At 37.8% G+C, this 144,179-nt stretch overlaps 1 protein-coding gene across 1 annotated transcript; it reads right to left on the bottom strand.

Annotated features, from left to right (window-relative positions):
• Window positions 1-21,248: 21,248 nt before the first annotated feature.
• LOC131070640 (ras-related protein RABF1) lies at window positions 21,249-110,625 on the bottom strand. The gene is made up of 8 exons (XM_058006227.2): window positions 110,338-110,625; window positions 90,598-90,674; window positions 88,358-88,441; window positions 87,741-87,835; window positions 87,319-87,424; window positions 23,752-23,841; window positions 23,403-23,489; window positions 21,249-21,576 (listed from the first exon to the last, which is right to left on the bottom strand). Exons 1-8 carry the CDS (start codon window positions 110,360-110,362, stop codon window positions 21,532-21,534), a joined length of 609 nt encoding a protein of 202 aa, XP_057862210.1. The 5' UTR covers window positions 110,363-110,625; the 3' UTR covers window positions 21,249-21,531.
• Between the last annotated feature and the right edge of the window lie 33,554 nt (window positions 110,626-144,179).

Here is a 144,179-nt window from a genome sequence, read left to right on the forward strand (position 1 = left end):
GATCTTGAACAACAACAGATTGTTGTTGACTACATTTTGTATGACCTTTCATCTTATCGTCCCTTTTACGATCATACAACCTTGATCTAGTCCTCTTATTCCCCATTGCAAAAAATATTTAGATCTTCAAAATTTCGTGCTTTGAACCTAAAAACAAAAACATGAAAATATGCAGATCTTCAAAATTTAGTGCTTTGAACTAAAAAGGTTATATATATCTAGTTACTTTTCCTCAGTTCTTAACAAAAAAAATGTAATTAGTGAAATTTATAAATAATTTTGCATTCTTAAACTTAACATGTGTAAATTTCACCCGTTTAGATCATTTGACTTGAAGTCCAATTTTTATAATTTAGAAAATAAAAAAATAAGGCTCAAGAAATTTAGGAGCATTGATAAAAAGTAAGAAATTAAGTATACTTAAATTAGATACATTTGACTATATGCAATGTACATATGAACGTGATTTAATAACATTAATTGCTTGAAATCACTTAGCTAATATATAGAGAATTTGAGTCAAGTATTATCAAATAAAATATAATATAATTCAGTACTAAATAGTGTTGGATATATACTCAATTTCATTAAAGTGTTTAAATATATTTTACAAATTCAATATTTAGTTAGATTTTAAGTATGTAAATTTATAAGAATTAATCTACTCATATAGTAAATAAGTTATATCTAGTTTTTAACAAACAAAATGTGATTAATGAAATGTATAAATAATTTTGTTTTCTTAAACTTTTTAAATTGAATAAATGAAACATGTGTAAATTTCATCCATTTAGATCATTTGTCTTAAACTCCAATATTTATAATTTAGAAAATGAAAAAACAACATTCAAGAAATAAGAGCATTGATCTAAAAAGTAAGAAATTAAGTTTACTTGGATTCTACATTTGACTATGCAATGTACAATGGACAATAACATGATTTAATAACAATAATTAAAAAAATAATTTAAGATAACATAATTGAAGATAAATGATTGAAGCGCAATTAACGAATAATAAAATAAAGTTTTAAATTTAATCTAAAAAATATTTAATTTAAAAAAAAACATCTAATATTATAAATTAAGCATGATTGAAAAAATAATTTAAATTAACATACTTGGAAAGGGTAGACGACTTCCAAAAAAAAATCAAAATCTTCATCCCTTTATAAAATTAGAAATATTCGCCCCTTTATAATCTTCCTACTCGCTCCAAAATGCCACTTTATTTGAGAAAAAAAAATGATTTTTTGCAAAAATAACTTATTATTTTCGCACTTATTGTTTTGGATTTTTTAATGGGATTTTTTTTTTTTTTTTATATGTTGTTCAAATGACCGGTTGTGTTGGCCCTCAAAGTTCCAGCCGGAAAGGGTTCCGACCGGAACAACCTATGTGGAATGCCAAGTGGCAGCCACATCAACAAAAATGATGATTTTCTCAAACTTGTCACTTCTGCAACAAAATTCAATAGGTAAATTAAACTTATTAAAAAATTTAAAATACTCTTTTGTAGAGATTGAAGTCATGATTCTACTCATATAATTTTTATAATGTTCTGATTACATTTAATATATAAAAAATTAAAAATACTACAACTAGGTATTTTTTTGTTCGATAACAGGTTGCTTTGAAAAACAAAAAAAAATATCGGATCGTTTCAAAAAAAGTTGAAAAAATATGGTTCACTAGAAGAGAGAGTCTTCTCCAAAAGGGTATTGTTAGTTTTTTTATTATCATAAATTGAATAGACAAATTATGGTGGGAGACAAAAACTATCAAATTCTGGTGTATTCGACTTCCAAATGCTATAACAAAGAAAATATACATCAAAATTTTTAATTTTTTTCATGCATTATATAAATATGTGATCTATAACGGATATCAAAATCGGAAAAACAAAAGTTGATTTACATTTTCTTTTGAGGTGGGAACTAAACCCCCTGTTTTTCAGCAATAAAAAATGGACTTTAAAGCTAAAAAAATATATAAATTATTGACAAATTTTTTTCGAAAAATAGTAGACTTAAACTTCAACAAATTTTACACATTTAATCAGTTTACATCATCTTCAAATTCAAAATAAAAATGACACTTTTATGACAACGAATTTTCTTTTGTAAAAGTGTGACACAGGCAATCATTCTTTAAACATGATTGGAATTTTTTTGTGTAAGTTTGAGGCTCCCTTTTGAGATTGTAAAATGGCATCACTTTTGTAAACGAAAGTCTAAATCATTGAAGAAAATGTTTTTATGTCAAATTGTATGGAATTACCTCCCATATTCCAAAATTGATTACAACTATAAGAGGGTAGCATAATCATATAAGTCAAAATAACTAAGACATAAATTAGATGAGCATAAAGAATATCCCTTTCACAAGAGAAGGCAGAATCAAGCATAAATATGCTACTAAAAGTTAGCATGAAGTACTTCACTAAAAATGTCTCATTCACGCATTGCATTGTACCACCAAAAAGAATGCGTATATGCAATATGCATGAATGATATTTATATTATGAAAGGTATAAACTGCTCAGAACTTGTACGAGTCTTTCAATGGTAGATAGAAATAAATCAAATTAAAATCTCGTCAAAGCATACCCAGATTAAGGCCTTAATTGAAAAGTGAAAACATTCTATCGTGAACATATATTATTTCATGAACTTCCTTAAATTTCTAGAGAATTTCAAGTTTTATGCAATTTACATAAAGTCGTGGATCACTGTGCTCTACAAGGAACACAAATGTACAGACATAGATTATGTTTAGAGGAGTTTAATATACTTAAGACACATCTTTCCTTTTGTATCTTTAATATCTGCAAGCATGATGCTATGAAATGTAAAGAATGTTTTTGTAAGAAACATCGTCATTGATTTCATTTAATTTCACAAATTCGCTAAGAACGTGCAATGCGTATGAAGAATAGAGCATGGTTTAAGAAGGCACACAATGGAATTGACTTGTGTTACATCATAACATACTTAAATTTTGAGGTGTTATAAATGTAGATGATAAAGCATTTTGGTGAATACATAGACACATGGCCATGGCCATGAGTAATTGGAAATCTCAAATACATAGTGGGTTTGTATTGTGAGTTGCTATTATGATTGTCATTTATTCTTATATGATTGGGTAGAAGGAATGTTTGAAATGAGCGTATTTTTTCTTGTTGCAATTTTTAGATTTGATTGTGTTTCTATTTTTTGCTTCAACATTTCAAATCATACTTTGTGATTCATCTTTCTACTCCTTGAGCTCTCTATCATCCTGATGATGAATCACATAGTGTTATTTGAAACATTGATGTAAAATATAAAAGCACAGTCAAATCCAGATATTGCAATAAGAAACATAATGGATTGTTGAAAACTAATATCATCAATGATTGCAATTTATTCATACATGATTGTCATTTAGATCTAAAAACATCCATCTTTTAGCATTCTCTCACTTGGACCAAATTTAGTTAAATTCAATGTCTTTTCATGCAACAACACATTCTACCTTTGATTACCAATATCCCTTAGAGTAGTATAACAACATGCAATCTTCTCAAGAGAATTATATCCCTAACAATTTGTCCTTACCTTTCCAAGAGGAGAGAATTCTCTCCATTAAAGGAGAATGCCTCCTAAATGAATAATTAAATAGTAAATACCCAATTGGAGAATTTAACCTAGAATTGGAGTGCACAAGTGAGCTAAGAAGAAAATTAATGTCTTCCAAACATCAAGAAGGAATTCAAATAATGTCAAGTCAATGAAAGGCCTTTTGATCTATCATTTTATCTTATATAAGAAACTTTCATTCTTGATCAAAGTTATTGTGAGATTTTGCCAAGATCAAGAGCTCAATGAAAAGTACAAAATAGAGAGACAAAATATTGATAGGAATAAATTGTATTCTATTAAGATGAAAATACTGATCAACTGGATCATCAATCAATACATACAATGTATATGAGCCTGCTTATATAGGCAAGGCTATATGGATAAGTGAGCACACAAACATGACATGTGGCTCAATGAGAAACAAGGGTAGGTAAGAAATAGGTTTGGTAGGTAGGAGAAACAATATAATATTTCACAAGAGGTGGGTCATCCACCTAAGGTGGAATTATCATCCCACTAAGAAGTGGATATGATAAAGTAATAACAAGATCACACCATAAAAGGTGAAAATCTCCTATAACACACTATCCCAATGTGGCACAAACACCCAAGTGTCTCATATGCAAACTACTATGATATGCATGTACCTAAGTAAACTTAAGTAAGGTGTAATAATATCCAACATGAATAATTAATTACACCAACACCCCCCCTTAAGTGCAACTTGGGGGAATGCACTTAAGTCTACAATGCAACTAAGCAATGCAAAATGGTTCCTAACTACTAGGCCATGTTAGGTACCCATGTATAAATGCAAATGCACGCAAACCAATGCAATGAAATCTCTCATAAAGCGGGGAAAGAGAGATAAACCCAATGGGAAAAAACCCTCCCCCCAAAAAGACATGAAAACCATATACATAGAACTCTCATAGAAGCATGTGAAGGACAAAATCCCATGTGAGGAAATAGTCCCCCCCATATGAGAGAAGAGAGACTAGGTAGGCCCCCCTCAATGTAGAATCTGCACCAATGGTAGAAACTCGAAGATGAATGAAGAAACTACTCCATGAACGTCGAACAACGTTCCTCCCCTTGGGAAGAAACAAAACCAAAGGTGTATCCATGAAGTCTCCCCAATCATGAAGGGAAGATGTAGGAAAAAAACTCATGATAAATGAAGTCTCTGAAAACTGCACAAGTGTCCCCATGTCGATGTTGAAAGATACCCCCTCCAAAGGTGGTGAACGACTCCACACTGCTGAAAAAGACACTCCAAGATCTAGTGGAGATGAATGTAGAACAATATCCAAAGACTCACATGTCTCCTCAAAGAATAAAGAGACCTCCTCCAACTGTTGTACAAAAGTATCCACAATCATATCAACCTCGAAAGAATGATCGTGTAGAGAATGCACAAGAGGGTCAGAGCGTTCCCTCACAACAATCGAAGAAGGATCATCTTCACCAAAGAGAAGATGAATGTCATCAATGATGTCTCCCAAATCTGCAATGTAGGACTCCACAAACAAACCTGCAATGTCTATCAAGTAGGCATCCCAATCAACTGAAGCTAGAAGACAAGGAATATCCTACTGCATTGAATCACAAGAAGGCAAAACTGTCGCACTAGCTGCATCATTAGGTGCAATAGGTGATGTGATATCAATAGGAGGAGATGAAATGGAAGGCTCAAGAACGGGATCACATGTGAGAATCCCCAAGTTCAAGTACCCAAAGTTCCCTCAAAATCTGAATCATCAACATAAGAAGAATCAACCTCATCAATAGGACCAAAATGTGAAAAGGAGTACAATCAAGACGCATGATCAACCACCCTAGTCGCAATGATAGCTCTAGTCTCCAAGTCTCTAATGATAATTGAATCAGGTGTTAACTCCACAGTTTTTCTTGTTGCCCCATGTGTGATTTGATAGATGGAAAGAAGATTGTTTGTCAAATGGGGTACACACAACACATCATTGAAGGAGTTATCCCCAATGGAAATAGATCCTTTCCCAATCACATCCATGTATGTATGATTGCCCATCAAAATATGTGGCATGTGGCAAGGCTCAAATGAAGAGAACATAGACTACGAAGATGCTATATGATGAGAAGCCCCTAAATCTAGAAGCCATCTCCCTGAATCATGACTTGTAGTAGCACAAAGAGCTTGTTTTTTTCCTTTATCTATCCCAAAAGAGTGATCCTTTCCTTTACCCTTTTCCTTGGAAGAAGAAGTTGACATTCTAGAAGGCAAATTGATTTTGTTCTTCTCAAGAAGATTCTTCAACTCATCAATATCCTTCTTGTAACAATGTTGTTCATCATGTCCTGACTTCTTGCAATATGCAACAAAAAGATTGTCCTTATATGATTTCCTCTTAGGTGGGAATGTAGAATCACCTTGTTGCGGAGAAGAGGATTGTGCTCCATCTTGTTGTGGTTTAGACTTGGGTTGCTTTTGGTTCTTTCCTTTTTCTTGATTGCTTTGATTCCCTTTATTAGCCACCAAAGCTTGTGACTTTGAAGATTTGAGAATCCCCATCTTAGTCAACTTAGATTGCTCAAGAATCAACATCTCTGTGAATGCATCAAAGGAGGGAGAAGTGTATGAGGAACCTTGAGCTAACCTATGGGTGTGGAAGCTAGATACAAAGGCTGCATACTCTGATGGAAGCTTGTCCAACAAGTTATAAACCAATTGAGCATCCTTTTTGTTAATGCCACAATCCCTTAGCTTTGCTCTTAGCTCATTTGCTTTTGTGACATAATCTTGGATTGTATCAAAATCCTTGGGATCCAATGTTGTGAGTTCACTATCAAGCTTGTAGCCCTTAATCTCATCAACTTGACCATACAATTTCTCATAAATATCCCAAGCCTCTTTAATTGTAGTACACTTATCAATGTGAAAAATGAGGTCATCTGATACATACTTTATAAGAGTTCCAAGTGCCATAGCATTCTTAGTGAGCCATTCAATTCGAGCAATAGGACCAACCTTAGGATCAGGTGGTGTTGTAATAGTTCCATTTACATAATGAATGAGTCTTTTTTCCATTAGTTTACTCCATGCCTTAATCTTCCATGATGCATAATTCCGAGGAGTTAAAAGTGAAAATTTAGGAGAACCCATAGTACCAAAATGAAAAAACACAAGATAGAGAGAGGTACAATCACACAAGACACCCCCCCAAATTACTCAATCAAGAATCCCCCCCCCAAAAAAAAAAATGAAAAAAAAAATGATGATTTGGCACTTTATACTTAGTGCGTATACAATGGGCCACTTGCAAAACAAGGCAAGGTGGACTTCTAGTTTCAACTTTACAACTACCTCAAATAGGCTACAAGAGACTCCAAAAAATACTACAAGTGATCTAAGCTGAGATCCAAGCAAAATACAAGTACCAAATAGGCCAAAAAAGACCAAATACTAAAAGTACAATTTCTACTCAAAATCACTGAAAACTAATGAAAAATTATGAAAGTAGACAAAAAATTATGCACTTTAAAAAAAAAATGGCACCTGAAAAGGAGGTCGTACGACCCCAAACAAATCCTTTGAAGTTCCAAAATTGAGAATTAGATAGGTACAATCATCAAAAACTGCAAATTGTGAAAAATATGTCCATCAAAACCAAAAAATTCCTCCACCACTACGAAGAGCATGAAATATTAGCCCAAATAAAAAAAAATTGCACCAAAAAAGGAGCAAATATGAGCAAGTTACGGCCTCCTGAAGTCAGACTGCAAAACTAAAAAGCTCAATGAGAGGGGGTAATTTTTTTTCAAAAAATACTGTTGATGTAGGCTGACGTCAACAATTCATGAGGTTAAATTTAACGACCGTTTGACCATCATCAAACCGTCGCACCCTTCTCCTGACCGTATAGATGATGACGTCATCATGTGACGTGGCTGTACGGACAATTGACTGTATAGGTTGAGGTGGCAGTCTGTACTGTTGACTGGGCTAATCAAACAAAGCCACGTGGCGGCTACTGTGCTGAATGTGTCTCTCCGGGAAAATAATATCGTGCCACGTGGCGACTTGGTGTGCAGAACTGGTGGGAGAGAGGTAGGGTGCTGACGGGAAGGTGTTCGGAGCCGGGGAACCGGAAGCAAAGGGAGTAGGTCGGCGACGGAGGGAGCAGGGCCCGGGTCGGGTGGATCAGGTAAGTCGTTGGTGGGAGCAATAGCCACGGGCGGTGGTCGGTAGCCGGCAGTCAGTTGAGGCAGCGTTGGCAAAGGAGGCACGAACGACGGTGGACCACACAGTGGTGGTGGTGGCCGGAGGTCGCACGTGGCTGACAGTGGAAGATCGCCAGGGTTGGGAGGTATGGCGATGATCAGAGGGATACGCCGTCGGGTGCCGAGAAGAGGATACCGTCGGCGAAGACTGAAGGCTGTCAGAATATGGGGGTTGCGCAAATCTATGGACAGTACGACGAGGCCTGCAAAAATAATGTTGTGATAGTACGGTGTTGGGGGTGTCCCCTCGAAAAAAAAGAGCTTTTTAAAATTTTTTTTTAAAAATATATATATTTTTTTAAATCGATTTCAAATCGGTAAATTTTTTTTAAAAAAATTTCGTGAAAAATATAAAGATAAATATGCAGATTTTTTTTAAAAAAAATCCGTACAAATATAACAGAATTGACGAAATTTTTTCCCTCACCAAAATAGGCTAAATTTATACTCAAATTTTTTGGAAACGGCCTCACAGACTCAATCGTGATGTCCAAATCGTTGTAGGATGCCCCCAAAAAATGCAAATCCCCAAATCCAAAAATTGAAGCCTCCAATAATAACTAATCAAAGAAGCCCTTTAGGCTTTGATATCATGTGAGATTTTGTCAAGATCAAGAGCTCAATGAAAAGTACAAAATAAAGAGACAAAATATTGATAGGAATAAACTGCTTACATCACAACACTTTCACAACATCAACAACCTTTATAAAAAAATAACTAAAATAAAGGTGTATCACAACTTGAAACTAACTATAGGTGAGTACAAAATTCTAACATCACCTCTATAATATAGATATTTTCAATCTTAATGTTCCTCTAAATATTTGTTAAAATTCACATGTCAAATGCTAGTTTCATCTAATTAAATTGCATATTTTTATTGTGAAAGTGGCCTATGTTGTGTAGGATAAACTTGGACCATCTTAGAGTGTACCATAATATCCTTACACAATTTTTTCATTGAGATTAACATCGATAAAGCATAAAACTATTTTAACCAACAATAAGATTATAAAAAGATAGATATCCTCCCAATCAAGGGGCCTTAAAAGAACAATCTAAGGTTCTTAATTTTTTTTTCAAAGGAATAATGTAAAATGGTCTCCTCTTGATACATGATTCTTTAAGTTGAATTCAAATGGGGACTTATGAGGAAATCAAAGACTATTAGGAGCTATTGTTTCATAAGGGATTTGTGCAACCTCCAAGAAACCACAAGATAGCACCAACAATGAAGTGGAAGCACAAAGCCTTCTACTTACATCCTTTAAATTTGTCTCAAGAATAATTTTTTTTGTCACAATCAAAAGCAACCCTATGACAATAATGAATGCAATTAGAAAAAGATATGCGCCTAATTAGAATTGTCTCATAATCTATTGCAAGTGTGGCCTATTTAGGACAAGTCGAAGTATTTCATCATAAATCATTGTTTTAGGAAGGCAAGGAAGCCGATTTCTTGCAAATTATGTGCTTGATCACAATAACAAAATCATAATTAATATGCCCCCTCAACTTGGGATGGTTTAACAATCAAATTCAACAAAAATTTATTGCATGTGATAGAGATATCTACTAAAATTGCAAAAGGAGGAGGTGCAATAGTTATGTCGATTGCAAGTTATATAGAATAATGTGCAAAAATTTGAAATTATCCCTAAATATTAAGTACTTCAAATGTCAATATATATGCAATCTATAAAATACATACACATCCCAAATTTGGTAGTGTGGAGCTCTTAATAAATTGAATGCCCTCTAAATTTAAACTACTACTATAAAAGATTGTGATGTGTGTGCGTGCGCACGCACATGCGCGTGTGTGAGTGAGAATATATGTATATATGTATGCATATGCATATGTATGTACATATACATACATACACACATGTACATGTATGTATATATGTGTATGTATATGTGTATGCATATATATATGTGTGTATGTGTGTCTATACACACACTTATACATACATACATAATATAGTTTAATAACAACTGAATTAGAAAAAGTGAGTCTCAAATCAACTCATGAAATTGCAAAGTATAAAGGAAGAGCATGTAGGGTCTCAGTTCAACCAAAAAACTACTAAGATAAATGGTTTGAAATGTCTAAAAAGGAGGATATTGTTGATATACAACACATTAAACAATCTAATACATCTACTACTGAAAATTATATAGTCATATATAGTCATATACATATAATATGAATTAGAAAATATAAGCTACAATCTAGCAATTCCTGCTATCACTGTATTGCTCTAAATCCTTCCACCCAATAGGAGGATCCACACACACACACACATGTACTTACATGCATACATGTGTAAGTGTGTTTTTGACATAGACCCTCCTATTGGGTGGAATGTGTATGTGCATTTTTGTCATAGATCCTCCTATTGGTGGAAGGATTTAGAGCAATACAGTGACAACTAGAATTGCGCATCCACATGTGTGTTTTTGTGTGCAAATTAAGAATAATGGGCTATGATAAATATATAAAATATTGATGTAAAATTGTGTGGCAGATCTACTTGCCCACCACAATTTTTATTGGTGAAATATTCTATTGACAAATTCACCATCAAACAGAATATGCTATATTTAAAAAGAAAAAAAAAATCCTATTAAGCTAATCTACTTGAAAAAACTTCATTTTAGTTTTATAGTTGTATAATCCATTAGTTAGACTGTGAATTTTGGAAGATGAAAATGTGAAAATAAATAAGATGAAAATAATGCAATGCAAGATCCAAAACCCACATTCATACTCACTCAATAAAGTGTCAAATCTATGGATAAATCAAATGATAAACAATAATACCACAATAAAGACCTTAAATTGCTCCATTATTTACTTGAATGCTCGTTGGAAATTTTCTCTCAAATTTTGTAGTATAACTTTGATATTACCATGATAGATATGAAGGCTTGATACTTAATAATGGATGATGATAAAGCTAGCTTGATAGTGATAATGAATACATGCTCAAGAAGAATTGCGTAGGAAATTTGATTGTAAGAATGCTAACTAAAGAAAATTAATGAGTGAAAGTCTTATTTATATGCCTCACTTAACATTTGATCAATGGTGAAGATCAATTAGAAAATTAATGGATGGGAAAAATTAATAAGGTAGGACCTATAATTAACATATGGATTAATGAAATGAAATAATAAAAATGGTGTGAATGCATAGAGATAATAAATAAAACATTATTTTATTTATTTTAGGTGGGCAAATTAAATAAACTATTTGAAATTTATTTAATTTTAGAAAAAAGTGTTATCTAATTAAATATTTGTTTAAATTATTCAATTATAATGGATCAAAAAATGAATTAATTAAAAAATACAATTATTTAATGAATAGAAAAAAATTAATTAATAAAAGAAACATTAGCTTAATTAATAAATAATTTTTTTTTTAATTAATATGTATAGACAAATTAATGAAAAGGTAATGATAGGACAACATAATAAAAATGCATTAGTTATTTTTAAATGTCTACATGAATCGATTGATATCTAGAAATTACTTTTGATGCATCTCATAATTTATGAGATGAACCATGAATTTTTAATGCTTATATTGAAACCAAGCCTTACTTGTGTGTGTACAACAAGCATTCATTCTCTTGCAATGCTAGAATAACTCATACACAATGTGAAATTAAAGGATATTTGAAGGAATGCAAAGATGACAACAATACAAAGAAGCAACTAATTCAGAGCATGTTTGTTATCTCCAAGTACTTTAAACTAAGTGCTACAATCTCCTCATCTCTACCCATTGAAAGAAAGAAAGAAATTATTTTAATGTCCACGAGACTAAGTATAGCCTATGGGATAGACCCCTTCAGAAATCAACTTCTGCATTACACCTCTTTTCTTGTGCAGCGTGATGATGAGAGCCTCTAGCCTCTCCACACACCCCTCATTGAATAAATTATCCCAAAAGCAGTACGCAAGAGTGGTTTCATAACTGTCCCTGTTGTCCTTGAAAGTGTCACATTCTAGAATGAAGTGTTATTATGTTTCAACCTTACTTGAAGTGCAAAAAATGCACTCTTTCCTCCCAATTTTCTTTTGGTCTTTTCCAATGCCCAATTTCACATTGGAGCTAATAAGAGTTAGTTCTTAATTGAGCAATTAGGATTTTGGCTTTCCACGATAAATTAGCCCCTATGTACACTTTTTGTTGATGGTTACACAAGGGGTTAAACTCTTCAATATAATACTTTTTCTTTCTCCCTAGCTCTTTACCCCAAGTCCGCTTGTGGAACTTATCTATAACATACGCCTTTATCTCCTTGCTATTCGTGGGGCACATGTTCAAGTATATATCCCATTTTCTAAGCCATTTGCTATTTTGTCTCATCCAAGTCTTCTTTCTTTTGCATAATGTGTCATTGAAGACGACCTTAGGCCATCTACCCTCATCCATTTGCTCAATTATTTTCAAATAACAAATGAGCCTCGCCAAAGCAATTGCCTCCATTGGTGCAACTCCCACTTCACTCAACATGATATAATACGGGACTGAGCTTTTGAGTTTGAACTTGTTTGTAATCAATCGCTTTTGAATTTGCTCAATTTGTTTCCACTGTAAATTAGAGGTGTTGTTGGCCCACACTTCACAGCCATAAAGTGCAACTAGAAGCATTGAAAGCCCAAGGAGAGTTTGGGTAGTCTTCCAATCCTATAACTCCGCCTCTATGCACCTATTTTGAAAAGCATAGAATGCTTTCCAACCTCCCATCATTCTCTTCTTTCTGCAACCTTCCCGACTTAGATTTTTGTTGAAGTCAATTCCAAGGTCTTTGTAGTCTGTCACTTCTTCCAAAACACTGCCTTCAAAGAAGAACTTATGCTGGTTATTCTTTCTTTTGTTGGAGAAAACCATCACATTCGTCTTGCTAATGTTGACCTACATACCAACTGTTCTACAAACCTGCTCAAGAGAGTGTAAGTGCTCTTGTAAGCCAAGAGAAGACCTAGCAATCAAAATGATGTCATCTGCATACAAAAGGAGCCTTATCACAAACTCACCCAACTGAACACCATCCCCATCTTGAAGGTTTAACCATTCTTCAAATTTGTCAATATATATACCAAAGAGTGTAGGGGACAAAGGGCACCCTTGCTTGACCCCTATATCACTCCTAAAACTTTCAGAGATGCCAGCTGAAGTACATATTTTGACTTTAACTTCCTCATACAACCTATGAATAGCTACCCTAAGATGTATAAGAACCCCTATTTCCTCCATTCTTTGCCAAAGCTTATCTCTAGGGACCGTGTCAAAAGCTTTTTTGAAATCCACAAAGCAACAAAAAGCTTCCTCATTTTGCTCCTAAACTTTTTCAATGATGTGCCTTAGAGTAATACCATGATCGATCGTAGAATGCTTAGGTCTAAAACCTGCTTGCCCTTTAGCTTGTTTATCACTTTTTTCCGCCCACTTGCTGATTTTGTTTTCTATCATGTTGCCAAATAACTTTGTAAACAAATGATTTATCATAATGGTTCTATAATTGGAGGGATTACTGACATCACCACTCTTGAAAAGAGTCATTGCTAAGCTGGTTATCCAATTAGAAGGGAACTCTTGTTGAATGATGCTATTGAAAATTTTTGTCATGTGAGGTGCAAGAATATTCGTACCCCACTTTAGATGCTCCGCTTGAAGTTCAACTAGGTCTTTTGTTTTACAAGCACCCAACTTCTTGATACCCATTTTGATCTCTTGAATAGTGAAAAGCTTAATGGTGGTTTTGACCAAAGGGGGAGAGGCAACTTGTGAATCCTACTCATAAAGCTACTTTGCATAGTCGAGCCATTGAGATGAAGTAATAGTGTTTTCATCTTGCCTCTTCCTTGATTGAAACTCCTTCCTAAAAAGCTTTGGGTTCCTTTTTCCAACGAAGATTAACTCCTCTCCTTATGACCATGAAATCATCTTTTTTCTTTCTTAAAATCTGCTTATAAACTTTGAGATTAATACGTTTATTATTTGTCTCCTTCAAAGTCCTCCTTGCCTTTTTGCATTCTTCATCAAACCAAGCATTGACCGAAAAACAATTTGTTTGTGTTTTTCTATTCTTAGCTCTTTTACATTCCGCAAGTGCTCCATGGATTATATTTATAAGCTCAGGACTACGAAGCCCATGAATAGGAATTTTCTCCTTCTTGAAAAGTCTTTCAAGCGTTATTTGTAAGGTGTTACAATTTTTTTGAGTTAACAAAATTCTGCCCTTTAGAGAAGATTGCAAAATTTAGGTGGAATTCTTCCCAAGCTGCACCTTTTCAATCCAAGAGAAGCTTAAATAAATCGGTTTATGATAAAAAATTTAAATCCCAGAATTGTTCACCAATCAAAACTTCTTCCATTTTGTCACACAAGTCATGTAAGCAAATGACATAATCCACTACACTTGCACCATTATAAGTATTACAAGTGAAATTCTCAAACCTCACCCATCTAGCCAAACCATTGCAAATGACTAAATTGAATGACCCGCATAAAGTAAGCAGTTGCTCCCCAAAAACATTCCAACATTTACTGTCTTTTGAGACCCTTGTCCACTGATGAATACTTTCTTCTATGAGCCACATGGGATTGCAATCTTCTTCAAAACATGGAATGTTGGCTTGTTCACTAGCTGTCCTACCATTAAAATCCCCCACCAAAAAGACTTCACCAAGTTGAGAATATTTGGCTATATCCTTTTTTTAAACTACAAAAGGATCCTTGTGGTCAAGGTCACTATTCTTGTAAGTTTTTGAAACTTGCGAAGCAAAGTAGCATGTTGCAATACGAATGAGATTACCATTTTTTGCGATTTTGAACCAAACAAATTGTTTATTTGTATCTTCTCTTTCTAGCTGAATCAAACGGCCTTCTTTTTCCTTCACTAAAATCATGATACCCCCATGACCTTTGCCATTCCCTACTGCCTTGTTCCACACTGACATCTTCAAATACCCTTCAAACATAAGTGTCTTACACCCTTCATGCTCATGAGTTTCAATGAGACAAATAATGTCTCGATCTTTCGCAATAGGCTCTAACCTAGGTCAACATCTCAACGGGTAACCTCTACAATTCCAACAAACTAAACTTAGGGAAACCCAGGTAGGACTTGATTGCTATGTGTTGACATGTAAGGCTCAAAGATGAGTCTAACTCCTCATTAGCCCACACCGAATTTGTTGGTACGCTTTCTACCAAAGAATTTGCTGCCACTTCCTTACTACAAACTTGTTGTTTTACTTTGAAATGAGGCCCAAAAGAGGCAATAATTGCTTTGCCTTTGTATAGCCATGCTCTTTTGCCCTCGTCTCCAACTGCTCTAACTATTGACATTTCCAGCCTCCTCTCTTCTAGTTGACTAATAGTTAAATCTTCATCTAAAGAAAAGCGAGAGCCCCTTAGAAATTGTTTCTTATTTAGAAGGACTTGCTTGTCCTGTAGGTTTGATAAGATGATTCTAATGGGTCTTGTTCTTTCAGCACTAAACTTACCCACTCTCCATGCCTGACATATTCACCCTTGCCAACTCAACTTGTCTTTTAAGAAATCGCTAACCAACTCAAGAGTACGTTCATTTCTCCCATAGTCCTTCACCCCTTGAATGATTAAGTTTGTTGCTCTAACTTGCCTTTCTTTGACTTCTTTATCTTGCATATTGTCAACCCGAGTGTTTGTCTCTAGTACTTTATTATCGGAATTGCTAATAACTTGTGACCAAGATTTGGTATTTTTATTGGTAGTACTTCCTTCCTTACCTCCTTTTACTGCCTTACTTGCACTTTCTTCCACTACATGGGTATTAGTTTAGTCAATTGATTTTCCTACATCCTGAGGTGATTCACAGTTCAACACATCTTTACTTTTCGATACAGATTCTTTCATGGCTTGCCAAGCAGCCTTCATGTCTTGCCATTCACTCTTACCAACCAAAAGAGCCTCTTGCAACAATGTTAATTGCTCTTTTAAAAACATAGCTAATTGCTCTTTTAAAAACTTATTACTTTTTGCCAACATTTGGTTTGCAACTGCTAAAGCATTGATTTTGAGGGCTCTTTCCTGCCCTTTACATTCCAAAACCTCCAGCCTACTCTTGGGGCTTAAAGTCTTGCACATATAGATCAAATGACCAAGTGAGAGGAGTGGAAAAGGGGCTGTAAAAGACAGAATCATCAGTGCCCTTGTTGCCTTTGGACTTGCTGATATGACCTCTTCATATGGGAGAGTGAACAGAATATTGCTTAGTACGAAGGACTCAAATGTTTTGCCTTTGCTTTGACTGTTCCCATTTTAGATTAGCACTACGCCTTATAATACCCTGAAACTGTTTAGCATCGACCCAAACCCATTTCCTTGCCTTGACCGCATAAGCAATTTTCACTTGACCTAAGAGGTTTGTTTCAATGCGGCTGGAGAGATTTTGTATGTTTTGCAAGTTTAACATGTGTGAAGGTGAAAGTGTTTCCATTGCCATGAGAAAAAAGTAAAAGAAACAAGATAAAGACCAAGGCAAAATACCTATCTGTCTATTGGAGACAACCAATAAAAATAATATTCTGCAAAGCAACAATGGAGCCCACTACACAATAACCAAGAAGTAAACCTGTTTGACTAAAATAAAATACTGTTATGTTATCTATCTGTAGCAGTGCCTGGAGCCCACTGCTTGGCCTCGAACACCAAACCTGCCACTGTCTTTTCTATAAACCCACAAAACCCATGCTGCTCTGTTATGTTGTATGTCGTTTTAGATTACTTGAAGAAAACCAATCCCGTCCTTCGCAGAATGTTACCTTATTCTGGTTATTTGTTCTGGTTATATGCCCTTTTCTGATAAATCTGAAGCCTGCATACCTGTACACTAGCACTCAATCCTCAAGTTTTGTTACTCCGGTAGTACCTATCGGAAAGACAACAGGTCCCAGGATCGAAACTCGATATCAAAGCATTTCCCTTTTCAACACTAGAAAGTTTTTTCCCTTTTCGTAAGGCAATATGTACAACCCTGCAAATGCCATTCACTTTCGTCTTACACCACCTATATATATCCTTATAAAAAATTGAATACTCTGTTGATGATGATGATATGTTTAGTCTTGACTACTTTCCTGCACAAGAATCATTTTTAGGATGCGAGAGTTTTTATTAAGACCCAATCTCGTGCAGAGGATAATTGAATGCACAAAGCAAATTCTATCCTCTACATTGAAACGATGGAGACATTGTCACCAGCGAAGAATTAGGCCTCCATACAAACTTTGCTCCATAGGAATCAAGTTCCACAACAATCCCCTAACTTCTGGAGGATTATATTTTACCATACCCACCATCACAATGCTGTCTTCCACCATTTTATCAGATTTAGCCACGTCTATTACAGCTATGGTGCCTTCCATGTAGGAGAGGCCCATAATGCCAAAGCAGAATGGGGACAATGACCAGCAAATTTAGCAAAGACAATGATGATTTCAAGTTTAGCTTGGATTTGCAGTATCGAAGGAGTAGGTTGATTCAGAGGAAGTGCTATCAATGATGGAGGAGCTTTTCTCCAACGGCCAGATTTGGCTCTTGCATCTGCCTCCCCGTCTTCAATAGGGCTATGATTTTGACAAGCCTAGCGAGAGTTTCAAAACTTGGGGTTTGTCTAATGTTTAGATGCCAAGGTTCTAGTTGAAGGAGGCGTTGTGGACAATTACTAAGCAGGGCAAGAACAGCGACTTTGAACCCTTTGCAGGAGTGCTGCAGGAGTCGAAGGAAGATGAACACCGGCAATAGGGATGAGATTGTTCGTCTGGGCATAGAAGTGGTCAGTCTTGCTCTCCGTTCCAAATTTTCAACTAAAACCAACAGAAATATTATCAAAATCATAACTTTTTCTCTTTATTGGGAGAGAAGGCTCGAACATCTACAATTTTACCCTTAACTCACATGCTACCAACATAATCTCTTTCTCACATATGAGATTCTTCTCCCAGCTTACCCTTTTTGGACACATCATATAGAATATGGAAAACAATGGTTTGCCTGGTTCAAAAAACATAATATTCCATTTTACAAGAAAGCGGCACAAATATCCTATCTTTGTCGACGATGGGACATAAAAATTTGTGTGTGGTGGCTTGTGAATGTACAACCTCAAAAAAGGAGCTTTAACTATCCTCGTTGGGAAAAGCTTTTGACCACAAAATACTGACCTTATTAATTGTATCTAGACAATACAAGTGAAATTTGATAACCCCACTACTCGCTAATAATGAAACAACATAAATGATCTTTTATAATCAGCAGCACAGTACAACAGAGGCAGCATAAATAATACCTGCTACTATTTCTATAGTTTTATACCCCTTTCAGATCTGTAATATAAGAAGTTAAAAATAAAATAAAATTGCAAGCATTCTTTGTATAATCCATTTGGTGTCTTTTAAAACCTGAAAAGCCATCTCTGTAGTTGAGTGAATATTGAAAACATTCAAATCTTCTTAAACCTTAAACAAAGGAAAAAAGTGCTTTGGTAACTTGAATTGCATATACTGAATGCATTAAACAGAGTCCAATTACATTTTTACCATTTCCCTGGTGATAAGTGACAAATCTCAAGAAAATGGCCTATCTGGAACAACTTTTCCTGCTTGAAATATGCTATCTGGCTCACAGGAAACGTGTCCGACATATGGAAGAAAAATTTTCAAGTAGAGACTTTTGGTTAGGAGGAAAATGATAAAGCCAAAAGATGGCTAAGCAAGCAATCCCATTTGGAAGGATGAAAGAAGATATAAACGGGGAGAAGAGAAAGACTTGAGGCTCATAGTCCACACCCACTTTATGTGTTTGATGATTAACTTGAGCCTTAAGAGCCATGGGTGAAAAATTTCCAGTTGAAAAATACAGATTTGTAGATAAAATGGCAATGCATATTGATGATCTTGACGTGTAACTCAAAAATGTCTTTGCAAGATCTGATATCTTGTAATATCTCCATTAAAGTCTTATTTGTATGTGGGCTGTAGATTTTTTACAGTGAAAAAAAACCAATGAAATCAGGTGAGCTTACTGCTGAAACACAGTCTAGCAAAGGCATCCCATTTATCTAAGTGAAGTTGACACATACATTGAAGTGTATAAAGAGTAATATCCATATCAATGAAACATTGGCATGCTGGAGTAGGAGTATAGAGAGTAAGACCCATATAAATCAAACATTGTGATGCTGAAGAAGCAAAGAAATTCAAACACTCATAGATGTAAGTGAAATCGTAATGGCAAGTGAAGAGCAGAGGGATCCTATTTAAAATTGTGAAAAAAATGATCTCACAATCTTTAACAAGAAACTCCGAAGAATCACATGTAATATGAGCAAATCAAAGACAATATGAAAACATGACAGTGATTTCCGGCAAACTGAAATTTGTTTAACAGCAACCTAACAATTGTTTCTAATTAAGGAAGGCAAGCCGCATGCGACAGTTGGTAGGAGTGACCAAGCTTAACATTCAAATGGTGAAAGGTGGTTTCTCACCATTCTCTCAGACATTTTTCTGAAAACAGGAGCCTAAATTCCACGTATCTTCCAAGTGCAAGAAAATAGCATTTCTTGGTCCCATTTGTAAGCTGCATTTGGAAAATGTTTTCAATTTGGAATCCACTTATCACCATGTGAATATACATATTGCATCAATGTTTGTCTCCACTTTGATCAACTTCAAGGAAGATAGAGATGTAGTGGAAGCACTGGCAAGGGTTTCTATGACAAAGGATCTATTGGGCAGCCCAAATTAGGCTATGGCATCAGCCATGGGTCACCTAGGTTATCAACTTCCTATTGTGGGGTGTGAAGTCCGTGGGATGGTAACGATGGCTTCATTCAGATAGTTGGAGGCAAGATCTGTGGTCCTGGTCAATAAGGAAGAAAAGATACAAGAGGCAATAGTGTGATGTCCCCAATTTGAAATATAATTTAATAATAAATATTTAATAAATAATAATAAAATTAATATACAAAATAATAAAAATGAAAAACTAAATTAAATATAACCAATGATAAAAAAAAAGATGATTAAGAATAAAGACTTGCAAGCATCCAGGCTCGCATACTGTCATTCTCCTACCATTATTGAGATAGTAACCACTGTATGGAGTTTGGGAAATTACACTCCAAAGAGTATAACAAAACAGAAACAATAAACTATCCATTATTAAGACAAGTGTCTCCCAGTCAGCAGGTAAGATGAAATAACATTATTGGCTAAGACGAATAAAGGAAATGAATTATCAAAAAAGGGGCATCAAACTATTATAAGAAGGAGAATCGGATCTGAAGAGAATGACGAAATAGACAATGATAAAGAAGGATTAAATATTTATACAACAATGGAGACCATGCAACCAATCGTTGATGAAAAATATTATGACAAGGCAACAAAAATTAAGACACAATAGAAATAGTGTGAATTGAATAATGCCAACTGACTTATTAAAGGTAAATAATTGATTCATGGGCAACGGTCAAGAAGGACACGTATGATACTTGCAGTGGAACGTGTTTACTATAAGCACCGCTTGTTAGAATAGAGGAAGATATCGATTGGTATGAAGACAGTGAGTAATACTCCATGCCGGCGGACTATTACTTAATAAGTTATCCAATTATAATATGGAATGATGCGATTAACACAAGGAAAAGATGGTTGGTGATAAGACGTGTCTCCTTGGCATTGTGGCTTACCATTCCACAAACAAGGTATAAGAAGGCATACAAATTCATTCTAAAGGGGGGAGAGATTTATCGGAGTTCTAATATTTGTATTCATAGTGGGATATGCTCGATGGAGTAATTGCCTTTGGCATCGAATTGGTTTATATATGGTTTTCTATTCCAGAGGGAAGAGTTCTTAGCAAGGCCCAAGGCCCAAATATCGTGTGCACAATCCCAAAACGGCATATATCAGAGACGACACCATTATTGTATGCAGTTCAAACAATAATCAGAAATGACACCATTGCTTTTGCAATACTTCAACGTAATAATCAGACCATTGAGCAGATCCGAACTATTATTAGTAAGTTACAGGCAGTAATATCTGTGTGCTTAGTGGTATGTGGGATGTTCTTAATATGTATGCTTAATATATAAGCCTGATAGCATTCTTATGTAGAATTAATAATGATATAAATTTAGATAAAAATTATAATAATAATAATAAATTATTATTATTCTTATTCTTATTCTTATTCTTATTCTTATTATTCTTCTTCTTCTTCTTCTTCTTATTATTATTATTATTTTATATGAATTGTTCTGGAGTAAAACGTATATTATAAAACTATTTAAAATAAGTAATAATATAATAGAACTAGCAAAACATTAGGTCCTTGCCTAAACACCATTCCAAAAGAAAACATAATGACGATGTCAATAAAGATCTCACTATCCACCGTCAAGTCAGTGAGATACAATATGTTCTTTTTTTAAAATAACATCTCCGCTCTTTGCCAAAATAGCTTTACACAGGAGATATCAAGAACACTATACATTTCATGCAAGGATATAAATTGTTTTGACAAAGCCACAAACTAAGTAGCTTATAGTACACAATCATCAAGATTCTCTTATGATGGCAATGGAGTTGTTCGAGGCAAACGCTTTGCAATTTCCTGGAAACCCAAACAAATAATAGGAGTTAGCTTTGCCATAGACAAAAGAATAAACGATATTTTGAAATAAACACTCCAACTAACCAAATAAGCATAGAGTCTGAATAAGGGGTATGAATCACAATGTATTTCTTTTGAGTAACCATGGATAAAATCAAGAAAACATACTTTCCCTAGTTTACAAATCTAACTTTATGATTTTACAAACATCTGCAATTTTAAATAGCTGAATCCTAAGGGCATTTTAGATGAAAAGCCATTTATAAGGGGTATTTATGCCCTGTCTTGCTATTTTTTATTACTGCCTTGTCAACTAAGGGACTCAAATTTTGGTCTATTTAAAGTTTTTGCAAACATCCAAAATAGATTACAACTAAGAGTCTCCATGTGCATTGTATCTTCACAATATTAGAACTATAATCGATAGATAATCAATTTCCCGTCCAAAGGACCAATCTCTAGCAGTAAACTGGAGAAATTGTCATAATGATAACCTAGGTTTGAACATTGCAAAGTGCACTCCCTGTGTTTATATTGCTGTGAAATTAAATGAGATTAAGTAGACAAGAGTCGATGCAGATACAGGATAATATTTGATGAAATAAATACCCCCTAGATAAGTCTTCTCATCCAAAAGACACCTATCGGTAATGTGAGATGTGCCTTTCCATTTGAGGAAAGAAACCTATTGAAGCCTTCACACACAAAGCGTTGTAAATAGCTTTAAATCATATATGAATGTTAATACCGAACTATCCAAATGTTTGACCAGCAATATGCAAGTACTCGTCAAGTCAAAAAAGGGCTGACAAACATGACATTTATTTGTCGCCATGAACTTATTCGCTTACATAGTTTTAATTAATAGTGTTTTGTTTTGCCAGCCTGTCAAGGTTTCTACAAAAAAATTCCACAGAAGAGCTAGAAGTGTCTGACATTGTCTTGTTACAAAACATTCACTGTATAATTCATCTGTTTGTGCATACTGAAAAATTTAGGTGCTTCTGGCATCCATCTAAATCCTTGTGTCCCAATCTTTCTAATAAATTCTTGTAAGGCAATAATAGTGTATAATTTAAAACTTTGCTATTATATCAAAGTGTGTTAAAAATCCTGGCCTATGAGATGGTACACACAAATGCACATGAACCTGCACACACAGGCACATGGGCACACCAATGCACATGCAAACATGCACACACACACACACACACATATGGTTATTTTCTAGAACCAGGTTATTATGGAATTCCATATTTGAAAAGTTCTCCTCTCATATGAATCCAGATTCCCTTACATGACAACTGTATAGATATCTTAAATACATATATCTAAAAGATGCCAAAAGATATCATATGCTTGTCTGACTTATGTCTACTCTCAATGCAATTTGGGAATCAATTCCCTCTTCAACTTCCAAAGGATTGGAGAAAGTGGTTAATGTGCCCTAGCACCTGTGATCCACTGTTTTGCAGCAACTTTAAATACTCTGCCTGTCCACATATTCATTGTATTGCCAGGACATTTAAATTACGTAGTTTTATTTCATAGTGGTATTGTATTGCCGGCCCACCAAGGTTACTGCCAAATTTTTCCATGGAAGAGCTACAAGCACCTGCTAATTCTTGTTACAAAATATCCATTGTATAACTCATCTATTTGTTCCTACTGAAATATTTGGATGCTCGTGCCATCCATCTAAATCCTTGTGTCCCAGTCTTCCTCAATGCTTAATAAATTCTTGGAGGCAATAAGAGTATATAATTTTAAACTTGCCTGTCCACATATTCATTGTAAATTCAAAAAAAAAGAAAAATACCAAATACCTCAAATAGTTGGTTTATGTTGTCAGCTGTTTTTGCTGAAGTTTCAATTAAGAACATACCATTGGCATCCGCATAATCTTTAGCAACCTAAAAGCAGAAGCAAAGAGTGAGCATCTAGATATAATGTTTGATTACTATCAGTTGCATATTCATTTTATCATTACTTTAAAACCAAGTGCAGTTAACAAAAGATGATATACATATGGCACAAAACCAAAATAGTTTCTTCCTTCACACTTACATTAAAATAAAACAAATTGTTAAAGATCATTCGATAGATGCTAACAAAGAAAAAGGAATAAAAGTTGTGATTTCAAAATAATAATATGGAACTCTGCAATCTACATACTTGAGTTTCGACAGCCCGACTGTCTTCAAGATCAGCCTTGTTCCCAACTAGAGCCATCACAATATTGGGATTTCCATGCTTTTGAAGCTCCTGTTTCATTATAGAAGGTTAGGGTCCGCCAAAAAAAGGTCAATAATGTAAAAAAAACAGTGTAGCCATCACATCATTAATTATTGTCTAGTACGGTTGAGCTTAAAAAATATAATAAGTACAAACTACTTTAGGCAACGCAATATTTATGGCAGTTATGTTTTCATATATGTAATTCAAACGAAATTACACACAAGCTCTAGATAACTCCTGTTAGAAATATATTCACCTATAATTATAAAAAAAATGGAGTAAGACAGCTCAAACTTACTGCATATCTAATATGTCTGAAGTATGTCATGCCACACACTGTATGCCCTAAGCGCATTGAATTCACAGTACTTTATTAACTCAGATGTGGCTATTTCAACACTAGAAACAGGAAGACACATGGCAATTAGTTCCCTTGGATTAACAATCCAGGAATAAAGTTTTCCCTTGTAGTAATTCTCCAAATTCCAAATTCTACCTTTATGATAAGTCTATCTATAAGACATTGGTAAACCCCATGCTATTCTGATATAGTGGAAGCTTCTTGTTTATAGGAAGTGGGTATATTCTATTAATTGAAGTGACAAAAGTGTTTTATTCATTTGTAGCATATGATTCACCCTTGAAATTGGCACCAATGAAAAAGCATATCTGTACAACTTTTCAAATTTAAATTATGACAGACCCCAGCATTTTTAATTACCCAAGGGGTGACGAGAGGGGCTTGATTCAAGGAAGAAAACAAAAATGAGGAAGTGAATATTTAAAAGAAGGCACAAATTGTCACATGAGTTGAAATTAAGTGAAGTTTTTAAGAGAAAATCATTCTAGTGAAACACTGGAATGTGCCCCCTCCATTTGACATACCCCCTAGGATTGGAGGATATGCTAATAATGTCCCTTGGCATTTTAGGAATTAAGTTAAATCCAGATGTCCTAGCCACCCAAAGGGTCACATGGCTAGCCATTCCTAAGAGCACTGTTTCCTCTAACAATCAACAACAGGGAAATGTATTAAAAACTTTCAAGCTGATTCTATATAAGCGATTAACAAATGTATTAATATCATGAATGGCAGAGAAATTGCTTAAAAAAAAAGGAGAGGGAAGGGGTTTGATTGGGCGAGGGACATGAAAGGAAGGGATACGTGAGGGGTGGCGAGAGAACACATATATGTGGAATACAACTTTAAGATGACTCATTTTATAGTTTCCACTCATTTTTTATAAAACTCTATGGCATGACTTCTCTTTACTGTTTAGGATATGTTCAGATTACAAGTCATGTTTCCTTCAGCATTTTAAATGCTCACGGTGAACACTGAAAAAAGGGGGAAACAATAAGAAAGAAGCATTAAATAAGAATGCCACCCTATACCTAGCATACACATCTGCTAGAGCATAAAATATGTAAACAAATGACCAAATACAGTGAGTTTCTCACCACATAAACTATTGTTGCCCTAAGTGTTGTGCTCCAAATCATTTATTGATTGTTAAAGTGAATTTCGTTGCTCATTTTTGTAACACAATCTTGCTGCATCCAATTCTTCTTCTTGAAAAATGACTTGTGGATTGGTCAATTTATAGAATTTGGATAGAAGTGGTGGATGGATAAGATTAGATCTTGTGTGATCGAGAGATAAGGTTGATCTATATGCAAGTGAGGAGAGGATGACAAGTAACATCATATGATTGGTGCACATGATTAGGGCAATGGTTGAGAAGAGATGGAGGGTGGAGATTTGACCAAATCTTGAAAGGTAGAGACTGAAAAGGATCTTTTTGGAGGCTTGTGCACTTGGAGCCGGGCACAAGATTGACTTTGTTTATATTAAACAAAGTGATAAAGGAATGTGCAAAGGATTAATTAATTGACTAATCCTGATTTGTTTATTGAACTAATGATAAAGGAGAATTTAGAGGAATCAAATAAATATTGTGTATTTATTTAATTTATAGGAGGATGTTAGGGAAATAACTGATTTAATTAAAGTTGAATTAGTTAAAATAATTGAATAAATAAAATTAATTTATTCAATTAATGTTAGAAGAAAGGTTCGATTGGTTAATTAAATAGTCGAGAGTCCAAGACTTATTTAATTAACGTTAAAGGAATGACTTAAGTTAATTAGTGTTAGAAGCAGATATGTGGGGTGGATCTAGTGTGATGTTGACAAATGCAAAAGTGCATTTTAGGTGTCTACACTCACAACCAAAACGGTTGAGCACAAAATGAGGTCACTCAACATCAATTACTTAAAACTCGATTCCAAACCCCAACAACTAAACATCCCCAAAATCAATGAAGCTTACTGAGCTCTAGTGAACCCTACTGACTTGATTTCTATAGGCTATATGCCATTCCCGATCAAACTTGTTGAGAATTGTCAGCTACAGTCAAGTCAACAAGTTTTGATTGACTCCACAGCTACAAGAATTCTCTTCTATTGTAATGATTAATTTAATGCTCACAAATGTAAATCATATGCACGTATATAGTAGAAGTTATAACTAAGGAGGGTGCTTTTGGATCTTTGATTAACATTGTAATTAAAGTTAGTTCAAGTTGTAATCAAGTTTTAATTTCTGAATGTTGATAAACAAAGCAGCCTACATGGGGCCATGCAACTCCTTATGATATATTGGACGAAGAGTGCACGATCATCTTATGCTGCCCAAAATCTTGTCAATAATTTAGACTTAATCACGTCTCATCCTATGATACAACTATCATCGAAATGATAAAACCAATCTGCTGCTCTAGCCACCAGCATTTCAACAGTGAGACATAAAGAAACAGCTGCATGTTAAACCCCAATAATCGCAAATGCAGTGATGAAGTTTAATAAATGTTCATTGAGGTGTTGAGATGCATCTCTAGAGAATTTGGGAAAGCCTTTCTGAGATCTGTGAGGAAGATTGTTGTGTTATTCCAAAGCAACAGATCTGATGTGATTTCCCAACGGCAAAGGTGGATTTTTTGTAAACATTAGTTGGACAATTTGTGTCAAAGGTACCGATGTCAGTGTAAGAGCTTGGCTTGATCTGTTGCCTATTGGTTGAAAATAAGATGATCTAGGCATGCCAACTAATCTAGTTACCTTCCTCCTGGTGAAGTATAGTCAAAATTTTGATCCTCTTGGAAATAAAAATAAAAATCAGATTCATCACCTGTTTGGATTCAACAAGTGACTATTCTGTCCACCTGAATGTATTGCTTATTACTGTTTTTGATTTTGTGCAGAATAAATAACATGAATTATAAGGATTCCTAGAGGAGCAAGAACAAAAAGAGTTGGAAGCCCAACAGCTACAGCAATTCTGTATTCTTCTTCAATTAGCACGGTGGCCATTGAACCGCTAAAACTAATCTCTCAGGATTAGCCTGCTAAAATAGAAGAAACATTCTACCAATTCAACAATGTGGCTGCCGTGCTAAATAAGACGAAGACAGAGATCCTGCATCGTGTCCATTGTCAAACACTATGGACCTATACATCATTTGTGAGTGGTGATTCCATAAATGAGGTCAAACCCCTGCAAATGGTAAAATACATGATGAAGCAGCTGCCCAAGGACTATGATATGGAAGATTTGGTAGAATCCATTGACAGATAGAAGCTAGGAATGAAGATGACCGATGTGCAAATGGTACATTGGGATAGACTTTGCAAGTCACTTCAACAAAATGGTGGCTTATTCATGATATTCAAGTGGGTGATTGGATGCATTCAAAACATAAGAGAGTTGTGGGTTCCAAGTCCAGACCAAAGTAAATTCCATAGAAAAATAGTAAACAAACGCAAAAAATAAAGTATTTAACTGAATTTGATTATCCTGTTCTGCATATGTATCCTTGCATTGAGCATTGAATATATTATGGTAGGCCCACATTTCTATGTGTAATTTTGTTTTATACCAAAAACATAGTATTCCTCAAAGGATGTGTACAGATAATAGTGTCTTGGCAAGATATGGTGGAAGATTTCACACAAACATTCACATTTGAGGTTCTTGAGCTGGCAATATGAATAGATAGACTTGTGATAATCCCAACAACTTTTGTATTCTTAGGACCTAGCAAGTACAAATGAAATGCATGAATATGAAGATGAGACTGGAAGGAAAGGCAAAGAAAGAGAGAGAGAGTATGAAGATGCCTTCCAACTCTAAAGACACGACATTTTGGCTCAAGGAGGAATTCAGCAAAGAACTTGTGTTCAAACAAGAAAAGAGGATTAAAAAAGATTCCAAGGTTTGGAAGCAAAGGAAATCTTCCCACCAAACAGCTACAAATAACGTATTCAAAACTTTGTGAGTAAACAATAATTGTAACTTCACAAAATTGTGAGATATGAATGCAGAATTTTATTTTTTGTTGCCTAGTGTTGGTTCTCCCTCAAATAGCTAGTGGTGAAATTAAGAGCCTCCCCCTAAACTACTTGTAATTATGCAACTCTTGAATAATCAGCTCTCACCTCAACCTTAGGTGTCATGCTCCGAACACATTTTGAGAGGCCCTCCATAACCTCCAAATAATATCAAAAAGTGCACTAGAAAGAAAGACTTAAAGCTGAATTACTATCCTATGAATGGGTTGGTGGACTTGATTGTTCCCCCTTCGATTAATGATCTCCCCTATGGTAGTTTGGCCTCATAAATGTACCCAATTGAGTTTTGCTTACCATACGCCTATAAAAAAAAAAACAAATTAGAGTGACAATTAATATATGTATTTTTTAAAATTGAAATTAATAGATTCCATTTGAATGTAAAAAGAAGTTTGAAGTTGCCTTGATGATCTTTGTAGCTCTCCTCACAAAGACATTGTCAAATATTGTCTTTGCAACCATCTTCCAACAACTTTATTTGACTTTGATGAATGTAGCCATGTTTTGCTCACAAACATCTGCTTCAAAGGTGTTAACAAACTACATATGCTTTGCAATATGAGGAAGTTAGTTGCAAACCATGTCACACTCACTTGCACAAGCTCTTTCTCCTTGGTGTGATCTTTCATTAAGCTAAGAATCCAAGGGTGATTATAGATGTATTTGGTGATGTACCTAGCTTCTTTCACCACCAGTCTCACCCAATCAATTTTGCCTATGTCCTACAAAAGAAGGTCTAGACAATAGACATTCCAATAAAGTGACAAGTGTCTCTCCTAAAACAGTCCCCTCTTAGTTGTCACGTATGCTACTGCATTGTTGGGTATGACGTGCCTCGCGTTTTTAACATCTACCTCTAAAACAATGTCTTCCAACATTAAACTCAAATTTTATGCATTGTTTACCTTATTAGATGCATCTATGGACTTTAAAAACACCATCTCACCATTCGATAACACTAAAGTTGATGAGAGTTGATTATGTCCATTTGTAAACCCCTCTAAAATTATGGTGCATCCAAACTTATGACACAGCTTCCTTTGTTCTTCCAGATTGATTTTGCATCAATGGAAGCCTTTTAAAAAAACAACCCACTTAAGTCATATGGAAAGGGTGTCTTGTACCCTTTCCTTGCAACTACTCCAAGACCAAATACTCTCAATATGGAATCAGCAGATTGAAAGGCTATTGTAGTATCAGAAATTAGCATAAGCCATATCTACTTCCTCATACATCTCCTTGTCTCATGGTGTACCTTCAAGCAAAAGTTGTTCTCTAGGTGTGTTTCAAGGTACAAAAATCCCTATTTCTACTCAAGCTAGATGAAGTAGATGTACCATGCATGTGGGCCACAACTGAAACCCACAAGCTCTATCATATCCAACTCTATTTCTTGCACCAATTTGAGATTAATGGCTATTAGTATGGCTATCTTTGTCCTCAGCTTATCTAGTTTCTTTTAATCTGTCAATACATGGGTTACCTACATCCCTTGCTCTACATCTTCGGTACCATTGGGACAACCTTTAACATCATGGCCAAGAATAAATGTATGGGACAACTTTAAGAATACAATGGATTCATTCCAAAAGTGACTTGTTGGCTTCAACTTCCTCACATTGATGCTATTGTATGTTAAAGTGCAAACTAACATTCATAAAATCAGAAAAATGCATTTTAATGTAACATTTATTTTTACCCAAGAAAACTACCAAACAAGATTCCTACAATAACACCAAGGCCATTCTCATGGTTTGTGGTAACTACGAACACACTTCCATGATTTGCAACACACTAGAGCACCTCCCAAAAGCTCACAATAACACAAAGGCCAACCATCCATCTCTAGCAAGTGTTGCACATACTTCAATAGTGGCACAAAGAGATCAAGCACACCTATGATAGCTAAACTTGTACTGAACATTATGCGATTTCTACCATGGCTTCACTAAGGTACAATACACCTCTAGGCCAAATTGCAAAGTCTAGCTTGCATTGCAATTTTTTTTTTTTTTTAAAGCATCCTACTTCAAAGTTTAAACAATGTAGTCTGAATGGCAATCTATGTATCACCCCTCAAGCTTGCATTATGCCAAGTCATCCACTAGCACATTAGGCGCCTAGCAACAAGCAGTTACACTACACAGCCATTTAGGAGATGGGGAGTCATACAAGGAAATGTTTCAACTTCCTCGCAAGTCAACCTTCAAAGTAAGAAATCTATGTAATCTATATATGCATACCCATAACATAACTTAGAAGAAATCCTATAGAAGATAAGAAGACTGATAGGCAGATATATTAGAAGATAGCAATCATACATCTTTCTCAAGAGTGGCATATACAAGACAAATAGATAAATTAAATGACATTTACTAATTCAATTCTAAATCTCTCTCTTTCACTACTCTATCTTGCATAAAAGCTTTTACAGAGAGTTGTCCATTGGGACTCAATTTGGACCCCAAATTAGTGATATCAAAGCAGTTCCCCAACATCTTGCATGACCCATAAAATGCAATTGGACTATCAAGGTCTTGACATCAAACCTCAAGATCCATTAGACTATCTATTGACTCATTTCAAAATGGCCAAACCAACACAAGAGGAGATACACAGAATAATTAAGAGCAAAATGGAAGCACTTGTGAATCAATAGAAACTCTTGTTCAACCAATTTGTAGAAGTCCTTGATGGTTGATTCTATTGACCTCATCACCAAGTAGAGTTTTTGGCAATTGAGTCCCTCTAGGTTTCAAGTAAACCTAGGCATTTAAGAGTAAGATTAATGTTGATGTTGTAGATAGCTGAACAGGTCAATTAGAATCTTAGTCTCCCATGAATTATTTTTCTAAAGATGAGAAAATTAAGATTGAACTTCTAAAAGTCTCCTTACCCATCAAGAAGAGGTGGCGGGTCCATGCACTTTGGGAGGACAATCAAACAAAAGAAACCTTGGAAGCCTTTAAGGATGAATACTATCCTAAAGATGTCTTTCTTATTTGCTGCATGTAGTGGTCATAATTGAGGCGAGGACATGACTGGTCGGTCCAAGCTTAAATTGATGCCTTCCATGGACTCTATGCAAGGCTAGACTCATTTGAGTCAAAGAAACATTGAGTCCTCAAGTACCGCAATGGCCTACAACCATTCATTCATTCCAGACTAAAGCTAGTTAAGGTCAAGATAATGGAAGAAAAATCACTATATAACAAACATTGTTCAATCAAAAGGGCACTAAGTAACATCCACATCAAAGAAGACACTGCTTGCCAACAACAGTGAACCATCCAAAATAGGTAAGTGGTGTAATATAAACAAGGCCTACAACCATTCCAATGCACCATGCCTAGAAGAGTTAACTTATGAATGCCACCACAAAGTATGCTGATGTCAAGACCTCAAATGGAATCAACAACACATATCACTACACAAGCAACAATAGCAAAAGGGTAGAGCAACTACTCCACTCACAAATGTGGGTGAAAGGACAACCATTGGACTTCATGATTGATGGTAGTAGCATGAAGAACCTACTTTCCTCAAAAAATGTCAAGTGACTAAATTGCCCATTCACAGCCCTAAAAATTAGGATGGTTTAGCACCTACAAAACTTAAGCTATATTTGTTACTCTCTAGTGCCACTTTTCATACACTATTCATCTTATTCAAGAGGAAAAGTTTTGTGACATGCTGATGAAGGTTTGTAATATACTCCTTGGATATCTATACATGCATAGTCACAAGTGCATGTACAAGGCAAAACCTCACAGGTCTAGTTGTATCAATGAATACTAAGAGTCAAAGATGCTAGATTCTTGAAGTGAATTCATGCCCAACACATGCTATGCCAACTTTAAAAAAGATTGTGCCATGCAGCTATCCATACTCAACATTTTGCACTTCACCTCAAACTAACACCCAACCTATTGTGGCAAAGTTCGATAAAATTTTGGAAACCATGTTTACACATAACTACTCAATGTTTATCTATAAAGTTATTGAAATGATTCATCTCCCACAACAAGTCAAATGGTTCATTGGACAACAATTAAAGGTCAATGCTCCACCCCTACTTCCAAGACACAATCCAAACTATTACTTCACAAGAAGGGACAACTAATCCAAGAGGATCTACCAAACAAGGTCCTTGTGATAATGCTAAGATCGTTATGTGGGACCACTTGCATTGTCTACAACAAAGCACCCTCCAAATGCTCATTATAAAACAAAGGCCAACCATCTATCTCCAACAAGTGTTGCACACTCCAACGATGGTCCAAAGCAAAGCACTCTGCTAGAGATTATACACACCTATAGTAACTATACCTACACTAAACATTCCATGGTTTCTATCATAGCTTCAATAGGATCCAGTACACCTCCAACCCAAAGCACAAGTCTAACTCACATCACAACTCATTGTGCACTATTCTAAGCATCATACTTTGAACTTCGGACAATGTAGTATATGTGGCAATCCAAGTGGCACCCACGAGGCACACACTTTGCAATGTCATGTGTCAACACATCAAGCATCTAGCACCAAATAATTACACTCCATAACCATCAAGAGACAAGGAGTCATACAAGAAACAAATTGCACTTCCATAGAAAATGGTTAAACTTCCTAGTGACTCCTAGCATTCACGACATGAAATCTAAATAATCTATATATACTTATGTGTAACATAATTTCAAATTAATCAAATAAAAGATATGAAAAATGATTGGGAGATAGATTAGAAAATAGCAGTCATACATCTTTCTCAAAAGAATACCATGTACAAGATGAATAGATAAATAAAATCATTTTGTTTGAGTTCTCCATCCCTCACTTTCACTATCCTATCTTCCATACAAATTTCCACGCATGTCTATAACTTCATCTAGATCCCCATTTAGAGAGTTGTACAAAGAAATAGTGTTCAAATTTTAAAATAGTGATTTGAACCCAAAATATAATCGCTAGGCTACACATGAAAATAACAACATTTTCACCTTAAACATAAAATGGCTTACATTTTGAACATAAATGAATCATTAATAATTGAAACACCATAACTATTTTATACCATAACTTGATAAACTATGATGAGTAAAAGAGTTCAACATTTTCATTCATAAACAATAACGTAAATCAGCATTAAAGCTTATGAAGATTGAATTCAATGCTTTCAAAACATGCTTAAAACCTATCTAACATTTAGAAAATAAATAAAATTCTTGAAATTGTTGGAAAAAATGAAAAAGGAAAAAATAAATCTAATCAAAGTCTTAAAATTGCAAACATTCACTCGTCAATTCCACTTCAAACTCATTCAAATCACTCAGGCAGATTTGCAAATTTTGTTTGAAGAAATTGCATGGTCAGGTTTGCTTAAAAACACCAAAAAATCTCATTTTTTCAATGTTTTATTCCATCTAAAAATTTACCTGCAGATCTGCCACATATGGCTAATCTGCATGGTAGCCTCAGCAAGTAGTTTGACCTCATAAATCACTTGTGAGTACTTGCAAGCTATGCAAATACTCACCATGTTTTCAATACTTGCTATCAATATGTCCTTATAACTAAATATAAGGTGAAAAGAGTATTTGACAAAATATTGGAAGCAGGATTGATTTATCTTGTGGGTAATGTTGAAGATTAGCATCAGTCAGTAATCTGATCTGACTGAGTCATCTAAAATCTAAATCAACTTAGATTACTAATTAATTGTATTGTTATAATAAAATAATTATGGATATACATTGTATTGAATCAACTATCATATGATTCGATTATTTGAGATAATCAACATATATCAATTAATAAATTAATCGATTCTATGTAATGCATATTACATATGAATCGATTCATATGTTAATCGATTGTATGTTATGTCATAGTGTGAATTAATTACTTATTAATTCATGTTAACTAATGAGGTGTTGATTCTTGATTCATACCGTTTTATCTTCTTGCTGATGACGTGTTATGTCTAACTGATTGTTAGAGAGACTGGTTGGGAGACGTGTTGCTTAATACAGTCGTGTTGATTTGTTTAGATGTGATGCTCCTATATCAGTTTGATCTCCCTCTCTCTCGAAGCTAGGTCAAGAAGCAAGGTTACAAAGTTACAAGAATATAAAATACATCTACACATCTAGCATATAGAATTTATCCATCTCTTGCAGCAGCTCGTGTTAACAATTACATCGTATTTAATACACAGGCAGATCACGCATTATTAAGCAGATCAGATTCCTTCATCTGCGAATTCACTGTCATCTTCAAGTCCGTATTATTCAAACAACAGTCAGGTCAAATTTCTCCTTGTGTCGTGACATATCTGTCTCCTGCAGAGCATCATTAATATCACAGATCGAATCTATAATTTGAACTGTCAAATAAATTTGAAAGCATAATCTGATCACTGAAACCTTAACAGGTAAGTCTGATTGATCCATAAAGGATCATTACCAGAGGGATCATTTTCAATGTCACCACTCTCAAAAACAACCCAGAAGATACTATATACTGAAACTACTAGTTCCAAACATGGAACGTTTCAAAACCACCATAATCATCCCATCGATTTCATAAACATACATCCAAGCTACAATTGGTGATTGCAAGATGTAGAGCCAATTGCACTGCACTCAATCTGAAGAAATCTTTTGTCTTACTTCTTTTCAGGTGTTATTGGACCATGTAGCTTTAGTGAAGAATACATGGTGGGTGAAGCAAAGATTGCCGTTGCTGTAGATTTCAACAACATCCAACATAATATGAGATAAGCATATTTCTTAGGCATACAGGATATACTACTAGAAATTCATATACTGAATTAGTTGAACTCATTGAAGAATTGCTGCACAAAAATCACATTTTTATTTACATGGGGACATTTTAAACAAATTTTGAAAATTTTGAGAAGTTTATAACTGACACCTATCTTTGTATTTACATAGTAGACCAAGGCTTTGCACATGCATGTGGATAGTCCTGTGAATGCAATTTGATCCTTTCTATCTTAGATAGGGGAAAGAGCGTTCATTACCAAATATTCTTCAAGTCAATAAAGACACAAGGGGAGAAGATGAGGCAAGTTACAAACGAGGCAGAGGAGATAAGCCATCTTCTATACAACTGAGCTGACGCGCGGCTCAAATAAGAGAAGAAAATTCGCATGTAATTCAGCTAGACAGCCCCTTTTACTGTAGAGACAGCAAAGCAATGCCCAATGCAATGGAGGCCAAATAATTGTTGGTACAAGCAACAATTTGAATGTTCTGGACTGCAGAGAAAGCTTTACCTATGCTCAAATCATATAAGGAGTGTCACAAGAAACTTATCAAGGGGGGTGCTTGTTGATGTGTTTTTTAGGCACATGCGAACACAGAATAAAATACCCAAAAGTATCTTATCCTCTCTTGAACAAAGTCTCTCAAATGCTGAAGATTCGCATAAGGATCACTTGACACAACTCCAAGGTTCCAAATATGTCGGGTCACGACGTGTGGATAAGCACAGTTGGTCGTTGGGATTGTTGTTTCTCCAAGGGGCCTTACATTATACATGAATGCTTGAATTGCTGGAACTTAGATTCTATCTACTCGCATGGAGAAAAAACAGCAAAAGAGAAGTGTTTAGGAAGACTACGCTATTCCTAGGAACGTAAGAGAAGAGTGAATGATTTGATGGAATCCTACTGGGCAAGGTCTCACCATCAAACCGAACAGTTTGACACAAGCTCAGAGCAATCTTCTAAAGTACAATTCAAAGATGTTCAAATCATTTTCATCAAACATTGATTACCATTCAAGTTAACGCATAAACAATGGATGTATAACAATTGAAGTTAAGCTTATACAATTCCAGTTGAGCATGCAAGGCACACTTACAATCAGCAAGAGGCTAGTGGTATGGACTAAATGGATTCCACACAAATGCATTCAACAATTTCCTCCATTCAATCTAATCAACATGAAAGTAAATGAGAAGTAGAAACCACGGGACTTGTTGAATAACACATTTCACCATAACTTCAATGAAAAGATTATCTCCATTTACAAGTCTTAACAACAATTCCTCCTTCTCCAAATCCATTCTAACTGCTTGCTATCTAATATCTATCAACTATTCACTATTGACTCTTAACTATTCACTATTCTCTATTAACCTTTACAAATGAAGAGCTTGAGATTTATATAGAGAGCTCATTACAATGAGTGGCAAGGATTGAACCCCATCGATAGCCAAGATTTTACAATAAAACCCTAATTAGGGTTTGTTACAACTAACTTTATTTTGGCCAATGAAATAATTACAACATTTTGACACATGTCATCTCTGGAGTGTTTGACCAATAAATAATGGGGGTAGGTACATTGGAGTTTGTGCCCCCATGGGTGAGCTTGGTTTATTGAATCGAGACATGCTGGTGTAGAACTTCCTTTGATTGGTGGAGTAATGATTGGGATGCCACCTCAATTTGCACCTATAAACCTCATTCATCATCATGAATGAGTATTGAGCAATATCTCTTGATACTCAACATTATTCACTTGCTCAAAGCTTGGTGTGATGATGATCAAGTTTGACCTTCTTCCCTCGCTTGCCTGTCTCGCCTTTGAGGTAATTGTATGAACTCTCTTCTTTATGAAATCTTTTGAATATCCTAAAGTCCTTGCGCAGTCACCTTTCTTGGTATCATTGTGCTTGCTGGTGGAATCCTTCTTCTTTTGAATGCAATGCTTGCCTTGTGTTGTGTTCCATCTTGGTATAGTCTTGAATGTGCTTCCTCACTCCCAACTTTGATTCTTCAATCAGACCTGGAAAAGAAGACATTTTGAATCATATTGATGAAATAACAAAATTAACTGAATCAATACACTCCCTATCACACTAAAAGAAGAATTTCGGACTTTTTGAGTGCAAATGGAGGAAGTTCGCTCCTACAGGAGAGCAATGGAAGTAACTTTCACTCCTAGAAGGGAGCAATGGAAGAGAAATTCGCTCCAATGTGATGGCAATGGAAATTGCTCCAACATGAATGCAAAGGAAGTGACATTCGCTTCAAATGATGAGCAACGGAAGTCATTACAATTTAGACACTTAGCTTGATTTCCTCTATTTACCCTCCATTCCATCCACTCAAATGCATCAAATTACCTTCATGTGAGGCCTTAGGAGCAAATTTGCTCTCATGAAAGAGCAAAGGAAGACGTATTTCTCTCCTGGGAGGGAGCAAAGGAAGAGTTTTTCGCTCTAAGACTCGGGCAATGAATTGACCTCAAATTCGCCCTCTAGCTTGGTTTCACCAACTCATGTCTTAGGTTTTAGTCTCTATGCACAAAAGATCATCAACCAACCCTCAATGAATGCCTTAGAAGTAAATTCGCTCTCATGAAGGAGCAAGGAAGAGGAATTCGCTCCAAGGTGAGGGCAATGGAAATAGTCTTAATTCTGCCACTTAGCTATGTTCCATCAACTCATGTCTGGGTATTCTTGCCATCCATGCATGTGAATGTGTCAAATTAACCTCAAGGCTTTAGAATCAAATTCGCTCTCATGAGAGAGCAAAGGAAGGCGTATTCACTCTTAATGAGGAGCAATGGAAGTATAATTTGCTCCAATCAGGGAGCAATGGAAGTAACCCTCATATTCACCACTTAGCTAGGTCTCATCAATTCTCCTCTTTTCATCAACTTAAATCTTGTAGTTATGCTCTCCTAGTGTGTAGATATGTCAAATTTTCATTAAGGGAGGCTTTGGAAGCAAATTTGCTCTCATGAGAGAGCAAAGGAAGACATATTCACTCCTAGAAGGGAGCAATGGAAGCACATTTCGCTCCTAAATGGGAGCAAAGAAATTTTTTTCACACTTAGCTAAATTTTCATCCATTCTCTCCATTCCATCAATCTATCTCTTAACTTTTTAATCCTCATGTGCAAAAGTCGTTAAATCACCTTCACCTAATGTTTTGAAGATGACTTCGCTCCTATGAATGAGCAAAGGAAGAGCAATTCGCTCCTAAAATGGGGCAATGGAAGTCAATTTCGCTCCTGGAGAGGAGCAAAGGAAGACGTATTTGCTCCTAGAAGGGAGCAATGTAAGTCAATTTTGCTCCTGGAGAGGAGCAAAGGAAGATGTATTCGCTCCTAGAAGAGGAGCAATGGAAGTAGTCTCAAATTTGCCACCTTCTTTCCATTCCTTTGTAAAAAATTTGATGCATTTGCTTCTTTCCATGATCAAAATGATGTTGAAGGTACTTAAACTTGCTCCTTAGCCTCAAATATGTTCAAGAAGTTCAAATCGCTCCAAGATGAGGGCAATGGAAGAGGATTTCGTTCCTAAGAGGGAGCAAAGGAAGACGTATTTCGCTCCTAGGAGAGAGCAAAGGAAATTTTCATGTACTTAGTCAAATTTCACCCCTTCAGCCTGCCTCTCAATGAAGTATGATCATATCGCTTGGATGACGAAGGAAACTTGCATGTTTGGCTAGACGTGATCTAAGGGGCTCCTACATTCAATCTCTTGTTTATGCCAAGCTAATGAGTAAGGACGACAATTCAAGAAGTTCACTTCTTCAAAGGAGCAATGGAAGTTCTTCAACCTTAATCTCATCTTCCTCATGCTACCTACCTCTTGATAATGTGCAATCACTCCACTTTGATGGCCAAGGAAGAAATTCGCTCCTATGAATGAGCAAAGGAAGACATATTCGCTCCTAAGAGGGAGCAATGGAAATCTTCATGTACTGGTTGCTCAATCAAAGCTCTGTGTTGCAATTTGTGATGACCAATAGTGAATGAGCAAAGGAAGACGTATTCGCTCCTGTGAATGAGCAAAGGAAGAAGTATTCGCTCCTATGAATGAGCAAAGGAAGATGTATTCGCTACCGAGAGGGAGCAAAGGAAATCATCATGTACTTAGCCAAATTTTGCCCTTTCAACCCGCAACTGACCTTCCTTACTATGCTCAAATTGACATCACTCGACCTCTTTCCAACCTAAGGAGGGAGAAATGACTCTACCATTACCTAGCCACCTGAGAAAGTGCACTTCTTCAAATGAAAGGCTAATAGCAAAAGACCTTACTACTACCAACAACTAAGCTAAGACAACTAACCTAAGAAGCGTAAAAGTGGGGGTCCCCATTTGCAATGGGGCGATGTGTGAATACGTCACAACAGTGCCCACTCATATCTCAAATGATAAAACAATGAAAAAACATGAGCAGACAGATTCAATATGAAATCAAGAATTGGAGGTCACTCAAAAATTCAAAATAGATGCTGTACAATGGCACTCTAGGCACACATAATATCTGACTGAATGCATAGAGCACGGATATCATTGATTCTTGGACCTCCAACTCAAATCATTCAAGACTGAATGCATAGAGCACGGATATCATTGATTCTTGGACCTCCAACTCAAATCACTTGAAAAGATGCATATCTCATTTTTCAGATGGTACAACAAGGTAAGAACATGCATACATAGATCCAACATGATTTTAAGGATTGGTAATCACTCAAAATGGATGCAAGAAAAATGACACTCAAAGTATGCACAATACTTGAAGCTCGACTCCTCGATCCAACATTCCCAAAGGAATTTTGGCTACCCGGATGGCTCGTATTTGTTTGAATGTTTTGAGGCATTCAGTATGACCCAGTTGACAAAAGGCCTGCACATTTAATTAGTACGCCAAGTCTACAAAGCAGGAACACATCAGAGAGTTGACAAATTGTCTCCAGAAGAGAAGGCTTAAACCTGGGAAGTTGTTAGAAGGTTTTCTTGCAAATACCCCTACTAATCATTGTAATATGGCATTTTGCATAAGTGAGATTTCTGAGAGAGTGAAAAGAATATATGTAAGAACAGAGAGAAAGTGCATGTAACCGACCAAGAAGCAAAAAATTTGTGATTGCTGGTCATGGAGATAGAAGAAGGTTAGATGCTTGTATTCTTGATTGCCTTTTCTGCTTTTCATGTTCTTGGATGAAACCATTATATGAGAATCTTCCAAAAATCAATGAAGAGCTCTTATCTTGCTTCACTTTGCAGAACTCTCTGTATTTTTCTATCCTGCTTTGGTTTATGGGTTTATGTATCTTGTCCATTTACATGGTTGCATCAAGATTCTAATTATGTGTGTATAATATGTCTAAGTTTTGTTTTGGCTCATGTAATCTGAATACTTACTACACATGGTTTATACATGGAATAAGACAATGTGACTGCAACACCTTAGCCTTGGTTCCCTTCACCATGCTAACTAGGGCTTAAGAGCTATGACAAATTTGCAGTCATCCAAAGTCCAAAACCTGACGACTACATTGTGGGCTTGTAATGTACTCTCTAGTAGTACATTGACCCCTAAGCTGATGCCTACTACTACATTTGTCAATATTTACATAAAACAGTCATATATTCATACAGACAAGAAGTAGTCAGTCAACCTTAATCATTACAGTAGCACAATTGACCTCATGATTATCGTCACAATCATAGTTTGAAGACTCTTTGAGTATTCTGCAGGAGGATGCAAACTCCTGAGTCCTTGAGCTAGCTGAGATGAATCGACCAGACTCTTGCAACAAGTCTGACCGAATCTTGGAGAGTACTTGGCTGAATCTTGCTCTAAGACTCTCTGAGTCTCAGGCTCAGACTTTCAAGTCGTGAGCTCAAAAACTATTCTATCTAGCACTTGGACATAACAGCCATGCTTTCTTAAGTGAAAGTTCAACTTGTTTTGGTCATTTTTTGCTCTTATTTGCCCATTTCATCCAATGAAGCATCAACATAGCAAGAAGAAGATTTGAGGAGATAATTTTTAAGGATTCAAAAGTTGATCAAGTCATCAAACTGAAGCCGTAGAATTGGATGCAACGGAGGCAAACAAAGACACTTTTGAAGGAACAATCTATCATCATTTTGATACCAACACCTTCTAGTTTAAGGATTGCAAAATTAAGTTACACTAGGAGAGGAAAGACAAAGATGTCAATTGTATTTAGTTGTTTTTCCATTTTGACATATCATTGTATGTAAACAATTATAATTCTGTTATACATTATTATTTATAATTGTTTTGTATTATAATGTATTGTTTGACTTTGAAACTATGATATTTCAAATTTTGAGAGTTTGAGGAGCACATGATATGTAATGTTTGAAATTTGAATTATAACGAATTCATAGTCAAATTAGACTTTTATGTTCTCTAAATGCATTAATTTGTTTGTATAATTATGAGGTTTTACTTTTCGAGTTTGTGCCGAGTTCATGCCAAGTCCCAAGTCCGAGTCAAAATTTTAGTCTGCTACGTCGAGTCTGAGTCTGAGTCTTCAAACTATGATCATGATATTGACATGAACATGCAAAATTGTATGAGCCACACAAATTTAGTATGCTATATGTAAAAGAGCATTTGCACCAAGAGTTACTCACATTTCCAATACTTACCTTGCAATAGCAAAATCATTTGATGCATTGGTTTTAGCTTCTACCACAATTGTGTTTTAAATTTCTCTCTCGAACTTACCATCCTCCACCATTTTCTCAACTAGGGTTGGATATGCAACCTTCTAAGCTTGAGCCCTTGTGATTGCTAGAGTGGTTTCCTCCATGGAAACATGGTCAGCATTGGTAACTATAAATTAGGGCAGTTAATTTTGTTATAATAACCAAGTACACACTAATGAGACATCAATGGCAAAGAAAAAAATATGCGATTCTAGCAAATGGTCCTGTTCATTGTATTGCAGCAATAGATAATAGGAAAGTTATTGCCATACCAAATGCAATATGTTGTTATCATATTGGATACAACCTTTTCTGCCATGAAGTTGCTGATTCTGGAATCAACCTCAGAAAGTGCTCCTAAATCAATCATTCTTGGTTTCCTTCAAATCTATTTCTTGGGTCAACAGATCTTGTTGATCCTTCTTTTTTTTTTCTCTAAGTTAAATGAGCAATCTTTCCTCACACACCAAGTCATCTAAAAATCTTGCAAAAACTAGTTGGGACAGTTTACACTGATCTGATCCTCAATGCAACAATTAAAGCATCATGTTTTTTTCTTTCTTTTTTCTTTGTATCTTCTTGCCCCTCTTTAAACATCCTCACATTTAATTTCTTCCAAACCATAATGGGGGAAGCTTCCATCAGGTCTTCATGTTTCTAAGAATCATTGGTTGCCTGTCTTCACACCGGTCTTATCATCCATCTCCAATTTCATATTACTGTTATAGTAGTCTTCATATGATGTGAGCAAGAGGACCCACGTTTTGACATTAGGCACTAAATGGTTGGACCTTTATCCAACTTAATAGTTCTCTTAGATGTTTGTTATTAGTCTTGACCAAATCGTACTTTCCTTGCTTTGTATTATAAGGTTTTGGTACTGTTGTCAATTTATGACACCCTCGGTCCATCAGTGAGAACCGATCAGAGATATGTTCCATGGACCAGCACTGCCCAGTTGATCAAGGAGAAAAGCAATGAAATCATGGTTTGAAGTGTTTTCTTGTTGGAAGTTCCTTGGCCCTCTCTTTCTCTAGCCCGAAACTTCGGAACCCCGAGGTTCCGAGTTTCTTTGCCTTAGCTTCTTTCTTTCCTGCTCCGGAACTCCAAGTTTCCGAAGTTCCCTTCCTTCCCTTAGCTTTCTTCTGTTCTCTACCTCGGAACCCCCAGGTTCCGAAGTTCCTTAGTCTTCAACCCTGGAACTCCGGAACCCCCAGGTTCCAAAGTTCCTTGTCCAACTACGGGGACACCGGTCCCCGAAGTTCCCCAACTACGGAGACCCCGGTCCCCGAAGTTCCCCAACTACAGAGACCCCGGTCTCCGAAGTTTCCAAGTTCCTAAGTCTTCTACCCCGGACCTTCGGAACCCCCAGGTTCCGAAGTTCCTTAGTCTTCAACCTCGGAACCCCAAGGTTCCGAAGTTCCTAAGTCTTCTACCCCGAAACTCCGGAACCCCCAGGTTCCGAAGTTTCTTGTCCAACTACGGAGACCCCGGTCCCCGAAGTTCCTCAACTACGGAGACCCTAGTCTCCGAAGTTCCCCAACTACGAAGACTCCGATCCCCGAAGTTCCCCAACTACGGAGACCCCGGTCTCCGAAGTTCCCCAAGTTCCTAAGTCTTCTACCTCAGACCTCCAAAACCCCCAGGTTCCAAAGTTCCTTAGTCTTCAACCTCGGAACCTTGGGGTTCCGAAGTTCCTAAGTCTTCTACCTCGGAACTCCGGAACCCCCAAGTCCCGAAGTTCCTTAGTCTTCAACCCTGGAACTCCGGAACCCCCAGGTTCCGAAGTTCCTTATCCAACTACGGAGACCCTGGTCTCTGAAGTTCCCCAACTACGGAGAACCCGATCCCCGAAGTTCCCCAAGTTCCTAAGTCTTCCTTCGGAACCCCGGAACCCCTAGGTTACGAAGTTCCTAAGTCTTCAACCCCGGAACTCCAAAACCCCTAGGTTCCGAAGTTCCTTGTCCAACTACGGAGACCCCGGTCCCTGAAGTTCCCCAAGTTCCTAAGTCTTCTACCTCGGAACTCCGGAACCCCCAGTTCCGGAGTTCCTTAATCTTCAACCCCGGAACTCCGAAACCCCCAGGTTCCGAAGTTCCTTGTCCAACTACGGAGACCCCAGTCCCCGAAGTTCCCCAACTACGGTGACCCCGGTCTCTGAAGTTTTCCAAACTACTTCCGACTTGCAACACTTCGGATGGCGTGATCGACACTCAAAGCTTTAAATGCTCCGACAGCTTTGGCGACTTATGCACTTTTTTTGTGGAGCCACAGGGGGTGCATTTAATGTTTTTGGCAAGATTTCCATCAAGGGAGATACAAGCCCATGCTTGGTGACCTATGTCATGCCTGACTTTGGAAGGTTAGTCAATCCACCTTCTCAGGATTGCCCTTGTGGGTATGGCTAGGTTGCTTGCATGTACAAGTCAAGTGCATGCACTTCCCTGCACCTCCAAATTGACATGCAGGGATCATGATCACCATTGTAACCCATTTTTTCTATATAAGGCTGTTAAGCCTCATTGTAAAGGTTCTCTCCCTATTTGCCTGGAGTTTTCTTATGCTCTCCTCTTCTCTTGAAGACTTGTAATCTTTGCATTTCTGCAATTGTAAGATTGGCTTTTGGCCTTATGATTAATTGAAGAACACTATTCTTGCCTTCTTTCAACCTATATATGTTGTGTATGCTTTCTTACCTTCATCATAGGTGTATGTTGTGGTTCTTTCTCTTCATATATGCTGTGTTAACTGGTTTTCTAAGTGTGACTTGTGGGAATCCTTTTCCCCTCTTGGCATTCAGTGGATTCTAATTGGGGTTACTCATATAACTGAAAGTTGTGCATCTTCAGGGTGTTTCGGTTAATTACTTGTGTCATTTCAGTAGGGAGAGGAACAATCTCTTCTTGGTGCATCACCTCCCTTTGTTTCAAGCAATTTCTCTCTTCTCTTTTCCTCTACAAGTTGTTAGGGTAGGCTTAGGAATTAGCTTTGAAGTGTTGAGTTGGTTCAACACCTGCACCTAGATAGAGAAGGAAGCCGGCCTTCTCCGGAGATTCAACCCCTTGCACAAGGTCCTAATAGAATATTAAAATAATGTTATTTTAGTATTAATGCTCAATAGTGTACATTCTATTTTAGTTAGATCGTCTTCGATCTTCTCAGCAGTTTCTTATTAGAAACTTGCTATTCTTATAAATATCCTTGCATTATTTATGAGCATCTTGCTCATTTTGTTAATACATCAATTCTTTGAAATCCATTGCGTGTCTCGCATTGTTTTATGGTATCAGAGCTATAGGAGAAATTTTTTCGGAAATTTTTTAATCCTAATTTCCAAATAGTGGAAATTTTCGAAATTATTTCTGGTTTTTAAAAAAAAAATCCATCAAGGTTTTTTTTTCTATTGCCTAGCTCCTGTGATCGACCTGCAGGGTCGTCGCGTTTTTCTTTTGCGACCTGTGTTCGCGCGACCTACAGGGTCGTCGTGACTGGTGTTCTGTCTGTCATCTCCGGCGTCGCGACCTCTGTATGCAACCTCTGGCGTCGCGACCTGCAACCTCCGGCGACGCGACCTGCATCCTTCGGCGACGCCATTCTCCTGCAATCCTCTGCAACCCGCGACCTGCACCTTTGGCGACGCCATTTTTTCTGAGAAAATCCATGGCTCCCACGACCTTCTGCATTTTTCGATTAAGGTGTTAACCTTTCAGTTTTTATCGAAAATCAATTATTCTTGCAGATTCGTGGTGGGCTTTTCGAACCCTAATCTGGGTAGTTGTCCGTTTTTTCTGGGTGCCTCGATTTTCGAGCCCACAGATCTAGATTTTGATAGCAGATTCCTTCTGGGTTTTTCGCACGAATTTGTGGGTTGTCTTTGGATTTTTTTGGGTCAGCCGAGAATTGTTTTTTGGGAAACGTGCAAATGGCTTCTCTCACCAATCTGATGTTAGAAGGCAGTCAATGCTTTAATGGCAACAATTACAACATCTGGAAACAGCGTATGTTGACCATTTTGAATATAGGCGTCTTGACCAGCTTGTTTTGGGAAAAGAGCTCAAACCTGGTACACCGGGTGCAGATCAAGATAAGTTTGATGAACGCAATCGGGAGGCAGTTATGCTTCTCAAACTCTCAGTGACTGATGATCAGAAACCGCAGATTCCTTCCGGCAAGACAACTTCTGACATCTGGAAGCATTTGAAGGAATTGCATGAGACATCCGACAAGAGTCGAGCATTCTTTCTAAAGAATCAGCTGTTCTCCATTATGAAGGACGAACGTATGTCCTTACAGGAACACCTCACGAGGATTAAGGACATTCGAGATCAGCTCGAAGCTATTGGTCGGACTATGGAGGAAGAAGACATGGTAGTAATCACTCTGAAAAGTCTTCCGAAATCGTATGAACACTTCATTGAGACCCTCAATATTACTTCCACTAATGTTGATCTAAAGTTTTCAGAATTGTGCACCAAACTTCTACAGCAGGATCGCTGGAAACAACAGTTTGGAAGTGGTACTACATCAGCCTCCTCGGAAAATGCCTTCACAGCTCAATCCTTTCACAAGGATAAAGGCAAATTTCAGTCCTCTCAATCTTCTCAGCAGAAAGGCTCTTCTCAGACACAGGATGGAGCTAAGAAGAAGAATGTGCAATGCAATTACTGTCACAAGTATGGCCATATGAAGAAAGATTGCCGTCAAAGGCTCGCTTCTGAACAAAAGAAGCAAGGAGGGTCACACCAGAAGGCGCATGTTGCTGAACATTCCGAGCAGAAAGAGTCTGCCTTTTATGCCTTTATGGCTAAGAGGTCTTCAGATCATGCCAGGTCTTCTGCTTGGTACATCGACTCTGGTGCATCACGTCACTTTTCTCATCGACGTGACTGGTTTACAGACTTCTCACCTTTCAGTGATTCCGTTGTATTTGGCGGAGGTGAGGAGTATACAGTTGTTGGCAGAGGCACTGTTCAGATACAGTCTGGTGGCAGGACTCCTTTTTCTAGATGTGTACTATGTTCCTGGAATGGAACTTAATCTGCTCTCTGTCAGCCAGATTATGAGGAATTCTCCTCAGCTAGATGTGGTGTTCAGTGCTCACAAGTGTTCCATTATTGATCGGGAGACTCGTCTTACTGTTGCTGTTGGTCTAGAGGATCATGTCCTATATAGGCTTCTTGACACTGGTGATTCTCCTGAAGTGGCTCTGGCAGCTCGTGTTTCTCCTCTCAACACTTTGTGGCATCAGAGATATGGACATCTCAACATTCAGTATCTCTCTCAGCTATCTTGGGAGAGACTTGTTTCAGGGTTACCTGATATTCAAACTCAGCATCTTGGAGTTTGTGGCGCCTGTCAAGCTGGCAAACAGCATCGGACTTCATTCACAAATGGAAAGTCTTGGCGCGCATCTAAGGTACTTCAATTACTTCATGCTGATATTTGTGGTCCTATGAATACATCTTCTGTTACTGGTTGCAAATACTTTTTGCTTATTGTAGATGATTTTAGTAGAAAGATGTGGGTGTACTTTCTTAAACATAAATCAGATGTATTTAGTATCTTTCAGAAGTTTAAGTCCTTTGTTGAAAAAGAGTCTGGACATAGTATCATTACTCTTAGGACAGATAACGGGGCGGAATTTTGTTCTTCTGCATTCTCCAACTTCTGTGATACCCATGGCATCAAACGCCAATTGACTACACCCTACACTCCTCAGCAAAACAGTGTTGTCGAGCGTCGCAATTGTACGGTTGTTGAGATGGCTCGCTCTATGTTACAACACAGGAGTGTTCCGAATAAGTATTGGGCTGAAGCAGTGTTTACTGCTGTCTACCTACTTAACCGTTCTCCTACTCAGGCTGTTAAGGGGAAGACTCCAGAAGAGGTTTGGTCTGGTCGGAAGCCTACGATCAGCCACTTGAAGGTTTTTGGCTCCGTTGCCTATGTTTGGATTCCAGATGCTAAGCGCTCCAAGTTGGATTCCAAAAGTCAGAAACTCATGATGATAGGATACAGTGATCACCATAAGGCCTACAAACTGATCGATATAGACACTGAACGTCTTATCTTCAGTCGAGATGTCGTATTTGATGAAGACAAAGGATTCTTTCAGTCCCCTTCTTCTGAGCAGAGTTCTGAGGATCAGCCTCACAGTGTTCTTATTCCATTAGGTTCGCCTGATGGGAGGGATGATGCAGAATCTATTTTCGCTGATGCACTACCTGAGTTCCCTCCGGAGAATAATCCTTCTCCTGCTGCTCTTGTTCCTGATCCTGAGCCTCTTCCAGCTCCTCCAGATGTTCGCACTTCTACTCTCCGGCCTAAATGGTGGGCCAAGACCATTGGTGATCTCAGGGATACTGAGCTCATTGAGGGTAGAACCTCCCGTAATAAGAGCAAACAGCAACATACAGTCAATTTTGCTCTCATGGCTAACATACACAGTGTTTTTGAGCCTCAAACATACTCAGAGGCTAAAGGTATACCTGAGTGGGAACAGGCTATGGAAGCTGAGTTTCAGAGTCTTCATTAGAATCACACTTGGGCCCTTTATGATCTTCCTTCAGGGAAGAAGCCCATTAGCTGCAAATGGGTGTACAAAGTAAAATACAAAGCTGATGGAACCCTGGACAAGTATAAGGCTCGTCTTGTTGCTCGTGGGTTCTCACAGAAAAAAGGCATTGACTACGAGGAGACTTTTGCTCCTACAGCCAAAATGAGTACCATACGGCTCGTTCTTGCCTTGGCAGCCCAGTTCAGTTGGAAAGTCCATCAGATGGACGTCAAGAGTGCTTTTTTGAATGGTGACTAACAGGAAGAAGTCTACATGACACAACCCCCAGGATTCAAGGTTGCTGGTCAAGAACAAAAGGTCTGTAGACTAGTCAAAGCACTCTATGGTCTGAAACAAGCTCCTCGGGCTTGGTACATGAAAATTGATAAGTACCTGACAGATCATGATTTTCAGCGAAGTCCATCTGATGCAAACCTGTATATCAAGCATACTAGTAATGATATTTTGTTTGTGGTTGTCTATGTGGATGACTTAATCATTACTGGCAGTTCAGCACTTTTGATCACTGGGATCAAACAGGATTTGTGCCGCACCTTTGATATGACAGATTTGGGACTTCTACATTACTGCTTAGGAGTTGAAGTCTGGCAGACTGAGAACAGTATCTTTCTCTCTCAGTCCAAGTATGCCAGAAGTCTTGTGGACAGGTTCAAAATGCAGGATTGCAAACCTGCCTCTACTCCTATGGAACCCGGGCTCAAACTTTCAGCTCAGTCATCTTCACCAGTTGTGGATGAATATCTGTTCAGGCAACTAGTGGGCAGTCTCATCTATCTTACTGCCACTAGACCTGACATCAGTTTTGCAGTGAGCTACATTTCACGCTTCATGACAGCTCCCAAGGCTGATCATTGGATAGCAGCGAAGCGTGTGCTCCGTTATGTGAGTGGCACTCCTGATTATGGACTTTTGTACACTCGGAGTTCTGATCCTATACTCGGTGGTTACACTGATTCTGACTGGGTAGGTTCGGTTGATGACCGTAAGTCTACAGCAGGGTATGTGTTTAGTTTGGGATCTGGTGCTGTCACATGGACTAGTAAGAAGCAGCAGGCAGTGGCTCTCTCCTCGACAGAAGCAGAGTATCGGGGAGCAGTTAAGGCATCTTGTGAGGCAGTTTGGCTTCGACGAATGCTTGCGGATATGCATGTCTCTCAGGCAAGTCCTACTCCCTTGTTTTGTGATAATCAGGGAGTGTTCAAAGTTTAAACTCGCCAAGAAATCAGTCTTCCATGAAAGAACCAAGCATGTGGAAACTCATTGTCACTATATTCGACAGCTGGTTGAAGACGGATCCATCCAGTTGCTGTATGTTCCTACCTCGGAGCAGCCGGCAGACATCTTCACCAAGCCCCTTGGTCCTGATAAATTTTTAAAATTCAGGGGGTCTATAGGTGTAGTTAATAGATTGAGCATTAAGGGAGGGTAATAGAATATTAAAATAATGTTATTTTAGTATTAATGCTCAATAGTGTACATTCTATTTTAGTTAGATCGTCTTCGATCTTCTCAGTAGTTTCTTATTAGAAACTTGCTATTCTTGTAAATATCCTTGCATTATTTATGAGCGTCTTGCTCATTCTGTTAATACATCAATTCTTCGAAATCCATTGCGTGTCTCGCATTGTTTTAGGTCCCACACTTTGGGGTTGTTTCCATGTTTCACAAGGTTGCTGAGTTGATAGCTTAGCAAGGGTGCAAGCTTTTGTGATAACAGTTTTTGGCACGCCCGGTGGGACTTATTCAATTCACATGCTAAGGATTTAGTGCTATTCTTAGTGTTTTGGCCTTTAGAGGCAGTCATCTCTCAAGCACTTGGCCACTCTGCTCAACGACCAGTTCGTGCTCACACAAGGTTCATAACTCTGGGACCCCGGAACCCCCAAGTTCCCAAGTCATCGTAACTCTGCTTACTCCAGAACCCCGGAACCCCTAGGTTCCAAAGTCAATGAAGCCATCTTACTCCGGAACCCCGGAACTCCCAGCTTCCTCACTCCTGAACTTCCTCACTCCGAACCTCCGAGCTCCCGAGGTGCCGAAGTGGTCATACTCCGCAACTTTGGACCTCCGAGCTCTCGAGGGTGGTTGCAGATTTCATGCCCAGAATTCATACAAGGGCATCTTCTAGGGGCAGTTTCCAATTCATAGAGCTTCCATCTGCAAGCTCTAGAAGGAGAGGTAGACCTTCATTATCACCAGTCAAGGGTGACGAGGTTGTAAACACTCCATCTCCCAAGTCTCGTTCTACTCCTCCATTTACAAGACCTTTTCGATCAAGGGCTCCGACCACTCATATCAATAGACCATTGTTTCACATGGCAAGAAATCAAGTCTTTGTTACCTTCAATGGGGGGAGTCCCCTTGTTTTGACTCAATGGAATGACATACCAGTGGCTGCGTTGAAGAGTATACCATACTTCATTGGTGAAACAGCTACTACACCCATTGAGCACATTCAAGACATTGCAAACATCTGCTCCGTCCATAACATCACTCAGGACGATGTTGCTGTCAGACTCTTGGCCACATCCTTGAAAGGCAAAGCCTTGCAGTGGTATAGAGGGTTGCCGTCTAGCTCCATCCACAATTGGGACAAATTGGGGGAGAAATTGTGCAATCATTTTGAAGACAAAAGTGATCACCTATCACTTGTGGAGTAGTTAACTACGATCAAGAGGGAACCCCGCAAGTTCATGGGAGACTTCAACTTTAGATTCCATAAGACATGGAATAGGATCCCGGCTCTAGTGAAGCCATCTCCAAATCATGCATTCTTGTATTATCTTAGAGCTCTCAACAGCGATATAGCTGTCATGATCCAATCAATGGGTGGAGCCTCTCTACCGGGTGCATATGACATAGCCATAAGAGCAGAAAATTGTTTGATCGAGGCTGGGAAGATAGCTCCAAGGCCTCCAATGCCTCTCTTCCCAGAAGCTCCTACTCAACAGCCAACCTTGGCTCCTATTCCCATGGCATCTGCAAGTCAACCATCCACGCCATCTACGTCCTCTAATGAGCTCCATGAGGTCAAGGCTCTATTACAAAACTTTGGCAATGAATTGGTGGCACTAAAAAGACAACAAACTCAGTATAACAAACCTTACCAAGCACAAGGTCAGAATTATCAGCAGAACAGGCCACCCTTTCAAGGGCAAAACCAATGGAGCAATGTCAGGCCTTTGAATATGTGAACCCTACAAACGCAAGCAACTCAAAGGCGATAGTTCCAATGCAAAATAACCTTGCCCAAGAGCAAGATTGGTGTCAACCATGTAATCAGCCACACAACCAAGGTGTATGCCAAAGTGGAGGGTTTGTCCAAACTTTAGTAGTGCAAGATGAGCCGACCACCTCTAGCCAGCAATATGACCCAAATCAGCCTAGTGTTGGTCCCCAGGCTCACTTACAAGGGGATTCTACCTTTGTCAATTGGCAGGAGGCAGAATTCTGTGGTTTGAACCAAACAACTGGTGAGTCCATGCTGCAGTATGCAAGGTCAAAGAAGAGAGCCATGGAGGCTACCTCACCTTCAACATCAGTCCAAGCTCCAACACCCAATGTAGCCATCCATGATACAAGCCAAAGTACCATGCAAGGGAACAAGAGGCAGGAGGAGACCCAAGTCATCCAAAGAGCAAAGGCGGACCTTGTAGCCTCAAAGGGGCCTCTAAAACCAGCTAGTGTCTCTTTCAACATAGTTGATCAAATGAAGAAGGCCAACCTCAACGTCACTATGTGGGAGGCCCTTTCAATCCCGTCTCAAAGGGATTTGCTTAAGGAGGCACCGAAGGAAATCAATCAATCAGATGAGGAGGCAGCAGTCAACGGAAAGACAGTCTCCACCAGTTTGGTGCAACCCAAGGAGGAAGAAGATTCAAGCAAGATCAGCAAGCCTCCCCCTTTTTATCTCTCCTTAATCGTAGGAGACAATTTGGTTCACAACTGCATGATAGATTCGGGAGCTAGTAGCTCAGTCATGCCTAAGAGGGTAGCTGATCTTCTTGGCATAGAATACGAACCTGTGACCAAAGGGGTGGTCCAATTAGATGGCACTTCTATAAAGACAGTAGGGGTGGTAAAAAAATTTAAGTTAACCTTGCATGCATGCCCTGGTTGCACTGTCTTGCAAGACATATCAATCATCGACCTCCCTGCCTTCTTTGCCATCTACTTGTCTAGAGACTTCACTGCGAAGATAGGTGGGTACCTGTCTTCCGACTGATCCCATATGCTATTTCGAACAAGGTATGGTACCAAGGTCACCATAAGGGCATAGCCCATTGCCCAAAACCACATTGAACCCTACACCCCTAGCCCTATAAACATGAATTGCACTTTGCATGAAGAGGGAGAGGAGTGTGTTGTCCATGAGCCTGCTACTCTCTTGCAGGAGGTTCCTGATTGCTTGCTGGACGAATGGGCCAATGCTTTTCAGTTTGATCCAGTAGCTGAGACTGAAGAGACCGGGCTTGGCACCTATTGTATCCATGAAGAGGATACTCCTATCCCTAACCTCATCAAGACGCAAGGAGATTCAGAGGGGTTATGGAGCATGTTTTTTGATGGTTCAAGAAACAAGAATGGTGCAAGCGCCGGGGTAATGCTTGTTTCTCCTGAGCAGGAGAAATATTTCTTCTCTTTTAGGCTTCAATTTGGTTGCACTAACAATGTCGTTGAGTATGAAGCCTTGATCCAAGGTCTCCAACTTGCACAAAGCAGAAAGATAAGATCTCTGCAAGTATTTGGAGATAGTGAGTTGGTTGTTAATCACATCCGAGCCCAAAGTGTAGCAAAAAACAACCTACTCAAATCATACAAACACAGGGTTTGGGACTTGATTGAAGGATTCAAGGCCTTCAATATCCAGAGCATTCCTAGGGGTCAAAACAAGCATGCTGATAGGCTTGCAGCAGTTGGTGCTCAATTTGACATACCAACGCATGTTGCACGAGAGGAAGAGCAACACATCAGACTTGTTGTGAGGCCTGCTGTCCCGGACAATCAAGTGAATTGGCAAGTGTTTGAAAGCGATCAGCAGATCATCAACTTCTTGCAAAATGAAGCAGAATTTTCTGCTAAAAATCAGTCCAAGCTGCAAGACCAGTATGGAGATCAAATCATGCAGCTCAACTCCAACAAGTTGCCAAAAGGTCTAGTTACTTTGGAGGGCATTTTCAACTCGGATGATCAGTTGAAGTAGAGGATGAACTTGGCTGCAAAGAGGGATGATTACAAGCCAGTTGTTGTTGTTGAGGGTAGGTCCTTGAACTTGGGCAAGGTGTGTTCCTCAACCGAGCAAGAGGCCTTCGTTGAGCTTTCAACAATATGATGACATAGTTGCTTGGACCTATGAAGACTTGAAGGGTTTTGATCCTAGCTTAGCCCAGCATACCATAGAGCTAAACCCGGATGCAAAGCCAGTTAGACAGAAACAAAGGCCAATACACCCCAAAATCGAGCCACTAATGAGGAAGGAGTTGACCAAGCTCATAGAAGCCAATATCATCTTCCCTATCAAGCACTCCTCCTAGGTGGCCAGCCTTGTCCCTGTAAGGAAGAAGAATGGGGAGATCAGACTATGTGTAGACTTTAGGGATCTCAATAAAGCCTCCCTTAAAGATCGCTATCGCCTTCCCTCTATGGAGCAGATTCTCCAAAAGGTCAGTGGCTCAGAAAGATTTTCATTCTTGGATGGGTATTCAGGTTACAATCAGATCTTGGTCCAGGAATCAGACCAATACAAAACTGCATTTACTACTAAGTGGGGCACCTATGCTTATTGTAAAATGCCCTTTGGGCTAACCAATGCAGGTGCCACGTTCCAAAGAGCAATGGACATGGCCTTCAAGGGTGTATTAGCAAGGTTTGTGCTTGTATACCTTGATGACATAACTGTTTATTCGAAGCATGCAGCTGATCATCTTGTTCATCTTGAGCAAGTGTTCATGAGATGCAGGGAGTATGGTGTGTCCTTGAACCCTAGCAAGTGTGTATTTGCTACTGATCAAGGAAGATTGCTAGGACACATCGTATCCAAGGAGGGTTTGACCATTGATCCAGAGCGAGTGGAGGCTATTCTTTCTCTTCCACTCCCCAGTCACAAGAAAGGATTGCAAAGTTTCCTTGGTAGGATCAACTTTGTGAGGAGGTTCATTCCCAACCTTGCCACCATGGTAAAACCCCTCACTTCCATGTTGAAGAAAAACTTGGTTTTCAATTGGACCAAGGAAGGAAGGGCCGGTTTCGAAGAGATCAAACAAGTAATTGCTCAGGCCCCTACCCTCGTCAATCCTAATTATCTAAGTTACCGGTTCGGGTTCGGGTTCGGGTACGGATTCGCGGATTCGGCAAAAAAAATAAATCTTGGGTACGAGTACGGGTGTCCGTACATATATATATATATATATATTTTTTTTAATTTTATATATATACCCATATACTATATATATGGTCAATATATACAATCCATACAAAAATAAAATATACAATGTGACTTTCCATACATAAATGATAAATCATAAATCCATAATTATTAATTGCCAATGCCAATAAATATTCATATATCGCAAATGTAATCAGTAAACTAATAACTAAAGTCTAATATCATATTCATAATTTGCAAAAAAGATAATATTCAAGTTTCAAGTCTTTTTTAAAAAGTCATAAAGGGGCGAATTAGAGTTTTATTATTAAAAAACTATTTTAAAAAGTCTTTTTTTATTGTTTCTTTGACTCGCGGGCCCCGTTTTTGAGAAACCACGGGCCTTGGTTCATGCGGGTCCTCCTGGATTCGACTTGGGTTCCACCCGGGTCCTTCCCAGGTGGCCGGGTTCCCTGTGGGTCCTGCGTTGGGAACCCGACCACCTGGGAGGAACCTAAGGAGAACCCGGGGAGAACCAGGACCGGGGCAAGAACCAGAACCGGAACCCAGGCCAAAAGGGGAAGAACCGGTAACTTAGCTAATTATGAAAGGGATTTTATCCTCTATACCTTTGGAGGAGAATCCAGCATTTCAGCTGTCCTAACCAAAGAAACGGGACTCGGACTCGGCAAGGCCGACTCGGACTCGGACTCGGCACTCGGCGTCAGACTCGGCTGGACTCGGGATAGTGAAAAACTCAAGAAATTTAGAGATTTTTAAATATTTAAAACTTGTTTCAGACACCCTTTATTGAATACACCTTAAAGACACAATAACATCATCAAACTCGGCTCATTTGATTACATACACAAGTATACATCAATCACATAAGCATAAACGCAAATTGTAGCTGAAGAAAATAACAAACATAGATATATAAATATTGTCAAATGTATACAATATTACAAAACTCATGGAATAAAAAATCCATGTCATCATATGATCATCATCAAATGTTTCATACAAATACCAAAGGTAAATACAACTACAAGTCTATGGCTCAGAGGAGCCTGCACCCTCCGGCCCCGGCCCCGGCCCCCTACGAAGGCATCTAAGGTAGGTCCTGGATGATTCGACTGCCATAGCCGCTCCCCGTGACACCATGCCATGCTCACCAACATCAGGAACATCCGTGTCACTATCTGCCTCTGAATCTCCTGTCTGTGCTCGTGCTCTCCGCTCCTCCTCTGCCATGGGTACAGTCTCAACCTCTATATCTACCTGGTCAATCCAATCAGTGTCAGACTCGGAGGTTAAATTTTCTCTACTTCTATCGACGCAGTTTCCCCCATATTTTTTGACGGGGGTTTGGGGGCAGCGCTCCCTATCGCGATACAGGGCGAGGTCGAGGGGCAGCGCCCCGCGAGGCCAATAAAACTTATTACAAGTCTGAATTAGGGTTTCTTTGAGAGTCTTCCTTAAGGCCTGGTTTTGCTCTTGTTGCTAATTGGGTCTTGCTTGGTGAGTGAGTATCATTCTTGAAGGTCCAAGCTAGGTCAAGTTGGTGAGTGATAAAGTCTGGAATGTCATCCTGATCTTCAAATGCCCTGAAATTTGGCTAAGTCTGGAATGTCCTGATCCTGAAATTTGACTAAGTCTGGAAAACTGAAGAATCTTCCAAAAACTAGATTTTGCAATATAACTCCTGGAGGCCCGAAACCACTCTCAAACATCCTGACAGTATATATGGAATATAACTTAAAGTATAAGAAAGAAGAAAGATATAAGGAAATTTCTTATACTTAAATGTTATATTCCATAAAATAATCCTGACAGAGAGACCAAAATGTCAAATTTCGCCCTTCCAAAAAAACTTATTACTTTTAAAAAAAACTTTTTAAAATGTTTTTTTTTTGTCATTTTATTAAACCAGCTAGTAGCCGAGTCTGGGGCTCAGGACTCGCTGAGTCTGGCGATTTTGAGCCAAACTTGCCAACTCGGCGAGTCTGGCGAGTTTACTCCCCAGACTCGGACGAGTCCGAGTCCGAGTCCCTAGGACTCGCCGAGTCTGGGCGAGTCCCGTTTCTCTGGTCCTAACACAGCTAAACGATGACAAGTTGGAGCAACCTATTGCTTTCTTTAGTGAGGGGCTAAAGGACTATGAACTTAAATATAGCTATGTAGAGAAGCAAGTCCTCACGGTTGTAAGGGCATTAAAAAAATTCAGGCACATGTTGTCCAACAACAGGATCCAACTCTTAGTTCTGCATGCAAGTGTCAAGGATTTCCTTCTAAACAAGGATATCAGTGAGAAGAGGGCTGGGTGGATAACCAAAGTCATGGAGTATGACATCAACATCAAGATCACCAAGCTTGTAAGAGGCAGGGGCCTGTGTGAACAACTTGTCTCATCTTCTGAGACTACTTTAGAGGTCGCCCCTGTGTTACAAGAGGATCAACCAACTGACAACAACACTCAATTCAATTGGGTAAGTGACATGACCACCTTCTTAATGGAAGGTAGATACCCCCAAGGTCTGGACCGGACCAAAAGAAGACATTTCAAGTTGCAGTCCATTCCCTATGTCTTAGTGAATGGCACTCTTTTTCGAAAAGACTCCAATGGAGTCTTACTAAGATGCATCGAGCAAAACCAAGTCAGCAGATTGTTAGAGGAATTTCATGATGGCTCTTCAGGGGGCCACTTCTCTGCAAGGACTACGACTATCAAAATAATGAGGGCTGGTTATTACTGGCCATTCTTATTCAGTGACTCACATAGATGGGTGAAGAATTACAAAAAATGTGCTCTCTTCTCTAGGAAGCAAAGACTAGCTGCCCTACCCCTTCATCCCATCCAAGCATATCAACCATTCGCCAAATGGGGTTTAGACTTCATTGGCATGATAAACCCACCTTCTAATACTGGCCATAAGTGGATCTTGGCCGCAACAGATTACTTCACTAGGTGGATGGAGGTAGTCGCATTGAGGGATGGCACTGAGGCCTCAGTGTTGGAATTCCTTGAGGGAATTGCGATGAGATTCGGTGTCCCCTCCACCATCATATTAGACAAAGCCAGGGCATTTGTTGGAACCCAAATCAGTTCTTGGGCAGTTAAGCATGGTGTATACTTGAAGACATCATCCAACTATTACCCTCAGAGTAACGGCTTAGTTGAATCTTCCAACAAGAACCCAGGATAATTAAAAGGACAATTGAAGACAATCAGAGGGCATGGCACACTAAGTTGAGGACAGCCTTATGGGCTGACGGGATCACACCCAAGAGGGCGATCGGTAACTCCCCTTTCATGCTAGTATATGGGAAGGAAGCAAGACTCCCAACTTCCCTAGAGTTACCCTCTCTTGAACTAGCACATCAGCTGGAATTAACAGAGAATGATGCCATGACAGTAAGACTAGCTGAGTTGATGGAGCTAGAGGAGGTTAGAAGTCAATCTATGCATACACTTAAGACTCATCAAGAGCAGGTTAAGAAGGTTTTTGACAAAAAGGCTACTAATAGGGTCTTCAAAGAGGGAGATCTAGTTCTCAAGTGGGATGCAGACAGAGCCAAAGCTGGGCGACGCTCCAAATTTGATGCTATCTGGAGTGGTCCATATGTCATTACTAGCTGCAAGAAGGCCAATGCATTTCATCTCTCCAAGCTTGATGGCGAAGTTCTTCCAATTCCAGTGAATGGGATTCATCTCAAGCCTTGCTTCTAAAGAGGGTGTTGATGACTATGTAAATATTAGACTAGAGGTTGTTTTGTTTTCATAAGTACTTATGCATGCGCCTCATTCTCCTTAAGAGGGTGTATGCTCTAGTTTTCAGTTTTCCTCCAAGTGATGGCACACATGTTTGGGCTTCCATGACTCAGTGCCCAATGGATGCTTAAGGCTTCTGGACTTCATGCTTAGCAAGCAAGCATCCCACAGAAATCGCCAAAAATGTTGTCATTTTATGACACCCTCGGTCCATCAGTGAGAACCGATCAGAGATATGTTCCATGGACCAGCACTGCCCAGTTGATCAAGGAGAAAAGCAGTGAAATCATGGTTTGAAGTGTTGTCTTGTCGGAAGTTCCTTGGCCCTCTCTTTCTCTAGCCCGAAACTTCGGAACCTCGAGGTTCCGAGTTTCTTTGCCTTAGCTTCTTTCTTTCCTGCTCCGGAACTCCAAGTTTCTGAAGTTCCCTTCCTTCCCTTAGCTTTTCTTCTGTTCTCTACCCTAGAACCCCCAGGTTCCGAAGTTCCTAAGTCTTCTACCTCGGAACTCCGGAACCCCCAGGTTTCGAAGTTCCTTAGTCTTCAACCCCGAAACTCCGGAACCCCCAAGTTCCGAAGTTCCTTGTCCAACTACGGAGACCCCGGTCCCTAAAGTTCCCCAACTATGGAAACCTTGGTCTGACCCCGGTCTCCGAAGTTCCCCAAGTTCCTAAGTCTTCTACCCCGGACCTCCGGAACCCCCAAGTTCCGAAGTTCCTTAGTCTTCAACCCCGGAACCCCCAGGTTCCGAAGTTCCTAAGTCTTCTACCCCGGAACTCCGAGAACTCCGGAACCCCCAGGTTCCGAAGTTCCTTGTCCAACTACGGAAACCCCGGTCCCCGAAGTTCCCCAACTACGGAGACCCTGGTCTCCGAAATTCCCCAACTATGGAGACCTATTGTGACGTTTTCACATATCGCCCCATTGCAAATGGGGACCCCCTCTTTTTGCTTTTTGTTTTGCCTATTCTTCTCTCTGCTTTTAGGGTTTTAAGTGAGTGAGTTGTTTGGGCTAAGGCTAAGCCTTAGGGGTTCCTTTTGGATATTTTTTCAAGCTGAGTCCAGTAAAAATTTTGAAAGTTATTAAGCGTCCTCCCGAAGATTGAGATTATTGAAGTAAGATAAGTCTGTCAGGAAAGTCAGATATGTCTCAGGTTAGGTCTAGTCAGGGTTCTTTTTGGGAAAATTCAAATTTTGTCTAAGTGTTAGCATTTTGAAGATGAAATTGTATATTCTTGCTTAGGTAAATTTTGATCAAATTTCGGAGGCAAGATGATGCCTGAAACACAAAAAGTGCTCCCGTCCCTCACTGAAGGACCATGCCACTTTTTCAAGATAACTGATTCCTGGCCTTGAAGATGACCTAACTTTGCCTTGTGAAATGATTGGAGACCTAAATTTTGAATATTTTAGCCAGAAAGGACAAAAGTGCTCCCGTCCCTCACTGAAGGACCAGAGCACAAATGTTATTTTATGCATATTTGTCACTGACTTTTCTATTTTGTTTTGTGCAGGGTCTTCCAGAATGATAATTGGACATGACTTGATACTTTTGAAGATTTTGAAGGCACAAAAATGGTGAATTCTGAAGGTTAAAGGAAAAAGTGCTCCCGTCCCTCACTGAGGGACCAGGGCAAAAAGACTTATTTGAGCCATTCCTGGCCTTGTTTGGTTAAATTGAGACATCAAAGGCATGGTGAAGGACGAAATGAACATTATAGAGCATCCAGACTTGATTGAAAACAATGAAATGATGAAGTTTTGGCCTAGAAGGTCAAAAGTGCTCCCGTCCCTCACTGAAGGACCAGAGCACTTTTCTTTATATGCACAATTTTAGACCTTTATTGGACATTAACTTCTATTCATAGCATGAAGTAAGATGAAATCTTCCCTAGCAAAGAAATTTCGAGGTGAAAAGTGAGACAATTTGGCTTAGAATGCAAAAAGTGCTCCCGTCCCTCATTGAAGGACCGTGCCACTTTTTTCAAATTTGCACTATCTTTGCAAGGTTAAGGTGATTTTATGATTTGAAGAGGTTAAGGGAAGCATATTTTGTCCATTGAATATAATTTAAGTAGTCTACAAAGGAGTAAATCAACCCAAATGACAAAAAGTGCTCCCATCCCTCACTGAAGGTCTATGCCACTTTTTCAAGTTTCTCTTCTTTGTTTGATATTTTATGGCAAAACTTGAGTTGGATGGGAAAGACGAAAGATGTTTTATGCCTTGGATGCAATTGAGAGATTTAAAGAAGAAAAAAAAGTATGCCAAGGTCAAAAAGTGCTCCCGTCCCTCACCAAGAGACCAAGACAAAAGTGCTCCCGTCCCTCACTGAAGGACCATCCCACTTCTCTAAAAATACAAATTTCTTGCAAAGGCAAGGCAAGTTGCGTGATTGAAATGAATGAGAGAAGGCAAGATTCATCCATTGAAGATAATTTCGAAGGCTAGCAAAGGACAGATAAGCTTGTAATTGCAAAAGTGCTCCCGTCCCTCACTGAAGGACCATGCCACTTAATATGTTATCTTCCCTTTCTCACCAATTTTGGACAAACTGAGACCAAGGCGCAAGTTTGAAAAAGTGTTTAAAATGCCTCGAAGTTGAATTGAGATGCGAGAGTTGCAAATTTTGACGACAACTGGCAAAAGTGCTCCCGTCCCTCACTGAAGGACTGTGCCATGTTTTCCAAATATGACCATTTACCTTGCATTTTGAAATGATATTTTTATTACCAGGGCTCAAGATGGTGTGAAATGTGATATTCTACGCCTTGAGGGTAAATTGAAGATTACTATGATCAAGAATTCATGCAATGGACTCAAAAGTGCTCCCGTCCCTCACTGAAGGACCGTCCCACTTTTTTTGAAAACAACAAATTCCCTCCGAGATTATGCTAAGGCAACGTTGTATGAGATGGGAAGAATCTTCTAAAGCATGGTGAACAAAGGTTTGACTTCAAAAATTGAGAATCCTAGCCTAAAAATGAAAAAGTGCTCCCGTCCCTCTCCAAGGGACCAGAGCGCTTAACATGTGCATTCTTTATTTTGCAATATCCCAACGTTGATATCCTCCAAATCACATGAAATGCCAAATTTGCCAACTTCGAGATTTTTGCAAAAGGAAAATTAATTAAATTGGCATTTAATAAAAAGTGCATAGCATTTAATAATTAATTTTAAGCCTTAGAAAATCGATTTTTTTATTATTATTAAGGCATTTAAAATTAATTTTTTATTAAATAAAATTAAAAGATGGAGCGCTTGGAGGTTTATTTTTATTCATTTTATCAAGTCGGCCTCTTCTTTTTTCTTTTTTTTTTTTTTAATTTTATTTATTTTTAGGCTTCTTTGCTAGGTCGGCCTCATGGTTGAAGAAGGTGAGCGCTCTATAAGAGAGGAGTGTTGTGGACAAATGTAAATCATTCATTCATTGTTTTAAAATGCGAATTGGAGGAGCAAATTGGAGAGGCGAATTTCTTGCTAGATTGGAGGATAATTTCCAGATTTTTGAAGGTATTTGAAGGCGAATTTCCAGATCTTGAAGAGGCTAGTGGAGTTTATTCTTTTCCAAGCTAGAGGAGGCGCAATTTGTTCAAGAGACGGCTTTGATCTACACTTTGCCTAGCGAAATCTTTTTTTTTTTTACATCATTTCTTAGAGTTTAAAACTCAAGAGGAGGTATGAAGAATTTTTTTTTTTTTTTTGAAGATCTTATTCAAGACTTATTGTGATCCCATTGCAATTTGTAAAATCTAAGTCTTGAAAATCCAATTTCCATTCATGATTAATTTGAAAATGTGTAATTCTTGATTTATCATGGCTTTTTTCAAATTAATATCTTAAGTTTTACCTTTGAAAGGTCTTAAATTTCATGCTTTGAGGTTTGATGCTCAAAAGACTAACTTTAATATTTTGTGTAGGCATCAAATGGAGATCCCGGAGTTGGAAAATCAAGCCAGATCAAGGACGGTTTCCTCCAAGACGATCAAGCAAGGACAAGGGCGACCTCCTCCAGTCTAGCATCGACAAGGATGGCTTTCTTTGATCAAACATCATCAGGATAAGGGCGACCTCTTCCAATCAAGCGTTCCAAGGCGAGGTACATCATCATCCTGCAAATCAAGGACACAAGAAGTCAAAGCAAAGGGTTCGTTGAAGAAGCAGATAGTTCCAGAAGAATTAATTAAGGCTAACTTCTCAACGTTAACCAAACTGAGTATCAACCAAGTGTCAAATGAGGTGGCATCCTAGTCATCACTTCTCCAGTCAGTGTGGTCCACCTCAGCATGTCCAGATTCAATGTACCTAACTCATGGAAGGTGGCACAAACTTCGATGTACCTACCCCGACTATTCATTGGTGGAATTTTCCAGAGAGGACATGTGTCCAAGCAATACAATTTTATCATTGGTCAAGCATTAAATGTTATGTAATGGTTGTAACAAACCCTAATTAGGGTTTTTATTATTGAATCCTGGCCATTGATCTCAAATTGATCTTAGCCATCGAATTGTATTGTGGGCACTATATAAGCCCTGGCATTTCATTTTGTAAAGGCAGTTAGAGAGTTGGAAGCAGTTAGAAAGGAGTTAGTGAATAGAGAGTAGTTAGCTAGTTGATAGAATAGCAATTAGAGTAGAGTAGAGAGAGAAGGCAAAGATTGTTGCCAAGATGTTGTTGTAAGAGACTTGTAAAACTTCATTGAAGAAATGGTGAAATTTATGGGTCGATTCGACAATTTGCATGGTCTTTATACTTCTCATATTTGATTTCATGTTATTAGATGAATGGAAGAAATGTGCTTGATTGATGGTGAAATTCGTATATCCATACTACTAGCAATTTGTTGATTGCAGACTTGCTTTGCGTAGTCAACTGGAATCGTTTAGCTTAAGCCTAACTTCAATTATCGCTTCTTCATTGATATGCATCAGCGTGATGGTGTCTATGCCTGTAGTGATGATGTGAACATCATAAAGCTTTCCTTCGAAGATCGCACTAGCCTTGTGGAGATGGTCCTGTGATGTCAAAACAAGACTTAGTTAGAATTTCATCAAAGATCATTCATTGCTCCTACATTCTTAGTATTAGGATTAGATTCTTTCCTCACCCTCATCTTTTTTCCATTTTTTCAAATCTAAGCTAGTGAAAATCATGTGTTCCAGCAATATTCAAAGCAAATCAGAAGTTCAGTCATCAAGTGTAAGTCCCCTTGTGATTCCAGCAAATCACATCATACCACTGGAGCTTATCCACACGTAGAGATCCTACAACGAAGAACCTTGGAGTCATCCTGATTGATCCTTTTTCGCGATATCTTCAGCAATCAGAGGCTTTACTCAAGAGAGGATAAGATACCTTTAGGTATTTTATTCTGTGTTTGATAGTGTACAAAATACACGTCAACAAGACCCCGGTCCCCGAAGTTCCCCAACTACGGAGACCCCGGTCTCCGTATTTCCCCAAGTTCCTAAGTCTTCTACCCCGGACCCCCCGGAACCCCCAGGTTCCGGAGTTCCTTAGTCTTCAACCCCGGAATCCCCAAGTTCTGAAGTTCCTAAGTCTTCAACCCCAGAACTCCGGAACCCCCAGGTTCCGAAGTTCCTTGTCCAACTACGGAGACCCCGGTCCCGAAAGTTCCCCAAGTTCCTAAGTCTTCTACCCTGGAACTCCGGAACCCCCAGGTTCCGAAGTTCCTTAGTCTTTAAACCCAGAACTCCGGAACCCCCAGGTTCCGAAGTTCCTTGTCCAACTACGGAGACCTCGGTCCCCGAAGTTCCCCGACTACGGAGACCCCGGTCCCCGAAGTTCCCCAACTACGGTGACCCCGGTCTCCGAAGTTTTCCAAACTACTTCTGACTTGCAACACTTCGGACGACGTGATCGACACTCAAAGCTTTAAATGCTCCGATAGCTTTGGTGACTTATGCACGTTTTTTGTGGAGCCACAGGGGGTGCATTTAATGTTTTTGGCAGGATTTCCATCAAGGGAGTTACGGGCCCATGCTTGGTGACCTATGTCATGCCTGACTTTGGAAGGTTAATCAATCCACCTCCTCAGGATTGCCCTTGTGGGTATGGCTAGGTTGCTTGCATGTACAAGTCAAGTGCATGCACTTCCCTGCACCTCCAGACTGACATGCAGGGATCATGATCACCATTGTAACCCATTTTTTCTTATGCTCTCCTCTTCTCTTGAAGACTTGTAATCTTTGCATTTCTGCAACTGTAAGATTGGTTTTCGGCCTTATGATTAATTGAAGAACACTATTCTTGCCTTCTTTCAACCTATATATGTTGTGTATGCTTTCTTACCTTCATCATAGGTGTATGTTGTGGCTCTTTCTCTTCATATATGCTGTGTTAACTGGTTTTCTGAGTGTGACTTGTGGGAATCCTTTTCCCCTCTTGGCATTCAGTGGATTCTAACCTTCATCTATGCATTGGGGTTACTCATATAACTGAAAGTTGTGCATCTTCAGGGTGTTTCGGTTAATTACTTGTGTCATTTTGGTAGGGAGAGGAACAATCTCTTCTTGGTGCATCACCTCCCTTTGTTTCAAGCAATTTCTCTCTTTTCTTTTCCTCTGCAAGTTGTGAGGGTAGGCTTAGGAATTAGCTTTTAAGTGTTGAGTTGGTTCAACACCTGCACCTAGATAGAGAAGGAAGCCAGCCTTCTCCGGAGATTCAACCCCTTGCGCAAGGTCCCACACTTCGGGGTTGTTTCCATGTTTCACAAGGTTGCTGAGTTGATAGCTCAGCAAGGGTGCAAGCTTTTGTGATAACAGTTACCATTTTATCATTCATTAATACTTTATAAACTTTTTTGTAAAATACTTTCTTGAATTGTTCCCAACTCTTAAAATGGCCTTTTTTGAACTCCACTACCAATCAATGGTGACATGGTTCATCTAAACAATCTTTGGTGCTCCATATTATTTCTTGAGTATTGCAATGAATATACTTTGGTTGTTGTAGCCCATAAACTTCAGCAATGTTTGACAGTCCATATGTTTCATATCCACTGGGTATAAATACCATAAACATATTTATTATTTAATGCTACAAATTGAAATACAAAATAGAACATGTAATTTAATGTAAAAGGATACTTTATGTATGAAACAAGATTCAAGGGTAAAGAAGAATACAAGTTGAATTTAACAATTTGCTACAAGACTTGGACTTGTCACTCAGACTCAGCCAAGACTCGGCAAATTGAAAAAACCATTAACTTTAGAGATTTTCAAGGATTAAAATGTCATGCCCCGCCACAAATACATGATCGCAGCCCATTTAAATTATTGCCCGGGCAATTAAATCGATAATAAATGTGGTTCCAAAAAGAAAATGCTAGCGCTTATGTGAAAGAATTTAATTAAAATTAAATTAAAAGCTTATCATGACTGGCAGTGATTAGATGTGAAGGGTTGTTACTCTTTCAAGGGCAATAGTGGTGATGAAGAGTTGTGACTCCATCGAATGTGAAATATAAAAAGAAGATCATTTCACTGTGAAGGGAACATCAATCAATTATCAATAATCAATCATAAATTTGCAACATATGAAGTGGATTGCAAGTAAATATTACAGCCAAAGAGGATGAAACCCCTCCAAAGTTAATTTGAGAGGTCTAAGGACGAAAATCCATATTTCTCATTATCAAGTTTTGGACAAAAACACAAATGTTGACCAGCAATTCATGTTTTTTATTTAATTTATACTTACAAATATAAATGCAATTATCATTTAGAAATTGAAATATTATTTTAAAGGCAAACATAAGCAATGTTCTAGAAAGGGACATTACAATTGGTATCAGAGCAGGAGTCCTGCCAGCCTGCAGATCTAAAAAATTAGTTTATGCAGTTGAGCCAGAGATAAATGGGCCTTGGAAAGAGAAAGAAAAAAGACTAGGGCAACATTACAAGAAACTAGCAACCAAATTAAAGGTAGAGGAAAGAATAAAATGGGTGATTGTGAGGTAGATCAAGAGAACAAATTGAAGGCTTATATGCAGCAACCAGAACAAACAATACAGTTGCTTCTTCAAACACTTCAAAATATGAATTATGCAATCAGTTCTCTTAGGTGTACACAAACCCATGGAAAAGATGTTAATTCAAACCATTCCAAAAATAACAATAGAACTCCATTTGGATCAACACCTAGAGTAACAAAGCCCACATTCTTACCTAGAGATGAGCAGTCATGAAAAGAAGAACCAAACATGGCAGCATATGACTTTGAAGAATGTATAGATGCATACTCAAGACTTGATCCAGACCTTAGAAGCCAAATTCCATTTAGAGAATATTATAAAGCAAGATCAAGAAATATCTCAAGAGGGGAAAATAGACAACCCAACAAAAATTTAAAGAAAAGATTAATTAAGATGACTCTCCCCACTTTAGATGGTTCAGGGAACATCACTGCACGAGCATGGTTCCAAAAACTAGATACCTATCTTTCTCTTAACCCCATGAAGGAAGACGAAGCCATTAAAATTGCCATTCTTCACTTAGAGGGAACGGCACATGAATACTGGCATCATGGGCTAGTTACACAGGGGCATCATAACATACATTGACTTCACATAAAGATTCGTAGAAAGGTTTGATAGAAAAAAATCAAAGATATATTATAAGGAGTTAACACAACTAAGGCAATGAGATATAGTAGGCGAATATGTAGCAAAATATTAAAAAATCTCAGTTATGGTGCCAAAGATTACCAAAAAAAGACAAGTTTTTATTTATCGAAGGATTTTTCAAAATCACTTAGGGGATTGGCCCAAGATTTTGAGACATCATCTCTACAAGATGCTATTCGAAAGGCTTTAAATTTGAAGTCACCACACCTAAAAACAAGACCTATCCCAGGAATATACCATCAGGATCACATAAGCAACCATTTTACAAAGATAATTTGCAACCAAAGCCATTACCTCCTTAATCTAACAAGGTGGAAGAATCCAAGAATGAGCTTTGAAGGAAGATATTGTGTTTTAATTGTAGGAAACCATGGGAGCAGGGTCATAGATGTGTTCCAAAAGGGGACAAATATGCTACATAGAAGCAATGATAAATGAAGAATCGCAGGAGGAAGAACTTGACCTGAAAGAAAGAAGCTAAAGTTCACAAGGGAAACATTGGCAACACTTTTAGGGGGACCCAAGTAACACCCTTTTAGAATTTGTAGTGTTTTACAAGGTCATAAGTGACTATCATAGTTGATAGTAGTGCTACGCATAACTTTATAATGAGGGGTCTAGTAATGAGGATAAAATTAAAGGCTGAAAACATTGAGTGTTTCAAGGTAGTTATGGTTGATGGATTCGCTACCCCTTGTAAACAAAGAATTCAGCAACTAGACGTCACTTTGGGGAGGCACCAAATAAGTGAAGATTTCTATGTGGTAAGAATGGGCAATATAGATGTGGTTTTGGGCATTCGATGGTTACATTCTTTAGGTAGATACTATCAAGATTTTCAAAAGACGGAACTCTGTTTCCAACATAATGGCAAAGAAGTAATTTTACAAGGTCTGTCAGAAGGATCTCCAAGGGTTGTGATTTCCAAAAGGATGGAGAGAGCATTTAGACATGGCCAAGTAGAATGGGCAGCACAGCATATGATCATCGATAAATTTTCTCCCAAACAAGGGAATGTTAGTTTTTAGGATCAGAAAATGTAAGTGTGTATTCGTCACATTTGTAAATGATTTGAGTCTCCTTATATATCTCCATGTTTAGTGAAATGATCCACCTCTTTAGAAAGGAGACATTATTTGAAAGGGTGTGTCTTTAGTGAACAACTCTATTAATTGTTGCCTTTGTTATAATGGCCTCTCTTTATATTTGCCCTTGTTTATACGAATCACTGCCTTTGTTAGTTTTATTATTTTAAATTTAGAGAAAAATATTTCCTAAAGCTACCAAACACTAACACTCCCTCTTAGCTAGGGAGATATTTTCCAGATATCTACGTCATGGAGTCTTTCAACATGATGCCCACAATGGCTACACCCATTTTTGGTAAGCACAAAGGTTCCTCACGGAGTCTCTCAACATGACATCCATCATGGCTATTCCCATGTGTGGAAAGAAACACACATATAAGTGCCCATCACGGAGTCTCTCAACGTGATGTCGTCATGGATTCACTCAACATGACGTCCACCATGGCTACTCCCATGTGTGGAAAAACACAAGTACAAAGAGTTCATCACAGAGTCTCTCAACATGACATCCACCATGGCTACTCCCAGAGGGTGGAAAGAACCACATCTCCTTCTCAGAGATGGACAAGGGCTTTCACCTCAAATTTCTTCGCCTCAGAGAAAAATGCATTAACAAGGGCTTTCACCTCAAATTTCTCTGTCTCAGAGAAAAATGCATTAACAAATTTTCATGATGATGTGATTCCCTTTGAAGCTCAAGTACTTGCATCAACCTCCTAACCTCCTCATCCAAGGTTGCCTCTGTTGGTTTGTCAGACTCCCTCTGAATCTCCAAGTACGTGCATCAACCTTCTGACCTCCTCATCCAAGATTGCCTACAATGCTTGCCTTAGAGGAATGGTTTCCGATGCACTCCTCTGGCACTACTGACAAGCAAGAGTTCAAGATTGTCCTTCTTGGCCTCATCCTGGATCACCCTATTATGAATAGGTTTGTGGAGCTATCAATGTTAAATCCCGATTGACTGTCTTGTGCAATTATGTTCTCTACAGCTAAAGAGGTCTTTCAAGGACTTAGTACCTGGCCTTGCAACACTACAACCTTCTTAGCTGACACCTTCACTTCTTCTCAAGGAGTCACAGAACTCCCTTTTGATCCCTACCTCGGAGATTGCAAAGAAATCCTCTGGAAGTGAACTCCGCTCCATTGATGGATTATAAGAACATAGGATTATAAGCACCCTTTTAGAAATCGACACTACTTACTTCTCAGACTACACCCACGTATGGCATACACATGAACTGATCACTACAACAATCTGAGCACACCCACTACCTACAAATGCAGCTGACCAACAATGCAAATATCTTTATTTTACTCCTCATCACAGATATACAATTTCAACAATGAGGCCTTCCTACAAAGAAGACTGAGATATGCAACTTATCTTTCAACATGCCTCAATAAGTGGTCAGAGTCACATCCAGCAACTCGATATCCATCGTGCCCGTCCATTGTTAGAGTCGATCATGTATATGAATATATCTTCACCAACAACCACATTATTTAGGCATAGTAACAATAGTGAATTTAGGAGCCATGACGTCCCCTATAGCCGACTCAGCTAGGATCCCATATATCTTTGTCTCCCATGAACTGCTGGAATTGCTCATCAACCATAATTTATCCCGCCACAACAAAGGATTCTCATGTGCACAGATATGTAACTGCATTGCTAGGCAGAGTAATGTTCATTCATTCTGATTATTCCTCTTCTGCCACGGGATGACAAATGTTGAATCGATAAATTTAGTGGACTTGATTCTCGAAATACGATGTTTTCAGGAATGGTGCATTTGAAGTTTGAACCAATGATCGTGTGCATACCTTCCACTATATTCCATATAACGTATCTTCCATTGTTGCAAATTTGGTTTGCCTTCTCCTGGTTACTGGATCAGCTACCCAAGTTGTGTCCAATCAATCGCTTTACAGATTTGAAAGTTCTCAAAGAAAAATTTGAACAGCAGGGCCCCGACAATCCAAGCGGGAAGTCAAACTTGCCGGGAATTGATGTGTTCGTGTAGACCCAGAGAAGGAGCCACCACTGGTGACGGCAAGCACAATTTTGTCTATCTTGGGTGCAGATTATCCCATGCAGAAGCTCACTTGCTATGTCTCGAACGCCAGCGGGGCTCTCCTCACATTTGAAGCCATGGCTAAAGCAGCGAGCTTTGCAGCTCTTTGGATTCCCTTCTGCCGCAAGCATAACATTGAGCCCCGCAACCCTGAGAGCAGCCTTCAACACCAAATCCTGCACTTTCAGTCGCTACCGATTTTCTCAATATGCCACCGCTGGAAGAGCTTGTTCCCATGATAAGCTTGGTGATTCCCCGCTCTGATACCATGTTAGTTTTTAGGATCAGAAAATGTAAGTGTGTATTCATCACATTTGCAAATGATTTGAGTCTCCTTATATATCTCTATGTTTAGTGAAATGATGTACCTCTTTAGAAAGGAGATATTATTTGAAAGGGTGTGTCTTTAGTTAACAACTCTATTAATTGTTGCCTTTGTTATAATGGCCTCTCTTTATATTTGCCTTTGTTTATATGAATCACTGCCTTCGTTAGTTTTATTATTTTAAATTTAGAGAAAAAAATCTCCTGAAGCTACCAAACACTAATAGGGAAGACCACTCATATTGATCCAATCTGATCTAGACAAGCATTGGGGGGTTTTCTACAATATTCTACCAATATTACCTCCAAAAAGGGGGGTTTGCGCACCCCATTGAACTAGAAGAGGGAGCAAAATAAATCATTACCACACTTACCACCACCCAAAAAGATATACGAGATTGAGAAAACAATTAAGGAATTGCTTGATATGGGTATATACAACCTAACTCTAGCCCTTTGCTTCTTCCGCAGTATTGGTAAAAATGAAAGATGGTACTATGAGGATGTGTGCGGATTATAGGGCACTTAATAAAAAAAATATCAAGAACCACTATCCCATCCCTAGGGTTGATGAATTAATAGATTAACTCCATGGTACAATATATTTCTCTAAGATCAATATGTGTTCCAGATACCACCAAATAAGAATGAGGAGAGAAGATGTTCACAAAACTGCTTTTAGGTGTCATTTTGGACATTTTGAATTTCTAATCTTACCATTTGGATTAACTAATGCCTCGGCTCATTCCAAACCAGTGTTCCACGGGGCCGCGTCTCCCCCCCTTTTTGGCCGCGTCTCGAAGATGGGGACATCTTCGGGATGGGGGGACAAGGACGTCCCCCGCCACCGCCACCCAAGCGCTGTCGGAGACGGGAAGACGTCTGGGCATCTCCTCGTCCCTCGAGAGACGTCCAAACGTCTCCCGCCACCCCACGTATATGCAATGTTTAAAATTTATTTTTTTTTAAAAGTGAGTTTTGTCATTTTGTCATTTGACTCTAGTCTCTTTTGTAATGCTATTGCTATTAGTATTTGTATTTGGCTACTCATTGTAATGATGAATCATGTAATCATCTTTATTATTATAGACTTTGCAATGGCATCAGATATTCATATTTTCCTTTTTCAATATAATAGAAGTCTCCAATTTGACAATTTCATTTGTCAAATTTTATTTAGCAATTAGCATCGAAGAAATCTTGGTATTTAGATTTAGTATTTCAAATTTCCTATAGTTTAATTTGAAATGTAATTCTTACACTGTTATACTGTCATACATCTTTTCAAAACTAGTTTTTCAAGTACTATATGTATATGTATAACTATATTAGCACCACCACCCTACCACCCCCTCGTTGTTGTCCCCCCGCCATCCCCAAACTTAGGCCCTTGGTCCCCCGTCCCGGAAACCAGTCCCCCCGTCCCCAACGTCGGTGGAACACTGTTCCAAACCTACATGAACCAAGTATTTAGTAAATTGTTAGGCAGTAATTAGGCTAATACTTTAAGTTTTGCTAAGTTATGTTTTTGTGTAATAATACAGCCATTGGTTCTCGTAGGAGTTAGTCGGTTGTGATGATTGGCATCTCTACCAACCGTTGGGTGTCTTATATAGTGCAATGTAAGGGAACCATGGCAAGTTGGTTGTTGTTGATGTACTAGCTTTTGGAATGCAATAAAAGAAAACATCTTTCTGCCATATCGTTGTGAGTGTTACTTTAATTAATGTTCTGAATATAATTGTAGTTGTTGGTTATATGTTCTGTGTGCATTTACTGTTTATTCCGTAAACTTGAACAACTCACCGTAGGGAGTAAACATTTTGGCATCGTTGCCGATTCGAATTCCGGATATCAATATGGCGGCAGGTGGTAGGCACTAATGGGCTGACCATTCGATCAGCAGTTGATCGTTACTGATAGTGATACACACGAAGAAGTGTCCGAGGCGGAAGCCCGGGAGAATCAATTGACAGAGGACTTGGTAGACCTGTGAGAGGTTTCTGTCACGCAATACGTGCAGAGGGAGGCTGGGGAGAGAGTCATTCCTGAAGGCACGATACGTGGTCAACTCACGGTCAACACACCTATCTTTGATCTACTCGGGAGCCTTCCAAGGCTGTTGGCACGGAATTTAATTGAACTTCAAGACCGACGACATATTGGTACCAACGAAGAGATAGGCGAGGGGTCGGTACGGATATCCCTACGTATCAGAGAACAAAACGAATAGAGACGTCGACTATGAGAGATTGTTGAAGGCCCGAAGAGTCTGGAAAGGCGAAGCAAGAGTCGAAGTGTGAGTCGGAGCCATAGTCGGGAGAGACAAAAACCATGTACGTGGAACGAGTTAGTAGGGGTTGCCAGGAACTTGCCACTGCTAGACGTAGCGGAGGAGGATCTCGCCAACCAAGCTGCTCACTTGATATCGAGTGAAGAGTTTGGAACTCAGTCTGAGAGAAATCCGTTAGAGCATTTCGACCGCGACGAAGGGGTTGTACGAGACCTATAGGGGGAGGTCGCCGAACTTTTTGAAAATAACCTGTACCGAATTGGAGAGTTGTCTCTCGGAGAACAATCAAAATTAGAAGGGCTAGAACCAGAAACCTCGGGAAGGAGGGATTATAAGAGTGAGGGTGACTAAGGCGCGGAGGACGCGGGTGGAGGCATAGAAAGCTCGTGGACGGAGCAATACGGTCCAATCCGGTCGAATGCTTACAGTACATTCCAGGCATATAATACCTTCCAAGCAGCACATAAAACCCTCCACGCAGGGCGGAGTACCTTCCATGCGAAAATAATGGCACACAATCAAAATACTCCAGAGAGACAAAAGCTTCCAAGACTTATGGAAGACAGATCGGAGGACCCCGTACGACACCGCAAGACATGCATAACCATTTGGGAGGCGAACGGCCAAGATGACCAGGATTATTGGTTGAAGGCGTTCCCGGCCACCCTTCAGGGGATTGCAATAGACTGGTATACGAACCTTGATGCCCATCATAAAACATCATGGAACAATTTGAAGAGGGCCTTCCAGGAGGAATTCAAACTCCTGCGTGACGACAATGAAATTGTGGCTGAGATTTACAATACCAAACAAGGAAAAAGTGAAAGTGTCTGTGCTTATAACCGAAGGTTGAAGGAACTATTGAACAAAATGGAGAACCAGTCGGCATATGGCTTGAAGAAAAGATGGTTTGTCGAGAGGTTGGTACTGTCCCTCAGGCAGAAGATGAAGGTGGTCCCTCTGTCGTCATATGATGAGGCTTATAATAGGGCGATGGACATTGAAAGCAAGAGTAAAACATCGAAGGGGAAACAGAGGGCAAGTGATGATGAGAGTATTGACGAAAGTAGCGACGGCGAGTCCAAAACAGTACAAGCTCTCCAGAAGGACATGTTGCGGATGATGAAGGAGTTAAAGGCTGATAAGGAGAGTGGTAGAGACAACAAAGAACTTTGGTGCACTGACAGCAAGGCAGAAGGGCGTACAAAGGGAACATGTTCGAGGAAAGCTTTTTGTGACATCTGTAAGGTACTGGGCCATTCCACTAAGGAATGCCCGTACAATTTAAAACACTAAGCACACAAGTGCTCTACACTCAAAGCGAGCAAGCTACTCCACTAGCCACACCACCTAAACAATCAACAAACTTGGCGACTTCACCAGGAGGATACCGCAATAATCGACGCGGTAACAACCGTTCCAATAATAACACGCCAAGGTGCAAAATTCAATATGATGCAAAGGGGTGGCCAATGATCCAATGTCGGAAATGTAATGAGTGGAGCCACTTTGCTCGGGAATGTCAGAGCGGGAACAATGGTGGACGTTTGATGTGCAAATGGTGTGGTCCTGGAAACCATGAGAACACTGATTGCCCGAACCAGAAGGGAGTAAATATGTTGGATGTGAAGGAGCCAGATGAGGAGGTACTGGCAATCACAAGATTACAGAGTAAGAAGGCGGCATACCCTGATCCCCGTACAGAGGAGAGACTCCGAGAAGCTAAGGCTGATGTGGAACGGGTGATGGCGGAAGAACGAAGGGCCTCACACAATACGGCCAGTACCCCACTTCGATCAGAGTCTGAGAAAACTATCAACAAACAGATGTTGCAAACCACCATACCTGTACGAGTGTTTGACCTTCTGCAAACAATTCCACAATTGAAGATGGCTCTTACAAACATAGTCGGTGACAACATTGCCAACCAAGAACATCGTCAAATGGTAGCAAAACCATCTGGTACAAACCCCATGGCGGCAACAGAATTACCAGGCACGTCTGCTACGGACCCCATGCTGCTCACTATAAGCATTGGTCGGAAGCCGACCGTGGTTGCAATGGAGATAATGGGACATAAATTGACGAGCACCATTGTTGACAGCGGCTCCAGAGTGAACGTGTTGCCAGAGGAGACATGGAGGGGTCTGGGCAAGCCAACTCTCTGGCCACCAACATTCCACCTTGTCGATGTTGACCAGCATGGAATCAAGCTCTTGGGGACACTCATGGCACAAAAAGTTGTTGTCGGTACCCAACACTTCTTCCTTGACTTTGTGGTCATACCATTGTAGAAAAAGGCCTGTGATGCCCTTCTAGGGAGGGGTTCGCTGATTATGGCAAAGGTGAGCCATAACTGGAAGAAAAACACTCTCCATCGAGAGTGACGACCGAAAGTACGTGATCGACATGAGGAATCAAGCCGTAAGTGAGGAATTGGTGTTGTCCGATTCGGACTCAGATGACTCGCATAACTGGGAATGGGGCTCACAAAATGGCAGGAAATCGATGGAACCCGACGATGGAGTATTGGAATTAGAGGGATGCTCCAAGGATGAAACCAATTCTATGGCCGGACTTTTCCACTGGCAAATGGAAGACTACAAAGTGTTCCATCCAGAGTGCTACATGTTGCAGATATGTGAGCTTGAAGAGTTGAGTGATGGTATGGAGGATGCAGCATTCCCTCCGGAGTATGGAGAGTATTGTGAGGGTGTGGCATGGGTGGATGAAACACCTGCCCATCGGTTTGAACAGGATAAGGCTATTAAGTACAAAGAATCAAATGTGAAGAGGGTCAACTTGGGCAAGGATGACGATCCGAAGGTGATACTTGTAGGGGATGACTGGAACCCCATACTCAAAGCAGCAGCCTTCAGAATATTCCTGGAGTACAAGGACTTCTTCGTTTGGATGTATAAAGATCTAAAGGGGATACCTCTGGAGTTGTGCATACACCACATACCTCTCGTACCCGGAGTCCAAACCGTACGGAGGAGACTGTATAGAATGAATAAGAACTATGCAACAAAGGTGAATGAAGAAATTGAAAAGATGCTGGAGGCTGGAATTATCTTCAAGGTAGAAACCAGTGACTAGGTATCGCCCATTGTCATCTCTCTAAAGAAGGAAGCAAACCAAATTAGGATGTGTGGACTTTCGATGCCTGAATGTTGTGACTATCAAGGACTTGTTCCCAATCCCATTCACTGATAGCATTCTGGAGGAGGTGGTGGGCCACAAGATTTACTCGTTCCAGGACAGATTTTTTGGATATAACCAGATCAGCATTGCCGACGAAGATAAGCTGAAAACAACACTTATAGTGGAGGATGGAGTATATGCATACAATCGCATGCTATTCGGACTGTGTAATGCCCCAGCCACCTTCTAGCGGATTATATTGCACATCTTTGACGGGATGTCGGTTGGAAGCTTCAAGGCATTCTTGGATGATTGGTCTATCTACAACAAGCAAGAAACCCATTTGAATGCACTCGGGGAGTGCATGGAGAGATGTAGACGGGCCCGGCTGGCCCTTAACCCCAAGAAGTGTCGATTCATGGTACCATAGGATAAGCTATTGGGGCACATTGTGTGCAAGGAAGGGTTGAAGATGGATCCGAACAAGGTAGGGGTGATTGTGAACATGGAGAGTCTGGTGGATGTCACAGGGGTGAAGTCCTTTCTCAGGCATGTTGGCTACTACAGGAGGTTTATCAAGAGCTTTGCGCAAGTATCTTGTCCATTAGACAAGTTGACTAGGAAAGGAGAACCGTTCAAGTGGGGGACGAAGTAGGAAGAAGCCTTCAAGGAGTTAAAATCACGACTGGTGAGTGCAACAATCCTCGCGTACCCTGACGAGGACAAGGAGTTCCACGTTCACGTGGACGCCTCCAATTATGCCATCAGTGCCACTGGCACAGGTGGGAGTATAGGGATTGGATCACCCCATTTTTTTTGCCAGTCGTGTGCTCTCTAAGGCCAAACATGACCATAGTACGACAGAGAGGGAGACACTCGGAATGGTGTACTCCAAACAGAAGTTCCACCACTACCTCCTTGCAACGCCATTCACTTTTTACGTGGACCATCAGGCTCTGATGTATTTGGTAAATAAGCCAATAATCCAGGGACGGGTAAGCCGTTGGTTGTTATTACTTCAGGAGTTCACCTTCACTATTGTAGTACGGCCCGGAAAGAGTCACGTAATTGCTGATAAACTGTCAAGGATCAAATCCGAAGAACTCGCGGAAGGAGTAAATGAGGACTTTCCAGACGCTCACTTGTTCCAGATCATCGTACTACCTCCTTGGTACGAGAGCATTGGCGAGTACCTGTCCACCTCGACATTTCCTTGGGACATGCCACCAGGGAAACGACGTAAGCTGGCACTAAAAAGTAAAACTTTCCAGTTGATCAATGGCCTACTATACAAGATGGGGCTTGACCAGATCCTGCGAAGATGTATTATGGAGGAGGAAATCCCAAGTGTGTTGAAGGAAGCTCATGACGGACTGGCAGGAGGCCACATGGGACCTGATGCTACAACACGTAAGGTATTGTTGGCAGGAGTGTGGTGGCCGACCTTACACACTGATGCACGCAAATGGGTGGTCGGATGTGACACATGCCAGCATGCGGGGAAGCCTCTGAAACAAGATTTCATGCCCCTGTTTCCCTCTCTATCTCAGGAATTGTTCAAAAGATGGGGGTTGGACTTTGTAGGGACCCTTGAAAGTGAGTAACATGCATAGGTGTCGGTATATAGTGGTTGCCACGGAATACTTGACTAAGTGGGCAAAAGCCAGAGCTCTTCTCGACAACACAGCCATCAATACAACGAGGTTCCTGTATGAACATATCGTAACCAGGTTTGGGATCCCTATCCAGATCACGAGTGATCGAGGATTCCATTTTGTCTATCAAGTGATCCATATGATGATGGTGGAATTCAAAATCTTTCACAACCTTTCAAGCCCATACTACCCTCGAGCGAATGGTCAGGTAGAAGCCACAAATAAAGTGTTGGTGTCCATTATTTATAAATCCTATGGAGTGGAACGGGAAGATTGGGAGGAGTGTCTGCCAGTCGTACTATGGGCGTACCGTACCACATACAAGGTGACCACGGGTCATACACCATTCCGGCTCATATATGACCAAGAGGCGGTGATACCAGCAGAATATACCATGCTGAGTCTACGAATTGCTATGGATAATCGACTGGGAGACAAGGAGAGTCTAAATGCCTATCTCTTGAACCTCACCAAGCTAGATGAACGTCGAATGATGGCACAATGGGCGACGGAAGTGGCCCAATGTCGACAGAAGTACTGGCATGACAAACACCTCTGACAGACAAACTTCCATCCCGGATAGTTGGTCCTCAAGTATAACAGCCGCAACGAACTTCGTCCTAGGAAGTTCAAAGTTCGTTGGTTGGGGCCCTATAAGATCAGGGAACTGGGGAAGAATGGAGCAGTAAAACTTTCCACTCTGGATGATAATCCAATACGTAACCCTGTAAACGGCTCGAAGTTGAAACTATATCGGGAATTTGATTAACCAGTCCTATCAATCAACATGTTGGGATATGCCACAAAGGGAGACTAGACCATTGGAAGAAGTAAGGAAGTAGAGGAAGATCCTGTGGTCACTGTGGAACCATACAGACATGATGAAGATTGGGCTAAGCCACTCACATTCATAGAAGAAAGACTCGTGCCCAAACAAGTTGAAGGCATCGCGGTACCCAGAATTCACAAGCACCTTACAAATGCCTACTTCGATGATTAGGTGGTATGGGGATCACGGGGCGCTGGAGGAAGAGAGCTCCATACAAAGGATTTCGCGAAGGCTATATTGCGTACGACATTGATGAAGAAGCAAAGGCTAAACGAAAGGCGGAACTTGCTGAAAAGGAAGAGGAGCCAGTCGACTTAGAGGAGTACGGTGCAACCTTGGGACCATGTTTGAAAATGGTACTAAAAGTTGAAGACTTGTTTGTGATAGCGCTACAACTTGGCGAGCAAGAAGCGGGCCCCAATGCACTCTACCAGGTGATCCCTAACCCCGTGGGCCCACCGCAGGTGGACGGCAAGAAAGTGACATGGTACCAACAGTATGGAGGTCGGTACATAGATGGAAGTAATAAAGGAGTGGGACCGGCACCATTAGTGGACAAAATATGGGACCTGGAGTATGTGGGCACGTGTTGTCCTGAGGAGTGTTAAAGGAGACTACCACATGTATGTGCATGGCTGCATGATTCGGAGATTAAAGTAAGAACTCGGGAAGATCCCACTGGGGTGAAAAGGAAAATCCAGGACCTAGATAATGAGTGATGTTGACGAAGGAACAAACAAGAAGATAAGGGAGGAAAGAATTTGCAATAGAGTAACACTGGGGAAAAGGGTGAAACGTCAGGTGCGGAAAGCCTAGTTGTGTAAACAGAAGAAGACAACACAAGCTCCGACAGGAAAGGTGGTACAAAGAAGCGACAGAAAAAGCAACATAATTGACAAGCTCCGAGGAAAATTAAAGGTACGAAGGCTTTGATTCAAAAAGTATTGCCAAGTAAAAATATTAAAGGAATATTTTAAAAGGAGAATACTAAAAATAGAAAAAATAAGGCAAGCATTAAACATTAAAGAGAGAAGGTTAAGAGATATTAAAAAATTAAAACAAAGGGGAGATATTATAAAGTTACAAAAAGGAAAATTGCACATGGTGAGAAGAATATTTTATGGAAAACTGAGGACATATGCTCGAACCCTAAAAATAAAGAAGTTTTATATATGCTTTTATCCATCCATTCTAAGAACAGCAAACAGGCGGAGAGAATCTGGCATAGCATACAGTCAATTGCAGGAAGTAAGATTGTACGAACAGAATCCGCACACACCCGCACGAGCAAGGAAGGCAAGATTGTACGAATCCGTACAAGCAGAGCAGGGGAGACACCACCATACAGGTTCATACCTCAGACAGTATCGTACGACATCACCAACCGAGGGGACGAAATATCATTGTACGACATAGGTGAAAGGCTCCCATGATTGTTGTACGAGTTGTCGTACGACACCGTACGAGAAAGAGATCACGTAGGGCATTGGCCGTATGGGACCCGAACGACGTTTGTATAAAAATCCGTAAGTCGGCAACAGAAAATCGGGGGAGTGGTGTCAACATCAATCTCCATACGACAGAAGTGAGTTGAAGGAGAATCCATACGGACCCGTACGAAAAGCAACAAACACGTAGGGGTTAGTCTCGTACGGACCTGTACGGCTGAAGGAAGCCAGCAAAGGAACGGACCAATGTGAAGGGAGATTTCGCACGAGACAGGATAAAGTCAAACAAAAATTTGTCGTCATTCCTACGAGATTGCAAGGAGTTCGTATAGAGCTAGCCGAAGGGAGTCTGTATGGTGTGGGCTTGATGGCATTATATGGCAGCAAGGGTTTCAAAGCAGTCGAAGGTATATGATAAGGACAAGTTGGGTGACCCCAACCGAACAAAAATTCTGGACCGTTATAATAACTGCCAAGGGTAAGAAAAAGACAAGGTTAAAACATAGAATTCTAAGCACATAGCAATGACGGCGACAGGAGAACCAAGTAGCAGTGGTACTAAGAAGGCCAAAGTAAGGCCAAGAATTCAAAGAGACCAACAGGAGAAAGTGACGGTAGAAACCTTGACATTTGAAAGTGTCACAGGGAGTGAATGTCGAAGCTGGTGGGATGAAACCCTCCGGACCATGCACTGAAGAACTCTCTCAGGAAGGCTGAGGTAGACCACGCCATTCAAATGCTAACCTTCAACATAAAAGATTTCGAGCCAGTTCTCCGAAGCTGGTGGGATGAAAACCCTTCGGACCATGCACTGAAGAACTCTCTCAGGAAGGCCGAGCTAGACCACGCCATTCAAATGCCAACCTTCAACATAAAAGATTTCGAGCCAGTTCTCCGAACTATGGTGGCTGGCTATGACTCTCGCAAACAAAAATCTATAATAGAGTACCAAGGCTGCACTACCATGATTTCCTTCAAGCCTAGTGACTTTCGAAGGGTACTTGGAATACCATACAGGGGGGAGTCGACAACAAAACTAACCACCAAAATGACCAAGGAATGAAAAGATTTCATGCTGAAGTTGGTGTGTCATAGTGATTTGACTCCTGCAGAATATGAGAGTTTGTGGGCAAGCAGCAACAGCCGAGGACTGAAACGTTCCTTCATTGCCACTCTTGACTGGCGGATGTTGATGGATCTGGTGAAGAGCAGGTTGACAGGGGCAAGCAGGGCTTTAGACATAGCCATTTGGATGATAAGCCTCATGAATGGACTCAAACTGGGTCACGTGTATAATTGGGTGCAGCTGCGCTTGGATAGGATTAATGACTTTCTTGCCCTAGAACATAAAACGTTCTACATGTGTCACCATGCCATCAGCTTGTTCTTGGAAGTTGTTCGTACACAGATACCCTCCGAGAAGTGGGGGAGGTTTCAGCCGCAGGGAAGAGTAGAACCGAATAAACCTGCTATGTACTACTGGGTGCACTTGGACACACTCGGCAGTGGTGACACCACCCAACCGGCCAGGAAGAAGAGGAAACAAGAAGTAGAAGAGGAAAGTTCCAATGATGATATCGAAGGTGAAGAGGAAGAAACAAAAGATTTGGAGAGTCAAAGCGGTGAAGAGGGGTTCCAGAAGGCACCGCACAATGTAGACTCAGATGAAATGGAAGAAGTAGAAGGGGTGGAAGTGCAGCCAGAAGGAGGGGAAGAGGTAGAGCGGCCCACAACGCAGGAGAAAACCATAGCACGAGTAAATTTTGCAGCCCCAAAGCTACCCCCTTCGGCTCACTTGGTACCCCCGCAGGCATTGACAATGGCTACGCCGATGGGAGACGTCATCCCATTCGATGTGTTATTTCATAAAGTTTCTGAAGGATCCCCACGTGCACCAGTCCGAGTGTCCTTGCCCCAGGTTGCACTGGCCATCGAAGGGGTAGCACAGCCGAGGGACAAAGCCGCACAAACATCTAAAGGGGTGGGAGTTGTACGCACACCCCTGATAGTTCACCGTACGGATGGAACAGGGATGGCAACACCTTTGGGAGATGTGCGGATGGCAATGGATGACATAGCCGTACGGATGGCAGCACCTTCGGGTGGAGGTGTACCGACGACAGTCCCTTCGGGTGGAGATGACATAGCCGTACGAATGGCAGCACCTTCGGGTGCAGGTGTACCGTCGGCAGTCCCTTCGAGTGGAGACGTATAGGTGTCTATGGCCGAAGGAATAGTTCAGAGGGTAGACGACGTAGAGCATACAGATGAAGGGCCGATACAAGAGGAACTAGTCGTACTGGATGCTCTCGTGGCAGGAGAGATAGATCAAGAGCAAGACGTGAATGCATCACTGGACAGTTGGTTGGAGAAGTTTGCCCTTGCACCCCACGCACCACCTCCCCCTTCACCACGCACGATGGCAGTTGGCAAGGAGCAGATTCAATACGAGGGGATCGGAAACATAGAGCAGACCCTGAGGAAGGGGGAGAGCGAACAAGAATACTCATAGTATTATCAATTTGGAGGATGAGAGCTTCCAATCCGAGAACAGCAGGATGATGGACACGGAGTCACCCCCAGGGCAGGATGCATCCAAGAGTTCGTATTTCACAGCCAGATGTACAAGACTCCGTTGGTTCTATTCGGCGGTTCATGACGGAGTTGCAGGGCTTTACAGAGGTAGCACAAGGCATCGCCGACCTGGCCTTACACCTAGATGCAGGAGCTATATTAGAAGCAAAGAAGCTTCTGGCATTTATTATCTCTGGATGCCAGGAGGAGTTCATACAGCAGTTCGTCCAACATTGTTGACTAGCAGCCGAGACTCCTGAGATGGTGGCAACCTGGCGAGGTACACACATCATGCATGGCCAGGGGGCAATTGGCCCCACCTTGCGAGGTATGGAGAGCTCCTACAAGAAGCTATATTTTCAGATGCAACGGGCCTAGGCTGATTAGCGAGCTGCTAAGGAAGAGACTCGCGTACTTCAGAAAGAGTTGGATAAATGTATAGAACTTGCCGCTGTGGAAAAGCAGACGAACCAAGCTAGAGGAGGTGGCTGCGCTACAGAAGACCCGTATGACCGAATAGAGTATTCAGATGAAGACATTGGAGGAGAGGGTCTCAGTCTTGACACGTGAGGTGGAGCAGAAGGATAAGGATCTAATGGAGGCAGCTCTCATGGTGAAGAAAGCTCGTGAACGCCAACTAGTTGCCGAGAGGAACCTACGGCTCTGCATAGAGCAATTGCAACAGTTTCGGCTGTAGGCTTCATCTTCTACCACCCCAGGGAAGTCTTCTCATCCCTCTCAGCCTTAGTTTTCAGTTTTGACCAGCTCCCATTTTGTCTCGTCGTTTGGAAGACGACTACTTTTGGGGGGGGCTGATGTTAGGTGGTAATTAGGCTAATACTTATAGTTTTGCTAAGTTATGTTTTTGTGTAATAAGACAGCCATTGGTTCCTGTAGGGGTTAGTCGGTTGTGATGGTTGGCATCTCCGCCAACCGCTCGGTGTCTTATATAGTGCAATGTAAGGGAACCATGGCAAGGTGGTTGTTGTTGATGTACTAGCTTTTGGAATGCAATAAAAGAAAACATTTTTTTGCCATATCGTTGTGACTGTTACTTTAATTAATGTTCTGAATATAATTGTAGTTGCTGGTTATATGTTCTATGTGCATTTACTGTTTATTCCGTGAACTTGAACAACTCACCGTAGGGAGTAAACATAAATAGTTAAGAAAATTACTTTTGGTATTCTTTGATGATATATTGATTTATAGTAAAAGTTGGGAAGATCATTTAAGATATATTGATGAAGTATTGAGAATACTTGAGCAACAGTCATTGTTTGCTAAAGCATCTAAATGTGAATTTCGAATTATTGAAATCTTGTTGTTTAGGGCATAAGATCAATGCCCAAGGAGTTAGTGAAGATGAAGAGAAAATCAAAGCAACAGTAGATTGGCCTCAACCCAAGACTTTAACACATTTAAGGGGATTTGTAAGACTCGGGAGAAGGTATTAGAGCCGTATAATGAAAAATAAACATCCAATAGCTTTTGAGAGTCACAAGCTTAAGGAAATGGAAGAGAATTACTCTATTTATGACAAAGAGATTCTAGCTATTATGCATGCACTAGCCAGGTTTAGACAATAACAAGTCTGCGGAAGGTTTATTGTTAAACTTAAGACCAACCATAATAGTCTAAGATTCCTCTTGAACCAAAAGGATCTAAATGATAGACAACAAAAGTGGGTTAGCAAGTTGAAAGCCTATGATTTTAATATTGAGTACATGAAGAGAAAGAATAATGTGGTGGTCGATACTTTGTCACGAAGACTTCACTTTTAATCTGACGGATATTTATGCTGATTGGAAAAATTTGATAGTTGTTGAATATGTCAAGGATGCATTGGCTAACGATATATTGGAAGACAAGCTACAACATAACAAGTACAAGGTGCTGGTGGAGCTCATTCTCTACAAAAACCGAATATATTTCATCAGAAGATTGAAATTGAAAGAAAGGATTTTAAAGGCATAACATGAAACTCCATTAGCAGGTCATCAAAGTTATTATAAAACATACAAACAAGTGAGGGAAAGATTCTATTGGAAAGGCCTAAAAGGGGATGTTTAGAAGCATATCAAAGAATGTATAGTTTGTCAAAGAGACAAGATGGAGCAAACATTTCCAGCCAGTTTGTTACAACCCTTACCAATACCAAATAAAAAATGGGAAAGTATTTCAATGGACTTCATCACAGGGCTTCCAAAAGTACAAGAAAAGGATTGTATATTTGTGGTAGTAGATAGACTAAGTAAGTATGCTCATGTTCATGACATATATTTTGAATATAGAGTGCCATTACATAAAACTATTATCATGCATCCTTCAAGAAATAACTTTAAAGATACAATAAACTAATCAAATAGAAACTACTTTATCACATATACAAGTATGCATCAATCACGAGTATAAGGCAGATTTTAACTGAAGGAAACAACATTTTTATTAAATACATAGATATTGTCTAGTGTTTTAGGTGTACAAAAATCTTGGATTATGATATTCATGGGATCATAACTAAAAGTAACAATATGGAGTCATAAACTATGGCAGAAAGGAGCTCATATTGCTCAGACCGGCATTACTAGCTCTATGTGGAGTCATGTGTGAAGAGCACACAGGCAATACTGAGAGGGGAGGTGAATTAGTATTGCAGATTTTTAAACTCCTTAAAACTCGAAACCACATAAAACATAAAAGAAAACAATCATCAAGATGCATACACCAAATTTCTCATGGAAAACCCTTTTGGGTAAAAAACAACGGCACCAAATAGCTTTCATTAACATAAATGGGCACCAACCCTGATTACAAAAGTGAGCTACAACTCACACATAGAGCACCAACTCAGAACAACTAAGGCACCAACCTCAAACAAAGCACCAACTCAGAACAACTGAGGCACCAACATCAAACAAAACACCAACTCAATGATTTGTATATCAAGACTAGACTGCTAAAAGTTATCATCTCTCCACACCTCTCTTTCTTATCTTTCAGATGAGATGGATTTCACAAACAGTCCCCTGACAAGGCACTTTTGAATAAATATATATATACACTAGACTTATTCAGTATCCACAGCTAAGACTTTTGACAATGCATCTGAAAAGTGTCCTTGTCACTGTTGACTTAATGTATCATTTTCTGCAACTAGCACATACTCAAAAATCATATATCCCCACAGTATATAATATAATAGACTGATAACAAATCTTAGTAAACACCCAAGAAGAGCTCTTGACAAGCTTCCACTCCAAAAATGTTAACAGCAACCTTCAGTATCAATTCCTAAGGCTCATGTTATGGTAGAAGTCTCCCACCATCTAGTGAAAGAAAAGATTTTCATATACATAACCCAGTCATCCTTCAAGCTATTCTTAAACACGACTCCCCTGGATAATAAGCATCTGCAAAAAGTTTTTAATTGCAATCCAACCAGATATCACCACTGTTTTGTTTTTTAAAATGGCCCACAATCCATTCTCCATCTCCAAAAAACGTTTTTGGTTAGTAAACCTGTATTAAAAAGATGAACTTTTCTTACACCAAACAATTAATTCTAACAGGCCAATATTCTAATCGCATCAACCATCTTCATCCACGTCACAGCAAAAGAAACCTGTGGGCTAGGCATGAAATTGACTTTTCAAAAGTAAATCTGACTTCCGTCAGAAATACCAAACTTAGAAAGAGCATTATAAGGTAATAACATGCCGCTCCAAGAAAGAGAATAACCACCGCCTCCAATCATTAAAATCTAATACCTTCTAGAAACCGTGAATAACTAGGAATGAAGGCATATTAAATTAAATGCTAAAAATAGCCAATCAACGCACACTTTGGCTAAGCATTACCACACAAATTCAACCTTTGAAAATTCTGAAGATGAGTTGGCATACAATCTGACACATGGCACAACAAGAAGACAAGGAGCTTGCTGATGCAGACACACACACAGCTCAAGTAGACAACCAAGCAGCTGAAGCAGGTCAAGCACCACATGCAGTTGAAGCAGCTCAAGCAAAATTGAGAAGGTCTAATGAATAAACAGCAGCTCAAAAAACACTTCAAACTCAATCTAATATTACTTTGAGTAATCCTCTAGCTTGAATAGTCACAAGCTTGACAAAAACCGCTTGACATCAATGACAATATGTCTAACAATGTGCTTGTATCTCAGACAAGTCTATATATGTTGCTATGGTCTTAGCAGCATTACTTAGGATAGGGTTTGACTTAACAAACTAGAAGTATATATTGTTTGATTCCTAGAAATTTAATTGGGGAAAAAGTCAAAAAGAAAAAAATTGTTGTTCTTCCATCCAATATGGCCCAAAAAGATTCCTTTTTTTGTTTTTTTAAAACTAGAACAAGGATTAGGGAGAAGCGTCCCTAGTACTGTCATGGCACATGCCATTTTACATATTTTTTTCATTTTTAACCATCCTCCAAACCTTCAAAAAAATGCTTGGCTTTCATGCTCTAACATTTAACCATCTTCAATTTTTTATGTTTTTTCCTTATTTTCATAGAACTGGCCAAGGCTACCCACTGGGACTTGCCAAATTTAGCAGACTCGTCAGGTGCCCAAGTCAAGAGTCCCCAAACCTCAGTTCAGTCTGCTCTGAGTCTTGTAACTATAAATTAAAAATTATATGAAAATAGACATTTTGGCACAGAAAGATTACAAAAGAAAAACCTACTAGTTAGAGATGACCTTAAAATAAATCAAAGTAAATAAACATTCATGAGAATATTACAGCCTACCTTGACCCAGAATTGTGCTTTTTGAAAAGTTTCCATGCTTGTAATGTCATACACAACAACTGCAGCTGATGCCCCTCGATAATAAAGAGGTGCTAGGGAAGCATACCTGAATTGTTTAGACAACACCATTCCCTGTGAGTTTTAGTGATAGATTACATGCTAACTACAAGAAGAGCCTGAATTGTAAGTAATGGCACAAAAAAATCACATGTGAAGAAGAGCACATAAAGGTAAAGAAAGTTGCTTTTGGAAATTCAAATCATAAATGCCCTAACATTACTGATATCTATAGACTTCTGCATTAGAAAACAAAGATGTCTTATGTTTTTGGTTCAGAAACAAACATCTACATTGAAAATGATCTGGGATTATCACAACGATGGCTTAGAAGTAAATAAAATAATCAAGTACAAACATAATACCTTTCCTGCCCAGCAGTATCCCATATCTCAAACTTGACAGTTGTAGAATCCTGCAGTGCAATGGTTTGAGACAAAAATGATGCCCCCACTGTTACCTGAAATGGAGATAGTTCAAATTAGATTAAAAGCTAGTGAACACAGATTAACATTTCAGGTCTAAAGTTCCTCCCTACTGCAACACACCAAGAATATTTGAATTTAAGTAAAATATATATATATAGATATAAATGTACATATATACATATGCATACATATATATGCATATGTATGTATATATACATATGTGTGTGTGTGTACATATATGTATGTATATATATATATATATATATATATATATATATTGACTGTATGTAAGCTGTGGGTCATGCATTTTGGCTTTATGTAAGCTGCGGGTCCCAGACATATTTATGTCAAGATGAATTAAATTCTCACAGAAGCACCCAGAGATGCTTATTTATATGTGTGTGTGTGTGTGCGTGCACACACACACACATATATAACTTTATGCAAGCTACGGGTTAAAATGAATTAAATTCTCACAAAAACACCTAGAGATGCTCAGACATTTTAAAAATTAGAATGTGTAATTCTTTGAAATATTAAATTGTAAACAATACCTTTGATGCAGGGTCAAACTGGCCACGCACAAAACGTAAAACTATGCAGCTTTTCCCAACACCAGAATCACCCAAAAGAACTAACTGCACAAACAAATAATGGTGCAAATTTAAGGAAAAAATTATTTAAATCTGGACACAACCATATAGTATATACCATTGCTTCTCAGTATTGAACATATATTGAAAAGCAACAAACCCACATATGTGATCATTCTTTTAGATGCACAACCCAGAATAACATCAGAAGAACGGACATAGGAAATGAGATATGATAATGCACAACACAGCTAATTACAGAAGAGAGATACCATGCTCCATGGGTAGGCATCATCTTGGAGTCAGGGATGGGAAATGCAATGGGATCATCCCCAAACACAGAAATGTCCCTTTTGCATCCCCCCTACCCTTCCCCATGGAAACACAACCCCCCCACTTGGGAACGCTTCAACAAAAAAAATTGAAACCACCTAAAAAAACCTTAAGTTCAACTTTGGGGGTGTTAAGGTATTTTCATTTTGAAAATATATAGGTTTCTTACACCATAGGCAAAAGTAAACATTGAACAAACGAGCCATTTAGGCAAAATTACTGGCCTACTCGCCCATTATCCCATATTGTTACATTTGGACCAACAGGAAAACCTAAGGGGGAAGCCCAAGCCTATTGAACTTGTTCCATTTTACAATGAATTAGTCACTGGCAATTCATAAGCATAACCAAATTTACAAAACTATCACTATAACATAGCCTAAGCAATTATGTACCTAGACAGATCAGATCAGCCTGCAGCCCAAGGTAATTTTTAGGTGGCAGAACTGTGCCAGTAAGACCTTATAAAAGTTACAGAATACATTGAGGGATCTGAAGGAACTAGGTAAGTTCTTCATTTAGTTGAAGAAAAATGTGAAGATTCACGATCTTCAAAATGGTTGAATCAGCTCCCTTCTTATTGGCACATCAGTAGATGACCAGATTAAAGAATAGAGCCAATAGTTTATTATGTTGAGGGTTGGCAATGTAGAAACTGTGTAATTTTAATTTTAATTGTGTAAATTACTGTAACTTACTTTTGTTTGTCTTCTTGACTCAGAATATTCAGACTTATTTCCAATTCTATAATTCTTGGGGTGTATTTCTCAAAAACATAAGACTGCATCGAACTACAGTTGGCTTCATATGATGTAGGTTTTTTTTAATTTTTTCTATGGAATCTATAACAATGTAATATTATACAGACTTAATACTTAGAAATGCAGAAGCATCCATGCAAAGTTACCATAAACCAAAGGTAAAAATGCATTCAACAGCCACAATTTTATCTAGAAATATATAATCTAATGTTCAGTGTCAAATCTTAGCATTGGATATGCCAGTCAAAAGAAATACAGAAAGTTGAGCCTGTTTCCCATTTTATAGAAGTTGGGAACATTTCTCAAAATTCTGACACTACTTTGAACTTGGATTGGGTTTAGAGGCTGGGAGTTTGTTTCAATGGAACTAATATGAATATGGTGATATACAGATTCGTTACATACAAATGCACAAACATCAATGCAAGGTAGACCTCAATGTAAAACACCTCCAACAACCATGATAGAAGCTAGAAATCAAACATACAGCAAGTTATAATAGCTAATCAGAACCATTAGATAACTCCAACAACCAAAATTGATAATATCTTGAAAAAAGACTAGAAACAATTTCCAAATGAGGCCAGATTTTCCAAAAACCGTAATGCTTGAAAATTACTAATTATCTACCATATATGTAAGGCAGAGGAATGCATAGATTTCTAGTTCTACCAACTATGATAAAAAGACAAAGGCAGCCTAGCATACACAGCAGCCATGTCACACCAAAAATGTATCCACTGGTAATGGTTGGAGCTAAATTAATTGCATTTGAATTGAATCCGAATCTTCCAATTTTAACACTTCAATCCAAATAAATAGTTCAACTTTCTTCCTTCACAAGCAACAGACGGCACTCTTCTTCAATCTTTAACTCCTACTTTGCATCTGTTTTCTCATAAGGGGGCAATGCCCACTATAACAAAAAGCTAATAGTAGAGAATGTAAGCATCAATGTTTTCCAAGCTAGCATAGATGATGAAATGCAAATGAAAATTTGTTGTAGCTCAAAATTAATACAAATTAACAAAATTGGTAGCTCCAATAAGTCTGTCCCACAGCAGTGATAGCAAGAGCTCACCAAAGATATTTTAACAATTATTGTACCTTAATCCGTAAGTTTTTGGGGTCGGATGCACCAGTGTTCTCAAGAGTTGAACCGCGGGCACGCCCTGACACTTTCCCTGTAAATTAAAGGATGCAGTTTTAAACAATGATATCAAATGCATTTTATTCTTTAAACCCAGAGCAAAAATACTACACAAAACAAATAGAAACTACAGGTTCTATCAAAATTTAGGAGTTGAATAGAAAATGAATATAGCCTTCAGCTTCTTTACAAGCCCTAAGCCAACACCTTTACTGATGTTAAAGAGGCCTTGTATGGCACATGGACTATAATTGCCATTAAAAATGAAAAGACACAAGAAAAATGAACTGGTTCCCTGGAACATCTACATAGGAGGGCCAGATGTCTGAGGTTATCATTTTCCTTGTCCTCTATGAAGTATCAAAGGAAAACTAAGAGGCTAAGATATGTGAAGCATGCATGTGGGAAAATGTATAGCAGCACAAGTCCCGAATTATAAAGCAAGTGAAAATATAGTATATACTATATACACAAGGAGACGAGAAAATATAATAACACCAAAGCAGGTCAATGGGACTCATAACTACATCCAATTGCATTAAAAAAAGTACTACATTTAAACCCAAGTGATCAATAAAAAAAAGACTGAAAAAATGAAAGCATAAATAACTAAATAACCAAGTACAAATAAACCAAAATGGATAAGTATAAATAACCAATTACAAATATAAATAGCAATGCAAGGAGAGGATGCTTAAAGAGCAACAAGGAACATATGAATGCCATAACTATAGACCAAGCCTAGAAACAAGTACTGTCACACATCTGTATTCATGCTTAGTTAAAGAAAAAGAACCAACAACATTATTATCCACCATCTCAACTTGACCATTGCAGGATCTAATAATGTCCACAGAACGCTGCAACATTAGACAAAAAGAATTGGACTTCAGTTTTCAATGTTCTTATGATGTTCCGTAGTCAAGTCAAAATGATTTGGTGTTTCCATCTAAAAATCATTTTTTTAATTCTTTGTGAACATCAAAATTTTGATGTTACATTATAAATGTCAAATTTTTATTTCATTTCAAATTTATATTTTTGCAGTTCCCTCCATCTTACTTACCCCTTCTTCAGATCTTTAAGGATATTGAAATAATTAAATTCAATTCATAAACTACAGAAAATTATGATGTTCATGAAACAACTTAAAATTAAAAGAAACACTTTGGCCCCCTGCTGTTGAAATGGCCTGCAAACTACATGGCGGCCGAGAGAACAAAAGAGAGATGACACAGCAGGGAATGTTGTACAACAAAAACCAGATGCTAGACCACAAATGATGCTTCCATGCCATATTTTTTTGAGTTAAAGTTACACCCAAAAGAATTTAATGTATTTACTAAACTTTTCAATCCTGATTAGGGCATGGAATCAAATTTTATTTAATGCTGTAGTTGTGGGTGCCCTAATAGTAATCCATCCACCAAAAGAAAACAGCAGTTTTGAAGACTGGGAAAGAACATCGCTCCATGAAATGCCTGCCCTAGCCCCTTCTACTGCCATCTGTTGGGGGATGTCCCTGAGATGTAACCCTGCCAGGGGATGGTGAGGGAACTCCCTGCTGTCACCAGGATGGTCAGGGAGCACCCTACTCTCCCCCATCTGACCCAGGGACAGCTGGGAGTCCCCTGACCCCAAAAAGGCAAAAATTCTAAATTGTCCATCCTCAACATGAAACTTTCAGCCCTTTTTCCACAGTTTCAGGAGTTTGTACCCAAACTAGCACTTATACCTATCTCAGAGAAAATTCACCACGTTGAATATGCCACTTGGCAAAAAAAATTTGTCATGTGCTTGAGAAGGTGCTGCAAGTTTTTGTTGAAATATTTGATGTTATTAAACAATAGAGTGAGAGCTCTATATAAAGAATTTAAAAGAAATGATGTTTCTAAAAGAAACAATCATCAACTGAAGCTAAAAATAGAAACTAACTAAAGACGACTAAGATGACTAAGATGACAATTGAAGAAACATTACAATATTCTAATACCCTCCCTTAATGGTCATCATTCTAATTACGCAGAGATAAACAATGAAGGCTGCCCCCTTCTTCTCCAAACATTCTACAACATGAGCCTGCCACTGACCCTATCATTGAGATGAGCCTACCACTGACCCTCCCAAAATCTGGAGAACTTTTGGATAACACAAATCATCCACAAACTTTTGCAGATGAGCATGACAGCCCAAAACAAACTGCAAGAAGCCATGATTTTTAAGGAAATAATCGCCAAACCCGGACACTAAAGTTTACAAAGCATCGGTTTTTTTCGGAAAAAAAGGGTAAAAACCCTAAGACAGAAACACTTATACCCATGATTTTTTAGGACAAAATCATGTAAAACCCAATTTCCCACCCAAACATTTCGAATTACAGATGACTAGACACGATTTATTTGGTGAAAAATCGATCAAAACTCTTACAATAATTTTTGAGGGGAAAATTATAAGCCTTACAGAATAATTTTTAAGGTAAAAAATTATAAACCAAACAAAATAGTTTTTTAAAATAAAATTATTAAGACCCTCCCAGAATTTTTTAAGGGAAAAAATTATGTCCAAGGGGTTGAGCTTAGTTGGTTAAAGCATTGAGTTCTCAATGTGGAGACCCAAGTTCAACTCCCATGAGGGACACCTTTGTGTAGAATTCTAAGTTGTGACTCTTGGTCTTCCATTGGTTGTATTTGTCTCATTGTTTAAAATAGATTTCTAAGTTGTGACCCTTGGTCTTCCAATTGTTGTTTCTAGTTTGGTGCTCGAAAGGAGCTAGTATTTGTAGTAAGTTTGCTCGAAAGGAGCTGGTATTTGTAATAAGTTTGTAACATGGATGCTTGAATGAGCAAAAATGAGCTTTGTGATTCTATGATACTTAATACAAAAAAAAAGGGAAAAAATTATTAAAACCCATCAGAAATTTTAAGGGGAAAAATTTAATAAAACCCATCAAAAAAATCTCCAGGCGACCAAACAAAGAGGCAAATTGTGTGGCCTAGTCGCATTGTTGCAAGGAGATGAAGACATCAAACAAGGCCCGACTCCATGAAGCCCTAGACCGCAGGTACAGAGGATCTGAAACCCTAGGTCGTAGAATGCATAATACAAATGCAGGTTGCAGATCTGAAACACCATAGTCGCGACCAGAAACCAAAAATCCGTGAGCACGAAAAAATAGAAGAAAACCTCCACGATCTTCAAACACAAGACCCAAACTGCCCACAAACACAACTCCACGAACCCACAAAATTTTTGAATTATAGCTCCAAAAGAGCCCATAAAATTCTGCAAAGATTTCAACAAAACCTCCAACGATTTATAAAAAATCGAAAAAACAAATTTCTGGAAAAAAAGAAGTTACGAATTTTTTCTCAAAAAATTTGCCAAATTTTATGAAATCCCATTGGCCTGCTCTGATACCATGTTAAAATATTCGATGATATTAAACAATAGAGCAAGAGCTCTATATAAAGAATTTACAAGAGACGATGTTTCTAAAAGAAACTATCGTAGACTAAAGCTGAAAATAGAAACTAACTAAAGACGACTAAGATGACTAAGATGACCATTAAAGAAACATTACAATATTCTAATAGCTTTTAACTGCCTCCCTTGTTAGTAGCTGCTAAAGTCTCTTATTCCTGGGAAAAAGATTCTAAGCATTCTCATTAACATGTTTTGGATGTTTCATACAACCACAACAACACAGAAAATAGCAGTAATAGTCCTCTCCAAGAGACTGCATCCTTATGGCCCCTTCAAACAGCCCAAGAAGGAAAGCTGATATATTATTAAAATACAAAGATTATATGGACTTGTATAATCTAATTTGGTTTGTGACTTTGCACAGACTGTAGAATAATTCGTACTCGATAGATTAGTTTGAAAATTGGCATTGTGAATAGACTGCATGGCATCTACTTGAAATGTTTATATTCTCTATAGAGCTTTAACTGAGCATAAGTAGGAAATGGAAATGGTAGAAGTTATCTTAGTCTCAGACAGCAGGAAAGTCATTTCTTATTTTCCTAATTTGTCACCCTGTATTTAGTTGTCTTTTATTAAATTTAACTATGCTCATTGAACTGTTCTTTCACAATATATTGATATTCAGAATTTTCAGTGTATCGTTTGATCATTGGTGTTCATACTTCATTCAATTGATTCATTATGTTCAGTAGTTTAGTAACTTTAGTAAGTTGCTCATTATTAGACATTTTTATATAACCAATTTTCAAGTACTGTATTACTATGTTCCATGGCATTTTGGGAATGGGGATGGCAGAAGACTATAATGTCCCCAAATTGAATTTTTAGATAACATATAATTTTTCTGTGTTTTTCTGGTTTGTGAAACAAAATATAAATTGAAATAATATGAAATATAGATAGCTACAGCAAACTATAAGAATCCAAAATTCCTTAACATAACTTAATATCCAGATTCAAAAATTTCTGCATACTGATAAGCAATGTTGGATGAGCAGCACATTGAAATAGCAGTACCCTTATTACAAATTAGCACCCAATAATTGATTGGTTTTATTAATATTCACAGAACAATGCAACATACAGGAGTTTCCAGCAGCATGCATCAACTTATGAATGGAAACCACTTCCCAGCCAATGGCATGGCTATCCACAATGACTATATAGCTCTCCCTTATGGTGTGCTTAGCTGAAAGTATGCAAATCCCTCTAGGGGATTGAGGCAGCCTTAAAATGATGCATTTGCCTTCCCAAACTGTGATCCCTTTTTAACATATTACACAGCCTTTTAGTGTAGATTCTTCACCATGGATGGCTGGAAGAAAGAATGGAAATGCCGCCCCAGCCTTTGCAATCATAATAGCACCCTTATGTGACCACAATCTCTCTGTACAACCAAACAATGCTTGCAATGGTATTGCAAATATGATCCAAGCCACAACATTCAGTTACTTTGCCCAGCTGATAACAACTTAGTGTTAGTTGCTGTGATCTGCACCTAGAAGCTCATGATGCCCTTGGCTGGTACCAAATAAAAGCTGTGAACAGTAGATGTTATCTTTGGCAGATGTAGGGTAAGGATCAGTGAGAAAATATGACAACCAATCCCTGTGAATTATGATAATGACAGCAGCAAACATGCACATGACTTCTGAGAATCAACAATGAAGATCTTTCGAACAATCTCTGAATATTTGTTTGCAAATCCAATTGCCCAAATCTGGAAATTTTTGAAAATCAACAATATTTGGTTCCAAATCTGAAAACTTGAATGAAATCACCAAATTCAGCTACAATGCAACCCATGTGGAGATGCCCTGTATAGGAATGAGAGTTTTAACCCCCATATCCAATAGTAGAAATCCAAGTGGGTTTTCGTCCTCCAAGATCTCTGAACAGCCAAGGGTTTTCATCATCCAAGATCTCCAAAAAGCCAAAGGTTTTCATCCTCATTTGTGAAATTGAACACAAAGCTCAAATGTTGAATTGCAAAATGTAGATAAAACGATTTGTACAAGACAAACTCATAGCAAACTAAGCATTTTATTTTTTCTTTTTTTCTTTTTCAACAAACGCTCTTGTTACAATTAGAAAGTTGAGAAGAATGTGAGAAATTGTTCATAGTTTTAGTGTTTTCTAAATCCCCAAAAGGTTGTTGCAAATTAGGAAAGCATTCATAGGTGACTATTCTTGTCGTTTGGCCCTTCATCTATTGGACTTTGTTTACACTATCAAGGCCATGCCCCTTTTCATGTTGTGTCCTTGTTGCAAGATGACTCCCCAAATCTAATGTTCTTGTGGTACTCATCAGAACTGCAAAGATGCTCATGATTTTGCACTCACCTTTCTCATTCATTTGTGATCAACCTGCTTTTTTGGATTGTCAATCTGGACCAAATATTGTCATTATAAAGGTAGGATGAAATTATAGAAAATGATTGGTGCTAGCCTATCCTCTTTGACAGATCCAAAAAAAATAACAATATACTAATAGTGTCATTAAACCTATCCTTACAATGCACGAACAGCATCAAGTAAAAACAAAAACAAAGGCCTTCTAAGCTGTCTAAAATTCTCTCCCATGGGTTAACATCTCAATTGTCATAATTTATAGGGAGCAGCACCCAAAGACATCCTTCCAAACTGTATACATCACACTAAAGGATAAAAGAAATCCAACAATTATATAATGAGGGTATAAATTGCCACAAAGAAATCAACAAGTAGTTGATAATTTGACGTGCTAATAAAGCTGGTCAATGCTTTCCTAGAAAGCACAACTTCAAGCCTGCATGGTAAGCAAGACCTCTTTAAATCAATACAACTAATGGTAAAATATAACATACTCAACAAATACCAATCATTCAAACTTGCTGTCGGCAGTATGGTATCATGTTCAACAGATAATTTAGAATAACTTTGCAGTGCATCTAAAACAATCACAGTATCATTATGCAGATTCTACAAGGGCTACTAGTACTTCATGAGATAATTCACTTCGATCTCACATGGAAGAATAGGTTTGCTGTTGAAGGTGGAGATCTCTGAGGTTTATGAGGGAGTGAGCTACCTTTTTTTAAATTAGATCCTAGAACTATTTGAGTTATCTCAAAAATTTAAAAATGATGTGAGTCAGTAAAACAATTTTATTCTACCACTGGATCCTCAGTGTTCAGGACCAACTCTCTATGAAGCTTCTTAATTTACTCAAAGGTTATCCGCCAAGAGATCCCTTGATTGGAATATCCCCATAAATATACATCATTCTTACAAAAAACAAAGGGGAGAACTCTAAAAGAAAAAAACCAAAGGCTGACTGAATATAAGAGGAATTAAATCTGCACTTAATGTGGATCCAATTAATCGTATGCAATATTCAGATGATACCATGATCACCATTGAGCCCATCATGAGGAAAAGTAACAAAATAAGATCTTGAGGAGATATAAAGTGGCTTCTAGGAAAATGATTGACTCAAAGAAATCTAAGGCTTTCTTTGCGAATGTCTCTACCATTAAGCAAGTTTCTTTTGGCCAAGCTGTTGGGTTGTGTTGATGTGTTTTTTATGCACATGCGAACACAGAATAAAATACCAAGGTATCTTATCCTCTCTTGAACAAAGTTTCCCCGAATGCTGAAGATTTCGCCTAAGAATCATTCGAGAAGACTCCAAGGTTCTATATGTAGGGTCTCTACGTGTGGATAAGCTCTTGTGGCATGATGTGATTATGCTGGAATCACAAGGGGACTTACGTTCGACTACCTAAGCATTTAATCTGTTGGAACTCGAATCCTATTTACTAGCTGGAAGATAAAGAAATGGCAAAAGCATAGGGTTTAAAGAATCTATTCTAGGACCTAGAATGCAAGACTATAGATGATCGACTAGGTGGAGTCCTACTGGGCTAGGTTTCACCATCAAACTGAACAATTCAACACCAACTCAGTGCAATCTTCTAAGGGATGCTTCGAATATGTTCAAATCGTACACCATCAAACACTGATCACCATTCAAGTCAATGCATGAACAATAGATGTGTAACAACTTGAGATTAAGCTCATTCTATGCCAGTTGACCACGTAAGGCGCACTTACAATCAGCAAGAGGCTAGTGGTTTAAACTAGGTGGATTCCACGCGAGTGCATTCAAGAACTTCCTTCATTCAATCTAATTATTTACCATCTAAAATGAAGATTCAACAAGAGACCATGCATATTGCAAAGAAACGACACATTTCACCATAACTTCAATGAAAATGGAGTTCATTTACAATTTAGGCAACAATTTCTTGCCTTCTCCTAATCTACTCTAATTGCTATTCTATTCATTATTCTAGCTACTAACTCCTAGCTATTAACCTCTATTAACCAACTATTAACCTTTACAAATGAAGAGCCAGAGCTTTATATAGAGAGCTCTTTACATCTCAATGGCTCAGATTGATTTACAATCAATGGCTAAGATTACAAGATGAAAACCCTAATTAGGGTTTGTTATAACAAACTCCCCTAGCCAATGAGAAAATTACATTTAAAATTTGAGAACCAATAGGAAACAGGGGTAGGTTCCTCGAAATTTGTGCCATTACTGGTGAGTCAGGTACATTGAATCTGGACATGCTAATGTGGACCTATCTGACTGGAGGAATAGTGACTGGGATGCCACCTTGTCTAGTACTTCCTCTGTGATGACCTTTGGTCGATCCTCCTTCGTCCTGGATGTATTTGAGAAACGATGTATGTTTCCTTGGCTCTCTTGTGCTTGATGAGGCCTCTTCACGATCAAGTCACTCCTCCTCTGGTAGCTTATATCGCTTTGAAATGTTTACAAGATCCTTCTTCTCTGTCATCCTGTGATTTCTTTGAGGATAGTTCTAACACATGGCTTGCAATTGTTGATCATTCAAAGTCCTTCAATTTGGTAGCACCTTGAGTACCTTCTCATGCGTCCAAGGCGTCCTTAGTGATGATGAAACTTGAATAAGTCCTCCTTGTCTGCTCTTCCTTCTAGCTCGGTCTTGTTGATCTGCAAAACAAACAAAGGATGATTAAGTATACATGATATATTCATTCTAACATGATATTTCTCACCTTAAATCATCAACAAGAAGGCATTAGAATGAAATTCGCTCAGGACCCTCTCCAGGGACAGAAACTATAATGAAATTTGCTCTGGACCCTCTGGAAGGGTCAAGAGCGAAATTGGTAATCTCACTTAATTCTCTATTCATAACTCATTCTCCAAGGCATTAAACTTCATAATTGTGCTCCTTCTAGGTATAGACAAGTCATTTGCTCTCAAAAATTGCTTAGGACGGGGTCATCCAAGTGCTAAGGCAAGGTACAAGGTCCATTGAAGAATTTCGCTCTAGACCCTTTGGAAGGGTCAGGAGCGAATTTCTTCCTTTAGGTTGAATTCTTCCTTCCTCTCACTTCATTTTGCCTTGATTTTCACCTTTCAATCCCTCTCTCATGAAGACATTATCTATTTGACCCCCAAGAAGGCCTGAAAGAAGGATTTCGCTTTGGGCATTTGCCAAGGACAAGACCTATGAGGAATTTCGCTCTTTGGAAGGGTCAGGAGCGAAATTTGCATTTTTGGACAAATTCTTCACCTTTTGTGATCACAACTCACTCAAATGCATGCCTAGGGATACCTCTAAGTTTAATCAACCTCCATCAACATTAGGCTCGACACAAAATTGGGGGAAAAAGGAGGTTTTAGGAATTTCGCTCTGGACCCTTTGAAAGGGTCAGGAGCGAAATTTGCCATTTAGCCTTAACTCCATCATTTCCTTTGCTCCAATCCACCTTGCAAGGCAAATATGCATCAATCTTCCCTCAACTATGCCATAGGAACTAAGACTTTGACCTCAAACAGGGAGAAAATAGGTGTTTAAGAAATTTCGCTCTGGACACTTTGGAAGGGTCGAGAGCAAAATTTGCATTTTAGGCCAAAATCCTTCACCCTTTCACCCCTCACTTGCTTCCAAGGCATGATGACATCCTAGCTAAGGCTTCAAGGCACAAAATTAGTTCAAAAAATGAAGCAAAGATATGATTCTATGAAAATTCGCTCTGGACCCTTTGGAAAGGTTAGGAGCGAATTTTGTCTTTAGGCATAAATCCATCATTTCCTTCACTTTCATTCACTTCTTAAGGCAAGAATATATCAATCCTCTCTCCACCATGTTCTAAGAACAAAGATCTTGGCTTGAACAAGGAGCAAATAGAGGTTTATAAGAAATTTCGCTTTGGACCCTTTGGAAGGGTCAGGAGCGAAATTCTTCCTTAGGCTCATTTCACACTTCTTTTCCTCTCAACTCACCTCAAGTTTGACTTATCCAATCTCCTCTTTCCATAATCAAGTCAATTCGCCACCTATTTAGCTCAAAACGAGGTCCTTCTAGTGTATTAGGCAAAATAGAGAGTCTAGTTAAGGATTTCGCTCTAGACCCTTTGGAAGGGTCAGGAGCGAAATTTTGTCTTTTTAGGCTTAATTCTCACTCAAGTTGCCTAGGACTTGTTCATTTCCCCTTTGTCTTGTCATATTCAAGCTAGCTTGCTATCAAAGTGGTGAGGAAAAAAGGTTTTCTAAGAATTTCACTTTGGACCCTTTGGAAGGGTCAAGAGCGAAATTGCTCTTCTAGGCTCGATTCACCTCCCTTTTCACTTGGCTTTGTCTTAAACTTGATCTTTGACCCTTTTCCTTCCATAGTCTTGCAAATTTGCCCAACCATTCAATGACTTTGGTGAATAATTAGGTCCTTTGGGAAATTTCGCTCTGGACCCTTTGGAAGGGTCAGGAGCGAAATTTGCAATTATGCTCAATTTCTTGACCTTTTCATCACTTTGCTTCGTTGAACATATCAATTCTTTCTTAATCATGCCATAAGGACAAGTTTTCTATGCAAATTAGGACCAGGAAGAGAGATACAAGGAAATTCGCTCTAGACCCTTTCCAGAGTGAAATTGAGGTTTTAGGCTCAATTTTCTCATTTTCCCCTCAACTTTGCTCTCCGACTTGGTTTTTAGATCCTTTCTTCATCTTAATCAAGTCCGTTTGCCTTCAAGGTGATGTCAATTCAATGCTTTTGATGACAAATTAGGTCTTTCTAAGGATTTCGCTTTGGACCCTTTGGAAGGGTCAAGAGCGAATTTTGTCCTTTAGGGTCAAATCTTGACTTTTTCATCAAATTTCCACATCCAAGCTTATCCAAGGCGTCTCCAAAGGTGAACTCAAGCTTATTTCCCTCAAATCCATGCCTTAAAGTGAAAGTTTTGTTTGGGATAGGAGTCAAAAAAGAGCTAAGGAAGATTTCGCTCTGGACCCTTTGGAAGGGTCAGGAGCGAAATTTGCAAAAATGTTCAAATTTTAAACCCTTTTCCAAATTTCAAAGTCTAGGCTTGGTCGTTAGGCATTTCAAAGGGCCAAAATAGGTCAATTTTACATCAATCAATGCCTAGAACCTCATCATTCATCAATTGGACCAATCTCAAACCCTTGAAGATGATATTCACTCACAAAGCTTCATTGACTTTCTCAAACTCAAACAAGACATCGCCTAGCAACAAGAGCAAAACCTGACCTAGAAAAGGCTTTCACAGAGACCCTGACCTAGACCACTTACTGACCCACTTCAACTTAAGCAGAGCCTACTATTATAATGATCTCTCTGGCAACTTTCACTGCAAAGACTAATAGCCAAGACCAGGCAATCAAGCAAACTAAACTAACCCTAGCAAGCAAAAAGTAGGGGTCCCCATTTGCAATGGGGCGATGTGTGAATACGTCACAACAGGTTGTAAGAGAGACTCCTTTGAGTTCCTCTCTTGAAAGGCAATACCAAGACAATCCCTTGGATGGATCTGATTAGTAAGAGTAAGAACAACATTTCAAGATATAAAGTTAAATGGCCTTCTTCTGCAGGAACTTGGAAGTCTTGCTATTGTCCAATATGTGCAAAGTTTCAATGGGTACCTTAGCAAAGGATTTGCCTTCCTCAAAAAACAATTTAAGCTGACATAAGGAGTTGCAAAATGGCTAATTTTTCTCTAAGTGCACAAATGTTATGTTGAATGTATATGAACCCTAAAGCAGGTTGGTGTAGAATATTTCAAAGTACACACCTAGAAGTAACTAGAGAAAAAATTTACTACTCATCCTCCAAAGGGATCTGATGTGATGTTTTCACACATCACCCCATTGCAAATGGGGACCACCTACTTTTTAGGTCCTCTTGGTCTTTTGGCTTTGGTTTGTCAGGTCTTTTCGCGGCAGTCTTGTCAGTCTCCTCGCTTTGCAAGTGAGTGGGTTCAATTTGATCAAGACTGCTTTTCATTTGAGCAATTTTGGCCAAGTCTAGGGCACGTTTTGTCAATTTTAGGGATTTTTCCTTCAGTCCTAGATTTTAGGGTTTTTCTTTAGGGTTTTTGAAAAACTAAAAGTTGCAATGGAGTCAGGACCCTCTAAGGAGCCGGCACATGAAGTTTGAGCGAATTTTGAGCAATTTTCTATTTTTAGAAAGTTCCTATTTTTTAGGGATTTCATTTCCTCTCAGAATGTCTTCATTTCACCAAAATTCAAACTTACTAATTTTGGTAATTTCTACTTTTAGTAAGTGTGTGTCCCTGAGTCCTGTTTTGGCTACAACTCTGACATTTGAAGCATTTTCTATTTTGGGAAAGTTTATTTGCGACAGGTCCTTTGCAGGCAGACACTGAAGACCAAATAGTCACAATCATTTCTAAATCCTAAAGTCAATAAGCAGGCTAAATTGACCCAAAAATGGCTGTGTGGGAATCATTCCAAGAATGGAAAGCATCAAGAAATCATCTAAGTCTGGAAAATCACCTCAGTTCCTAAAGTGGTGTCTGAAAACATTCAAATTGGCAAAGTCAGAGTGAAGAAATGAAGAATTCCCTGACCCAAGTGAATGGCACCCAAGTCAAGGAGTTTGGCGCCAAATCCATGATGGCATGGAAATTGTGAAAATCATAAAATCCATCACCAAAGGGAAATAGCGCCATAGTCACTCAAGTGGGCGCTAAAATCAATGAGTCATGGATAAATGAAAAACTTGGGAATTCCTTGCCAGAGTCAATTTAGCGCCCATGAAGAAGGAAGGGCGCCAAAATGAAGGTGTCATGGAAAAATGAAAAATGTGAAATTTCCATGGCAGAGTGAATTTAGCCCATGGAGATGGAAGGGCGCCAAACAGGGCTCCTCATGGAAAATGCAAAAACTATGAATTTCCTTGCTCAAGTGAAAATAGTGCTCCAGTAGTCAGGTGGGCGCTCAAACAAGTTGCCCATGGAAATCTTCAAAATGAAGAAATTCCTTGATGAAGTGGATTTGGCACCCCAGTAGAGGAGTCTGGCACTAAAATGACATTGCCATGGGAAAGTGAAAAGGGTGAAAATTCCTTCACAAGAGAAAAATGGTGCCCAAGTGTGGACCCTGTTGCCAAAATGCCCAAGGCAAGGAAAACCAAATGATGAAGGAATTCCTCCACCATGTGGAAATGGCACCCATATTTGGAGTAGGGCACCAAATCAAGGTTGCCAAGGAAAATCAAGAAACCAATGAATTCCTTCATCAAGCCAATTCAGTGCCCAAGTTGGTCAAAGCTCTCTGAAATCACCAAGGCAAGGATAAATGCTTCAAGATGAAATTTCCTCCATCAAAGTCAAAATTACATGCAAAGTCAAGAAGTTGAAAAATTTTCGAAGGCATGGAAATAATGAAATTCCTTCACCTAGTGAAATCCACGCCCATATCAAGGATTGAAAGTCTTTTTCCAAGGCAAAGGGCAAATTGTGGGTCGGGAATGGATAGAAAAGCAAAAGATTTCCCCTTAGGAAATTTTTTGAAAAATCCATTTTTAGACACCAAATCTCATCCGAATTTCGAAATATTTGCAAATTTGGATTCGTAGGATAATTTTCTCTCTCCTGGACCCAAGACCTAAATTTTAAGAAAGTTCCTTAAAAATAGGAGATGTGAAAAATTGATCAAAAAGCTCCATGCGAACAAGAACTCAAAAAGCACCAAAAAATTCCTTCAAGGACCAAATTTCCAAAATTTATTTTCCAATTCCAAAATGTGTCTGAGGTTGGAAGCAGAACGTGAAAATCAAGGTTCAGAAAGAAAACTTCAAGAATTCAAAAAATTCCTTCCTCGAGGAAGAAATGCACCCAAGGTGAAGAATTCCAGGAAAGTGAAAAAATTGGCTAAGTGTAGGAAACTTCTTCCTTTAGGACAGAATTCCAGAAAAAGTGAAAAATTGGCTAAGTGATGGAAATTCCTTCCTTCACGACATAATTCTTGGAAAAGGTGAAAATTTGGCGAAGTGTTGGAAATTCCTTCCTTCAGGACAGAATTTCAGGAAAGGTGAAAAATTGACTAAGTGTTGGAAATTCCTTCCTTCAAGACGGAATTCCAAGCAAGGAAGAAATCACACCCAAGGATGAATTGAAGATAAAATTTCTAAGGCAAGGAAGGAATCAAGGATGAACTAAACAAGAAATTTCCCCTCGAGAAAATTTTTGAAAAATCCATTTTCGGGCATCAAAAATCATCCAAATTTCAAAATGATGATAGATTTGGATTCGTGAGATAATTTTCTCTCTCTTGTACCCTAGAACCCTAATTTGGAAATTTTCCTAAAATATAGGAAATGTGCAAAATTGATGAAAAAACTTCCCTGAAACAAGGAAAATCCAAAACTTCAAAGAAAATTCTTCCCAGGTTAAATTTTCTCCAAGGGTTTCTCACCAAGTTTTAGCCAGGTCGGTGCATGTTGAATTAATGGAGCACCTTTTTTGCGTGTAGCCGTCACATTTAAGGCGTTTGGCAAATTCCTTTTGCATGGCAGCCGTTGTACTTAATGCAGTGGTGGAGAATCTATTGCATGTAACCAATTTGGAAGTAATGGTGCATTCAATGCACATTGGGCGAATTTGAAAGAAGTGGTGCATTTAATGCACAATGGACGCCATTTTTGGCAAGAATGTAATTAATTGTAATGGGATGGAATTAATTGTATATGACCATAATGGGCATTTATTGTTGATTCCCACCTTGTGGCATCATGTGTGGGGAATCTTTCAAGGAGAAACCCTAATTAGAGTTTTGCATGTAGCCAAGGCTTGAAGCCTATATAAAGGGATGACCCACTCATTTGTAGAGGGGGATTTGTATGAAATTGTTGCGACAAGTTTTTGAGATAATAATAGTGAAACATTGTTCTCTGATGGTGTCTACTTAAGTTATTTTTTCAAAACTTGCATGGTTTCACCTTCCTCACTTAGAGTAGAAGTAGTATAGGGCTTTGATTTCAATGGAGAATGTAATGGTGTTTGATGAATTTCAATGGTTCATACTTTTTGCATCTTGCTGATTGTAAGTTGCAGTGTAAAGTTAGCCTGAGCCACCAAATTTGTGCTAAGTTCGATTGTGAATAGTCGTTTGGATTGCATTGTGTTGGGTATTCAAATGCACTTTCTCAATGTGAAAATCCTTCAACATCCTCAGAAGATTGCACCGGTTCTTGCGGAGTTGTAGTTAAACTTGGCGAAGCAGAGCTTGGTTTATTTGGAATTTGTCCACTAGAGCACTATATATTGATATCACTGCCATTAGGAGTAGATTTAGATCCTTCTAAACCCTTTCCCCTTTATTTTCAGTTCATTTTAGTTCATTTGAAGAAGAAGCATCATAGAATTGCCATATCCGATGATGAAGTTCCAGCCACAGCAAAGAAGTGAAAGAACGATCCAAAAATAAGGCTCCTTGAATTACCACTAATCACATCAGCCAATTGAGTCACGTCCGTTGCATATAGGAACCTTGGAGTCGATTGTTTGAAAGTTCCGCAATCTTAGCCTACAATTGCACTTTGATCAAAAGAGAGTAAGGTGACCGTTGGCAACTTTATTCTATGTTTGACGTTGTCATAAAAAACACGTCAACAGGATCCAAGATCTAGAACAAGATTTTCTTCTCCAGCACTATTGTACAAAAACTTATTGGAGAAAAGTTCATTTGGGGAAAGACTCGTAGTTGGGGTAGTATGGCATTGCCTAACAGGTTGGAATGGAAGTCTTATGGCATTGATTGAGACTAGAGTTGTGTGATATGCCATTCAAGTGAAGAGGAGATCAATCACTTACTGTCAAAAGATATATACAAGTATCATCAAGAGTTTTGGAATGGTATATATCTTCCTTAATTCACTCTCGGATTTGTTACAAACTTGGGAATTATAAACTTGTCAAAAGGCTTTGCAAGTTTACATCTTATGGAGAATGGTCTCTGCTATGGTGCAATGGAATCTTTGGCTTGAATGGATCTTTAGGGCATTTCAAAATCAGTGCCAAGTGATTGAAAAAGTTCAAAAGTGGAGAGAGAAATATCTAACAAAGTATATCTAATCCCTTGAATGCATAAGATGAAATAACTTGCTTTGCAAGATTACAAGGCCCTTAAGCATTTGATTTAAGTTACATCTCCAATTTATTCCATTTCTACTTCTGATAAAAAGATATTATGCAAAATTATTTAGTGCTCCCAGAAAGCCAGGTGGATTAAGTCAAATGTTGTCTGCTTTTGTAGGCAAAATAGGTCTTTCAAGAAAGGGTTGCATTTAAGAAATTCTTAGTTTTAAAGCTTGCTTTACTGGGCACCATGGCAGGTGAAAGTATTGTCACTAGTTTGAAGTTTTTTCTCACCAGTGGGGTGGAAAATTTGACAGTTAAAGGAGACTTAACTTTTTTATTGAAAATATGAGCACTGCACACTGCAGGGTGCAAAATCGCTGGTTTGTCAATTTTGTTGATTAAGCCAACAACCTTAAGAAGAATTTTGAGGACGTGTGTTGTCTATTGTTATAGGGGAGGCAATCAAGCTGCCAACTAGCTTGCTAACTTCAAGGTCCCTGAAACTGACAAAATTATCTCCAGCACGAATCAAGATGCCAAGAGCTGAAATGATTTTGTTTAGATTTTACAAGAAGATGGAAATGGAAAAAGAAAAAGAAAAAGTTAATTCCTTCAAGAACTGTGATCTTGGCTACATTTCAGTTACAATAGAAGAATAAATTGAAAAAGGATATATCTCTATATCTTGCAGTATGAAATTCAACTTTCTGTTGGTGACCATCCTTCTTGTTTTAAAAGGGTACTGCTTGTGGGCTTCTCATTTATTTTTTCCTCTTTAGTTGTCTCTCCTCACAGTATTTTTTTTTATTTTATTCTCACTTTATGAGTTATTTTTGAAGTTCGCTTAGAGGATGAACCTCAGCTTGATTTCTATAGTATAGATTCTAGAATAATACACAAGATTCTAAAGTTTGATGTGATAAAATGTATAATACCAAGATATGATTAAGCATTATTATAAATCAAAAGTAAATAGTCTAAGAACTTATAGATCAAGTGTAGTTAGACTCGAAACACAAAAATCCTACTTCATAGCATTCTATCAAGATCCATATGGATGATGCCCTTCTATGCATGTAATGCCAATAACTTTGACATGTAATACCTCATAATCAGTATTGAAAAATTGTGACCTCTGGTAGAACCACCCTTACAAAGTTAGAACTCAGAAGGCAATGAATATTGCCCTACAGTTGATAATTTCAGCCTTTCTTTTCTTGAGCGATAGACTATTGTAGGTGAAAAAAAATATAAGCTATTAAAGATTGATTATTGTTAAATGTTTTAAGATAAAATAGGATACATCATTCAAGGTAAGTGAGATCCATATTCCTCTCTGTATATATATTTCATATCATTGGTTGCTCTTTACTCCATGAAATAGTCAATGAATGTACATGAATAATAAATGAGCATTTGAGTTGAATTAGGCATAAAATCTTGCCTTTCAGTTGTTGATGGTAACATCAATGAAAGTTTGAATAATAAGCCTATCATGTCATAGCCATATGTATATAAATAGTTACTTGGATATATTCCAAAATAGACAATGCCACGAGTCCTTATAGTAGTGTTCAGTGGATATAACCAGTGTAAGGGGCACCATGATAGGAAAGACTAATCCAGGATAAAACACTAAAACACTAACAATGGTTTCAAATGTCTTGGCAGCGAGTCTAGGAAGGTTTTTTGATATATGCAAGATATTTCAGAATTTAGGCATTCCCTATATTAAGACAATTCAAATAGAACATCAAAGATTTCAATATTTGCACTTTAAAATGAAGAGCATAACATCGATTTTAATTAGACATTCCAAAGAATAAATTGGGCATCTACAAATCAAAGATTTAATACGGTATAAGGCCCTTTTTCAATATGAGGATATCCAATTTTCAACATACACTCAAGTTGAGATTTTAAATACAAATTTTCTACATCTTTTGCAATAATTTTCCTCGCAATGGTCCAAATTTGACATTCAAGAATGGAAAAAATCATTGAAATTTTGGGCTAATTTTATGGTGGAAGAATATATGGGCCAACAGGGCAAGGTTGAACAACCCTAGAAACAGGTGGAATACATCTCCTAGAACCTCTCTTCTAACACACAATGTTGACATGTCTCCAACATTGAGAAAAAAAAATGGTGAAAATTTATTCTCTCCACACCCTAGGTTATGGGCAAAGAAAGCTAGATTCCAAATGGTGCTGACTAGAAGATCTATAGCACAGGTTTTATAAGTGAGAAGTGTGGTGTTATAAACCTGATTAGTTACAACTAGACACAGGGTTGTGTTCCTACCAACAAACCCTTCAACTGTATTTTTATATCCATTCTCATTCACTCCTATTCTCACCTATCTTATTCTATGTTCTTTTGCATATTCATTATGAGAAATTCGACACATATTTCCATCTATTTATATATTCAGTATATAACAAGTAGTATCAATGCATACCTTGCCATAACTATGGTTTGCATGTTCTTCCTCTCTGCTCTGTGTATATTTAGTAAACAAATAGTTGCCTTTTATAGTTTGTGGCCATCTGTTTTTACAGTTAACAATATTTTATCTTTTGGATCTTTGCAGCCACTTGCTTTAATAGTCAGTAACGTTTTATCTCTTAGAGGTTTGTGGCTTCTTGTCTGGTTGGTTTGTCATAAAACAGAAAACTCGCAAGTCACAAACAAATTTCTGGAGCACATCAAGTGAATGACACTTTTGAACAAAGGCTATGACCCACATCAAGCGCAAAATTACAGTCAGTATTTATCCGAAAGTTTGAAATCCTATAATGGATTGTCCATATATTTATTCAACCTACATTGGGAAGGGGTACACCACTGCAATAACATAAACAGGGTAACTTAAGGTCAACAAGTAAATGTGTTGGAATTGAGGAATAGGAAATCCGACAGCCTTTCCAAGATACGAAGGTCACGTAACTTACTCAGCTGGAAAAATGCCTCCTGTACACCCATCTACACACAAATAAAAAATAATTCCTCTTCAATCTCAAGATTATAAAACTATCAAAGTGTGGCTTGACAAGGACAAGATTAGTCAGGATGTAATGACCAACATCCTCTCCATACTGAATAATTTCCTGAATGCCCTACATTTTTCCTCGTTGCCCATCAATGCACAGAATTTAACGTCAATCGCATAGTTCAGGTTGTAAAAGGTCCATTCACCAATATACGGTGGTAGTGCATCCGAATTTTGAAGAATGAATGCTAATCAAACAGCAGTATACTAGCCTAATAAGACCTCGAAAAGAATGTTCTTCAATTGAAACCATGATTCTAACTTGTATCCGAAAAGCCGGACAGAATGTGCCCGAACCTATCAAATGAACAGAAGAACAGATTCTGTAAAGATGCCGTCCAATTATAACTTGCTTCAGTAAAAGCCTCTTCAGAATACTTGATTGTACTTCAAAACTAGCCCTACAATTCACTGTTCTAAAACGAGTAGGACAGGAATACAAGATCAAAATCAAACAAGCCAAAAAATCCGATGTCAGAGGAAAGAGCTAACGAGGTTTAATACGATTATTCAAACCTAAATAATAAATTCGAAGCACTTGCTAGGAGAGCAAAATAATACCCTTTGAACGGACTAGATTTCAGAATTTTAATAAGAATTAAATTATGGTGAATAGTAAATTTTGAATTTAAAGTAAGATCGATGTGTTTGACATAAAATGAAACGGTTCATGGAGATGATTCATTCAATCAATTTAGAAGCAGAGAAATAACATACCTGGAGTGGAAGTCGAGCATCCCATTTCTGAATAACGAAATTTATCCTGCTTCTCAGGTTTTAAAATGCAATTCGATGGATGTTGAAATGAACGACTGCACGCAATTCACGAGTGTTGGAAAAAATTCTTCCCTCCCCAACACGACAATTGGAAGTGGATTTGACGTATATGAGCAATCCACTCAAGTTATTAGCTTTGGAATGAGCATTGAAATTTTCATTTTATTTTGTTATTAAATTGAAAAGCTTTACTCCAACTACCTAGTATCGTCTCCTCTTAAGCTATGGAGAGTTACCGTAAAAATGACCCAGCTAATCATCTTTTCTACCTAATGCTATGGTTTCAGGGGAGGGTTAAAAAAAAATTACACAGCATTCAATGGTAAAAAATTAGTACAAAATGTATATCAAAGGAAAAAAATCATCTTATGATATTTAAATTTGTGTGTCATTTTAAAGATAATATTTGATAGTTTGAGGGTGAACAAGTAAGGATTTTCATTTTTCAACATACGATTTTGTTGGTTCAATGGTAAAAAATTAGTACAAAATGTATATCAAAGGAAAAAAAATCATCTTATGATATTTAATTTTTTGTGTCATTTTAAAGATAATCTTATATAGTTTGAGGGTGAAAAAGTAGGGATTCTCATTTTGCAATATACGATTTTGTTGCTTAACAGATTTGTCTATTCTTTAATTTTTATATATTTTAAAATGATTACTCATGCATACCCTTCATGAAAAAGCAAATGAACCAACAATTGGGTGAACCTGGGTTAGGTTTACCCTCTGCATAAGAGTGCAGCTCCTTGTAAGATATTCAATAAATTTTTATGTAGATAACTCAGAAAGAAACACATTTTTCACTAGAAAGCGAAAAAGGCTTTCACATTCATTTGTCAACACAAAAGAACGCTACAAGATGATTATCAATAAATGTAAAGCTCACAAACTTTACTCCTACACATATCCATTCAATATAAAAACTTGTTCCACCAAGAATACTCAATGTAGCATAAATGTTGATCGATACTCGCTCATGCCTCACAGGAAAAGGGGGATCAGAGTCATTTAAACAACAATGTAGCATCTTTTTTTAACAAAAAGAAAATCAATGAATTCACGAACTTAGAAAGAACTGGCAATGAACTAAAGTATTCCACACCTAAGCATACATCCCAACAGAGTTTGCTCTATCTTTCAAACACACAAATTTGAAGATCATATCAAAATATCATTTCATTCATGTACCAAAAATGTCTACACTGAAATTAAAAGAAAATTAAGTCTATTCCTTTAAATCAAAGTTTTTCAGCTCTTTAAAAAGACTTCTAGAACCATATAAATAGTCGTCGGGCTATAATAGTCTATTACAAATAAACTAGAGTCAAATGATTAACTCCACATGAGAGTCAAAGAAGTTTAGTTTTTAAAACTGAAAAACAATAACTAAACTGGAAAAGCGGCATAAGCCGCGAGCAACAGAGACATGATCAGACTCCTGCAGATGACGTGGCTTCAACCTGTTTGTCTTGCGAGGTAGGGGTGCTTCGAATATTTCGCCTTTCCAGGTGGGCTGAGGAGAAGTTCAGAATGAGCTGGTAATGTGGGAGGCCAATATGTAGGATTCGATGCTTCCATACTTCTTTCTTTTTGCTTACCTGTACGACCTTACCCTTATGTGTTTCAAGATGATCGAAGCAAACAACCAACATAGATTTGATTCTTGCAATCTTTGAGAATCTTCAATTGTCAAGGACTCTGCTTCTTGAATTTATTGTACTCCGTCTTTGAAAACTTGGATCATATCTGATGAGTCCTCAAGTATTTTCTTATCCTCTTTTAGTAGTTGAAGATCTATGCATTCCATGTCTTTCTGCATAGTATTAGTCAATTCTTTTAATTCCTTTAGAAGCTTGATAGATTCATCATGTCATGGCTCAATAATTGAGTTTCTCCACTCAATATTCTCTTTGCAGAAGAAGAGTACATTATCATCAAGGTCGTGCACTAGTTTTTCAGCGAGGAAGTTAATTACTCCATATCTCTGAGTATCTCTCATCTGCTTCAATACATCCAACCATTTACTCTTTTCTTTTTCCCAAGCAACTATTTATGTTTCTAACTCTTTACCCAAATACTCTACATTCTCAAACACCTTGACCAAATCAGAAATATAGGTAGTTCCCTGCTAGGCAATTGATTCAAGCCATTCACTGAAGATATTTGTAATCATTAGGCTCCTTTGAACCTGATCAAGTAACCTCTGGTTCATGGGCGATTTTAGATCAAACGACAAAGAAACTTGGGAAAGCGGCTAGGGATTTGGATTCTGAATAACATTGATATATTAAGCCATTTGCATTATGATCTGCTTCATCTCATTTTTGTCTTTTTCATCCTTCCAGGTCCTAGTGAGGATCCTTTTAGTTGAAGTCTCCAAATGTTTAGCATCGGCAGCTCGGGAAGTTACCCCTAGATCAATCTTTTCAATCATGAAATCTTTCTCGATGATATTCTCAACTTCCTTATCTGCTGGTGGTCTAGCTACTTTTGCAATCCAATGTCATGTTTTCTCATCCACATCAATCATTTCTTATGTTTTAAGTCTCTTAGACTTTGATGTTCTTCTCAGACATTTGCTGACCATATCCTCCATTAGGATTGAAATAGGAATTGCATTCCTCTTCTTAGTGAGCGAAGCACTCAGCCACTTAGGAGTAGAAGATGTTTCCCTTGGTGATGGTGATTGCTGGTTAATGGTGACAACGGCCATGGTGTTCCCAAAATTCTTAGGTTGTCGGATTTCCTTTCCTTTAACTGCAAAATTTGTGATGGGTTGATCTTGCATCTAAATATACATTGCTCCTTGAGTTTCTCCCTCAGAATCCAAGTCTACTACAAGTGAAATTGCAAGGGTTTTTTTACTGCTCTTCCTACTACGTGATCTGGTAACACGGGCAAAGGCGGAACTCAATGAAGACTCTCCTAAATTTGCAATTTTAGCTTTCTTCGTCCTCTATTTCTCATCACCTGCAATATCAACAACAATGTCAGAAGAAGAAAGAGATGTTTGAGAAGTTGCCCGAGTTTGTCTAACTCTTTTATCTTTACATGCAGATATAGGCCTTTGTCTAAAACGATGATCTTTCAACCATCTTTTTGTTCATTTGATCACATTGAAGGTTATGGCCTGAATGTTATCGTCCCCTTTCCTATCCCAATCAATTCCTAGGATAGGCTGCCCCTGTATCCTTCCATTGAACTTAGGATCAACAACTTCCTCACCTTCATCTTCTTGCACATTAGAAACATTCATGGATAAACCCATTGTTACAATTTGTTGAACCGTGAATCTCGACCACAACCTTCTTCTAACTTCAAACTCATCACCATAGTTCTCCCAATAGTCCTCCAGCTGAGGTTCATGCCAAAAACCATTATCAACATTTAAATTCTCCATAGCAAAGCCTTGACTGTCAAATTTATATCTTGCAACATACAATTGCAGATTGAACTTCTTGAGTTCAAGTTCAAGGTTCAAGGCATCTAAAATCGATGCACAGCTATAGTGTCCAAGTTCTCTTGGAAAGACCACCTCGGACTTCCCTCCACTTTTCTTATCAATATAAGCTAGTTGTCGACTGACTTCAATTAAAACATAGCTATCGAAAACATACCTAGGTAACCTGAATGGTTCACCCTAAAAAGCCACCAACTCTAATATATGTGAACTGAGCAAACTGGATAAAGAAACTACCATAAATACCAATAAATTCCATGGCTTCCGTTGACAACCTCCTATTTGTGTTTCCCTGCAATTCATAAACCAATCTCCCTGCAAAAATATTATTCCATCTCATGAAATTTTCTCCATATCTTTGTTCCTGCAGGTGAGGGTGATATTCATATACCCTTATTCCATCAATTTAGGGTTAATGATGCAAGCCATTCCAATCCCGGGTACAAGCAAGCATATAAAACAAATATGAAGACATATAGAAACCACTCATTCCCGCAAACCTATTTAGAATCTCATGCAATCTCTCTGCAACAACCTGCTCCCAATCTAGGTAAGCACTTTCATTCAACATGACTTGGATGTAGAAATACATCCAGTCTTCCCAATAAAAGGCATGGGCATTTCATTTTAACCCATTCAATAGAATGACAATGTTTTGTACCTCTGTTATGAAGTGTTATCTAGTAAGTGCCCTTGGTAATCTAGAACCTCCCTTTTGAATCTTCAATAACCAATTCCTGGCAATCACACTTTTATAAGAACTCTTCTTCTCAGAAAAGGATTATGAAGTGTCAATTGTCCAGTCTTCATATAGCTCCTTATGAGGTATGCCCATAGTTGCAATTACGGTCTCCCTGTCTATTTTTAACAACACTTCATCATTAATGTTCTTGATACACCTATGCTCCGCATCATACTGGTTCATACATTCCAATACTAACTCTAGGCATGGTGTCGTGATGGGAAATGCAGTGGCCTCAACCAAACCACTCTTCACAATTTTCTCCATCATAGAATTTTGAGTTGGGTTTTTAGCTCTCTCGAGAAAATTAGAGAGGTTCGTCTGCGCTAATGAAGTATCCCCCATTTCTGGAAGCGAACTAACTAAGCAAGAAGTGCGGCCCAATTTTGGCAAAGTTGGCCTCATAATGGCCCCTCTCATTTTAATCAAACAATTACAGGAATGAAATGAATTCTTCTACACAACAAAGGAGAACGAACAACAACTAGCTTCCAGAACAAGTAAATACAACAAAAAAGAGAATGATTGAAACTAACCTGATCTCGACAGCAAATTCTCATAAACCTTCTGAATGTAAATACAATACCTCCAATTTTCCTCGCTTGCACGACTACTAAGAAGATTATAGAAACAATTGCTATCTTTTGCATAAAAAATGGACAAAATCACACTCAAATCTTAGCTAGATGTACTAATTAAGTAAGTTCATGTGAGTTGACGCCTGATTTGATGTATAACTGGCATGCATTTAATTTTGGGTCATTCCATCACACGACTCACAAATTATCATGATTGCTTGCCATGATTTAGAAACTATCATTTTAAAATCCCTGGAATATTCTCTTTTCCTACCGCCACATTCACTTCATGATGCATGTGTCAATTCTACATGGAACTTCAGACTTTAAGAATTCAAACTTTGAACCTTGAACCAAGAACCAAAAGGTTCAAAGGTTCAAGTTCAATATTGAGAAGTAACATAGAGCACACATAAAACAATCTACGCGACAACACAAAGGACAATAAACGAGCCAAGTCATAACCAACGCATGATCGACTTTGAACCTTGAACCTTGAACCTTGAACCAAAAAGGTTCGAAGGTTCGAGTTCAATACAAATTTCAACAAAGCGCTCGATTTTACCATAAAACAAAGTCGCACAGAAAACTCTTTAAAGCACACTTTGAACTTTGAAATTTGAACTTAGAAAAGGTTCAATGACTCAGGTTCAAAGGGTAAGAAATTACATGACTGAAGAGAAAATAAACATAAAAAAGGCAACCTTCGAATTTGAAATTTTTAATGAAAGTAGGGAGGACTAATATTGGCTCTGACTAGGGACTGGGACAGTAAGGGACCAAGACATGAACCTCAAGATCTTGGTTTCGCAAATGAGCCTTAAATCAAAAGGACCAAAATAGACACAAAAACGGAACCGGAACAACAAACCAAACACAACAAAGCTTTTGTACAAGACTTGCAGGGGACTCCTGCTTACAATTGATATAACTTCAAATCTTGCCCATTATAGGTCAAGGGAAGAACAATACCATCCTGATATGCTAGCTTGAAATAATTAGGGCCTTTTACCTCTTGAATTGCAAATGGTCCTTTCCATAATGATTCAAACTTCGCATGTGCACCTTTTGGTTCTCTTCTTCTGTCCCAAAGCAGAACATGATCGCCCAGCATGAATTTTAGTGGTCTAGCTCTCCTGTCAAATATTTTCTTGACCCTCATTTGATGTTTTGTAATCCGATCAACCAATTTATCTCTTTCTTCATCAATCCTCATCAAATGCATAATCCTCTTCTCCAGAGAATCTTGAAAATATACATCTTCAATAACAATTGGTAACTTTGAAGCTACAAGTTCTAAGGAAAGTGACACTTGAGCCCCCACGTCGTACACCAGTTCAAAAGATGACATCCCTACAACTCTTTTTGGAGATGTGTGATCCACCTAAAGAGCTTCATACAGTCTTTTGTGCTAGTCTTTGAAATTTTCACTCACCAACTTCTTCATAATATTTATCATATTTTTATTACTTGACTCCACCTGGTCGTTACCCTAAGGATAATAATATGAAGAGTGGGCAAGAGATATCCCATGATCATAACAAAATAATGAAATCTCAGCAGAAGAGAAGTTGGTTGCATTATGAGCCACAATTTTCTGAGGAACTCCAAATCGAACTAGAATATTTTCCTTAAGAAAATTACAAACAACCTCAGAAGTTGTCTTCCGCACTGGAATAGCTTCAACCCATTTGGTGAAGTAATATGTGGTTGTCAGTATGTGTGTATGTCCAGCACTTGAGGTAGGTGACAATGGACCTATAAAATCTAAACCTCGTTGTTTGAACGGTTCATCAATAACTACTGGTCTAAGAGGTAATGTTGCAAGTTGTGGCTTCTCTGTGAATAACCTACATTTTTCACACTTAGCTACCCAAGTGTAGGCATCCTTAAACATACCTAGCCAATAATAGCAATTTCTCAAGATTTTATAGGTAGTTACTGTTGATGAAAAATGACCACCACAGGCTTCATCATGAAAGGTTTTCAACAGTCTTTTGAAGTGACTTGTCCACACAGCGTAAGAAAGTTCCATCCAACCCCTTTTTGTACAATACATCATCAAAAATAACATATTTGGTAGCCTTTAGTCTTAGATTCCATTTTTCTCTTGGAGAGAGATGTGCTAGATAGTCCCCATAAGTTAAGTAATATGCAACATCTGCAAGCAAGGAATCTTGAAGTCCAACCTCGGTCACTTCATTCTTACTTTCTGCAATTAACTTACACGGGCCTTGTCCCCTCACTAATTTTGTTGGTTTAATGTCCATATCAAACTCATGTATCTTAGACACCCATGAGGCTCTATTGTTCATTCCTATATCCTGTTGTATTAAAATTCTCTTAACAATAGAATGTGGCACATAGACTACTGCATGAGAATGAAGAATATAGTACTTGAATTATTTTACAGATTTCACAACTACAAATGCTTTTTTTTCCATTAGTGAATATTTCAATTCATGTTTCTTAAGAGGGACACTCATGAAGGATATTGGAACTTCTTCATTTTCTTCATTCTTTTGTAACAAAATCCCTGACATAGTATGTTTTGAAGCATAACAATAGATAATAAAATATTTCTTGAAATCTAGATTAACAAGAATAGGTGCTTGAGCTATAGCTTCTTTTACTAATTCAAATGCTTTATTTCCCTCTTCATTCCATTTAAATACCTGCTTTTAACTCATCAGATTTACAATGTACCTTGTGGTCTCTGCAAAATCCAGAACAAATCTTCTCAAAAAATTTACCTGTCCAAAGAAGGATCTAACTATATTTCTATTTGATGGTAAGCTTAACTGTTGAATTACCTTTACTCTCTCGGGATCCACTTTTACTCCCTCTTTAGAGATGATGTGACCAAGTAATTTGCCTTCTGTAACCCCAAACACTGACTTCTTCGAGTTCAACAACACTCCATGGTCCAGGCATCTTTGCAATACTTGCCTCAAGTCTCTTAGGTGATGCTTTCTCCTCTTCGAGAATACAGCTAGGTCATCAAGATATACAACAATTATTTTATCTTTTAGATGACCGAAAGACAAGTCCATAGCCCTCTGGAAAGTCGCCCCTGCATTTTTCAGACCGAATGTCATCCTTTTATAAGAAAAGGTACCCCAGGGAGTGATGAAAGTATTTTTATGCTAATCGCTTTCTAAAACGCTAATTTGATTTTAACCATAAAATCCATTGAGCATAGACATCATTTCTGAACCGGAGATTGTCTGCAGAATATGATCCTTCGCAGGTAATGGGTAATTATCTTTGAGATTGGCCTGATTCAAATTCCTAAAGTCCATGCAAATTCTTATCTCTCTATTTTTCTTATGAACTGGGACAATATTGGCTATCCAGGTAGAATGGTGAATAGGATATATGATTCTAGCTTTCAACATTTTGTCTACCTCCTGAAATATAGCTTCAGCTACTTTGGGGTTAAAATTTCTAAGTTTCTCTCGGAAAGGACTCATTCCAGACTTCAGAGGAATGTGCTGTTGAAATTTTCCTTCCTCGAAGTTCTTCAAGTCATCATAACACCAAGCAAAAACGTCACTGTATTCCAATAGGAAAGTGATGAACCTTTCTTTCTCTATATGTGTGCAACATTTTCCTAGATTTATATACTTAGGATCTTCCTCAGTTCCAATATTAACTCTTTCATAACCACCAGCATCTTGGACTACACGAATTTGTTCATCTTTTCTCTTCTTATAGGTATCATGGAGATCAAAAAGACATTCTAAAGAGACCAGCTAATGCAAAGCATCATGAAAATCCAACCAAGAACCTCAAATCATTCGTGAAGTTCAATCATCAACACAAAACTTCCAGCATGTTAGAGGCATTGTCATATATTTCCCAACAAAATCTTCAAACAAATAACCATTATCAAATCTTCTCCATAGATATAAATCCATCATGATTTTAGATCCATATAGTATGCATTAAATATGAATCATTTAAACCCTTCATCTATTCATTTCTTGCAAATTAAAATCAAGAATTTTCCCAAACTATGAAATTGACTCTATTCTGGTCATGAAATTACAGTCATGAACAATCATTAATAACTCTTAAAATATTAATTCCCAATCCAATATCTCTAGTAATATTATAGAAATGCTAGTTATAAAACTTTCCTCCAAATTATAGAAATATCCAACGGTTAAATCCAAAGTTATGATGGTTTTTCCAAAACTGGTCGCCGTGAATTAGGGTTTTGGGTATTTCCAAACAGTTTTCACCAAAACCCTCACAACTTTCTCAAAAATGCATGAAATCAACTCAAACCAAAAGCAATGGAAATATTAATCAATATATTACACTATCATGATATAAATACACTTGTTTCCAGGTTGTACATGGACGCACGAGGTCTGGAAACAAGAGGAAAGACTTTCAAGACCACAAAACAAGAGATTGAAACAATGAAAATATGATGCCAAATGTTTCCAATGTTTTCCAATTCCTTCTCCAACTTTTGCATACCCTTATGAACGACCATTACATGGGTTTTATAGCCTTTTCATCTTCGCATGGAAGTTACAACTACCCAACTTCCTCTTATAACCATACAACTTCCCATTTTGGTCTTTTTACAACTTTTGAAAAGTTGCATTTTACAACTTTTACAACTTTTGACTCAAATGACTTTAAACCTTCAAAAGAACCTTCAAAACATATTAGGATGGAATAATTATGTATTTTTGTCACCATTTACCCCTCCAAGGTTATTTTATACAAATATTACCAAATGACTAATTCAAGACCTTATTGGGACAATTTGGACAACTCATTACAATGGGCTCTTTTAGCCTTACATATTGATTCATATTGACTCAAAATGACATTACAAATGAAAATGTAATTGAATATACTTATGAATTGATTTTTATCCTCTTATAGACTCCTTTTGTGCCTTTGTGTTAGGTGCTCTTGCACCACCAACCCTTTAGGAATCTTATTCCCTTTTAATTGTATTACCTCATCATTCATTTCTCGACCCCTCTTCGGTGAAAACTCCTTACATTTAGCATTTGATCCTTCAAAGAAGGTGGCATTGAATTTTTCTACGCAATGCGAGAAGTTGTTGATTTGTTTGTCATTCTCGAAGACCTGCCAAAATTTAGAATTATCAAGTACACTAGGTTGGTATATCAATTCCACTCGATAGGTATCATTTGTAAACTTAGGATGAGGAATCAATAGAGAAGTTGATACTGGTAAAGAATCAACTTTAGAGTTTTGTTCTCTAGGAATGGCTTCAATAGAAAATGCATCAAAACCTTCAATTTCATCCCAGACTCTATTTTGGTAATGCTTCAATCTCTCATTCTTCACATTGAACAATCCTCTGACCTGTTTCATAATCAACTCTACATCTCCCTTAACTTGCAAAAGCTTTACTCCCAATTTTTTCGCTTCAACTAATCCCAACAACAAGGCCTCATACTCGACATTATTTTTTGTATTCTTGAATTCTAATTTAAAAGAAAAAGGGACGTGTCTACCAGAGGGAGGAATGAGAACTACCCCAGCCCCAAAACCTGATGCTGCACAACTTCCATCGAATTCCATCAACCATAAATTCTCTTTTGCCTCCGGTTGTGACAAATTCCCTGGAGCTTCATTATCAGATAAGATCGTATAATTTCCAAATTGGCATTCATGGTACAAAATTTGAGCCTTTGGATCATCAGAGGGAAAAATGGTGAACTTAGATGTGGATTTAGGTTGCAAAATGACTCGTTGTTTCCTATGGGAATGGTGGCTTGAGACCAATCCATCTTTATCTCACCCCCTAAGTCTCTACAAAATGTGTGACTTAATAACATGTCGTAACTTGCAGGGATATCAACTATTAAAATGGTTAACTTAATTATTTTATTTGGATGAGCAACAAGGACCACTTTATCATCTTTGATCTGTCCTAATAAGGTATTTGTTTGGAGTCCATTGAATAACATCTACTAAAGTTTTTTGTTAAGGATAATCCCAAAGCTTTAGCTACTGTAGATGGCATGATATTATCTGAGGCACCTGAGTCTAAAATACAATTGTTTAATTTGTGACCATTTATGAACAAAGATATATAAAAAGGCTTGGGCTTTGATTCAAGAACAAATAGCATATCATCAGTTTGATGGGCTATTATTTCAGGGATAACTTCATGAGTAGGAAGATGGGTTGACACATCACCTTGAGAAGACAGTGCAACATTAATTGATTGTTGTATCACGTTGGCTTGTACATATGCATTATTTCCTTTTATAAACTTAACTAGCCTATCAAGTTCTTTGGGATTTCATTTAAGGTATTCTGCTGGTGTAATTTGAATCCGAGAAAATTTACAAAACTCTACAATATCAAATGAACCTTCAGCCTCTACAAATTTCAACAACTGGGGTTTTTGAGGTCTATAATCAATATTATGAAGCCTAGAAACAATGTCCTTACCTTTAGGATTCACAACGGAAGACGAGGGAGCACCTTGAGGTTTTACATTCGGTTGATTTCTTGTCAATACAACACATGAAGGATCTTCCAAGGTAACCAAAATATCACCTCCTCTTTCTGAATCTGACTCATACTCCAGGAAGTGGATTTCAGAGTCGTCAGGTTGCCTAAAAGATTCTTCTTTACTTAGTTCATTTTAAACCTCTTTAGAACCAATCATTTGAGCATAATGCACCATATATGGACAAGAATTACCATCATGATCATCAGTGAGATGAAAAGCACACATATTCCCCTTTAGTGGTGGAGCTTCAATTGCCAATCTTTGTTGGGTCAGAGGCAATTGTAAGGCTTTATTCCCAATTCACATAGACTGATTTGTAATCCTCCTTGGTATGTCTTGGTAAGGTTGTGAATAAGATGTACTGGCCTTGGGTAACTGTCTTTTGAGTGTTATTACATCATTCATCAGTCTTTGAATTACAGGGTCTGAAGAAGTAGAGGGTTGTGCATTGGCCACTTGTACTTCTCTCTTCCATTTTCCCGCAGTGATCAATTCATCCTTTAATTCAACAACAAGTGTTTTAACATCATTCAGAGTTGCAACTCTTTGTCTGTGAATCAAGAAACTTATCTCCGAGGGCAGAGAATTTATAAAAAAACATTTCAAGTTATCATCTGAAGATTTCTAATTTGGAGGAATTTTATGAACAATTTTATCAAATTTAGCCACGAAATCTCTCATAGATTCAGGGATTTCTTTTTTAATTGAGCTAACTGAGCCAAAAGGGAATTCTCATCCTCTGCTACCTTGAACCTAGCTTCAAACCTAGTTTTCAAATCTTTCCAGTTTGTTATTACATTGTTTGGCAAATGATAAAACCAATTTGCAGTTGCTTTAGTTAATGTTTGTACGAACAACCTTACTACAACATCTTCATGTTGGACAACTATTACACCACATGCAACATTAAATGCATTCAAATGTTCATCAACTGCGACCTTCCCATCACCACTGAATTTAGGCAAGTGATCTCTCGCTCCTTTGGGTAAAGCATTCAAATTTAGACCAAGATTCAACAGACCTATTGCGACCCCCCAAGGATTGTTGGCTGCCATTGGAAGAATGATATTGAGAGGTGTTGGATTGATTACACTGGGTAACGCAGCGCCATGCAAGGTTAGGGATTGACAAACTGAGGATACACGAAGTGAAGGGGATGGAGAAGGGGGTCTACTTCTTGCTCATCTCTTAGGTGAAAAGGACAGCTGAAAATTTAGGTTTTGTAATTCTTGAAAAATAGAGTCAACTATTCCTTCATGCCTCTGAGACCTAGTGTATCTCTTGGCTCCAACCTATTTACAATGCAAAGTTTTAATGGCAACGAATAGACTCTTAGAGATTGACAATCTAGTTCTTTGTATCCTATAACTAGGCGACCAATCTTATTATTCGACTCCCCAACAGAGTCGCCAAAAATTTGTTGGTTAACAGATTTGCCTTTTCTTTAATTTTTATATATTTTAAAATGATGACTCATGTATACCCTACATGAAAAAGAAAATGAACCAACAGTTGGATGAACCCAGTTTAGGTTTACCCTCTGCATAAGAGTGCAACTCGTAATATATTCAATAAATTTTTATGCTGATAACTCAGAAAGAAACACACTTTTCACTAGAAAGCGATAAAGGCTTTCACATTCATTTGTCAACACAAAAGAACACTACAAGATGATTATCAATAAATGTAAATCTCACAGACTTTACTCCTACACATATCCATTCAATATAAAAACTTATTCCACCAAGAATACTCAATGTAGCATAAATGTTGATCGATACTCGCTCATGCCTCACAGGACAAGGGAGATCAGAGTCAATTAAACAACAATGTAGCACCCTTTTTTAACAAAAAGAAAATCAATGAATTCACTGACTTAGAAAGAATTGGCAATGAAATAAAGTATTTTGCACATAAGCATACATCCCAATAGAGATTGCTCTATCTTTCAAACACACAGATTTGAAGATCATATCAAAATATCATTCCATTCATGTACCAGAAATGTCTGCACTGAAATTCAAATAAAATTAAGTCTATTCCTTTAAATCAAAGTTTTTTGGCCCTTTAAAAAGACTTCTAGAACCATATAAATAGCCGCCAAGCTATAATAGTCTGTAACAACTAGAGTCAAATGATTAACTCCATATGAAAGTTAAAGAAGTTTAGTTTTTAAAAATGAAAAACAATAACTAAATCAAAAAAGTGGCATAAGCTGGGAGCAAAAAAGACACGATCAGACTCCTATAGATGACGTGGCTTCAACCTGTTTGTCTTGCGACGTATGGGTGCTTTGGATATTTCGCCATTCACGTCGGCTGAGGAGAAGTTCAAAATGAGTTGTTAATGTGGGAGGCCAATATGGAGGATTCAATGCTTCCATACTTCTTTCTTTTTGCTTACCTGTATGACCTTACCCTTATGTGTTTCAAGATGATCGAAGCAAACAATCAATATAGATTCGATTCTTGCAATCTTTGAGAAATCTTCAATTGTCAAGGAATTTGCTTCTTGAATTTGTTGTACTCGATCTTTGAAAACTTAGATCATATTTGATGAGTCCTCAAGCGTCTGCTTATCCTCTTTTATTAGCTGAAGATCTATGCATTTCATGTCTTTCTGCATAGTATTAGTCAATTCTTTTAATTCCTTTAGAAGCTTGATGGATTCATCATGTCCTTGCTCAATAATTGAGTTTCTCCACTCTATATTCTCTTTGCAGATGAAGAGTACATTATCATCAAGGCCATGCACTATCTTTTTAGCTAGGAAGTTCATCACTCCATATCTCTAAGTATCTCTCATCCGCTTCAACACAACTAGCCATTTACTCTTTTCTTTATCCCAAGCAACTATTTTTGTTTCTAACTCTTTACCCACAGACTCTGCATTCTCGAACACCTTGACCAGATCAGAAATATAGCTAGTTCCCTTTTGGGCAATTGATTCAAGCCATTCACTGAAGACATATGTAATCATTAGGCTCCTTTGAACTTGATCAAGTAACCTCTGGTTCATGGGTGATTTTGGATCAAATAACAAAGAAACTTGGGAAAGTGACTGGCGATTTGGATTTTGAATAGCATTGATATACTAAGTCATTTGCATTATGATCTGCTTCATCTCATTTTTGTCTTTTTCATTCTTCCAAGTCCTAGTGAGGATCCTTTTAGTTGAAGTCTCCAAATGTTTAGCATCGGCAACTCGGGAAGTTACCCCTAGATCAATCTTTTCAATGATGAAATCTTTCTCAATGATATTCTCAGCCTCCTTGTCTGTTGGTGGTCTAGCTACTTTTGCAATCCAATGTCCTATTTTCTCATCCACATCAATCATTGTTTCTATTTTAAGTCTCATAGACTTTGATGCTCTTCCTAGACATTTGTTAACCATATCCTCCATTGGGATTGAAATAGGAATTACATTCTTCTTAGTAAGCGAAGCACTCAACCACTTAGGAGCAGTAGATGTTTCTCTTGTTGATGGTGATTGCTAGTTAATGGTGACAACGACCATGGTGTTCCCAGAATCCTCAGGTTGTTGGATTTCCTTTCCTTTAACTGCATAATATGTGATGGGTTGATCCTGCATCTGAGTATACATTGCTCCTTGAGTTTCTCCCTCAGAATCCAAGTCTACTAAAAGTCAACTTGCAAGAATTTTCTGACTACTCTTCCTACTACATGATCTGGTAACACGGGCAGAGGCAAAACTCATTGAAGACTCTCCTAAATTTGAAATTTTGGCTTTCTCTGTCCTTTGTTTCTCATCACCTACAATATCAACAACAATGTCAGAAGAAGAAAGAGATTTTTGATAAGTTGCACGAGTTCGTCCAACTCTTTTATCTTTAGGTGCAGATATAGGCCTGTCTAAAACGACAATCTTTCAACCATCTTTATGTTCGTCTGATCACATTGAAGGTTCTAGCTTGAATGTTATCTTCCCCTTTCCTATCCCAATCAATTTTCTGGGATAGGCTACCCCTGTATCCTTTCGTCGAACTCAGGATCAACAACTTCCTCACCTTCATCTTCTTGCACATCAGAAACATACATGGATAAACCCATTGTTACAATTTGTTGAACCATGAATCTCGACCACAACCTTCTTCTAACTTCAAACCCATCACCACAGTTTTCCCAATAGTCCTACAACTGAGGTTCATGTCGAAAATCATTATCAACATTTAAATTCTCCATAGAAAACCCTCGACTATCAAATTTATATCTTGCAACATACAACTACAGATTGAACTTCTTGAGTTCAAGTTCAAGGCATCTAAAATCGATGCACAACTATAGTGTCCAAGTTCTCCTGGAAAGACCACCTCAAACTTCCCTCCACTTTTCTTATCAATATAAGCTAGCTATCGACTAACTTCAATTAAAACATAGCTATCCAAAACATACCTGGGTAACCTGAAAGGTTCACCCTGAAAGCCACCAACTCTAATATATGTGAATTGAGAAAACTCAATAAAGAAGCTACCATAAATACCAATAAATTCCATGGCTTCCATTGACAACCTCCTATTTGTGTTTCCCTACAATTCATAGACCAATCTCCCTGCAAAAATGTCATTCCGTCTCATAAAATTTTCTCCATATCTTTGTTCTTGCAGGTGAGGGTGACATTCATATACCCTTATTCCATCAATCCAGGGTTCATGATGCAAGCCATTCCAATCCCGAGTATAAGCAAGCATATAAAACAAATATGAAGACATATAGAAACCACTCATTCCCACAAACCTGTTTAAACTCTCATGCAATCTCCTTGCAACAACCTGCCCCCAATCCAGGTAGGCACTTTCATTCAGCATGACTTGGATGTAGAAATATATCCAGTCTTCCTAGTAAAGGGCATGGGCATTTCCTTTTAACCTTTTCAATAGAATGACAATGTTTTGTACCTCTGTTATGAAGTGCTCTCTAGTAAGTGGCCTTGGTAATCTAGAACCTCCCTTTTGAATCTTCAATAATCAATTCCTAGCAATCACACTTTTATAAGCACTCTTCTTCTCAGAAAAGGAGTATGAAGTACCAATAATCCAGTCTTCTTATAGCTCCTTATGGGGTATGCCCATAGCTGCCATTATAGTCTCCCTGTCTATTTTTAACAACACTTCACCATTAATGTTCATGATACACCTGTACTCCGCATCATACCGGTTCATACATTCCAATACTAACTCTGGGCATGCTGTCGCCATGGGAAATGCAGCGGCCTCAACCAAACCACTCTTCACAATTTTCTCCATCATAGAATTTTGAGCTGGATTTTTAGCTCTCTCAAGAAAATTGGAGAGGTCTGCTTGCGCTAATGAAGTATCCCCCATTTCTAGAAGTGAACTAACTAAGAAAGAAGTGCGGCCCAATTTTGGTAGAGTTGGCGTCATAATGGCCCCTCTCATTTTAATCAAACAATTTCAGAAATTAAATGAATTCTTCTACACAACAAAGGGGAACAAACAATAGCTAGCTTCCAGAACAAGTAAATACAATAGAAGAGAGAACAATTGAAACTAACCTGATCTCGACAAAAAATTCTCAGAAACCTTCTGAATGCAGATACAATACCTCCAATTTTCCTCGCTTGCACGACTACTGAGAAGATTCTAGAAACAATTGCTAGCTTTTGCAACAAAAATGGACAAAATCACACTCAAATCTTAGCTAGTTGTTCTAATTAAGTAAGTTCGTGTGAGCTAAAGCCCGATTTGATGTATAAATGACAGTCATTTAATTTCGGGTCATTCCATCACATGACTCATGAATTATCATGATTGCTTGCCATAATTTAGAAACTATCATTTTGAAATCCCCAGAATATTCTCTTTTCCCGCCGCCACATTCACTTCATGATGCATGTGTCAATTCTACATGGAACTTCAGACTTTAAGAATTCAAACTTTGAACCTTGTACCAAGAACCAAAAGGTTCAAAGGTTCAAGTTCAATATTGAGAAATAACACAGAGCACACATAAAATAATCTACGCGACAACACAAAGGACAATAAACGAGCCAAGACATAATCAATGCATGATCGACTTTGAACCTTGAAGCTTGAACCAAAAAGGTTCAAAGGTTCAATTTCAATACAAATTTCAACAAAGTGCTTGCTTTTACCATAAAATAAAGCCGCGAAGAAACTCTTTAAAGCGTGCTTTGAACTTTGAACTTAGAAAAGGTTCAATGACTCAGGTTCAAAGGGGAAGAAATTACATGATCGAAGAGAAAATAAACATAAAAAAGGCGACCTTCGAATTTAAAATTTTCAATGAAAGTAGGGAGGACTAACACATTTTAAAGCTTGTAACATTTGTTTCCTGTTTGTGTAGGTCTTATCTCCTATCTCTCCATGATTTAAGATCCCTAAGGTTTGTACATGGGTCTACAAATTTAATTGTTGAAATTTTCAAAAAATAGAAATTCTTATGTACAATGTCTCTTCCTTCCTTCAAGTTAAATACATTTTAAAATTGTGTAGCTTTGGATTGATTTTATGATTAATAAACCTTTGTATCCCAATCTCTTCCTCTTGCATTACCCTTATATAACTTGACAAAATCACAAGTCAATAATATGTTCATGACATCAAGCCTAAAATGTGAGAAAGATTAATCATGGAAAGAAAACTTTAAAATTTAAGCAAAGAGGACAACAAATAGTAAGCAGTATGTGTCTTAATACTACAAGATAGTAGAGACAATTGTAGATCATGTGGCTTATCTCTCTAATCATAAATGAGGCTGGGTCTATCTAGTATGTTTACTAACCACTTTTTTGTTTTGATCTTCTAGATAATAGAGATGTAAAAAAGGGTCAACTCCCAATTTAAGGTATTGTTCTTTTGATAAAGTACACACCACTATGTCTAGCACCATCTAAACCATCAACATTGTGCTAAGATCACTTACTAGCTAACTAAACTAGAAGTTTAAGGATTTCTCTTATAGGTATAAGGCATTTAAACCTAGCAGCAGTTCTACAACTTATGAGTTGATTTGCCATATCAACTAGCCTTTTAATTCTTACCACCAATTTCTTAGATTTTGAGTTATTTTCTTCAATTTCATTTTCATTATTTTTTCTAACATATTTCCTTTCCTAATCCCATTCTTCTTTTAGTTGAACACACTCTCCATTTTATTGTGTAATGCTAATCCAAGAGTTAATGTTGGAGTTGGGGGTTCCACAAGAGAATTACTCTTCTAAACTAGGATTAGCACTTTCTTATTTATCTCTATTATGGCCAATTCGTGCCAACTCGTCCATTCCTATGCCTTGTTGTTGGTAAACCTACAACTAATTCAACAAATTCTTAATCTTACCCTCCAATCCTAATTCTTTTTACATGTATTCTTTTAATTGCTCCTCTATTTCCTTGATTAACTTTGAAGCACTACTTGTAACTCACTATTTTTCTCTCCTTAAAAAAATTAATTCCTTTCATCCACCATCTATATTCCTTCCTCGAAATCAACAAAGGAAGGCGGATCCTTCTATTGTGTAGGGTTGTGGGGAGGATTAACCTTTTTCTTGACTATGAATAACTCTTCAAATGACTCTAGATCTAAGCTTGATTCTATAAATAAGTGTTGCATGCTCTGTGCCTATTTATTTCCTTCTTACTCCATATCTTTGAATAGGTTTTCCCTTTTTAAGTCTATTTCAACATAAAAAAACATCCTTCTATTTAGAAGGCATTTGCCCTCTCATAATCATTCTACCTCAAGGTGATGTGAGCATCACCTTGATTACCTATTCGTTCATGGTTTCTTCCTAGCTAAGGAAGAAGAAGGGACATGTTTTCTTTTACATGACTTAGAGGCATAGGGTTTTTCTTAAAAAGTATGACTTTCTAACTCTGATTCTACAGGTTGCTTTCTAGAAGTTGTGGGCTAATCCTCTTATACTTTTGTGTTTAGTTGCTCATGAGGGTTGCAAGTAGGCGAGGCACTTGGTGGAGGAGAAGGTATATTTTCTTCTATTTCTTCCTTTGGTGGTGCATTCTCCTCAGGTGGGTTAATATTTTTGCGTGCCCTAACTTCTTCATTTAGAGGAGGCCTCAAAGGTCTATCATTGATGTTATAACATGTACAAACTTCTTCCAATGAGGCATTTAGAAATTGAGAATTCAATCTTCTTTTGATTAGAAAAACCACCAAATAATGGTGAGATAATAATGATCAATGATCTTTTCTTCTATACTCAACAGACATTTGTTTAAGCATATTATATAGATAGTTTTGAACTTTCACCAATCTATTATGATGCAAATGACTCAACAATTTGAAATGCATTATGTAAAGAAAGGACTATATACCATCACATGTAGCTAATAATGTGTACAATGATGGTTGCCCATAACTAGGGCAGAGATAGGCATCTAGTACCTTGTGACGATGAGTCAAACCTTTCTCTTGGTCTTGAAAACTTAGCTCAAGTTGTCATTACATCCATTGCAGTTGGAATTTCTCCCCCATTGAGGGAAACCCTAAAAACTTTGTAATTGTAGCTTATGTAACTTCAATTCTCAATCCCTTGTAGCTTTAGGAAATAGTGTATCCAACCTACTCTTTCAAAAAAGGGTAGGAAACATTCATCTATTAATGTTAGTGTATGATCTAATGGCTCCCTACAAATGATCTCTCCACCCATATTTTTGTTGATGAGCTCATTCTTACTATACTTTATTCTGAATTCTTATCAATTACTAGTAAACTAGTGTCGATACTATCTTCTCTTCTCTTCTCTTTTCTTTTCTTTTCTTCTATTATCTCCTCTTACCTTCTCTTTTTGACTAATCACAATTGATTCACAATACTTGCATCTAAACATGGGTGTATGCATAGTAATGTTGGTTTTATGTGCAAGTTATGCTTAATCTTATAAAATAATCATTTGAAATGTTTGACCTTACCAAATAATCATTTGAAATAAGATTTTAAATGAGTTTCATACATACAACAGTCATAATCAATGTGATTTATATCTCTACCCCAACTAAAGGTTGCATTTGTCCTCAAATTGAAAAAGGAAGGTAGGACACACAAAAAGAGGTAAATTAAAATAATTTGGTGCATGTGAAATTTTTTAAGGTAATTAGATTATAAGCTATTAAATAAAGTAATGTGAAAAATACCTAGATTGAAATGATGGAGATGAAACGAGGTAGCATGCATTAGTGGAATAGAGAGTGATCAAATTAAAAGCAAACAAAATGAGGAGTAATGAATGTTACTTGGGTAAATTCCTTGGAGTTTGAAGTGATTAAGGACATGTGTTATAAAAATAACAACTATAGCAATGAAATAATAGCATACATGAATGTGATGTGTGTTATGTACAACTGTCATAAAAAATGAACTAGCTACATATTGCAAGAAGTGTAGTTGTTGCATGTTGTGACTTGTCAGGTCCCAATTAAAAATATTGTTGGGTTGTTGCTATAGGTTCCTTTTTGCAAATACATTCATTAGAAGCAAATAGATGAATGATGGTAATGAAAGTGTAGTGTGTGTGCATCTTGTGTAATTAGGTAATTATACTTATGAAATAGTTGTAGAGGAGCTAGTAGGTTCATCTACAAAGGGTGAGGTGGATGATGGAGGTGATGGAATGATTGATTCAAATATGGTGGGCAATGTAGGTGATTTAGGTGGTAAGATGAATTATAGTTGCAAGTGTGCAAGAACTCATCTCTATTTTGGGCTTCCTGCATAGCTTTAGGTAGTGTCAATCAACTATTAATGAAAAGCGGATTGGATCAATGGTGGTCAGTTTAATGGCTCCATTTGGAAAAAAAAAATAATTTCATAAAGATTTAGCCATCTTGTTTGTAGCTTGCCCTTATGGTCCTTATATATGAAATTATACAAAAACTCCCAAACACCTTCATGGAATTCTTTAATTTTTATGAATTGTTCATGCCATTTAGTCCTCTATTTTTGTATGATCTATGTATGATGGGCTACATCTAACCTCAATTCATCTAAATCATTGAGCTAGTGCAATCAATCTTTTTTATCTTCACTAAGATTCATTCTAAATTTCATTATTGTCCTTAGTGTTTTGTATCCAAACTCAATTGGTAATACAACCTTCTTCCAATAAACTAACTCATAGGATAAAAACCTGTAGTTGTTTTCCAAGTTGTCTTCTATGCCCAAACTACTTATGGTAATTTAGTTGCCCAGTCTTTTCTACGTAGTTGAACTTTCTTAGTAAGGATTGCTTCACGTTCTCTATTTATGACCTCAACCTACCCATTTGATTCTGGGTGGCAAGGTGTTGAATTTTTGTGCCTGGTTTCAAATTCCTTAACCAATTGTGCAATTAGGTCAAAAGTAAATTGGTGTCCTTAATTTGTAATAATCTCTATAGGCATATCATATCTTGTGAAGATATCTTCATATATGAATGTGGTTACCTTGGTATCTCAAGAAATCTTCAAAGTTTTGACTTCTACCCACTTAGTCAAGTAATGTGTGCATAACAATATATATGTCTTGTTGTTGGATGTTGGTTCCATTGGGTCAATAAAATCAAAGCCCCATTTTTTAAAGGTTGCAATAACCAACTATTGTCGTAGGGGAATTTCATCACTTTGGGTGGGTCTCCCCATCCTGTGGTGGTGATCGCATCTTCTAGTATATTGAGTTGCATGCAAGTTGAGATTTTTGAGTGATGTGTTCTTGGTTGCAAAGTTTCCTTTGCAAGCCTCATCACGGCAGGCCTTGAGAATGTCATAGACTTCATCCTCTTTGATACATTGTGTGCATAACATTGTTAGGCCTTGTTTAAAATAAATAACCAACTATCAAAGAGTATGGAAATTTGTGTTCAACCAAGTGACACCTTTCACTTGGTGATAGATGTGGTGTCATTTTTTCTACAATTACATAATTAGTTATGTTAGTGTATCAAGGTGTATTCATTGTTAAAGAAAACATGTGTTCATAAGGGAAGGAATCATCCACGACCAGTTCCTTTGTTTGCATAGTTAATCTAGACATAAAATTAGCTACCATATTTTATTTTCCTAGATTATCAACAACGGCAATGTTAAACTCTTGTAATAAATAGCCATATAATAAGTCTTCCACTAACCATTGGTTTATTCATGAAATATTTGATTATTGTATGGTCACTATGGAAAAAGACATGATAACTAGTGATATATTTTTAAAACTTATTGATTGTATATATGTAACAACTAACCTCTCATTTTCTATCATAGTATAATTAATATATAGCACATTCCAAGTTCCCTTCTTTCTATCCTAAAACAACTCCAATTGGAAAATCAAAGCCATCTATATGAATATTTAAAAGGGTTTTTCTAGTTAGGTCCTCTTAAGATAGGTGCTTCTGTAAGAATTATTTTTAATGCCTAAAAAACTTTTTATAAATTTGGTGTCCATTCAAACTCAACATATTTAGTTCACAAGACAAATAAGGGGTTACCATCTTACTAAAATCCTTAATGAATCTTTTTTAGTACCTTGCATGGCCAAGAAAACTTCTCACATCCCTCTAGTTTTATGGTACTTGTAGAGTAGAGATTATTTCTATTTTGCTTGGATCAACTTTAATTCCTTTGTGTTGCACAAAGTGGCCTAAAATGACTCCTCTATCAACATTTATCATGAATAAGAGAGGCTATGATCTTGGAATATTTGAAAAACAAATCTAGAGTTGTCAATGCTTTTTCTTAGGAATCCCCATAAGTAGTAAATTCATCCATGTATATTTGCATAGAGTCATGGACAAAGTTTGAGAATATGCTCAATATTTCTCTTTCAAATGTTGAGCATTAATAGGCCAAATGGTATAATTGAGTATGCATAGGTACCCCATGAACATGTAGAGGTTTTTTTGTCTTGGCCTTTAGGAGCTATTTAGATTTCTTATCACTACTAAACCCATCCAATAAGGAAAAATATCTCTTGCCTAGCAATGAATCTAAAACTTGACCAACAAAAGGTAGATGAAAGTGATCCTTTCTAGTGGTCGCATTAGCTCTCTGTAGTCAACACATACATCACCCAAGGAATCCATAGTGGAATAAAATGTAGAGTCAAAGACCTAAAAGGGGCCTTGAATCTTTGACAAAATTAAAAGAGATGAACTCTTTTTTAGCCTTTCTCTTACCACAACATTATAATAGTGATTTGATGAATTTGAATTTCTCCAAATAATCCTTAATGGAGGAGAAGGAATCAAGTACTAAAGATGTCAAATCTAGCTCAAGTCAAACTACACAAAATTCATTAACACCCAAAAAAAACTCCTTAAATTTGAGCCGCATAGCCCAAGGAGTGTACCAAGAATCTATATGGAACAATAAACTATTTGAATCATGTAGTCCAATCAAAACCACAGTTGTATCTATATGGTTCAAACACTTTAATCTCTCAAATGTTTAGGTAATATCTAGTTGTTTCTCATCTAAAGAGGACTATAAACCCATAGATTTAAGGAGTCTAGTCATAAAAGTCTTCCAGGTATGATAGTTATGGGGTGTAAGTTTCTCAATAGAAGGTTCTTCCATTTGAATTAGTTTTTACATTAGGTAAAGACTAGGGTAGTATGAGGATTTGAAACAAGAAGATTATAACCCCCCTAGCAAGAAATACCAACCCTTTTGCCACTTTTAAAGTTGAGAAATGAATGCAAATAAGTTCTTTGAGTACTTGATGTAAAATATGGAAAATCAAGTCGTAGATTAGGGTAGAGTACAGAACCAACTTTCCAACTCCTACTTGTTTATGAAAAATAGAGTCTGAATGACAAAGATGTAGCCTTGAAAGCGAAAACAATAAGATCTGACTTCAAAGGCTAGTAAAAACAAATAGGAGCAAAATCTAGAAAAAAGAGTAGCACCACTAGATTAGGTTCAAAACAAGCTTTGACGATATCTTGTTTGCACAATTTTGACTTTGTATGCCCAAGTTATGGCCAAAAAACCAAGCATAGGTCAAAAAATCTTGGAGAGGGCTTAGAAGGGAGTTCGTACCATTGATGTTAGTAAAATATTTCTAAAATACTCTCTTATGTCATAAAAAAGCTTGTTGCCTAAAAAATAAGATTTGCTAGAATATTCTCAAAATTTGGATTTTGGGTGGAACATGTTGGGCGAATATTCTACTATCTTAGGTCCATGCAAACAAATTGACATTATCTTTCAAGAGCCTTACATAAGTCATACAATGCCTACAAGCATAGGCATATTGACCTGCTAAGGGTAATTAATTCACCCTTTCTGCAAAAAAAATCCTTTGAAGATTTTTTTTTTCTAAACTTAAAAATTTCTATAATTTTATCTCTGCATTTCAACAAACTAGTGAGGAGGGATGACAAATTTACAAATAGGGCATTTACATCACCTTTTGGGATCCCTACATAGGTTGTACAATCATTGTAAGTGCAATTGTATGGACATGCAAAGGGTAATTAATTTGCCCTTTTTGCAAAAAAAATCCTTAAAGATTTTTTTTTTACAATTTTATGCCTGCATTTGAACAAACTGGTGAGGAAGGATGACAAATTGGTCAAAAAAATCATGTTGAATTTTCCAATGATAAAATTTTACATTTGGATAGGCATTTCTAAGATTTTCAACCTCTACAAATGTGATGGAGACGTCTGTTTCACTCCATAATGCCTAGATTTTTGTTGACCCCAAATGTCGCCTCAATTTTTGTGCTCACATAATAAAATTGCCTAAAAATTCAATTGTTTAGATTTTGACAAAACAACAATTAATCAATAGGTTTTGGGTCACTCTGAACATGATGGTATTGTTTAGTTGAAAAAATAATAGTTGATCTATAGGTTTCAGACACTGTCAACACGATGATAATGTTTAGTTAAGCCCAAGGTGCACCTAAAAATTTCTCAAGGATGGATCTCTCAAAATTTGAACAAGAACTTAACAAATCTGGAGCTCTAATACAATGAAAGAGAAAATATTGAGCTCTGACACCATATTGGAGTTATTTGTTCAACCCTAAAAGCACATGAATCAACTACAAGAAAAACACTTGTTGTGAATCATGGAGACCAAGCAAGATAGGTTTTCTCAACAACCTAAGAGTCATATTAATACATAAAATATTGAATGATTACAATGAATGTATGAACCCTTATAAAAAGGATGAATGGAACACTAGATCTAAACCCTAGAACAACATTAAATTAGCTAGTGCCAAGTGTCTTCATCATAATGAATGAGGCAACATGAGCTATTATTAGTCTAATCTAATAAAAGGAATAAACACTCCCAAGTTTAGATTAATTGAGAAAAGTAATAAGGGCCTAATTAGATAATTAAAGATAATTAATTAGGTGATATCCTAATTACTATAATGGTAACAAAATGTACAAGTATGTTTCTCCCTATAGGAGAGAAATAGAGAAGGTCATATGAACACCCTAGAAAGTCAAAAGGAATGAACTCCGTGTGAAGAAATTCTTCCTCCCAAAACTAATAAGAGAAGAGCAACCATGCAGCCTCCTCTCCAAATGATTCTTCTAGTGTTCATAATGCTAGATATTGGATGCTAAATATGATTCATAATGTTAAACAAAAAATTTCCCCTTAGGAAGAATCAACACCACAAATGTGTGCAATATGAGATCCCATTCTAGATAGGAAGATGTAGGAAGTACTATGAATGTCTTTGGATTTTTCACATGATCCAAAGACTAAAATGATGCCCATGATGGATCTTCAATGATCTCTAAGACAATTTTGTGAGATGATAGATATTGATATGATGGACTAGGTACCATAGAAGATTCAAAAATAGGGACCATGAATGTATGATGATAACTAGATTGATGTCATTCCAATACCACTGCACATGATGATGATTAAGTCAAATTAAACTCATGATGATTTACAATTCCTACCAGAATAGAAGATGACATAGGTGAAGAAGGGGCAATATCCATAGATAGAAATGGAGTGACACTATGTTGATATGAACATCATCAAAGAAAAGAACAACTTGCTCAAATGAGTCATCCAAATATACAAGGTGTGATTCTATAAATAGAGTTGAAATGCCTAGTAGACATGCATCCCAATGTGGCAGATCTAGAAAAACAATAGCAATGTCCTGATGCAAAGAATGATTTTCATATTTCCCAAATTATGCAAGTATCTAAAGTTTGTATTTTCTTTCCACAATGATCACATCCAATTTTTATCATGATTACAATATCAACAACTGAAAAGAAAAAAGTTAAAATAAAAAAAACAATAGCACAAAAATTAGAAACCAACAAGTATTTAGAATATTGACCAAGTCTTAAGATTTCAATAGGAAGAGAGGGTGTTGGAGGGTTGAGTTGAAACCACCAATAGAGGACTTGCTGGTTCGTTGGAGGGATACTGCCTCTACAAATAATAAAATACATTGAGATCATAAAGACCTTTTCAAACTCTATCTCCACATTTCTTTGATGCTAGCCCAGAGAAACAACAACTATCATAGATACAAAACATATTTTCAACATGCCAAGAAACAATGTGGTAGCCACAATAACAAACCAAATGGAGGTTGAACTTCTTTGTGAGAAATTTGTTGGACAAGGTGGTGCCTATGAAGGTTCATTGATTGGTTCTTCTACAAATTTGGAAGGAGTGTGTGTTGGGCACAAAATTGAATCCAACATGGATTACTTTTGACACCAATTAGATTGCTTAAGGCAAGGGACACTTACATAGGATATTAGTATCAAATATTGCTAATAGTGGGTCAAACACTATATTAATAGCTCCCTAAATGTGATGATTAGATAGTGTAAATATATCTTCAAATAATTGTTGTTATAGTATTTAAAATCAACAAAAAATAAAGGTATCAACTTCTACTCATGATGCCACCACACTTCCTATTTGTGATCTTTATTCCTAGATCCATGCACAACAATGATTTATTCATCTTCAATGGGAACACTTGTAAACATTTCCAAAGGAGGCATTGATTTAAAAGTGTTTATTTGGCTTGCAACAATGGTGAAATTTTTGCAAACAATAATAAAACCACAAAACCCTCTACAAAGGCTAGATAGGCCAAAATGTTTACACAATAGGTCGAATTGGCCAAAATATCTACACAAATACAAATGCATACCAATTATGACAGATGCGTAGATAAAAATAGGGTAATTTTGGCCCTCAACATTTTTAAAAAAAATTTTGCACTTTTTTTGTAGTAACTAAAATCTGTAAAAAACAAAGACTTTCAACATTGATGAAATGAAAGGTAGATTTTTGTTTCCCGAACCTTCTAAATGTGATGGTGGTGTTCATTTGGATCTATGATACTTCTATGATAGGGATATGTATAGGAATCATGTTGATATGGGAAGAAGTGCGCTCTCATGACTCTGATACCATGTTGGAGTCAGTTAGGAATCTGAAAAACATTAAAACAAACTTTCACTTGTGAAACGGTAAACACGATAGGACATCTATCATATAATATTAAGAGTTTAAAAAATGTACATAGATTCTTTTCATATAGGTAAGGTAAACAAGGTATGAAGGTAGGACTCAAACTGTGAGTAACACTCCATAGGTGGAACACTTGTAAGCTCACTTGACAAGTGCATGATAAAGAGTCAAACATTTAAGCAAGACAAATATCAAGTGATGAGGATACTTGTCTCAATGCCATTTAGTGAGACAAAAACATAAAATAACCTAAGTAAAATTAAGCCAAGTATGAATAGGTCATTAACTAGAAAGGTGATTAGCTCACTAGTTTGACAATGACACTATTTACACTAACAATAAGTTTCTCATTACTGTCATTGAATATTTCACAAAGTGGATAGAATAAATTTCATTAGTTAATATCACTAAAAAACAAATGGAAAAAATTGTCCTACATTATATTATTTTTTCGTTATGGTATTCATGTTACCATCATTACAAATAATGATAAGCCGTTAAAAAATCAAGATGTCTATGAACTTTGCCAACAATTCCATACATAATTTCTCTACTCCATAATACCAACAATGTAATGGTCAAGGTGAGGCTTCTAACAAAACTATATTGAAAATACTTAAGGAAATAGTCAATGAAGTTGGTCATGATTGGCATTTTTTAGCTACATCCTACTTTATGGGCCTATGAAACTTGTATTTGTACACCTATAAGGGCCACACCATATTTGCTTGTCTTCAAAATAAAATTTATTTTTCCTATTGATTTTGAGATCCATTCATTATGAGTATCATTGAAGCATCTTATTGACGATGAGAAATATCACACATCTAAGTTGTATGAGCTAGAGTTATTAGATTAAAGACATCTTACTGTATTGAATTTCTTACATGCTCATAAAACCACCTTCATCGTAGTTACAACAAGAAGATAAAAAATCATAAGTTTGAAACTAGTGACCTTGTTCTAAGGCAAAATCAATAGAATCAACAAGACAAAGATAAGAAAGGAAAATTTGAGCCTAACTACCTAGGAACCTTTGTCATTATATCAACCTATGGATCTAGAGCTTATCAACTTCCCACAATTGAAGACAAACTTTTATATGAGCCTATCAATAGTATCCACCTTATTAAATTTTATGCTTGACCTTTGGGGTACCCTAGTATCCTTGTACATAGGAGGTTCATTCCACTTTTCACTTTTTTCTTACCATTAGTATCACATGTGAATATTAGTATCTATGTTTCACGTATCCACCTACCACAATAAACTTTATCTTATCCATTCCATCGACCATATTAAAACACCCTATTCCTATATGGGAGCACTCTCCTTGACATAGTTTTGGATTGGATCCTTGTTTGTCACCATTTTGGAAGAAGGTGGCATAAATTGACATTTGAAACCAAAGAAACAATGAGACACGATTTTGAGATGTAACAAAAATCATGAGTGAGAGACTAGTGCTAATCTAAGTTGGCTTCTTGCATTACCTACTTGCCTTATCTATTTTGTATCTATCATTATATATTTAGCTATTCATATCTCAAATAGTTGTATCCTTCCTATATTAGGTCTTGTCTAGCTATCTATACCTTGACGAATGTATCTTTCCTATATTAGGTGCTATCTATCATGAGATTATCTTTTTGGAAAGAGATGTGTTGGTTGTTGGCTTATTTGTCATTTGGCCTTTTTTCTTACCAATTTATCTTTTGATATATTTGAATTTATCATTTTATCATGATTTTTTATCTATGTTGCATTTATTATCTTGCCATAATCTTGATTGTGTATTTTTTATCTTTCAATATGCTACATGTATTATTTTGATATTTTATCTTTTTTGTTTGGTGAATGTATCTTGTTGATCTTTCCTTTCCACCTATTCTGATGAAAATCACATAAGCCTCAATCTTGATGTCATCGTGGAGAGTAAATAATGGGGCATGTTCATTTCTTTATCATTTTATCTTTCAACATGTTTGACCCCTTCTCTTGATCATTGTTCTTTTTTGTGTGTTGTTTGCTCCATAAGACACTCAACGATGACATATAGAGCATAACAATTAGACACAAGGCATATTGTTGCATATCCTATTGTGTTGAATCCATATTGCACATTTAATTTCCATTCTATTACCTATTTATATGCTCCGCTCTACATTTTTTCAATGGGCTAATTTGTATATAAGTTTCATGTAGTTGCATTTTCCGCATTAAAAAGTGAGAGTCATCATAAAATTACATAAACATCTTCACATGTATACATAATATCAAAAGTCATGACATATTCATAATCATCCATTAAACATCCAACATGCATATGTCCTCAAAAAGTGTCTCATATATGTATCAACGAGTCATACTTCATCATCATATAGATTGCATGAGTCATAATGTTACATATACATGTATGATGCTCATAGGAATACAAAATGCACTAGTCTATAGTCTACATTTTCACCTTCCAACGATAAACTCCCACACTTAAAAGCTATATTGGCCTTCATGATGTGGATGGAGGATACAAGGGTCTAACCCCTATTTGACCTCATCCTCTTGTTTGACCCCATCCTAGTGGATGTGATAACTCTAAACTACTCTATAATATGAAGCTAGGTTCTCAACTATTATATGATAAATCTCGCTCATATATAGTCATGTAGTAAATATCCTCCTATATAGCTCTATCCATAATATTTAGATCTACTTGTTGTGGTGTGTCTCTCTCCATCGACAAGTTGTTTCTCTTAGCTCTTGCCTGATCTCAATCCTTGATAGCCTCATCTCATTGTCAAGGGACCTTGTCTAGCTCCAATACTTCTCTAACTAACTACATTTGTAGGTCACCCCTATCATCTTCACCTTATTAGGCATGTCTATTGACCTCTGCCTATCATGTGCCCCCCTCATCCTACTCATTTTGGCTATCTAGTATATCTTATCCATCTTGTAGGTCTTTCTCATATTCATCCCCATATATATCCTTAGTAAGCTCCTCTTTGAATCTCTCCCAGAGTTCTCTCTAGATTCCTACATCTACCCATATCCCTATCCCACATGATCTTGTCAGGTTGACTATTTTGTGTCTTGTCCAAAACCTATCATAGTCATTGTGGTGCCAACATCTGAAATATTGACCCATAGATCCCATGGTATAGGTGTTATAGCTTCAAAGTATATAATGACCATCTCTAATGAAGGCATTGACCCCCAGGATACTACCTCTTTGAGTCTTGGCATGAATTTCCTCTCCTATAGGTGGCTCATGCTACTGTACCAAGTGTTTCCTAACTCGATCTCTCAAGTATTTCTCTATTATATGAGTCATCTAACCAATCAAGTATCTAGGATATCTACATTAGACTCGCTGCTCATTTTCATTTGACCAGACCTTATAGTCCCTCCATGGCCTCCATATGATGCTATATGAATCATCTATAGTTCATCTCTAGTATCCCATATCCCCTAGCTATCTTTGTGTTAGTGGCCCATTGCATAGATAGATGTAAAAAAATCCTATGCCTTGTATCTTGTTAGTATAAAACCTCATGATTATTATGTGCTCCCATCCCTATATATGCAAAAGTCACCCCACATTAAATATTGGCTCTCTTTATGTATACTACTTGATGCATGCAATGGTATAGGTGGGAAAGGATGTAGGGAGCCCAAGCATAGGTAATTAACTCCTCTAATATCCTCTCTAGAACTCCTCCCCATCCAATTGAGAACCCTCTCGACCTCTAGTATGGGATGAGTACTCCTTGAATCATTCATGTTGGTAAAACTAGAAATGTGTTGAATCTAACCATAGCTTTTCAAAAATCCAACTCCATATGGTCAATCCATAGGTACTCTAACAAGAAGACTCTACTTAGTGCATCCTCTCCTAAGTATTTGTTGTTGATTAGCCAGTTCCCATGGATAGGAATTCATAGGATCTTTTAGAAATCCTCCATTGCGAGTGTCACCTCTCCCATCAGTAAGATGAAGGCACCATGCCATCTTTACACTAGTGTAGCCATCAATTCTCAGTTGTGCCTAATCTCACACATGTGTGTAATGTATCATAGTTTGGTTGATCTTAAGAAATCCTTGTCCATTTCAATTAAAAAGAGTCTTAGTGTCATGATGTGTGAGTGTCACTCTCATGACATAAGGGGATCTAACTCCTCTTGCACCCATTCAATCTTAATTTTTTAGTCATTCATCTAAGTATAAACCAAAAATAATTGCACAATTATTAATTATACTTTTCTTTTGCCCAATTGTGTAGTGGTTTTCACCATTTGCACCCCTACTAGCCAATTGTGCCTAGCCCTAGCTAATTATACCCTTTTGCTAGCCAATTATGCCTCTTTTCTTTCCACTTGCATCATTCTCTTAACCAATTACAATATTTTTAGTTAACTGTGTTGATTTAGAACCCATTTACGTAAACTTGAGCATGCCAAATGTACCACTTCTAACTAGTAGCAACTTTCAACTGACCAAAAGTGCACTTATGCTCCCATTTGCACCATTATGTTGGCCAATTGTGACCTTTTATCCTACCTTGATATAATTTGACTTCTCGACCCTCCCCCCTCTAACCCTAATAAATAAAATTCACACAAACCAGTAGATGAGGTAAGATAGACGCTTACCACTAGACCTACCTCATCTACTAACCTATAGACTCAAGCTTGCTTCACACAATGTGCTTGTTGTCTCATCACGGAAAGGGTGTCAAAATTTGTGGAACATATTTGGGCCATGGCATGGTTTGACATATATCACTCATGTTTTCTTCTATTGGATCTCTTTTAAATATTGGGTGCATGGATTAGAGCCAAGTATTGAGATTTGTATACATTTTTATGTTGTCCATGTGCTAGGAATAGGTGTTGTACACCATCCATAACATTATTTTAATTTAATTATGTAATAAAATAATTATTTATTTGTGGTGCAATAAATAATTATTTAGATGATGTGTTTAGCCACATTGAATAATTATTTGGGGTCACTTGTAAACTTCTATGTAACATTGGGTTAATTATTTTGTGTGTGGGAGATATAGGATAATTATTAAATATTTAGAGAAAGATATTCAATAAAGTGAGAAATTAGTACCTAATATTAAATGAGGGGTCAACAATTTGATGAACTCATGGTTTTAATTTGTATGGTTTTCCTTTACCACTCGGTTGTATTTGTGTGAGCTTATGTCTATAAAAGCAAGCACATGTTTAATGGTTAGAGGTTGGATAGTTGGGGTTTTGGCTTAGCTCTCATTGTATTGAGTCTTCCTTGAGGAGTGCATATGTGAGGCATGACATGGGATGTGTAGCTACATGCTTGGAAACATGGAGGATGCATTGGTGAGGTTTGATGTTTCAGATGTGTTCATGGAGGTTCTGTAAGTGTATTGTAATGTTTCATTGTTGAATAATACATTGAGCATAGATCCTTTTAGAGCTTGGATTGTTTTCTCTATGAGGGTTTTCTTAGGGTATATCTTATAATCCTGGGATGTCTTTTATATTTTCATTTGGTTAGATGTATACTATTATGCATTCTTTTCTCTCAAAGGGTTATGCAAGAAATAGATTGATCATCATGGTTGACTTTCTTGACATTTGGTATTAGATCATGTCTATGTTCATGGGGTGTCAAAACCTCGTGATGGTATAACCCTTGAACAAGTAGATTTGATGCAAATTTGAAGCCACATGAATGCAAAAGGGTTGATATAAATGCCAAGGTGTAGGCACATGTTTTTCAAGCTGTTATTTTGCAAACCTAGAGTATTAGGCTTGTATACTTGTTATTTTTTTGTAGATCTAAGGTTTAATTCTAAGTTTGGAAAAAAAGTTTTTTATGGGTGTTCATTATAAGAATTTTGGAGGGGAGATTTCACAAATGATCTCTTTGGCCAAAAATGAATTTACCATTGAATCAAAGCAACCTGAAAGATAAAGATTGATATAAAATTTGACCTATTTTGA

This window comes from Cryptomeria japonica, chromosome 9 (genome assembly GCF_030272615.1).
Source record: "Cryptomeria japonica chromosome 9, Sugi_1.0, whole genome shotgun sequence".
NCBI classification, from domain to species: domain Eukaryota; kingdom Viridiplantae; phylum Streptophyta; class Pinopsida; order Cupressales; family Cupressaceae; genus Cryptomeria; species Cryptomeria japonica.

Excerpts from the sequence above, each read along its gene's own strand:
- LOC131070640 (XM_058006227.2), bottom strand. The coding sequence starts at position 110,362 with ATGGGATGCTCGACTTCCACTCCAG. Across the intron at positions 90,675-110,337 it reads ATGCTCGACTTCCACTCCAG|GGAAAGTGTCAGGGCGTGCC; the intron begins GTATGTTATTTC and ends TTTAATTTACAG. Across the intron at positions 23,490-23,751 it reads GTCGGGCTGTCGAAACTCAA|GTTGCTAAAGATTATGCGGA; the intron begins GTATGTAGATTG and ends TTCTGCTTTTAG.